Genomic DNA, 144,179 nt, shown 5'->3' on the forward strand with positions numbered 1-144,179 from the left:
CGCAGAACAGTCCGTCCTAGAGTTGATCACAGAATCACAGAAGGTTGGGGTTGGATGGGACATCTGGAGGTCATCTAGCCCAACAGCCCTGCTAAAGCAGGTTCACCTAGAGCAGGTTGGACAGGATCRTGTYGAGAAGGTTTTTGARTATCTCCAGAGAAGGAGATTCCACAACTTCTAAGGGCAATCTGTCCCAGTGCACTGTCATCCACACAGGAAAGCAATCCTTCCTTATGTTCAGGTGGAACTTCCGTGTCCCAGTTTGTGCCCATGGTGCCGTGTCCTGTCCCTGGGATCACTGCAAAGAGATGAGATCCAGGATGAGAATTCCATTGCCTTCCCAGGGACTGAGGTGAGGCTGACTGSTCTGTAGTTTCYTGGATCTTTCTTWGCCTCCTTGAAGAYTGSACTGATGCTGCTTTTCCTCCAGYCCCCAGGCATCTCTCCAGTTCTCCATGACCCTTCAAAGGTGATGGACAGTKGTTTAACAATAACATCTATCTTCCTCAGCACTCATGTGTGCAGCCCTATGGATTTCTGGGATCAAGTTCACCTAAATGATCTCTAACCCAATCCTCCTYGACCAAGGAAAAGTCTTCCTTTCTCCAGACTTTCTCTCTTGCCTCCAGRGCCTGGGATAAAGCTGCAGTTGCTGGACCCTGCAGTTCAGCAGCAGCTCATGAAAGCTGTAGTTCATCTCTGCAACTCAAGAACTGCTCTACTTTGCCTCAAAACTCCTCTTGGGCGTGTTTTGAGCTCTGCTGCAGCCCATGCCAGGTCAGCCGTAGTTGCTGGAGGAAAGAACAGCAACCACAATGGAAAACAGCCGGTTCGGAAGCTGCCGGCACTGGGGAAAAAAAAAAAAAAAAAAGAAAAAAAAACCAACAAAAAAAGGATGTGATAAAATCATGTTTCTGAGCTCCCTGAGAAGAGCCTGTAAAGCACATAGTAGCCATCAGCAGTCCTGCAAAGCTCAAGGTGTCTCTTGATCTGAATCTGTTGCTACACCATGGGGAGACACAGCCTGGTCTCTGAATTCCAGTGTACAGTCAGGGCTCGTGGGACCCAGTGCAATCATGTGCTTCTGAACAGATCTGAAATCAGTGTACAGTCCTTCATACTGCCACCAGTGCGGGAGGGGGGAGGCTTGTTTTTAACATGTTTATGGTAAAATAATGCTGATTTTAAGTCATGTACACTAAATGTAACACAGAAATATCTACAGAAAACAGAAGATCTGCAGCAGGASATCTGGATGGCATTGGCCATTGACTTGCACCAGTTGTTACAGTAGAGAGCTTTAAGTTCTCTCCAATATGATAAAATAGAGATTATTTAAAGCAYTGCTCCATGGCATCTGATCACTCTTTATTTAGTGCAACACAACATAAYTCTGTTATTCTGTATAAATTGTGTGGTGTCCTTGTTGAGCTTACTAAATTGGCCACAATGAAATCCTGTGGCTGTGACTGCTAGCTACTATAGAGAAATCCTTTATGGGTTTCAGTATTTTGCAGCCTTTTATTTCATTAATGTGTTTCACCATTTACCTACTTTATCTGCATTTGAAACAGCTCAGTAGAAGCAATATTGAATATCAAAYACAGCCATTCTTACAGCATTATAGGTACTATTACTTGCAGCACAGATCATAAGATAATTTTAATCTGGCTCCCCTAATGAATAGTCTGYGAACAGAATCTTAAATGTGAGGGCCTAATTTTCAGAGATTCAGCACTTGGGGGAATTGCAACAATGTCATTTRCATGTTATATACTTAGGCAATTTACAAAAGCTGCAATTCCAGCTTTCTTATTACGGTGTTATTTATTAACTATTTTTCAGGTTTGTGTCTGAAGAAGAAAGAAAGTGCATGACAAATACACCACTGCTGGAAACTGGATTGAAGTTTTCTTTTTCTATGTGGATTATGAAAAGCRTGGATGTGTTTTATTTTAGAGCATGTATAATGCTCCCGCCCCTAAATGCGTCTCCATCATTATAGGTGCAAGTTGTCTTTTCAGGGTCCTACTCTTGGCTCATTCTACTTTTGGTAACATGCCTATGGTAGGTAAAGTGCATCACTGATCGGTTTGAAACACTGCTCATATTTAATCATTGTTCTTGCAGTTTTCCTCTGGGCTTTGAGCTGTGGCAGATATTTTATGTAGGTAGAAAATGCCATTTTTCTTTTGCTAGAATTCTTCTGGGGAGATGCTGTCAGAGTGCTCCATCACATGTGACACATCATCACTTACAGAGAATTATCTCTAATACAAAATTGAGTTTTTATCTTGAACTGTCGAGTCTGAGAAGCCTTGACTGTGACACAGGGGAGTGGAAGGAGCTGGATTTAGTAGCTGATTCCTCTTCCAGGAYTGAACATATCCTATCTCTCATACCCAGTTCTGTCCTTAAACTCATAACAGATGCCACCTCCCCTTCATGGGCTAACAGATATCCTCAGTTAATACATCTCCAGTGCAGCCTCCCCCAGCATTAGGCTGTGCTCACATTATAGTGACCAAATTTTCAGTCCAGAACTAGGTGCTGTCACAGTGCTGACATCACTAGTCCTCTTCCTGCACTCTGACTCTTACGATTTGTCAGCTATTAGCTGTTAAAATCATGTTGGAAAGAGTGGTGGAAAAACACTCAGTCAGCAAATCAATCCAACACTGTCCAAGCAAATAAATTTTGAATACTGGTTATGAATCAAAGCTCAAAAAAAAAAATTAAAAAAAAAGAGTGAAGTGTAGAAGTGTATGGTTCTGTGCAACTGTGTGCCAATAAATGTAAGCACAAAACATTGCACCCTAGAGAATGATGTTTGGGAAATGCTGTTTCCAGTTCTGTTTGCTGACTGCTCCCTGACAGGCGTGGGGCTCTGAAATGCAGCAACAGCCATCACTCTCCTGGGAAATTCCCTACTCACCTCCACAATTACAGATTCCTGGTCTAAGATGTGATCCTTATTTCTCCATCCAATGAAATTGCTTTCTCCCAGTAATCTTCGCACAAGGAGCAGCAGTGACTACATTATACAAAAGATATTTGAAGATTTTGTTAAATATTCAATAGCTGAAAAATTTAATCATTATTTGGCTAAGGACATACCAAAATCACAGCAGTTATCTTCAGTTCTGGAACTCAGAACAGAGACAGCTGAATCTTGTCTTTTTCTAGGCTTTTTCCAAGATTTCTGTGAGGTTTTGTTAGGTTTTTTTCAGAGTGGCACAATGGAGAATAAAAGATGTGCTCATGCTGTGAGCCACAGCATAAACTCTGTATTTATAAGAGTGTAACAAATTCTCTTTTACTCTCTTACCAGACAGGAAAAATATTGGAATTCCCCAGGACCTGAGACCCCACACAGACATGCTTAGTTTGCAATCAACTGATAGGATTTRTATTTCAAAATCCTCTTCACCAATCAGTAGCACATTTCAGAATACCCTGAATAGCTACGTAGGCATCAGTGCACTTTGTAAAACAGTATCCAGTGAAACCTAATGTCCAATGWGGCATTCAAACACAGAGTGCTGCCTTCTCACGAAGCACCATTTACACGTCAGTTTATTTCGCTCCTAGCCACCTTCTGAGGGGGTAATTTTTTTTCTGCCATTACACAGTAAGCTTCTTCTGCTACTTTAAAAAGTGGCAGATGTCATTTCCTGCAATTTATCGACGGAGGAAGCCGAGGGCCAGGGAACAAAGCCCAGCTTTCGAGTTCCCGCAGCGTTTCCTGGCCGWGCTGCTTCCCTGTCCCGACATCGCCGATGCACGGGCGCTGTGCAGCACCAACGCAGCCAAGAAGCGTCTCTGCTCCCCCGCATTTATCTCCATGGGGAAGAGGTAACTAATAAAACACCCAGGATTATTCAGAAAGCTCTCCTACAGACTGCAGATAGCTGAACGATTGCTCTTGACACACAGGAGAGGTTCATGACAGCTGAATCACTGTTTGGTTGTGCGACTCCCACTASAGCTCAAGCTGCCTCCTTTCATGCCACCCTCCCACGGCACCTCTTGAACACGCTGCTCCTGGTCACAGACACACACTCCCTCCTTCCTCTCAACCCTGCTGTGCCAAGGTGGCACTAAGTGGGAAGTCCTACGAGCTCAAGTGGCGAAAGTATGAACCTCTAAAGCAGTACATGCAGCCAGGCCTAAAAAATAAATTAAGAGTTTGGCGTTTGTACCTCACCACTCTCAGCATTGCTGCTCTCTTTGCCACACCAGGTGCTATTGTAAAGGAAAGAAACACCATCTTCTGTCCCAAAGCACCAGTAGCATTAGGGATCCATCAGGATGGCGCTGGGACCATCCCACCCTCTGGTTACCCATACTTCTGGGCTAACTTTTTTTTTTTAACCGTCCAATTCTGTTTGTCTTTCTCTTCCTCAATGCTACCTTTCAGTCCTTAAGTGCTTTTTGGCTTGGTTGACTACAAGGGATGCTCCCTGTGAGGACTTGCTGTCTTGCAYACAAAGTCCTGTTTCTAATCTTTCTGCTGTGCTCCTTTTTGCTACCCTGTGTTTCCACAGCCACCCACAGAACAGAGGTGGTGACTCAGAAAGGGAAGTTTAATATCGTCCAGAAACAGAAATAACCAGAAAACCCAAAAAATAAACAGAAATAACCAGAAACAGAAATAACCAGAAATAACCATAAACCAGGAGTTTTACTTGGGCAGTTTACTGCCTTTTTCTTATTGAGAACAACAAGTTGTAATGACTAAAGAACATCACACGGGTTAGTTTTGAAAATTATCAGACYGATCTGTCCCACAGCTGCTTTCATAATACCAAGAACAACAGGAATCAGGGAGTGTTGAGAATGGTGGAGGTTTGATTGAAGTGTTTACAGGAGATCAAAAGACTGAAGGTCTTTATAGGATACATGCAGATCTATTAATCTTTAAACCAAGTGGTTAAATACTCCATTTAGAAACTTAATTGGTCAGAGCAAGTAGGTGTGAATAGAAAAAAACAACCATGTGGTAAAATCCTACGCTCATTACAGTCAAAAGAAGCTAGCTGGAGACATCACCAGTTTCAGAATTTTGCTCATGGTATCAAAACCCAATGGGTTCGTCACCCTTAGCTATATAGGGATAAAATTATTTCACGGTGAAGAACATGCCTTTACAAGGGCACACTGTGCCATGATTATGGCTGCATGATTACCCTCCTTGCAAATRTCACCCTTTGTATTAATTTTTAACCTTCAATTAACACAAGTGCAAACCTAGGTAGGCTAAAGCTTATTGAAGATTATTACACATGCACAGGACACTCAGGAGTTTCCTTGATCTGTGCAAGGAATAAATATAGCAAGAAGAAATCAGCATTACTCATAACATCCATGCCACAGAACACTAGAAAATCATATAAAGGGAAAGGATTCTCAAGCACTGCAAGAGTGAAGGACTGGGTCCTTTCAGATTAGTTTATTTGATTAGTAGACAAGTGTTTTTTGGAACTCACTTCCATTTTTCACGCTGGCGACTCTGAATCATCTCTCTCTGCTGCTTCAACTTCAAAACAGGAAAAAGTGAGTACAGTAACCAGCCATGGAGCCTTATAAAATTATTCTTGTGCTGAAAAAAGTAGCTGAAAAAATGGTTTATTCATACAGCATCATTTACCATGCCTGCATGGGCCAGCTTGTGAAATCGTGCAGGGCACCATTCCGGCATTCTTTGCTGCAATAACAACAWGAAGGTATAAAAAGAAAAAAGGACCTGAGACAATGGGAAAATTTTGCAATGCTMCACTTAAATCCCAGTCCTACTGACTTGAGCAGAAGACTATCATCAAAAGCAGAAGGGCCACAGCTTCAGCAGCAGAACCCATCCCAAACTCTGCTTTGAAGGCTTTTGCTGTTTTGGTGGCATCAATAGGCTCATGAGTGCCCCTTGGTAACTGCAGCTGGGGGAATTCCTGAAACAGAGTTGTATGCTACAGCTGACTGGTGTGTTCAGAGGATGGAAGGCATGGATTAAATATCCAGTGCCTCTGGGATTAAATATCCAATGRCTGCTTGCACAYGAAGKAAAACCACCAAGGGAKGGARTTTGGGGAGGAAGAATGCAGATRAGGTTTAGAGAGGTGCTCYTTTTTCCAACAGGMACTGTTCATCCTTTTCTTGTGTTYAAAAAAAGAATTAACTTTAGAATCTACATGGTTAAACTGTATGTGAACTTTTCCAATTAGCCTTTTTATTTTAAATTGAGCAATATATTGACATATGCCCATACTCAATGATTATTGGAGCCAAACAAAAGCAAAAAAGGCAGTCAGATAAACAGTCACTCATATTTTGGCTCCATCTTCCAGTTAAAAACTACATAAGCAGTTCAACTGAATTACAGCACATTTAAGAAAATAAAGGCCTCAAAAGAGTGCAAAGTCAACCTGTGATTRATTTTATTTTGAATACTTCACTGGGTCTTTGTTGCATCTTTCTATATAATCTRGAATAAACATTGTAAAAAAATGGACTGATAAAATGGATGCACAGATGCTTTAAGAAAATACAATGAGAAAAATATACATTTGGTTTTAAAATCATCATCACCAGCTACTTAGAYAGAGCCAGATACTTTGCTTGCAAGTGTTTATCTTGAACTCTTTTAACATGCAACATGTAAACTCCCTGAAGAATTTTTAGCTACACATCATCTTTCAGAGTATCTACTTGACTCAGCTCATTTTAAGACTTTATGGTACATACAAAGTTGGACCGAGCATGAATAATGCACAATAGTGATCTCCATTTTAAGGAATCAGCACTATAATCAGATCCTAACATATTTAAAGGGTCAGTTAGCTAAATATACATATTTTAACTTTTTTAAAAGATATGTATCTACATTACTCAAAAAAAAAAATCTTCCTTTTTAATAAGGTAGAACAGGATCAGCAATTACATATATTGTAAGAGCTGAACAGGCAAAAATCTACCAGCCCTTGTCTATGTGATGATCATTTTTCACTTACTATTTTTTGCCTTAAAACAAAGGAAAAACCCTTTTCACATTACAACTCTTTTCAGGTTGTAATGTGCTAAACAGAAATATATAAATGCTAAGAATACCCAGGACACCAGTTCTGATAACCTGTTTGGGGGAAGAGACTCTACAGAAATGCTTCATTTGTGATATAAATTATGTCATTCTGCAAATGCTGTGCAAAGAGTGGTGGAGCAGGACTGCAAAAGGAGCCTTACTGGGTTTTAGGCCTCTCTGAAGCATGATGCTAACTGTGATGACATTTTTCCACAGCCTACATTTTTCAATTAGGACTAAAAGCCAGAAATAAAATTCCAACAGCCAAATTTGGGGATTTCTGATAAAGTGAGACTGACCTTGCATATTTATGGTGCAGATGGATCTTGAGCTAACGCWGTTATTTTGCTGTAGATAAATCTAWAGCAGATTTAGATGTGATAGATTTGGCCCTGGAAGACTAATTTCACAGTGGCTCAGAATACAGATAGCAATGTGAATTTCAAGTTGCTTCCCATCAACTTCAGGTTCCATTAGAAGATTTCCAGCTGCCAACATGGAGAAGGCCTGCCTCAAAAGCAACACTTGCAGGTGCTCACCACAGGTTAAATGCTTCATTTTGTGCAACACAGCATAGAACTCRCTCCTGGCAAGGTCGTTATGTTAAGGCACACAGTCTGTAACCAGACACTGAAAGAGATTAGCACCTTCTAAAACTGCTCCTAACCCACAGAGTTTGACATTTAAAAGTGCAGGCTCAAGATGTGACATTTACTATGCAAACTGTTTTCATCCCGCCCCATCACCGCTTTAATTTTACAATGACCAGAAAGTAAATTAAGTCCCTAATAATTCAATGAAGTGCAAGCCTAACAATGTTCTTGTTCACAGCTCTATTGACTTTTACAGGATGTTATACATATGTAGATACTCGTAGATACTCAGTACACTCTCATCTTGAACTGGTTAAAAAAAATCCATGTAGAATGCATGTCTTGAAGACCTCTAATTAAAACAATGCTTTTTAACAACCATCACTATCTTCCCCTCTTCCCCCGCAACTGAACAAAAACTGCATGTTGATCTCTGTAGGAGTTCACTTTTTTTTTTCTTCAAATTTATTAGCTTCTGTAATTATATAGTCCATTTTATTGTTAAATCAGAAACAGTAAGAGAACACTCTAGGTTGGTATAGTCATTTTACAATGAGCATATCAGCTACAATACCTTTACCTAATGTTGTCAGAAAACCAAAACAGAATCAGAACAGCAATTGATTTATTTTTTGACAAACCTGCTTATTGAGATATCACCTATTCTGTAAGGAAGAAAATACTCAAAAAATAAAAAAGTTAAAATTCAGTTAAAAGCTTGACTTGTTTGGGAGCAATCTCATAAAACTCTTTTTTAATATGAGCACTTCACTTCACAAAATGAAAAACTATTTACATCATTTTGCTTGCAGTTTGGTCACATTATCTACACACATTTGCAGAAGATCTTAGGCAAAATAGGTATGTATCTTCTTCTGACATAGGCTATCAGATTGATTGCACATTTTCCTTTTACATAATGGCTCTCCTATAGTGCACTGAAGTCAGTGATCACTGTCTAATTACATTCTCATTTTAATTTATGGCTCAACAATAAAATCAATAMCACTTCAAACCCAAATATCCGAGCGGCTGAGTTACATATAGTGTGAAACATGTGGATTTCACTTTTTCAGACCACATCTTCAAAAGAATAATGTATCTCACTAGCACAATTAACAAATTGTGCAAAGAAAGAAACAATCTTTGCATCAAATTGGTTTGAAAATCAAGGCATCTTGCTAAATTCTGTCAACTGATTTCCTGCTAGTTACTTCTCATTTAAGAAATGTTCATCTCCTGATGGCACTACAATGAACTTTTCAGCACGYGATTACTGAATTACAGTATCTTTTACATGTATATGCTATATTTAGGCCAATAATGTAATTTCCRTGTTACGCAATATCATTGCCTTCACAAGCAGAGTTGCTACATACATTCACAGTTTCAATAGATTGTAATTAGCTTCTCCAGTTGTGCTTTAAAAATTCCGAATATTTTCCAACAGTAAGTGCAAAGCAAATGTCCTATGCAGCTACAATTGGTCACAGAGTTATAAACTCCAAAATCACGAGAAGAGCCTTCTCTCATTCTCCGTTTTCATCACCTGCTTTTTCAGGTATGACCTCCAGACTTCGACGAGGCTTTGAGATTTCTGTATTTTCAGTGCCTGGTTTATTAAGTCCACATGAGACAGTGGCATAATGGATTTGTTTCAGATTCTCCAGTGCTTCATTTTTAGCATATTTGAGAAGATCAGCTTGTCCCTGTAAAAAAAGAAATRTACTTATAATACACATTTGATAACAGCATTCTCTTCTCTTTCACCCTTCTGCTTGTTTCAGATTAAAAGTATAGTTGCCCTGCTCAAAAAGACCTCCAAAAACAGAATAAGGGAAATACAGAAACCAAAACCAAACCAATCAATCAAACAGACAAAAACCTCCTCCCAAAAAAATAAAACAAAACTCAAATATTTGACGTTATAAAGAGTCAAGCTCTTTGCTTTCTCCAAATCCAGTCCGTGGCATCAGCAATGGGGTAAGGGTAATTTCTGCCCAACAGTTTTCAAGACAGTAATCTGTGCTGTATTTTTAATCCATGGGGGCTATAAATGTTTCTGCATAATGAAAATTGTTACGACTGACTTTAATACTTCAGGGAGCCATTTAAAGCTTTCCTGGTTTCTTGGTTCTYAGGGATTTTTTTTCCCCTTAGTGATGTGATTCACTCAATAGTAGGATGGTAAAAGACCAATGCTTGTCAATGCATGAAATAGGAAAGCACAGGCTGATGAGCAACACATAAAAAGGACAGTGATGACAAAGACTTCACAGGGCTGTCTGCAGTTCAGTGCTATCACCATCCCTCTTTAGAATTATAGAATCATTTAGATTGAAAAAGCYCTTTAAGATCATCAAGTCCAACCCTTAACCTAACACAGTCAAGTCCACCACTACATCATGTCCTTAAGAGCTGCATCACTCTCCCTCTTCAAAGCAATTAAATTATAGGCAAGGCTGTAAGAGAAGTTTTCTCAGGCTTAGGTGATTTGGCTCTTGTTCTTCACTCTTGGTGTTGATTAAAGCCCTCTGACAGYGACAGCTCTGGCTGGCAGACTGTGGACAGCCTTCCCTGCAGCTGCTATCTGCCCACCCTGCCCACATGCAGGGATTGAGCAAGGCTGYAGCACATGGTGAGCACGTCTGGCTTACTGGTGGGCACAGGAAAGCTCAAAAACAAGAGCAGAAGTCCACAAGGGCCAAAGTGACTGTGCTGTGCCCAGACTCCTGAAGGAGAACTGCTCCACAGTTCATAGAAGARTCAACAGTGCTTCAAAAATACCGGAAGGGGAGAAACACACACATACACACAAAAAGTACAGGTGCTTTAGATCCTTGAGACTGACAGTACCAATGTTCAATCAGGTCTGAATACTGATTGCACCCTTCTCCTGTCATGTCTGTCCATCCTGGGTAAATTCTGTCTCCTGACAGACACTTCTCTTGAAGACATACTAATGCCCCTTCTAAAGGTAATATGTTGTCTCTCAGACAAATAAGCTTGAAATGCATCTTTACCTCTTGGCTTTAAAAATAAACGTGGAGAGACAGAATAGCAGTCAGACAAAAATATTTGTGCACTCATGGTGTGATACTTCTGATGCTCCTTTAACAACTCAAAGCATAAATACTATCCAATAATGTATGCACACTTACATATTTGAAACACACAAACTGAAAATGAGTATTACTTTCTTCAAAGAAATAATGTTCCCTCTCCCCTCACCCAAGRCCATAAGCCAAGGGCTTTTTTTTCTGATCACTAGAGTGTTAAAAATCTAGAATGTCACCAGTCACAGCACAAGCTTCAGTAATATTTTCTYCTAAAGGAAACCAGGGCTAGTCCTTTTAAAAATCATATACTTTCTTCCAAACTAACAAACAACTAAAAGCTAATTTAAAACACTCCAGCACACCAAATGAGTCATATCTGGAGTGCATCTGTTTCTAGCCCGAGTTCTATTTTACATGGATTAGTAGAATATAGTTCTGGAATTTTAATCAAGTTGTTTATTATAGGCAGAGCTGCTAGCAAACAGTCTATTAATAAGATTGCCCAAAACTTCTCAGTTAAAAAAACATTCCTGCTTTCAGTTACTTTTATGCTTGCCAAACTTTAACTACTTAAGCTGATACTTTCTATGCAGGATTCTTGCCATCGGCAGATTTTATTATTATTTCTGTTTAATATTATTCTTTAAACTCATCCATATGGTTCGTTCAGTTCTGAGAATAAAGATGGGGGAATTCCATCAGAAATTTGTTAACAATCTTCTGTACTTCCTTCCCTACTCTCACTTGGGGTAGGGACTTGTCATCAAATGACTACAGGTTAGAGGATCCAAGTTATGAGCTTTTAATAAACGAAAATCAGATTTTGAATGTGGTTAGTACAATCACTCAGGATTCCACTCTTGATCATCCTTCATCTCTTGACAGCTCCAGCAATATGGCAAGACAACATGTATTCCATTCCCACAGAATGATGAATGTGCATTAGGAAAAAAGTTCGGGTTTTTTTCTGGATGGCTTCTCCAAGCCACCAACATTGGGTCGCCAAAGAAGGCAGTCCAAAAGCCAGACAAGAGGAAGGGAAGGAAGAGCCTGAGACAGAGACTCTGGAGAGGAGGTGGATAAAGAAAAGGAGGGTGCAAGAGTGATCTCTGGGTCTGAGCTGGCAAAAATCTAGGACGCCAGAGAGGGAAAATGGACTGCCCTATACAGAACAGACACTAGATCTTACTGTAAGAGGAGACTGTGAAACACAAACACTGAATTTGGATCTGACAGGTGAGCAGAGAAAGGTAAAGATTGAGGTAACACTTGCAGCTGGAATACAGAAAGAAAAGATTGACAAAATTCACCATATTGAAAAAAGACTAAAAATTACAGACACATGGAAGGACTAACAACTCAAAGAGGCTGAAAGAGATTGGTAATGAGAATAAAAGCTGCTGAGAAAGAAAAACAAAAACACTGAGCAGGGAGAAGRCTGCTGAATGCAATGAATCAGGTGAGGTGATGAGAAAATGAAAACTAACACTCACTGGGAAGGATCTCTAGAGGAGAGGAGGAAGAAGAAAATATCAGGCACAAAGTAAGAACAGAATAGTGGATGTAGGAAAGTGGGGAAGAAGGAATCAGAGGTTAGCAGGAAAGGCTGATTTCCAGCAGGGAAGTGTGAGTGTCTGGACAATACCTATCAGGGAAGATGAACTTCGAAGACAAAAGAGGATCTAGGATAAAGGGCTGGATTATTGCTGACAAGGTGTTCAGACTAAACACAGTCAATCAAGTGGTACCACATTCAGACAAGGGTGAAATAGAAAAATGTATCAGTGCATGTAATTCTCTTCTCCAATGCTCAGAATTTATCTCTGCATGCCATTGAACTGAGAAAAATGTTTGTGAAACCAACTGTGTTGTCACTACTTGTTGGTAYGTCTTGACCTCAAGAGAAAACAAGAGCCAACCACTGCCACCAAATATTCCATGAGCTCAATTGAGAGCTCTGCACAACTGATGTGAAGTGCCTAGTTCTGCAGCTATACCATCATGAAGACATGCTGGGGAAATAAAACAGCATGCACCTCAAAAATTCAAGTTGTAGTCACAGWGAACACTGTTGAAAAGTAATACAGTGCATTTGAAAGGCAGGAAATTTAAAAAGTCATCCAGATCTGCAAAAAAACTGCCATCACACACTCAATTAAGCAATTTCAGATGTTCCACCTAGTTAGGGATCAAATGTCTCTTCTCCAAGGGCTCTCAAGATTCAGTTTCAATTCTTTGTATTCTACGCACCCTGATTTTCRCAGTAGGTGCCATTGACTTAAAAGYKAAGTTAATAGCAAAGTCAGTTGATTACAAGCTGGAACATGGGAATCTCTTGGATCTATGGACTACTCAGGGTTCTTTCTCCTTCTTAGCASACCCAAATGACTGTAACAACTTGCTCTGCTAAAATGCATTGTGGTAAAGTCAATACAAGAAACCTACAAACAGCTCAAACTTCAGGCAAGCAGATTTATCTCAAGKAAGTACTGAAAACCCCCATTCCAAGAAACAAAGCTGATTTGTGCAGACAACTCAATGCTGGGATATGGAGCAGTTGCAGAAGCAAACCAGCTTGTTTCTTGCTGTGCAAGAAGGGCTGTCTTCACCAGGCTCTCATSTCAGATTAAGTCTAAATATAAATTAATTTAGTCCTCAGTGTTGTCTGGCGTGCACACCAAAAAACTTGAATTTCTTTCCAGCACTGTGGTTAGCAGGCAGCCTGTGGTAATTCCCAACTGGGAGCAGGATGGATCCAAGCCTTGCAGAGCACTGGGAGAGCKCTCTCCTCTCAGCAGCACACGGCAACCACTGCTCCCTTTCCTTCACCAGTTATATTCACTAGCAGGACTGAGCACTGTTTAACTTGAATATTTCATGTACTGATGTTTACAAGCTTCAGAAAAAGTTGTTTTCTAGGCATTTATTTAAAAAGACCTGAAAGAAGATCAAAGAACAAAACTGATACAGCTTTTAGTAAATAACAGCAAGGAAGAATATGGATAAATTTGGAATTCAGTACCCTTTACACCTCTCTGGCCCAATATGCCCGTGCCATCTAGTCTGGTTAATTTTTTCTTTTAAATCATTGTTTAAAACATTCTGTTTGTTTTGAGACTTTTGGCTAAGAGGCAGTGTTTTTGTATCACAGCTCCTCAACTGTAACAAAAAACAAAACCAAAATGGTTCCTATCAATTCTTATACATGCAAAATGAGGTACCATTTCAGAGTCAATTGGACATAGGATGGACTAGAATGTCTCAGCATAGCTACCTTCATAAGCTGTTATGTATTCACTCATGATTTTTGATTAACTGGCTCTTCACTAAATGTGTGAACCTGAAAGTAAAACTGTCCAGATGACAATTGAAATAACTGCAAGAGCACACTTTCCCCCAAAAAATCCCTCTACCATTAATGATAGAAATGTGTGGGCTGTCTGTCATTAATGTGTGGGCTTTAGCTCAGGATCTGGAACTTGAAGTTCCTATCAGGAAATGTGTGAAGCCAGTATCCCTTCCTCAAAGCACAGTGGAACATTGCTGTGAGCTACATGGAGTAGTGGGGGTGTCCCTGCCAGTGGCAGGGGGACTGAAACCAGATGATCTTTAGGGTCCTTTCCAACCCCAGCCATTCCATTCTTCTATGGCACACTCCAGAGTTCCATGCCCAGYTGACACGACTCTGAGTGAACTTTTGGAATCAGGACATAAAAGCCCAAACTTCCTAACTTCTAAATAAGGGTTTAATTAGGAGCCAAAATCCCATCAGTCCAGTGACATCAAAAATCTAGTAGCTTCAGATATTTAAATTGAACTGGGATGTTGGAGGTCTTCTGAGGACCTACAGGACTAGTTACTATCTGAGGCTTTATGAACACTCCATGGCTGCTGGAATTCACTTGGAGATTTGGTTGAAAAAGCTCCAGTTATTTTTAAAAACTAAGAAGCTGTAGTCCTATAAGTGCCTTGAATGTTCCATTTATAAATACATTTTTAAAAATACTGTAGGTGCAGAACCAATGCTATTACAGAAATAACAGATGCCATGGACTGCATGCCTTGGGATTTCTTGCAGGAGAAAGTAATTCACGTCATAKAATGTGACATGTCTAAAAGCTCATAGCCAACAAGGAACMTCTAACAAATACTGAAATTAGGAGWACCTTTATTCCAARTACTTCCACTGAGCTCTCCCTTTGTGTTTAGAATAGCTCTTCATTGCCAAAACTAATTTACAGATGCTGTTATGTTCTTCCTATGAGCATTTCAAATTCTGAGCCTTATAGGGTTTTTTTTTTAATTTTTCTATGCCAGACAAGTCCACAAATCTTTACAATAGGTTGTAGGAGTCTGCTGCAATGGCACATAAGGGTGATTTTCTTTCTTCAACAGTACTTGAGACTTGAGGCAGAAAATGAGACTATCTATGTTTAGAAAATATGAATTCTATCAGCCTGAGTAGTAACAATAAATAAATTACTAGCAAATAACTGTCTATATGAAAGAGAATAATATTCTAACAGTTTATAATCCCTAAATCAGGCAACAGACCAAATTTACTCCCAGTGATGTTCTGAAGTTAAATATCTCTGTGTACATATTTGGGGTGAATAGAAATGGGCATGTGTGCATATTCACATATACAAATTGGATGGAAGTAATTTCAGCTGAATTCAAACATACTATACTAATAATAAATTTGGCCACATGGCTTCAAATTAAGAAAAATTAAATCCTTTAAAACAGTAACTGTAATGCATGTGCATGCAAAACACATATAGATATTTAATGACTGCCTCAGATGTTCTAAACAAAGAGTTTTCTTAGAATTAAGCTGTCAGTTTTGTTCAATGTTGTATTTTATCAAACTTTCCATTGCATCAACTGCAGTCAAATGTCCCAATTGAAAGAGAACGATCAATATGTGTCTTGAGGGTAAAATGCAGCTTAATTGGTTTGGAAAATACATTAGCCACACCATGTGAGCATTCCATGATTCCTCTGTGTGGGAGACGAGGATGGTGCTCATGCAGGATTATTAAGTAATGCTGTTCAGAGCCATACAACAATTCCTATATCGTAGTCAGGAGTTCATGTATTGTTCTGTATTTCCACATGTATTTTTGTATTATTCGAGAAGGAAGTTAATTTGAAGGCATGGAATTCAACAGAAAAAGCCTTAAAGTGATTCAGATTGTCACTCTTCTGCTCAATTTCTACTCTGAAAAATGTGGATGATCACTTTTCATGCCTGTTCTCTCAGAGTTTTTTGAGAACTGAAAACATGTTAATGGAAAAACAGACTGAAATMGTGATTGCAGATATTTTTCTCCAGACAGGAAGAGCAGTGTCTTAGAAACTGTTTAACTTCTGCTTAATTACATGATACAAGAGTATGGTTACAGCCTCTAGTTAAAGAGTCTGGAGTGAAAAACCTCAGTGTGCCACTTCAAACAAATCTCAACCTTTTACTTTCTGTACATCTAAACATGAGCAACAGCACTTAGCAGATGTTTGTCTGAACTGCAGTACCTGTAAATAACTTCTAAGATGTAACAACATACCAGAACTTTCTGTAACACCTCCTGTTAAAGTTCAACTGCAGGCTAATTAAAATCCCACCAGTTGTTTTAATTAAAGTATTAATTGTAGGACAAATTGTACCTTCCTCAAGAAAGGGTCTTAATTTCTGAGTAGAAAAAAAACACCAAGTCAATCTTGAAGAGATTTTCTCAATAATTGTTTCAAAAGGAATGCCTTCCAACTTCATAATTACGTTAATCCTAAGGACATGCCATAAGCCCTACGGTGATCCTCAGAGCCAGATCCACCATGTGGCTTCTCCAATTCCTGGCTAACACAGAAATCACGACTTCACATTTCAGACACTCACCAACTGCAAACCTCCCCCCCACCAACCCTTATGTTCAGAATGTAAAGCAGAGATGAAGCAAAGGTACTGCTGTTTCAGGCAGAATTAAAATAGATTTGCCTATCCAAGCTGGTATCCGACACCTTTGACAGAAAAGAAGGGRTAAGAATTTATTTCTTTGACATTTGCCCAAAACTACTGAACTGACTCTTCTCTATCCCCTTGGAAGCACAGGGCTGACACATGACACATTCCCTACACTGTGTTCAGGAAACTCTTCTGATACAGGATATGTGATATTCTGGTCCTTCACCTATAAGCAGAACCTGCGTGCATATTTTTAGAATGCATTAACTGTACATGCTGTAGCAAATTTCACCACTTTTTGATTCTCCTCAGCATTGGATTTGCGCAGTGTAACGCAAGAGGGATTGGAGCACCAAGCAACATCATGAAAAGCTTAACAGTTCAAACCAACACAGAAATCTGGAGAAAAATATATGCATTACTGCTTTTCTGTCATAGTTCACTGTAAGAAGAGGCGGGATGGAACTGTATTTTCAAGAGCTAAAAATAAAAACTATGTGGGAGAAAATAATTTTCTTTATAATTAAAACAGACTTTATAGTTTAATGGAGTAGTGAACAAGTATTTGACTGAGTGGGAGAGAAGAACTCATTAGTGGATGTAAACACAAGACCTGAATAATTTGGGCTAGAAGAATAGCGTCAAGGGAATAAATTAAGGGAGGCAGTTTTGCTATCTCTATAAATTTTGATATACTTTGCTGAGATCAAAGACCACYGATAGGAAACCTGAACTGTTCCATGTCCTGAGGGTCTCTGGCTGAAAGCTTTTCTTACACTTCACCATTTACTCTTTTGTCAAAATGCAAGCAAATGTGCTCAAGAAAATGTCGACAGAGTCACCAGCTCATGCACTCAATTTTTTCCAGCCTGGATTATGAACATAATTTGCTTCTACCATTAATCACCATTCATCACTGACTGCAGCAGTAACAGCTTCCCTTTTGTTTTTCAGTAACTGCATTAACCTTAACACCTATTCCCTTTCAAATCACAAAACAGGGTTTAAACAATGGCATAGCTCCCTCCCAGCCCGAGCCACTTTGCAGAAGTCAAGACTCATTGTTCCAGCTGGGTATTAAAGATTACCAAGGATCCTGCTAATGTTAAAAGGTTGCAAGAAGAGAATGTCAGACAGACTAAATGAAACAAGCTTCTATAACCACACAAGAAAAGAAAAAGTCACATTGAGAGTCTGCTGTTTTTCACATTATAGAAACTAAACTGTGATAACAGAAGTGAATAAATCCAGTAGAACCATGACACAGAGTAAATGACCAGTAACAATGTTAGAATGACAGTTTTGAACAGAAAAAATGGTAACTAATCAAAGGAAGACACATTACCTTTAAAATTGTAATGTTCCATGTAAAACTTTCTACTGATTTTTGCAGTTTTCTTTCTTTTAGGCCTTCTCTCGCTCCTATATTGTGCAGGTTTTCATGAAACTCCATTGCTGTGGAGAAYAAAAGAGGGAGGAATATAATATCTATTTTAGTGCATTTCTGTGATCACAGAGATAGTGATTGTAAACTGATATGGCAAAAAGACAGTGAAAAAGCTTGAAATTTTATTCTTCAAGCACAAATCTATTTGATGTAGTAAGATACCACGTTATATAACATGCCAATATATACAAATCTCTCTAAGCCAAAATCCACCGAAGAACCTGCTGGATCATTGCTGTACAAAGATGGAGGCAAGCAAGTATTTCCAACAGAAATAAAAWCTCTAAACACAAATGATTTTGTTGTACCACACATAGAAACCTTTTTGTGAGATGCTATAGGATGGAAACAGTAATTTTGGTAACTATTCTATCCCAATCATCACAGTTGTCCAGGGAACAGCTTATATGGTGGGGTTTGCCCAGAAAATAAACACTTTATCCTCAAAGAATAAAGGAATAACTGTGAAGGATGAATGCCAAGTGAACTTGCCTAGGAATGCCAAAGACATTTCACCCCACCATGTAAACTGTGTCCACAAAACCTGTACCCACTAAATTCCTAATCAAATTTTTTTGGCAAAATTCAGGTTAGCTTGATCTAAGCACTGAGCGGACCAACCAAAGTTTTAGTTTCTACCCAGCACTCCACACGGATAGCAGGAACATAATTTGCTTTCCATGCTGCTTTTACAAGCCATATACAAATAAACTTTAAATAGTTTCCTTCACACAGGAGAAGTAAAATGTCCTTCCACAGGTAMACACAGTAACCCAACATGGATTACAGCTCCTCTCGGATGAAAGTCATACTTCAACTGTGCTCTCAGGATCTCCAATAACACACAGGGTATTCWGAGGTCAAAAGCTGGCAAGTGGTTGTGACTTACCCCCATGAATGTAAAACCAAATTATAGTAAAAGTACAAATTATAATTTTAACTATGGTGGTTGAGATGTTCTGTTTGTCCAGTGAGTATGTGTGCTTCAGAATTTACAATTAACTTAATTATGATTAATAAGCGTACAAACTTGGGTTGGCTGTCAATCCAAGAGAAGACTGACTTTTAAGGACATTAAAAGTATCTTTTCTTCCTAATCTCTCTATCCCACACTCATGTCTCATTAAAAGAAAGAGAGATGACTGAATGTTTTCATTGTACATTCCCTTACCCTACTCCCACATATAGACACACATTTTTAAAAGTATTCATAGATTCATTTGAAAGGCAAAATTGTTCTTTCTACCTTTTCTTACTGTTTTAAATTTTGCTACAAGAAAAATAATTGGCAAATATTTTCCCTGAATTAACATAGTGTATCATTTTTATTTCAATCACTTCTCTATAGCTCTGCCTCTGCAGTCGCAAATATAATGTTCATATTATATTTCCCAAAACAGATTTCTAAACAGGTGAGAAATTAAAAGTTCATTAACCCATCATTGTTTCTAAGGATCATTTCCCATTCATATCAACCAAAAAACTTCCAATATGATTATGGAAATATTATACACAGATCCATATTTATATTTCTCCAATATTACAAATCTCGAGCCATTGTGACAGTACAGATTTTCTGATCCGTACAATGAATTCTGAGGCATACTGGTAAACTTTTGGAGTTCTGTACCACATTTCCATCTTTACAATTATTGCTTTTTAAGCTGGTGGACAGCAGCAATCAATAATAACTTTGAACTAAAGCCTCTCAGAGAGATATTAAAAATAATGCTGAGGACCTGCATGTTAAATGTGAAATTGGTGCTTTGTAGATTTCAGATTATTCCTATGTATATGAAGTTCATGATATCACAGACGTGGACACAATGGTAACCATATAGTCTGCCAGCCAGAAAAGTTCCTTTTTTCACCAACAACCTTCTGCAGTGATGCKCTTCCCTCTCTACACTCATATTATGATAAATTTCTGTTCTGCCAAAGTCATTCCATTCCAGCTAAGTACTCTTGGAAATTGGCAGGAAAATCTCATCACCCTTCTTCAGCAAAGGAAGCAGTCAAATCATCCTACCAGGACGCACACGTGTGAACCCTCAGCTAACRGGAGCCTCGTGCTTAAACAGCACTGATCACCCCCTGTCCTCAACACCTCTCACAGGCTGGCCAGCGCCTCACCATCATGCTGCACTAAACCTATCCTACTCTAAGCCTAAACGTACCARCAGGGACAAGTAGATTTGAATTTTATTTCCACTTCCATTACTAGCTCTTGACTGATTAACTGAAATGRATTATTTCATCTCTTTGTCTCAGCATTTCCATCTGCTGAATAGAATGAATTGTATTCACTTCACAATACATGGACAACTAAATTTTAGCRTACAACTGCAGCACAACATTTAACTATTGACTATGTCTCTCTTGATATTCCTCTTATACATTCCCACCTGGTTTTCTTGCATTTTGCCTTGGAACTATTTTACACATTAACTCTAACAAAGGAATAACACAAATGTTAAATTCTGAATTTAAACCTCTTAYAAGAAAACAGAAAAAGGAAGCAAGAGGAAAGGCATTCTCACTCACAGCAAAATTAATATAATAAATTATATGTCCATATAAACCCATGTAAGCGTGCCTTTAGGATATGCTTGCAAAGAAAACTCAATGCTAAATTACGTTTTTTATATGCACAATTTTCTGGCTCCTTGCAAGTAAAAATTCAGCTCTCACTCTCATTAAGATATAGTAAACAAGTCACTTTTATGAGGCTTAATTACTTCTAGAATTATTAGTCAATTAGTAATTTTGAACTGCCTGAGAGCTCTTGAATGATAACAGGCATACTATTAACCTGATGTATCACTCTTAATGTATTTTTGCATATGCCACCTCAATCGAAGAAAGCACAAGTTAGCCATATTTTCCATTTATTGTAGCAGATGTTAAGATATAATGCACAACTTTCCGAGTGATCATGAAGAATATATAAGATGTGTGCTCTTCAGTTTGGATGGCATTTCTCATGTTTTCATTTTTGCCCCTTGCACAAATGTATTTATCTACAATGAAATTATTATTGATTGTTGCCTTGGGCCACAAAGMTCAAGTCTAAAAAGCTTTTGACTGGAAATGTCAACTTGACTAAAATCTTTATTTGCTTAGAATCATTGAGATTGGAAGGSACCTTTAGACAAACTCAGTTGCCCAAAACTAGGATCAGATAGAACAGCTGGCCCAGGAGAGTGCTGAACTCAGCACACTCTGTTGAACATCACCAAGGGTGGAGTCTCCACCACCTTTCCTGGGATTGAAGTGAGGYTGACTGGTTTGGTTCTACTTTCCAGCTTTCTCTAACTTGTTTCACTGTGGTAACTCTACTGCTTATGACAGTGTGATGAGGTTTCAAACATCATTATTTGATCCCCTTCTGAGTTTCTGCTAAGGGCATTTAGTTTGCATAACCTGCATCAAGAAGTCTGGCCATCACTGCATAAGACCGGGTGAGCTGACGGAAACCATACAACTTCCTGAGCAGCTGCAAAATAAAAACTGATTCACGTCTTCCACATTAAAAAGACCAACTTTCTAGCAAAACATTCAGCCCAACAATACAGTGCAATATATGTAACAAAACAGCAACACCATGATTTAACAGCAGGTACACTGACCAAAATACTGCCAACAAATTGTCCTAATCATAACCAGAGGTTTCACAGCAAATTCTTCTCCACTGCTGTACACTTGTTAATTCTAAAGCATTCTCATAAGCAATCCTTCAGTATTTCCAAATAATATTTTCCCCTCACCAAATCTCTTTCTGGTTCCCAAGTGAATGSTGGATAGTTTGAATTTCATGATTGTCTCAGCTTTTCCCTCTCCCTCAGACCCTTTCCCAGAGCCCTGCATGCATTAGATGGCTTTAACACTTCTTCATTCCTACTGAGAATATCTTACCATTCAAGACGCTATTTGAACTTTTACGTACCATTCTCTTCTCCCATTTTCAATAACTTCAAACAGCATGAGGAAAAGAGAAATATTATAAGGCTACTCGATGCAGTGGGAACCATGAATCACTGAGGAGACTAATAAAATTTGCTTGATTAGTCTAGCATAAAGAAAATCAAAAGAGGAGCAAYGGCTCTCTAGAAACTCTAGACCAGTCAGGTGAGACCTCAGACCTCAAAGGATCATTCAGCTAAAGGACGATATTAGGATGGATATCTACCAGCAAAATAGAAATTTATATAAAATTTATTACTGTTGTAGATGTGGTTCCATAATTAGCCTTGAAAATYAGAAAATTACTCAGATCAAAAACTCCATTTTAAAACACAGCTTGGTATGATCCATTTTCCAAGAGCTGTACCTTACACTCCTGTGTTTCCTCAATCAGCTGCAGGATGACCTACAGTATTATATGCCTGGGTTCTCAAGCCTGTATTAATTTATGCTTAACATTTCTGATGGAACATTTATGTCCATAAAACTCAAAAAGGACTAAATGACAGTATAGAAAGCAAGATGTCTTATTGCTATGATATACTTTAATAACATAAACTTCTAAATTAAACACACAAGGCAGTATAATTGTTCTGGCAGGATGATAATTTTGAGCCATCACTTGTCAGAGTAACTCCCAGATTGGAACTTCAGCTTTGTTTTATGTTCTGGATTCTTAGTATTTCATTTTTCACAAATATGTTCAGTAGATATAAAACCTTTCAGTACTTACACCATTCATATGAGCTAAAAATATGTGTTATTGTTCTGCCCTGGATATTGTTGTAGTGCCAACACTGTATCTTCACCMAAAAAAAAAATTATTTGGTGATATATCTCGATACTATTAAAAGACACTCAYCTTCAAACATATTTAGCTTGGATAGACAGTTTCTTCCTTTCTTTAAATGAAGCTACTTCATACGGAATTCATTATCCTTAATTACTAACTAGAAATGACACCTGTTGAAGTTGGTTAGCAATTCCTCCCACTACTGGGCTTTCACCATAGTTCCAAAGTACCGCTTAAGATATTGATYAAAATGTGACATATAAAGCAGCATAAGTGATTCTGCTATTTTTAAACTAGTTAAGRAACATTTATTAGACAAGAAATTGGCATTAGGTCACTGAGCTGCATGTAATTTTGGTTTTATATACAATATATGTATCTTCGTTTGAACGCTCTGATGATAATGACATGTTTATTAAAATCAAGATGTGAAGAGAAACTGAAAGATGGAKAACTGGACTACATGCCTGTACTGTGTGAGTTCAGGAATTGTTTGGAACTCTGAGATTTGTTTGTTTTTGTAAGAGTTCTTATCACAAAGCCCTGCCATACAACCTCAGTTTATGGGGAAAAAATTCACACCTTTCCTTTAACTGAGAACCAAGACACTAATTTTTCAAGGAATCCTTAGGAAAACAGCAAGCGCAACACTTGCTTTACTGTATTTCTAAAGCCAAATCTCTCCTTGACATGCTCATTTGTTTTCTTTGACAAAAGCTTTCCTGCCAAGAGACGATTTACAACCTAGCTGAGACATCACTGCACAGCAGGTGGGCTCCTCCTGGTATAMGTTTTTCTCTTAACAAAGAACTTTATCGGTGAAATAGCACAGTGATGAAACYGAGGCAATAAATGCCCATGCTGAGTAGGCCTAATGTGAAATGAGTAGCAAACAAAATTTGACTATGTCTACATGACCAGTAAAACTCCAGGTATGAAGCATTTAAATTCAGTCAAGCCAAATACAGTTTATTTCATTTCTGACAGAGCTCTTTGATTTAAAAGCAAACTAAATAATTTTCAAAAGAGTTACAAATAAGTAATAAAACTAAATAAACATTAAATATTTTGAAATGGAAGGAAAATACCTCATAGCTTTTGATTAGGTCACCACACCTTGCAGGCCTACTACTACATCGACTCAACTCAAACACAAAATTCTGTGAATAATTTGCATACACAGATCTGTTCTTTACAAGAAAAAAAAAAAAAACCAAGAGATCAGTTTATATATTCAAACATTTCTTCCTATAGGTTAAATGGTAATAAATTTCTTCCTGTAGGTTAAACGGTAATAAAGGGAATGAAAGGATTCTAGGAAAGGATTTAARCTGTAAGGATTCAGTTCCACATGTAACTATTTAATTTGCTTATACAGCTGCTACTCTTGACCACATCTTTGAAAGCTTCAGCTTWAATTTTTTTACATCATTAAATATGTTTCTTCATATTTTTATTTTAGATTGTATTCCTTAGCAGTCAGCTATTTCAGCCTCACAATTTCATYTTAAAATTAATTTTATCAGAAAAAGTGATTGGAAAAAGAGCCTGGATACCAGATCATACCAACAATAAATCAAATCCATCATGTTAGAGAAGCAACAGAAGTCACTACAATTCTAAATTCTCATCTATTTTGCTTACAGAATACTCTTCACACAAAGATTTAAAATGAACCTTMAACTAATGCTTAGAGTACCTCTGTATTTTGTAAAAATCACTAACTGCAAAAACAGAGTCTTAATGGGAACAAGGACTAGATCTTGAAGTAGTTCCAAGCACTTACTTTCAACTGAAGATAGTAAAAAAATTATGCCATAACTACAGAATCAGAATTTCTTGGTAGATTCTAAGTGTATTGTGTTTCAGACTCAAGAAGTTCAAGGTATTAATTATTTGCACTCAATGTATTTAGATAATTACTTGACAAACRAATACGTTACCTTAACTAGCTGTTCAGAATTTTTTTGTTACTACAACTTCTTTGACAATGTGCACTGTCKCTGTAGTACATGGAAATGTTCCTCAGGCACAGACAGACATGTATGTACTGCCTCTACTTAGATAGTCAAAAACTATCTTGGTGCCTGGTGCCTTATTATTCCTGAGAAGCAGTAAAACCAAATTGCATGCTTGACATAACCTCCTTTTCCAGCATCCCAAACTACAATGGCATCACACCCTGCTGAGCACCATCCCTTCTGCATCCTTTCYTCTAAGTTTGTACTCAGTTTTCCAATCCAGACTCACACAGTCCCATGTGCAATCACAGTAATTCAGTTTTGAATRTAAGAGACTTCCTTTAATGCTGGGGAGCCACTTAGGACATAAGATGGTCCCTAAATTCTTTCAGAAACACCATCAGAAGAGATTTAAAGTTGAGGTGCCAAGCTCACATTGGTRTGAAGCTAAAAAGTTGACACTTGTAACATCTGTGCTACAATTTGGTTACTTCCAAGGGCTGGGTAACCAGCTCTACCCTTCCAAACACTTTTAAAAACAATCCTACATAAAATTTACCTTCTAAATACCAAAGTCAACAAAAACAATATCAACTGACAAAACTCATAAAACCCACACCAACACTTTTTCTGTTCCTCCAGAACAACACTTCTGCAAAATACAMAGAAAACCAGACCTTCATATATTAAAAAAGTTGTTCTGGAAAACTGACTCACTGTATTCCACCCCCAATGTACAGAAAACTTTATTCCACAAAGACATTCCTTTGTGAAGACAGGCTGTATTTCTGAATGGGGTGAAGATCAGCCACTACACGGATGAGAATGATTTAAAACTGTCAATAGAGCGCATAAACACAGAGATACAAAGGAGTGGAATTTCTTTCCACAGACTGCTGCTTCCATCTTTTATTTATCGGGCTTGATCTTCACGACAGACCAATGAACTTTTATKGAAAAGTTTCTGATTTTATTGAATGTTAGAAGGCAGACATAACAAAGACATTGATTTATGGCACATTGCAATTTCACCCAGTGTTCAGATCTGGCTGAGCCCACATTTTTTCACTGGCAATAATAATGAACCTCTTCAACTTCCACAGAAATCTAACTTCTTTCTTTTCTAGCATCACATTAAAAGTATGGGAGGAAAAAAAGCGTCATGTGAAGGGACAAACTCAAGACAGTAATGCTARAAGTCTTTGCTGGTCAAGTATTTGCACTAGTACCAGTGAGATCATGAAAAAGTATGTGAGATATCTCCTAGGAATCATTTGCAAAAGACATGAAATTTATAAAAACCCCAATACCATCCAAGATATTACAGAGAGAGSTATGCATGAGGAGGAATACAAGAAAAATGTGGTGCATGACTGCTGTGAATAACCATGGTGAAAAAGATTTGAGCATAAAGAAAARTGACTCATCGCTTATTCACTAATACTACCTAAGTTGATCTAAGGGCAATTCTTCACTTCTCCCCAGTAGAATGTGGTTTCAAGAATATTCAAGGCATAGGAGAGGAACAGGATTAGAGAGCCAGGAAATACATGCAGTGACAGTATAATCTTAGCTGCTGTGGAGCTGTACCTGGGGAGGCTTAGCAAAACTGTTTGAGGAGAAAGGACAAATAGGAAGGAAAAAACACAGTAAAAAGGGAGCAGACAGGAAAAAGAGTAAACAAGAAAAAAAAAACAGGTAAAAATGATGGACTGAATGCACAAAGAGAGTTTAGAAACATAAATAAAGGGATTAACTTGAGTACACCCTTTACTTCCTTGACTATCAGTGAAAGCCTATTGTGCTAATAAACATTGAAAAAGATGTTGTGACAAGTGTGGAGAAAGGAGTTAAAACAATTTGATAGCTGGCTTCTTAAAAAATGGAAATCTGGAGAAAACAAGGAAGAGCAGGTATTTCAAAAGCATGCAGACCAGCTGAGAGAGGCCTCCAAGTGCTGTTTTAGTCATAACAGGTGATACTGGAGTTTATGTGATGGTGATAAATACTATAGATTGATTACTTCTGACAGCAAACCTCATGAAAAATACAGTAATGAATCCAATTCTAAGATGTCACGCRAAGATCAGGACATCCTACTGATGCAGTAAAAAAAAATAAATATTCTCAGGTACAAAGTCCAACAATAACAGACAAAACCACGTTCCTACACTCCCTATTTACAAAACAATAGTTTGAATGCAATGGCTTCTACTCAAAAGTCAAGACTTGCTGATAAGAGGCAGTATTTCAGAAGAGTTGGATTAACAAATTCTGCTGAACACCACAGTACCCAAACCATAAAAAAACATAAATTCTCTTTCAAGTCAGGGATAACTGCAGAAATACTGGGAACCTAGTCATTGCCTTTCAGCTTAAATAAAAACTCAACTGCCTGTCTACATACCAAGTCAAAAGTGCTCCTTAGTAGTTAAATATATAAATTTCTTTTGCTCTGTTAATGCATTATCTAATCTGCCTGAATATTACTTTTTCTTTCATGCTGTATTTTGCTGAACCTGAGTCAAATAGAATACAAATAACATGAACAATTAAAAAAAAAATAAAACAAAACTCAACAGCTCAGTAGAAGTGCCATTTTGCTGAAAAACTTTAGTAACAGTGGGGAAGTAAAAAAAAAAAAAAAAAACTCAACAAAAAAAAAAAACAAAAAAACTCAACAGCTCAGTAGAAGTGCCATTTTGCTGAAAAACTTTAGTAACAGTGGGGAAGTAAGAGCTACAAATATATGAAAAAAATTGGCTTTCTACCTTTAATTTTCAGCTACCAGAAGTATTGAAAGTGTTTGTATGGCCATCATCCTAGTACTTTTCTGCATGCAGCTCAGATTAACTTTTTTCCAATAGGTATTGTGTACTGTGTTTATCTTTAATGGCATCCAGAATGGCTGGATATTTCCTTTCTTGAAACCATATCCTGTTTCTGATGCTGCTGAAGGGTGGCTTTGAAGTCCATGTTAGAAAATACACTCATTTCATGTCATTCATTACTTGCATTATTAAATAAAGTCAGTCACTGTGCAGATGGGATAAATAAGACAGACTCTGCTCCAACAACTCAGAATCAAAGTATGAGGAAGAAAGAGAACAGATGGATAAAGAAAGAGTGGGGAGTAGATGGAAGAACGAAAACTATTTTGGTTAAGGTGGTAGGAGGACATGTGTCAATCCAGCTATATTTGCCGGATAATTTTAAAAACAAATTCAACGGAAGTTGCCTGGTGGATGTTTACAGAGAGCCCGTGGGACAACATGATAGAAAGCATGACGAGGGSTGACAATCCATCAGGCACTGGAAACTCTTGCTACCAAATGAGCAAACACCAGAAAAGTGGAAGCAACTCAATCCTGACGCATGATGAGGAAAAAAGTATAAAAATCCTTCCAGGGACAGACATCATTAAAATGACAGCCAGGAAAATGACATGCACAAGGCAAAACTATGATGGTCAAATGCAGAAAAAGGATAGTGTAGCTGAGATCCCAAAAAATAACAATTTAAACAAGAATTCTGGCTGCACAGATGACTAGGGGAGGTTATGCCTATAAAACCATATGGAAAGAAATATGTACGCTTTTTATGAATCTGAATTCATAAAAATTAATTCACCCTTAGTTTGAGCAAACAGCACTGAAATATGCATTTACACATCATATTGGCAGTAAACTGACACTGCTAGAACTCTATGCAATAAGTTCATTTTCTGAATTAAAACAGAAACCTCAGAGACCATYCCTTGAAGGTATTGTCAAGGCTACCCTTTCCCCTGCAGTCATTAATTTATCCTTACTGATGTTRTATTKCACAAGATTACASAATYATAGACTGGTTTGGGGTTGGAAGRGAYCTTAAAGAYCACCYTAATCYAAACCCTCTGYCATGGGYTCCTTCCACTAGACCAGGCTGCTCAAAAACCCTCCAGTCATTCTACATTTGATTAAGTTCAGTAATTCTTTGTCAGCAAACTGTGTTTGCTACTTATTGCTCCCCATAATGTAATGAATATTTGGAACATTCTTCTGAGCTTCCACTGCTAAACACCAAAATGAATTCCTAAGTTGTGGTTTTCTTTTAACCAGGGATGTACTCAGGCTGAGGCTTCATTTGAATTATAAAGCAAAAAATGCAATGGGAGATTCAAAAGAGGGATTCAAGAATGATGTGATTTGGGTACAAAGGAGGCTCTAAGTGGGTAAGGTGACCTGGACATTCAAACTCTTTACTCCAGTGAACATACGGGAGTACTTTAGGTCTCTAAGAGATTAAGGGAATGGACCAGATAATCTTTAAATTCCCTTTAGCACCTAGATTCCATTTTCTTGCAGCATCTTTGAGTGGCTCAACAGCAACAAAATAAATGACACTGCAGTCATCTTSAAGTTATGTGGATTTTTTTCTTAGTTCTCAAAAGAAGAAAAGTACAGTGGGGAAAAGGAGTATCATGTTCCCATATCTTTTCATTATTCATGTATCTAAAATGCTTTCAATAACTACKTAACTAAGAACTGAATGTGCCAAGCTCAAATTAATGTGCTGATATGAAGAAAACAGAGAGTTTTATAATATGGTTTAATTTTAAAAAAACTAAAATGAGGACAGATGTTTACAATTAAATGCTCTCAGAGAATATTAATAGCAAAGAACCTGAATTCTGAAAAYAGCCATCTCAGTAATTATATCTTTGCTTATCCAACAGCCCATCAACCTAAGTAYGAAATAATACTGCATTTGTTTTCAAATAAGCTCTGAATTTTATAGGAGGCCAAAAGTCTTATTATTAAACTTAAGACAGAAAACAGTTTAATAGTGAATCCACTCTGCCTATTTAACAAATTCTCTTATGAGCCTGTTCATGACAACAAAAATTTATGGCTTATTGGCAGCTTGCATGCTTCTTATTTTAGCAGCTTTTTCACTCTGAGGCACAGAACAAAAAAGCCCAGACAAAGGCATGATTYTGCTTTTTCCTTATCAAGAAACTACATAGGAAAACGTATAATMTTTTACTCGTAATTAAATAGAGTAGCATCTACTGAGATCCTGAGATCAATCAATCATAAGATAATCTTCAAAACTATTGATATTAAAAAGTAATTGAGCTCAGATCATTCATCTTAAAAAATGCCTTGACCCTGCAGGGCTAAAGCTGCCCTAAATAGCAGGATCTGTTACATAATCCATACTTAGGCTTATGTCACCATGCTGGAGGCTTCTCATTTAAAGGAGATCAAAATCTCCACTAATTAGCACGGGCTTTAAGTCTTTAGCGTTCTTAACAAAGGATTCCTGGGCCCAACTGGCCCCCATGTAAAATAACATGGTATGACTCAAGAAAATCAGAAATATGGAAGTTTACAKGAATCCATATAAGCCAGTAGAAAGCAATCTTTTCTGAAGAGCAACAGCTCTAAAATACAAAAATTTGGGCAGCTAGCTTTTGCCTTACCTTTAACCAAGAACCTAAACTGCTTAAGATGCTGGTGACACAAAAAAAACATGGCACACTATCACCACATAAATGGGAGATGATTTAAGAAGCAAACACACACATCATCTACCAGAMAAGGTCCTGGGTGGGATGAGGGAGAGAATCAGAAAAGTGAGAAAACTYGTGGGCTGAGATAAAGACAGCTGAAAAGGTAAAGCAGAAGCTGTGCACACAAGCAAAGCAAAACAAGGAATTCATTCTGGGTAMGCACTGCTCAGCAGTAACAAAAACATCTCTRCATTATCAGCCCCATTTAAGCACAACTCTGTAACACAGCCCCATTTCAGCTCCTGGGAAGAAAAATAACTATCCCAGCCAAAACTACCACTGTATTTTAGATAAAGCTCTGCATCTATCAATAGGAYGTGTGAAATAATATTTTGTCATTTATGATTATTTATGTTTGAGAACTTGAAGTAAATGGGATAACTTAAAATTTTCGGGTATTTTGACAGTTCTGTGGTTTGACTGAAGTTCAGATAGTCTGAGGAATGAGTGCTGTGGATCAAGGGGAGATCTAGAAATCGAGAGTGAGTAAGCCTTTGCTTCTGCTGATCTGAGCTGAAAGTCACTGCTAATAGAAGAGAGTTTGTAAAGGAAGGCTGAGAGTATAAAAGCACTACTTTTATTTTTTGGAGGGGAAAGGAACAAAACAAAGAGACTTTAGTAGGAGAGCAGAGAAGCAAATCAAAGAATGGAAGAAAATAATGGGAGATGATGGGGGCTGCAGGATGCTGAATATCTGGTAGATAAAAATGTRTTTGTATATAAAAAGCTTTTGTCCCAATTGAGTCATGCAAAGCATGATTGTAAATGCTTTGGCTGACTCTTTGGCAGCATTCCTGKTCCTGATGCAAAACGTGATGCATCACTTTGAGCAAATTTGTAACATTATTTATAAAACAGTTAAAAGATCAAAAGAAAACAAGCATGATTAAACAGCAAGGTCAGACACGCTAGTCAAAACAAGAAAGAAACCTYCAAAACTCAGTTGTGTCCAAATGATAAAACAGTTACAAACTATCATGTAAAAATAGGGTCAACTTGTGAAGGGATTAAGAAGCAGCTATACCATTTATTTCAAATATATATATCAGACCCAGGAAAGCTGTGGGACCAACACAGAACCAGAGGGCATCCACCCAACACACACAGAAAAACAAAGGAATGAAATATCTGAACKACTGTTCAATTATCAGAAGGCAAAGTTCTTCTGACAATTCAGGCTTCACCAAGGCTCTTGGCAACACTGGACCACCACAACAAAGGAAGAAAATTTGTCACATAGAGAAAGAGGGGCTAGGAGTAAACAGTTAAAAAATTTCACTCTGAAGGAAGATCATTCTCTTTCTCTCCTGTAATCTTGTGTTTTCACTTGTGGAAATGACTATACTGACAAGCTACTGTCCATAGATAAAATTTTCTTGCAATTTCCAAATTCAAGATGTAATTCCATGAATCTTTGATTTCTATGATTTGAAATGTCTTTTCACTCTTACTGGATGTACCTAAATTACAATAATCTCCTTTTTTTGTATGAGTTTTTTATGTTGTTTGGTTGTTGAGTTTTGGTTTTGGTTACTGTTTTGGGAATTATTTTTTGCTACAGTTGAATATCAATTAAAAGTTTTGGAAAATAAAGAAAAAATGTGTTAAGTTCTGTATAATATTTTTAAAGCAGTTTGTACTTACCTGCTTTCTGACACTGTACTATCTTCTCATATAAGCTATCTGTATTTTCAACTAGAGTCCTGATGGTGTGAATCATCTGTAGAGAAAACAAAATATTCAGATATATCAGTAAAATTAAATTTTTACTTAAAAATTTTTATTTGCAAAAGATGCTTGTAATTGAACTCAAATCAATAATATTCATTGCTAACATAATGAATACACTCATTTTCCTGGTCATAATGAGGCAGAGAAGTGCCCTAATTGTAGCATAAAGACAAAAAATACAATAATTTTGGGCTGGGATCTGTGAACACCGAAGCAAAACGTCTACTCCATAGTTCACTACCTATCAAAGCAACTGGAAATGATACAACCAGGTAATTCAGTTTTGGTGGCTTGGATAAGATAACCTGGATGCAATTTTCCTCTTCCTCATTCACTCCAGCATTCAGGATGATGGTCACTCATGACCCAGTGTGTCCTTTTTCCAAGGCATCATTCCATTGCTTTTCCAGTTTTTTTTCCTCTACATTTTCCCTTTTGTGGCTTGACTTGCACATATGTACGAGACAATGCTTTATGGCAGAAAACAAATCACTTGAGGCGGGTGATGGAGGATAAGAAAAATAAATTATTCCTTTAGCTGATCTTTCTAAAGGCTTTTCTAAAAAGCCTTTCAGGGAAGCCCAGCTGAATGCACAGCTACAGAGATAGAACTGTGCAGATTTTTCAGCCTAGGGAAGGTTTTTAGAAGTAACAACTTTGCTTCACACCTTACCCACTGACATCTCTGGTACCCACTCAAGCAGACAATTTTCTCTCCACTAAAACAATGACTAAATTTTGACATGTTACTTATGTGGGTGTTCATGCAGAACTTGCTTTTCCTTAGGAGACCACAATTTGCTGTTATGAGAAGGAACATTCCATGTTACAGGAAAAAAAAAACTAAATCTCTAACACTCTTGCTTAGAGAAAACTGTGAGAGGCATGACTTCCTCACACGTATTAGAAGGAGCTTTCTCCAGCTGAATGACATTGAGGCTGTTTTTCTGAACATTGCTCTAAGTAAGGCATAAATCAATTTTGAGAAGCAGGCAAGCAAGTCTCGGATTTTTGATCATGACAAGTGTGCAAGCGAGGAGGAAAAACACCTGCATAGATACAAACTACTCTAMAGGCTTCTATAACTGTCAGCTGCACAAAAACCTGGTTTAAACAAATGAAAAAGCATTTAATAATAATTCTAGTTCTATTTCTATTATTTTGTTTTAAACCAATAAAGAAAATGATGCAAACCCTGACATTTTTAGTTCATGCTACACATAAACAGTACGTGAATAAGCAAATTTAGAGTATGTGGTAGAGTATGTGGAAGTCATCATACTGAATAATTTAATTTAATCCTCACATCCTGATTAATCTCTATTTAAAGTATCTACTTAGCCTGATTTATGTCAGTTGTTAGGATTGTTTTAAATAAATATAAATTATAATATAAGAAATAAAAATAACTCGATCAGGTTGCTAAGCTGCAAGTGAAGAACTTTAGGTTACCCCATTTTTAACTGGATTGTTCTTTGAATATAAATATCAATGTTCACTCAAGAAAAACTACCTATAAATAGAATTATACTGATTACTATTTAAGTGTAACAAATTGAAGACAATTTAAGTAAGAGAATCAAATATTTCACCCACATAGAGAGCACTGCAAACTGACTATTCCTAACAGATCAAGGAGAAAGCCCCACTTCACCGTGTTTCATAACTACTCAGTCTCAAAAGCAGAACTCTGAAATTGAAATCARATCACTATAAATTTGCTTGACAGGCAAGGATTTACCTGTTTCAATATGTCTCATGTAACACATTTGYTTCTGCAATGAACTTAAATGGAGARAAGCAAAACCCAGSTGATGTCTACCACAAATATACTGCCAATAGCTGATGTTATTTTGCTAACTAGATGAAAGGAAACTGTAAAGCAGCTTTTTCCTGCATTGAAAATCACCTTGAAAAATGAAATGCTGAGCTCATATGACTTTAAGGCTCTTCTGGGATGGTAATACACATTAATAAGGATTAGAGAGGGATTCTCTATCAATATGAGTCCTTTCACCTGAGCAGCCTTTTGACTGCTCATAAAAGTTCATAAAAAAGAACAGCTGTGTTGCCTGTTCAAGGTATTTGTTTTGAAGRAATTGTAAGCAATATTACAACTGCCCTGCTCTGTTTTCCTGACCCCATGTGTATAATAATGTAATTTCTAAGCCATCTCAATAAGATCCTGTTCCAGAGACAGAACATAACTATCTGCTCTGCTTCCTTCATACAGCCTACATGAACATCAGGTAATTTAGAAGCAGGGGAGAACAAGTCTCAGCTGATTAGAAGACTCACTCTGAGACACCGCAATGACTTTCAGAAATAAGAGAATTCTAAGATGAATAAAAATGCTTACGTTACTGCTTTTTTGTTGACTTTCTGTATTGACAAAGCAAGAAAGTTGTAAAAGTTCTGCTCATGAAAGAAAACAAAACTAATCGCTGTATTACTGTTCTTTCATCATGGCCAGGCTAACACTGAAAAATTTATAATAACATGCCAATTTCATATTTCACAGTTCCAGTGTGCAGAGCTGCTAAACACCCTCAGATCAAAAGCAATGCCCTCTTCACAACTTTTGAAGAAAAATGGCAATGAATTTCATGTGGYAGAAATAATTCTAAAACCCACTTTTATATTACCTACACCAGTAACAGTTACTTTCTTTATCTTTGGTCTCTAAAAATACATACAAAGCTGTATTTAAGATTAACAGCACTGCAGGGCAAAACTGGCTGAGCTAGCAGTAATGCAGGTTTGACTGCCTCTACCATTCAATCAGTATCATAGAACACCCCAATTYTAAAATGTCCTTCACTAAGAAAATAATGGAGCAGTATGATGTGTACATGAGTAGGTGTCACCTTSTAGTTGCAATTGATTAATAAAGTAATAGTACTTGCTCATTATAATTTTATTTTTACACTGCTCTTCACCACACATTGACCTTTCAGTATGTATCCAACTATTTGTAAAATTACTCTTATGTAGTGTTTGAACACATGAATTCTTTCTAGTGTTCAAGCCAAAATTATAACCTCATGAAAACACTCATGAGGTTATATTAGACATTATGTTAGACATTAACAGAGACTGCAAGACTTTTGGTAGACACACTACTTTTGGTAGACATGGAACAACTATGTTTAAACGGTGATATTTAAACAGAAAATTAGTCTAATCCAAATGATACTGGTATGTATACATGTGATTGATAAACAAGTGAAATATAAAGTGCTGAGTAAGCAGGCGTGTGAAAAACACTGTCTGCAGCAGAATAAGACATGGAAATCTCAAAGCAAATTARTTGTGGAAATTGAGGAGAAACACCAGGTAGAATCTGCTATATACTAAACTAGTCTGTATTGAACAAGCCAATCAATAAGCAGGTATTTGCTGAGCACAGACAACTTTTAGAATATTAYCAGTGACAAATCTAGAAAGAGAAATGGAAACAAATGTAATAGGGAACAACCAAATACCCACTGATCAATAAAAATGTATTGAGAATTACCATGCATATTTTAAGAAAAGAACATTTTGAATGAAGTTTAGTAAGCTGTATTTTGTAGCAACATTTTTACAATACTGATTCACATTTCTAACCTATGTTGCTTTTTTTTTCAGGAAGCAAAGATTCAAAATATTAAAACAATGTATTTTAAATACRCATATAATGCAGGAATTGCTCCAAGTTTCCTTTCAATTACCACCTCACCACCAAACCCCAACCTTAGGATGACCAGAGAACTTCTCAGGTACTCATTACATACTGGATAATCCTGCTTTTTTTGTTTGTCAGTGGAAAATGGGGAATGAAGAATGGTATGCTTCATGTGCCTGAAGTCATCACCTTTTTGTAGAGGCCAGGTTGACAGTTTGATCCAGTTGTTATATTCTTCAAATTCTATTGGTTAAATGATGCAAGCATTTTACCAAGTTATTCTAACAAATGGACAAATGTGAAGAAAGCCATTTTAAAAATTAAATTACTATTAAGGGTATTCAGAAAGAAACACTAAAAGATAAGCCCGGAATTCTCAACAAGGACTGGAAATCTCATTATTATTATATATTTTTCCTGCCTTAAAAAGCCAATTATGATGGTTAGAAATTACAACTGTTGCTTCAAACTGATGGAATTGTATTGTTAACAGCTCATCACTTACATGACTGTCCTCACAAATCAAGTGAAAAACTCATATACTGAAAAAAAATCTATCTCACTCTCAGCAAAAGAGAACTCGCTCATTAAGACAGCTATGGAAATGTAGATATATACACGATTTATATTATAAAATATTTCTATTATAAAATATTTTTAAATATATATCTATGTCTACTAAGCTCACACAGAAAGCTCTTCTGGTGGAAGATAAAGCATTCTGTTTATTACTCCAACTGAGGGAAAATGTGTTACTGAACTCAACTCTAAATATTTTAAACATCACATTTAACACAGACCTCTGCATGTGGAACTGGTTGGTAGCACACAATGAGACATCAGCTGCATTTTAAAATGGAAAAACCAACCAATGATAAACTGTGTCTGGCTGATGAAACTCAGTGAGAAAACACCTTCACTGACAGAATCACAACACCAAGGATGAACACTATTTTTAGCSAGAAAAGCACACCMCACACCTACATTTCAAAATCTGTGAATATGTGTTGCCAATACTGTTAGACCTACATTCCAACAGAAAAACTGAAACCATACTTACAGCAGGTACAAACMAAATCTTCATTAAAATGGCACTCACATTCTACTTTCACCCAAACCTCTGCATATTAGATATATTTCTGAAACCACAAACTACACCATTTCTAATAACAGCTTAGTATACAGAGGCCAAAACAGAGGTCTGAACAGCAGTAATAAAAATGTAATTTGCATTTTCCAAACATTTTATTAAACCCAGGATGATACAAATAGCACCAATAGCAAATAGCACTTCACAAAAATAGGAAACCAAACACAAGGTATCCCAAACCGCTAATAGCATCTGCACCACTTCAAAAGACGTGTTACACAGTGAGGATCAGAAGTTGCTACCACAGCCCCAAGCAGAAAGGAACTCTGGCAGGGACACCATACAAACTGTCTGCCCTCTAGAACCATTATATGTACCAGGAACTCAAACAAAATATAGTYTATATACTCTAATTGAATATCTATATAAATTGTGTCCAAGTAGTCCAGTATTCTTAGACCTTTCAGTGACAACTGCTGTGGTCAGCTTGCTGTGCATCTGCATAAGGAGTTGTTTTAAACAATTTGTGTTGCYTTTTATTCTCCACTGGAAAAGAATGGTGTTACAGCAAATAAGAAAGGAAATCACTGTAAAATCAGATTGCAAACTCGTATCAAACCTCACATCTAAAACGAATTGTTCTAACATTGTGGACACCACACTGAAAGAATTCTGAAAAATTCAACTTCTAACAGGACCACCACAAATAACAGAAACAGAATTTTAAGCAAAAAACCTTTACTGCTTTCCTCAGCTCTGCCAAGCCAGTCACTTCATTGTAGAAGGATACAGGACTGGTYAGCCTGGAGCAGAAAAGGTTCAGGGGGAATTCAGGTTCGTCAAACACTGGAAGAGCTTTCCCAAAGAGATTGTGGAGTCTCCACCCTCAGTGATATTCAACAGCCAACTGGACACAGTCATGGGCAACCTGCCCTGTCTGATCCTGCTTTGAGCAAGAAGGYTGGGATTAGATGATCTCCAGAGGTGCCTTCCAACCTAAATGACTTCATACAAAAATGAATTTTAGTGAAGTTGACATCTCCAGTAAAAAGAACTGAGCTTTCTGGCTCAAGACAACAATAGCAACTTCTTATAGATAAAAATGAGGTGTGGTTTTGCACAGAAAGTTCAAAGCTCTAGAAACAAGAACTGATCTTTCCACTATCCAAGTACAGTCCAAAGCAGCAAGGTAAGAAAATAAAGCTGCTAACTACTTCTCTACACACAGAGGTCTCGTCACATCAAGCCAAATTTCCTTCAAAGCAGTAAGGTTTTTAGCAAATGTGTTGTCTGAAGCAGAAAATATTTTTTCAGCTATGCAAGAAAATAAGTTTAGCACAGAAACAGTCATTGAGGTTAGAAGGGACCTCAGGTTCTTTACAGTCAAAGTGTCACCTGATGTTCTAACAGAGCCTCCTGTTTTTCATTTCAAGCCTTTTCTCCTGTCACCAGGCACCACTGAAAACAGCCCATCTCTGCCCTCTCCTCAGGCATTCAAACACGTCTGAGATACCCTCAGCCTTCTTTCCTCCAGACTGAGCAGCCCCAGCTCTCTCAGCCTCTCCRTGCAGGAGAGCTGCTCCATCACCTTAGTGCCCCTCTGTCTGACTCTTCAGCACATCCACGACTTCCTTGTGCTGGGGAGCCCAGGACTGGACACAGCACTGCAGGTGTGGCCTCACCWGCMCWRARCAGAGGGGAAGGAYCACCTTCCTCAACCATAACATATGTTATGATATAATCAAGTATTATGTTTCTCTTTAGATTTTAAACCACTGCCCTCTTCCAAGAAAARCGCAGATGAAATTTCCATTATGCTTCCTGAATTCACTGGCATTATTATGATATAAATGTAATGCTGTACCTGACAGTGGAAATTTATTCACTTAAGTGGAAAAACACAGAAACAGACTCACACTTTAACGTTTTCAGCCTACCTTTCCTCTCTCATCTCTTTTTTAAATGTTTCATATTCTAGAAAACACATATATGGAAAAGGGTTTTTTGTCTTCAGAAAAAAAGCAAGCTGAGATTATGCCATAATATACTGCAGGTTCATAAGGTACGAAATCCCCTTACCAAAACTAATTCTTATAGAGAATTAGGCCTGAGAAAAAATAGGACATAATCTTTCTTAATTCTGCAGTATCCCCAAATTTCCCCCAGTTTAAGAAAAATTACCAAAGGAACAAACAGTTCACAAGTTCTCCATTAAAAGGTCTTCTATTCTTTCTTAATTYCTAATGAGTAAAGCATATGAGAAAGACTAGGTTGAAGACAGAGTAAATAAAATAATCAGCAGCTCTCTTCCAAACTATGCACCCAATGACAAACTCTTTTAAATCCAACAGTCATTTCTCTTCACATTCTTTATACTCTGGTTGTTGTAGCAAAATGGTTTTCATGGTTTTTAAACTAAAGCTGATAGAATGAAAAACTAAGTRAAAAGCAGACAATAGGCAAGGACATATATATGAGATGAAAATATCATCTATCTGTATAAGGAGCTAAAATCTATCATCCATGTGAAAAAATTAATAGGTAGTGTTATTTCTGAAATGAGAACTGTCAGTAGCAGTTCTAATAACCACAATGTTTTTCACACAGACGGAATCAAAAAGACAAACATAAAATTTAAAATTTATTGAGAAAGGAACTACTATTGGAAATATGGAGTCCATATAAAAAGTTGCTGTTCATCTGACCTATTTTTATGCTCTTCCATAAACAWTCCACCAGACTACATGACAAGAGGACAGAAAGCTACACAAACTCCTCTTCCTAAGTAGCCGTATTATTTTACGCCCTTATGAATACTGTGAGTCAGCCATTAGACATAATGGGATTAGTGAGAGGATACAAAAAGCTTCACCATTCATGCTCTCAACAAGAAACGCAGAAATCTTGACTTCACAGAAGCATTAAATTGTCATTATCAGAGCTTTTCAATCAATGCTAAACAGCTCAYACTTTACAACATTTGGCACTGGAGTCTTGAGTATCCAAAATTAGATGTCTGCTTTGTGGACTGAAAAAGCCCAGCATAAGCTAAGGTTATCATCTGCAGCTCTGTTTTTRGAAGCATAATTACAACCTTCATGGTGTTATAAAACAGGAAAATAAAAACTGATAATAAGCAGCATAACTCTTTCTGAAGGAAGTGTCCAAGCTCTTCACTATATTTTCCATGAATGCTTTGTTTTCAATCAGTTTTTGTGACAGAGTAACAGCTACATAATCAGTAACTATTTCAATTAATCTAAAAAAAAACCAGGATCCAAAATTATTATAATTTATTAAACATAGCAAAACTCATTACCTGGGCTATTTGCAATATTAAATTGCAGTAAATTATGTATGTTTTCCCTTAGATCTCTTCACCACTGAACTATATCCACTTATTACTTAAATAAAGACAGTTCTACTCTGCAGAGACTTGATAATGAAAGTAAGCAATACTGCAGAAAGCCAGAGGCAATAATGGAAACAGTGAGACACTGTGTTATCACAATTTCAATTCTGCATTTGTGTTGCCAGCTCTGAAATTCTCTGTTTTAACACACGTTATAACAATCTACCACTAAGACTGAGAAAGTTGTTAAAAGTCTAAGCAGCTACATACCTCACACCTCGATAACCTTTGCAAATCTGAGGGCAGCATTAATTCATACAGCTTCCAGAGTTCTTAGCTACTTTAGCTAGCTCAAAGTTGCAGGAGCTATACCTACTATCTCTAATCCACTTAGGGAAAAACACACCCTTAATACAAAAAATCAACACAAGCAACTGTCCTTAACACATCTCTTCCTGCTGGAACATAAGGTTAAGGTCAACATCCACTTAAGCTATGGGAAAAGATCTAAGAATTTTAAAAGTCTAAAAATTTAAGGGTAACTTTATTCCAATATGAGCATTTGAAAGGAAACTTTGACAAATGCTTTGGAAAATCTAACTGGACTGATCTGCTGTGTCTGCATGCTTTTGGACATCAAAGAACTCCAAGGGATTAATGAGCCCTTCATTTTATAAAAGCTGTATTGACTCTTCCCCAACATGACACATTTCTCCATCTTTCCTCTAATTTCCTTCTTCAAAACAGTTTCTACCCATTTTCACAGTACAGATGTCAGCCTGTCTGATCTGWAATTTCATCATTTTCCCTGGAAATCTCTTAAAACATTGGCACCACRCTAACAACTTTGATAGTCAGTCTTAAGTGAGAGGATACACACAATTAGCAGTTTTGATACATCAACTCTTGAGATCTTTCAGAACTCTTAAATGAGTATCACCTCTTTCTGGTATATCATTTTCCCGATAATTCTGCCTTTCCTGTGTAATATCTTCTATCAGCAWTTCATTACAGATGAATTCTCCAATTAGACTTCCATAAAGAAGCATTCCATGTGAAACCTTACTCTCCACAGGTATATGGATGCAAAACCTAATTTAGTATTGTAGCTTTACCTCCTTAGCTGGGGCTTTATTTTATACATTGATCAATTAGTGATCTTACACAGTCTTTGGCAGACRTCCCATTTCTGGTATTTTTGGAGAAGAAGTTATTGTTATTTTTAAGTCTGTGCAGATCATTCTTGAAATTCTTCACGGTRTGTTTTCTTTTATTTCTTATTTAACCATGGCAGGTTTAAATATCACTCTTGACCTCCTTATTTGCATCTGACTTCAGCTTTTTGGAAGGTGCCTTCTTTTCATGAGAGCATACTCCATTTTGTTCTCCTCAAGTGTTTTTTGATAAGTGGTACATATTTACTTCAAACTCCCCGGGCGGTATCTACAGACTGTCTGTGATGTCTGTTCTTTTGACTACTTCTTTTATCTTTCTGTTTTGTTTTATGTAGTTATGCTCTCAAGAATAAAAGCAAGGAAYAGTAGCTTTCAATCTTCTGCACAAAGCCGTAAATTCTTTTCTTCATAAGCCAGACTATGCYAAGAGTTAAATTGCAACATGGAACACACATGGAGCTCCACTTCCAAGTCACGGGCTCAAGAACAACATTCTGAACAAGCTCAGTTAAAAAAACAGTTATAATGGTCTATGCCAGTAATATATTCCTCAGGAAAGGTACCACATGGAAAAATCTGAATTTTCTTCAAGTGCACAATGCAAGAGGTGGGCAGATGCTATCACGTGATTTAAAATCACATGATATCCAAAGATTGAGTTCTACTACAGGAGATTGGTGACATTGAACTCAGTCTCCTCTGACACTATCAGAAACTGAATRTTTAGGCCTAAAGAAAGTTATGCAAGAATTGAACCAACATATTCACTAAGTTTTAGGAGAGAATTACCAGCACTAGATCCAGTGTTTTTGGTTGCCCCAGAAGTCTGCAATCTCAAAGGGTAATTCAGGGAACAAAGGCTGCTCAACTGAGTAACTCTGACAAGTTATTAGGTTGAGAGGGAACASAAAAGTCTTGCTCTACTTGTTCTCTCAAGATACAAATCTATAACCAGAGCATGAAGACTGTAATCCTTCTTACTGTATTTGCACCATAACCATAGCCAAGAACTACATCAACAACAGGTAACTAATACAGATTTTATGAGCTAAGCGTAACTTAAAACAGACCTGCTAATAACTCTTTCTTAGGCCCTGTGAAAAGGCAACCCTTTTCTTCCTTCAGAATGATGAGGTTCAATCCAACCACACCATACAGAAGTACTCCACTCAATTAATCTATATCAATATCAAGATGAGTTTTAAAAGTGAAGAATATTCAAGGTTTTGAGCGGCAGCTGAAGTATGAGATGACATTTTACCGAAACACTGACAATTGGTTCTTTTCAGAAAGTCTTTTAATAAGCCCTATTAGTACCAGTCCAGTCTGTAACTCTACCAGGTATAGTGCCAAACAGTCTGCTTTCCAATGGGATGGACACGTTGCAGTTCAAAATACCAGCTATCTAATCTAGATAATGTCATCGCCAAAATTTCCAACTCTGCAACATGAAGTTCAACTTCTGCTTGATGGCATCTGCAACCTGCTGTATTGAGTCTAGCTGGAAAGAGCCAACAATAAGGTAACTGGATTGAATCTTTCTACAGAACTGTCCATCACTAATGGTATGGTGTTTACCAATTTAACAGCGTCATTCTGTTTTAATACCTCTCATTTTCATTCTCTCACAACCCTCACCATCAGTAAACACAGACCTGCTTTCAAGTCCATCCCTAGGGTGTATACAAAAAAATCTATTAATCTTATTTGATTTCATTTAAACCATTTACAGATCTATACTGCATTCTGTAGACACTGTGAATTACAAAATAACCTCAAAATTAAAAAAAAAACCCACCCCCGGAAACTAGCAAAAAAATGGAACTAGCAGCATTATCTAATTAGAATTTAATAACATCTAATCCTGATTATTGAAGTAGCATTACTTCTTTTTCACACAGGTGCAGTTATCTGCCTGTTCTGTGTTTTTCTCTTAGAAGTAAATGCCAGCTTGGGAAGTTCAGAAAACGTTATCTTCAGCAATGGGACACTTCATMCTCCACTAAAGGCAAACAGAGACAGCCAAGTTCTCAGCAGTATCTGGCTTTATTTGTATGGTCCTCTAGCATATCTTTGCAGTATTATTATACTCATCACTGAATAATGCTGCAGACTTAGGGCAAGATCATTTATTTTTTTCTCTTGCCATGGTTTAACTTTTTAAGGTTTACTTACTGTTTATCTTAAAGGTTACAAGACATTAAAAAAGACATGCAATGGTGTGGAAGAGGCACTTGCCTTAACTCCAAGCTTCAGTCTGCAGCACTGATCAGTGATGGGTGTGATGACACCAACAGAGTGCATGCTGAAGTATCACATAAAGGAAGCTGAAGTTCATGAACAAGAGGGAAAAATAAAACATTGTTAAACAGTGAAAAGATGGTAGGGTGAAAAATACTCAGGAGCATGGAGAAGCTAAAGAAAAACACACMCCTCAAACTTTTGCCTTTCTCAAAAATTCCTAGCTATATTTGGTTTTCACTATCCTGAAAATACACTCCAGTTCCTATAACATGAATATGAGGGTTTTTTAATCCATGAATAGAACTAGCCTTGGTCACTTAACAGTTCCTCCATTAATATGGCAGAGAATGCAGACAATTTAAGAAAGCATTATGTGCTATTTGTTTAAAGATAAAAACTCCAAATACCTACTGATATACTTTATTATCATTTACCTCACTGTTTCATTAAAAAATATACCAATAAAATATATACCTATGCTACACTGAAGATACTCTCTCCTTTCCTTGTGCCCCTGCAGTACTACATTTATTTGTAATTATTTCAATGTGGACTGATTGTCCTGCTCTAAAGGTCTTGCATTCTTTCTCACTCTACAAAGCAACAATGAGTCCCTCAAGCACTCCCAATGTAACAAATTCTGAATAATTAAAATCTTGAACATGACTTYCTATGTCTATTATTATTTTATAAAAAGGAGAGTATTTCTGACAAATAAAAATCCTTTATTAACTAAAGATATCGTGAACCTGGACAGCCACACTTTGAGAATGCCATTACATGTGCCATGCTGAGAGGGCACACAAGGTAACAACATTTATGATACCAAGGTTTGTTTCATAAACATTTAACTCTATCTTTGTTATCCACATGATTTCATCCAGTTCTTGACACAGTTACATAATTCTGACCTATATTGAGGCCTAAGCCAGCAGAGAGCAAGACAAGTAGGTAATTATTACTTTGACAGAACATCTACCCTTTCTCAATTCAGGATAAAGAACTCTCATTATTAAGTAGAATTTTACACCCACATATTAATCAATCGTGACAGAAATATCCCCAAGTCAAAACTAATGAGGTAAGATGTGTCCTTTTGAGGGCTCATTATATTAACACACACCAAAATCACAGCCCCCCTCCCCTTCACAATCTATAAAACTGTCACATCTAAACATCTGCCACTGTGGCAAACACCAATAAATGAACTATACGGCATCACATCTCCTCTCTTTGAGGAAAGGATGRTAGAGATGTCTCCCACTGTTTCACAATTGCTTTCAGAAATAAGAGCATGGGAATATGGCTCCCATGACTGAATTCATTTTCCATCACGCCCTACAGATTTCAATTGCTTAAAATCTTTCAATTTCTTAAAATCAAACTGAACAGAGTATTTGCAAAACCCAAATGTCACACACTGAATGCATCTCATTATTTTAACTCACAACTTTTATTTGATTAAAATAATCTTAAATTTACTTATCTTCATCATCATTTAGAGCTAGAAGCACTATCATACTCAGTTTGAAACTGAGTATTTATATTGTAGGGATGGGAACATGAAAAAATGCTTTTTGCCACTAAAATAGGTTCTATTACTTTTACATGCTGACAGTAAAGTACAGATTTCTCAAGTACAGAAATATTCAAATCATGTAAAGACTATAACATGTGTGTAGAAAAAAACACATGTGAGAGACAAAGAGCAAACCCAATTTAGATTGTAAAGATTTCTGGAATCACAAGTTTAAGTGACACCTTTGTCTAAGTGACATTCAAACCAAAAATGTACTCCAGACTTAGAACTAAGATTTTAAGTACCTGGAATAGCTTAATAACTAACAAGCAACACCACCACATCAGAAAAAACTGCAGGTAGAGACATCTCCATCAAGAAAACAGAACTTCTTTAGGTTTGTGTTAGAGCTGTAATCCCAACAATCAAGCTTGTCTCCATCCTAATTACAGTGACATCCTATAACTACCTACTATCCTACTAATAGGATATATACTATCTTCTTGTAGCTGTGCTATCATTATAAACAGATTCTGTAGCATTTACAGCACCACTGAACCACATAAACTCTGCCTAAATTGCTAATTATTCAACGAGTGGATTTTTTTTTAATTTGGTATAGCATAATTCTAAAGCTACTTTTTCTTTAGAAAGCAGTTTACAAGATTCATATGAAACCAGGCCACTGGTTTGTTTTTCCCTCCATTTTTCTTTAAATGGCAAATGACTTGATGCCACCGGGTGAGATTTCTCATTTTAGCACACAAAATTAATGCAAAATTATCATCTAAATATGAAAGAAAATATTAAATAAATGAATAAATAATCGATTACACTGTAACAGATTACTTCAGTGGAAGTAAGGAGGACATTTCAAATCACACTCCTCTGGATCTTTTTTCCACATTTCAAATTAATGCAATGCAGATGTGTATCAGTTTTTATCRGTGTATTAGTTCTTCCTTCCTTCTCTCTTGCAACATGCTTAATTTCCAGCCTCTAAAGACGTAATTTATGTATTTACTGAAACATATTACTTATTGAAACATATCGTCTGAAATTAACATTACAGCTGCTTACATGTTTAGAAATGCCTAATGAAATGACATCTTTAAGACAGAGAAAAGGAAAATCAAAGAGCATGTGTAGAACTTTACACTTTAAGGTGCTTATCAAATGACAATACCTAAAAGCAGTGCCTGACAYCTTCGTACTCTATGTTCTGTCAAATCCAAAATAAACCAAGAGCCACAAAGTGGAAAATGTAAWGTAACAAGAGGTGTATAGATACACAGAAAGTTTAAAACTACTGAAAAGCACGCAAGTTAATACATCCTCCTCTGTTAAATCCTCTTGATTATAATCTCTTTATCTTCTTCAGTGTACAAATACGTGTTTGCWTGCAGTATATTAATAATCTCTGTTTTACCCTGTGTGAAAACACTATCAGTTGCTGTACATTCATGAGAAAAACTTCCAAGCACAAGTAATGAAGCATGAAATAGGAAGTCACAGGTTAAAAATTCTTTCAAAACAGGCATGGTACTCTATAATACATATAGTTTTAAGAAGTTTTTCAAATAGACATAAGACAACCACAAAGACACTACTCACCATTTCATATGCTGTTACAATCTTTTTCAAGACCTCTGGAACAATYCCTTGGAGCTCCATAGTTGGATATTGATCGCTGAGATTCACWACTACCAAGGGTGTATTATCAGGCCCAACCAAGTGCATAGACACCGCCAAAATGCACTGCATAAGATTTGCTACAGGGGAGAGGCCACATAATTCTTTGAATGAAACTACTGCATTCTGCAAAAAGGAAAGAAAGAGTTTTCTTTACAGTTAAACACGAAATTTAAAGTCTTGCTCTTTCAGGATAAAATACTTTAGTGTTACACTTGAGCACAATGTTGAGCTACAATTACCACAGCTTTTCCCTGAAGAACTGGCAGTTTTTAAAACCAACCAATATTACACACATATTTTACAAAAAATGTTAAAAATTCAAATAATTCAGTACATACTACAGAAAAAAAACCCACCTATTTAGAACAAGTATATTTCCTCTCTATCACAACTAAAATGACCTATGGAAATAAGCATAAACTAAAACATATTGGTAATATATTTTGAAAAATTCTAAGACAATGCCACTAAGAGAAACTAAATATTAGATGCTGAATGTTCCAATTAAGCAAAGTGAAGTAGAAGGAGGAATCCAGCACATTTATAACTTTAAACATATCTGAACTATAGCCCAGACATGCTGTGGATCTGCTGGCTCCCATTTGGTGTGATTCACAGACCCAGCATTCCACTATCGATGTATTCCTATCAGASTCACACCTAAGTGAATTTTTAAGGTACTTTAAATTCAATACTGATTCTGTACCTTTCCCTAAGATTTCTTACAGTTATATTTTATAACCAGTATGGTAGAATATAAAAATGAAAGTTTAAACTTGAAGAAAATTTACAGCATTGGGAATACAATGTGACTCCAAGTAGCCACTGATATTTCCATGATGGGAATATTGTCAGCACTCTATTGAATTTAGGATTTTTGTACCAATTGGGAACTSATGATCTACACCATGTCTGGAGTTTGTGTTCCTGTAGGAAATAAAAACAAAAATATTATATATTTAAGTTACAAATGTGCTCAGTGCTTCTTTTTCTCATGTTGCACCCAGGCAGGGTATCTGGTACAGATTTTCATTTTAATCAGAACCTCTTTCCATCTTGGTGGCATGGTAAGGSTCATTTGTGGACATGTCTCCTAGAAAGACATAATGCCAATCTTAATGCAAACAGGAATCGAATGTGCAATATTTTTCKGTCCCTTTACCAGACAAAATACCAAAGCAGACTTCCAAATAYGTATGCACTGCATATACAAAATTATGAGAACACTAAATTGCATCCACCCAGTCACTTACAGTGTACTTCAGGTAAACGTTCARGAAACAGAAACTTCTTTTATTGACTGAACTACACCTTAATGACAATAATTACACAGCTGAAGAGACTGACATTGGGAAGTCCATTCAAGCAGATTTTGCTTAAGTACCACGGGTATGCCATTATGAAAAACCATTTCACAGAGAGGTTAAYGAGGACCCAGGGAATGTGTACATTCATTAATGACAGGCAGGACAGGACTAATATGTACTACTGGTGTAACTCTTGCCTTTGGACTTCCAACTCTATATCCAGAGCCTACTCCTCATACTGTTAAGTAACTTAAACATGCAACATTGCATCCAGTTTAATCACATTATACTTTTATCAGTGATTTATATGTACCAAGTTATGACATCAGCTWTTGCCATGGTAATGTAGAAACAAAAGAAACAAAAAAGGCTATTTCACTACAGATTTAGAGAAACCATTAAACTTGATGCTGCACATTTTCTTTYTCCTTCTTCTTCCATTTTGTATCAAAAACACCAAACTAATCAACTTTGCCCTTCATCATCTGGCTTTTGAGGATATTCTTTGCATATCATAAAAATCATTACAATTTATAATACAAAATTTCAGTAATAAAGAAATTAAACAAATGTCACATTCCATGACATCAATTGATACTTATGTTAATTGAGTGGTTTATTTGCTTTTATTAGCTATAAAAACTTAGTTACACAGAGTTTAAATTGTGCACGTTATATAATCTGTTAGTAGAGTTAAGAAAAACTAATCTTCTCTCATGAGCCTAAAAYATCTTCTTGATAKCATTTTGAGAGATAATGGTAAATTCCATTGATAGCACATCTTTCAAACTGACATATTARAGTAATAAAATACCTTTTAATATCTCATGTTCAAAGAAACCCCACTGTAGAATCTGTTTTCAATTGTATCATTATACTGTGCATAATGCAGCTCGCACATTAAAGAGTTTAACGTAGGTGCACAAAATTCTGTGTTTTCACTGCTTCCTCAACTCAGCTGTTCCCTGAAAAGTATCTTAAAATACAKTATTCTTTATATGATAGAATTCTTCTTCAGTAGGTAATCTACAGGTAAAGTTCACTTTACATGCAGCCTGTAACTTGAAACATTTATGAGTCAAAGTATYATCCCTGCATTTTTTTAATTATCTTTTAAAAGAGCAAATTTATATACCAAGTGGAACAGAAGAGACGCATAATGATGTATTAATTTCTTCTTTAATATAAAATTAGCTTTAAAATTGTATTATTATTATTAGAATCTCTTTAATATAAAATTATTAATGAAGGAAATTTATATGCACTGATTTGCCTTTAAAATCCAGAATCAGGTCTCAGACATTTCCTTTAATCTGTTTCCCCTTAACACTATATAGCAGCAAGACGATTTAATRGGTCACTCCATGTGAAATGACGATACCTAATTTTGTTGATCACTGCTAGTATACCATCAGAAGTTCATAAATAGTTAAAAGTTTTATTAATGGAACACAACTTTGTAAGTCAATTTTAAGCAATTTCTAAAAGGGGTTATTCAGCTGCAATCTCCAAATACCACAATTTCTGAARTGAGATCTCTTGGCTTCCACAAAACCAAGCACCTCAGCCTGCACTCTTCCCCTAAATTCAATGTGTTTACTAATATGATGTTTAAAGTATGACAACTTTTTCTAGAAGATGCCTTCCAACACCTTAGTACCAATTCCACGTATTTCTAACATAACTAAGAACTGTGGAAAGCAGACAGAACTTTCTGCAAGTACTGCCTTCTATTTGGGACTTTAAAAACACTGACTTTGGTTAGTGTATTTCTATTTGAAGTGTCCTTCAAAGACATAGGATGAGTCAATAGGATTGACTTCTAACACTGGGGTCAGATTTCCAGTTCTCATTCATCAAAATACACATGTGCATTTAAGGTTACATCAATAACAGCTGATGCTCTGACATGATCCATTCTTAATGCTGCTCAGAATTAGACTCAAACAGTTCACTTTACAAGACTCTTAAAAAAGCCCATATTCCATACTCATCATAACACAAAGGTACATAAATGAACCAATAAATTGATTATAAAACTGTACCTGCATATTTTCTCTCAAATCCGTAGCATCCCGAATAGGTTGGAGGGCATTCTTGAATACTTCATCTATTGTTTTAATCCATAATGTTCTCATAGAAGCATATTCCCTTGATTTCTTGCCCTTCCTCACAGAGAGGCCCCGCTTATGAGGTTTCCCACCACCCCTTCGATTAGTAATGGCCACATGCACAAACAAGGAAGCATGAGTTAAACTTTCACCAGTCAAGGACTGCAGAGGAACGTGCCGATAACCAGTCTGGAGACACTCAAAGGGAATAGTGTACTGCCCGATAAACTCGTCCCCAATGTAATCGTCATCCAGCACTACAAAACGCACCATAGCTAGCTCTGGTAAATTTATTTGAAATTCAAAGCTTTCATCGAAAATGGGATTATCCCCGTTCTGATGCATAGTTTTCGTCCTTTGCTCAGCACAGTCAGCAGGGATTCCATGTATTTCAACATAGACATAAGGATCCACAACATCACCTTTGGCACCTGATCCTTTGGGTTTGGGGAAGTTTTGCCCACTAATGATTTTAATGTGAAGCAGCTGAGGCGAAACTCCAGGCACGGTGTCTTTCGTATTAGCACTAAAGAAGGAAACTTCTTCTCTCATGATGGCAGGACGAAGGACGTAGCCACAGTTTCCATTTTGTCGAAACCAACCRATGTTAAGGTCCATCATTAAGCCRGGCGTTTGAAAGTTCATTGCCACTATCTGACAACCACATTTCCAAAAGTCCTGGGGATTCATATTACTAGAGTCAATCCTCATAGGACTGGGGAAAACCCTCGCGAGAAAGCGTTTGTTATAATTTACAAAGTCTCCTGGGTTTTCGTTGGCATATTTGCTAGCAAGCACTTCGTTAAAAGAGCACACTTCCCAGTACTTCTGGAGCTGAAAGGAAACTTGAAACTCTTTGAACTGAACTGATTTACATATGCTTACCAGCTCAGAGAGATCTTTGCAGAGCTGGAATCGTTTCCCTGTCATTGAGTTTTGCTGTTCTACCCCCTCTTTTGCCACTCGCTGTGACATTTCTGCTCCTTCATCTTCATCTGTGACATCGCCCTCTAGTCCAGAACAATTAGCAGAAAGCTTCTTTGCTTTAATYAGTATTTTCCCTTTAAGTGATTCCGGTGATGGAAGATAAGACTCTTCAATGTTTGGAGACTGTGTGTGTAGTTTGTCCCCCAAAATTTTCTTCATGTGTTGTACCATCACTTTCTGCTGCTTAATAGAACAATGATTTTCTAAACACAAAATGAGAGGGTATTCTGAAGCAAAAAAGGCATACTTGTTAATAATGTCAATCACACTACGGAAGACAATCTGAGATGTCATTGTRTGTCCTGTGTAAATCACAGGTTCATTATCCGGGCCATCCCACACATCGAGTTCAACACTTCGACAACCCATTTTTAGAGCACGAATGTAACCTGTGATRTCAGAAGGCCCKCGAAACTGATCCTCTATCAAGTACGTGTTATGAGATGAATTTATAAAATAATGAGATAAAGGTTGTTTCATATCTTGACAAACTTTTTTATGTTCTGGATCAAATATGTGGCAGTCTGGTGAAGTAAGGTAATTYGTAAACCCGTCTATAGAAAGACAACCCTTTTCCTGGCCCTCTTTGGCTGGCTCATATTTCTGAATAATTTCAAGGCTTATTTCTTCCGTGACCTGTGCCATACCCTGCTCTGCTTCCAAAAACATCATGAGGTCCTTGGTATCTAGAAATTCTTTATTGCTTGAAAACTGAACTAACAGGAAATAGATTTCAGGTCTGGTACAAAGCTCATGAAAAACTTCAATAAATTCTTCTTTCGTTACTTCAGTACCAGCTTTTTCCCTGGATCTATGTAACTCCTTGAATTTTAATTCAATTTTATTCGTTTTTAAACCAGGGCTTAAGTCTTTTATAAATTGTACAGCACTACACAGGGGTATATGTCCCAAATTATCTACATCAGATTCACTGAACATTTGTGAAAGCCACGAAGTCCGCATATTATCTTGAGTACTTCCTAGCATATCTAGAGTATGTTTCCCGTAAGAAATCAGGTATCTTAAGCCAGTAACCCAAATATTTGCAACGTCTGCTGARTTAGCAACCAGATCCAGCGACTCATAATTTTCTCCATATATAATGGAAAAAGCACAGTCTTCTGAGATCTGGTCATATATTCCATTGCTGCGAAAAATATCTGTATTTTTTCCCGTTCTTACTTCTTTGATCGATTTAATATCAATCTTCGCTTTTTCAGAATCCTTTTTGGAAGGTTCCCAGCGCAGGGACTGCATATCGGCATCCAGAAGGAAGTACCGGTGGTACACCCTGGAGTTGGAGCGGATCTTCTTGAGCTCAGAGCCTTCCACCATGGCRTTGATGCAGTCGCTTGCACTGCTGATCTTCTTCTCCGTCGGCATGCTGCTGAACGACACGGTCTTCTTCCTTTCTCGCTTCTGTTTCGTACCATCCTAGCAAACAAGGAGGGGAGGGGGAGAAAAAAAGCAATGTATCAGTATGATTTTGCTCAACATTGAAATAGGATTCAACCTAAAGCTGGAAGTTCATCAAGCAGTTCAATAATGTCTGTGTGATGACCAGTAAGAATTTCTATCATAATGAAAATACTCATATTGGCTTAATATTTGCTCTTGCCTCTGTAAGTAATCTTCCAGAGCAATTTTTCAGTACTTTTGACCAGCACAAAATTAACAAAACAAGTTTGCTAATGAAATAATAATGCTGTACCGTTGCATATATGTATATGCATTTTATRAGTAATATTCTACTTATAGAGACAACAGGTCCTAGAATCAAGACAATAGGAGRCAAGCTTTTCTCTGAGTCCTTACATACTCCTACAGATACTTGCAGAACAGAATATATTGCATTTATATACTGTATATACTGTATATATTGTGTACTTATCAGTACAGAATATAATGCTTTAATACTATGCTGACAGGGCCCTTATGAACATCAGAGAAATATTAATACACAATTAACTACATAAAATCCACAGGACATGGTCCAACTACATAAAATCCATAGGATGTAGCCCTAATCTAAGAATACAAGACATTAACAGTGCTTCTTATTTATGCTCAGGTCCTTCACCAGTGCACCCACCCGTGCTCCCTCCACACACTGCCCACAGCACTCACACATCCCTCCCCTGTCGCAGGAAAATACCCATGACAGTCTAAAGGAGCTGCACTGGAACACAAGGGACTGGATTCACTGCAAGTTCTGAGTTTCAGAAAATACTCAGTGACTCAGAAGGGAACTTCTGAGAGGATTTAAATTTAGCTSTTTCCAAAGAACCTTCATGTCACTAAAAAGAATTTGAATTGAAGACCTGCTCAGGAAGGGAAGCACCTTTGCTCTTAAAGCAAATGTGATTCACCATTGCTCTTAAAGCAATGAGAGAACCTGGAGGTCTTACTTTACTAGAGGAAGCTTATAAGGATATATAAGCACTAAAAGAGTGGGGAAAAGGTCATTTAGCTACCTCCATTGTACCTATTTCTGTGAATTAAAGTAAGTGCAAATAAATCACCAACACATGACTTAAGTACAATCGATTCCTTAAGAAGTGAATTTAAGAATCTTGTGTGCTTTCAYTATCTGCATTTTCTAAGACTGAAAAATGCTGGGGATTTTTCCTGAAAGCAACGTGTCTTGATGAGCTAACTTTTAGTCTAAAATAACACTTGCATTAAAAAATATTTTTATATTAGATACCCCAATTAGAAGACTTCTTCTTATAAACCAGCAGAGCTCAAAAAAAATATTTTTCTAGCTTTATAAAAAGAAAAGAATGTTGGTATTCACTCTAAAAGTTTTCCATTTGAAATATGTTCTAGTGCAAATCAGCATTGCTTATATGGCAGAAAGGAAAGTGAAAGAAAATTTTTAACGATTACTATGCTGAACAGATGTTCAAATAAAATCCATCCATTACAAATGCATTTCCAGTTCAGGGCACATGTGCTGTATGTTCAATTTYATTAAATTAAAAATGCAGAGTCCTGGTGTTGTAATTTAATTTAAAAGCATCTGAAAAGTCTTTCATTGAAAACAATGATTAGTAAAGTGAGCAGACTTAATATTTGCTGTTCCGTGTTTGAGAAAATTAATCAACCATACAATTCTTGCACCTTTAATGACAGCAGAATTTGCTTTATTCAAGTTCTCAAGAGAGCAATAAAAGTGAATAACCCTGCAGAGCACTGTTTTATTTCTAACTGCAGACCAAACACCTGCAATGGATACTGCACAGGGTTGATTCTCAGAATCTCATTACAGGTAGTCATGGTAGTCATGAGGATTGTTTTCAAACAACAGAAAATTTCCTTAATTTATTAAAAAAAATCATATGTGATTTTTGTTTACAAAGGTTTTTGTYCTGTTTTAGGTCTGGCTTGTCTGTCTACCTATTTATTTCTCTTAATCTGAAATGGTGGCACAGAACAGCCCCAATAAATGAGCAGTGATATTCCYGCCTGGTACTTCAGGGCTTGGAATTAAGCATTTTGAAACTCCTTAATGCTCCAGATTTCTCAGTCACAGACCTGGGAGTGGGGAACATTTCTCAAACTGCTGAGTGAGAGACAGCTGACAGACAACCTCCTGACACCAGAACCATCAAGCCCTGGGAAGTATTACCTTGCCTGACCACAATCAGAAGAAAAGTCTACACCCTTCTCTATGATCAGGACTGTATCTGATCCAAGACACTGAACTGAGAAGCAAAAAAAAAAATCTTCCATTTCTTGATGCCATCTGATGCAAACAAGTTCATCTCAAGGCAGCCCCATTCCCAGCTCTAGTTACTGAAAGCCTAAATTGGAGTTCATGCATGTGGATCAGAGGARTAATTCAATATACCACCTGCAAGATTATTTTGCTTGTCTGCCCGCTGAATTCAAAGCCAGTTYACCAGCACTCTTCTTTTTTTGCAGGGTAAAGCAATCTAAACACTCAGATTATTTAGATAAAGCCAGCACCACAGKCTGAATGCCTGTGAAAACATTCTGAGCTCCAGAATACCCTTCAGAAGTTTTTGCTTCTCCAGAGATCAATAATCCTGAGCTACCAGATTGCCTGTGCAAGTCCCCATCCTGACAGAGACATGATAGTCATGATYAATCTGCATAAACAAAATAACTTCAAGTATTTCAACAAAGATACTGGTGAAAAGTACACACCTGTCTGAATTACCCACCTATCTGGAAAGACACAGAGAAGAAACTCTCGCTCATAAGCTGAGAATCAGTTGCATAGAGCATACACAAACTGTGCAAAACATGTTTGTGAGCCTTGGCAATATAATTTGGCATGGAGGGAGCAGACAGATCTGTTCTGCTATAAGAGGAGGATTTCCCCCTGAAGGTGARGTGGCATTTGTGAGCTGGGTCAAGTCTCTCATGGCCTTAGGTCTACCTTGAACCAAAATGACTGGCACATCAGAAAACTCTATGTAMAAACTGAAAACTGGATCTGAATGAGCACAAGAGCAACTTCTTGGCATTCATGAGACTTACAGGGCTCTTGCTGTTCAACATGCTCAAAGTGACACTGACTCCACAGCGCAGATGCATAATTCAGTCCAAGGCAGCAGCTACAATTTTTGCACTGAAACWACTTCCAGTCATTCTAGGATCTGCCACACAACGAAGACCAGGTCAATCTTCCATTTGTAACATAYCCTGCCATTACTGCAGGATTTCCCTTAAAGATTGAGCTTCATAAGACTTAATCACTGAAACCAGAACGACCACCTCATCAATATATTTCCCAACGCTATTCATGCCCCAACCAAGGTCACCTGCAACATGTTTTGAGGAACAGACCAGACCACAGATAAAACTGCTTTGAAACATTGCTCATAACCGCTACAAACGACTACACAAAAAGTTTAATTTATCCAGGAGTTCCTAGCAACAGAAAGCAAAGCATCTAGCAGTTCAAATAACAGAAACAATTCCAGCTGTCATCCATGGCACTTAAGAGACAGAGACAGCTGGAGAAAATGGATTAAAGGCACAAGGGGGGAAGAGTACATCCATGGTAACTTTTTTTTATTCCTCTCAAGGTACCAACAAAGAAATAGCTCTGTGACTAAGACAGCACTACCTACAAAATAGAATTCTGGAGACAACRGAGAATCTTGAATCAGACAGTGAGGGAGATGCACATCATTCCTGAACTGCAAAGCTTTTAATTTATGCAATTTTATGACAAAATTACTCAAAATGCAGTTCCAATAACCACTGGCAGTGACAGGGACAGCAGTAGAGTTTAAACAGAGATTTGATAATGTAACAGATCAGGATGATACAGGAAACAGTAAATAGTGTAAGGTTTGTAAACAACTCCTAAAGGGAAGGAAGCAGAGAGCRAACTTTATGACCTGTAAATGCCCAAATGAATCATTCCCCAGAAGCAGTACTTAAAAAATATTCAAACACCAAGTTGCCAAGATTTTTAGGTACCGCTTGATCCAGTGGAATTAAGAACACTTATATCCTAAGGCAGGGCCACTTTCATCAAACTGGAAAGTGTAGGGCTGCAGGCAGAGCTGTGCAGGACACTCCTTCCACCTGCCAGTGCAGAATGGTCCTCACACTGGCCCATGAAAACTCTGGAGATGGGTGCCTGCCATCCTCCCTCTGCATGACTAAAACCACCTGCAGGTCTGAGGGGGCAGCTCCTGGACTGGAAAATCCAGGCCTCCATCTKCATTTAGCCTCCTAGAGCACTCTTTGTAGAACAGAGCACTTTAAAAAGAAAAGACAACGGTAACGAAAGGAAGTGGCACAATGACAGATTTCTAGAGTGCTCATCTGGGAAGTGAAAGTCCCTGATGTCATAAAACATAAACATTGCACTTGGTGACCCTGAATGCAAGATTTAGTCCACATCAGGGACCTGAACASTGAATTCTGTCCTTTCAGTATGCAACTCCCCAGGTGACAGCTCCTGCTGCTACTTGTTTATGCTCTAACCATAAAGGATTTCCATTCATTTTTATACACCAGAGGTTCCCCAAAGCGTGGAAGGCGGCTCCATCCAGGTGTTGAGAGCACTCCCAGACACCCAGGCACAGGGAGCAAGATCTAGCAAGGTCTGTACCTGGGTGTAGTAATAAGACTGCAATCGTACAGCATCTCAAGACTTTCAAATACATAGCTGGGATTTTTTTCTCTTTGCATATAAGTTGTGAATTAATTGGCATGCTTGTGAATCTGAAGGCCAGGGGTTTGCCAATACTCTGAGCAATTACAGGTGAGTAGGTGAGAAGAAAGCCAAGCCTAAGTTCGGTAATTTTTTTTTCAAATTACAGAATTATTTCATGTCATATAATGTGAAAGCTACCACATGTTTTAKAAGAAATTGAACGTATATCAGTAGCCAACAGTTTCAGTAAATTCATTACTTTATGATGAGAACAGGCAGCCTGATGATCTCCATGAAGAACACAGAGTGAAACACTCTTCTGACTGCAGAGCTCATTAATGACTTCATTTTTTAATAGTACATGTTATACTTATGTAGCCAGTTTGAGTACAAAACCTGCCTGTTTTCATCATATGCAATTCAGAAWTAATTGCAAAGTCACCTAGCTTGAAGACGTGATGTCTAACAGGCCTRTTTCAGGAAGTGGTAAGTTAAACCTTAAGCATTTTTCTTCAAAACAAAAAGCTTGCATTTTCTAGATGTTCTTCATACTTAAGAAAGCATGTTTATATACAGTTAAGTCCACTCAAAAGAAAAAACCATACATTTAAGTCAGAACTTTAAAATATTAATTTTCTAAATGCATTTTGTTAAAATTATTGTAATACCAGTCATTTGTTCTTTTCCAAGGTTTCACCTGGGGTTTTAGAGCTATAAATGCAAGTGTAGATGAGCAAATGAGCTAMAAATGCAATGTTAGTATCATATAATCCCTATAAATACTTTTAACACTAAAATATTAAGTTTTCTTTTTAAAAAAGCAACAGCAATAATGAACAGGGAAACTTGTTTTTGCAAACACATACCAGAAAAAAAAAAAACATAGTAGTTATAATTTTCCTATGCACAGCTGCCAAGTCATTCCACAACACAGAAYGTAGCATTATAAAAGAGGCCAAGTAAGTTTTAGTGTGAATCAGGAAAAAATAAGGAAGGAAAATAACAGGTAGCTTAAATCAGCAATGTTCCATCTTTGATACACAAAATTCAGCATTGATTTCAACAGGTACATGTAGTAAAAGGCAGAGTGAGAGCCTTCTTTGGAAAAGGGATGGGGAAAGGGAGAAAAGAGCTGGTCAAGGGGAAGAAGAGAGAAGTGCAGAAAAGGCACTTCACCATCAGGAGCCATGTCCCCAAAGGCAGGAGTTTGGAGCTCTCCATCCTCGTCCTTAAGGCACCCTCTCTCAGCCCAGCTCTCCTGGAATCAACAACTCAGCAGAAGAATCTGCTGACAGCCACCACTCAACCCCTCTCTTCCTACACTCTTCCTAGTCAGCACCTTTTAATTTGCCATTTCCAGGAGATTCTCACTAACACACTGACCCGGATTCACTAAAAGGCACACTCTTTTTATTGCTGGAACACAGCTGTCCAAAGCTTCCAGAGCATGTGGAAACCAACAACAAGAAAAAAACTCTCTAGTCTGAAGYCTAGACTAAAGTAATCAGCGGCTCAGGAGACAGGATCCCAAACACTCCAGAAATGGTGCATGGTTAAACCACACGGTGTCCAACAGTTTCCGTAGCCACTGCTCACCTGCACACAGCTCTGAGCAGTTGTGTTTAATTTAAGACAAAGCAGAATCCTCAACTGAAATAACAACCATTGAGGAGAGACAAAACATCAGCTATCTGGGAAAACACAGGTCCTCCCACTTGTTGTGAATCACTGTATTTGTGCTCAGCATTTAAATATTTTCCCAAACTGGTACTCATGACATATCTGTTGTTTGCAGGAAGCTTTTAGGAGGAACGTATTTTTCTAATGTGTGGTGGTTTGACCCCAGCCAGACCCAGTTACACATGTTATAAATAACAATGAGGAGGAAAGAAAATATGATTAGCTGAACAAGTAATAATTATGTCTTTTTTTTTAACTAAAGGAATTCTGTGATTAAAGGAATATGGACACAGGTGCAAGTCTTAACTCAATATTCAAATAAAAATTACCTATATTATTTCAGATGAGCAAATTGCATGGTTCATGATACAGTTAAACAATTCCCTCTTCAACCCCTCTTCAAAACATTTTCTGTTCTATCTCTTCTTCCTCCTGCCCCAGTTGCATGTCCCTTTTCCCCACTTTATCTCCTGAGGCCCTCATTAGCATCTGTCTGATACACAGTAAGCTAATTTACCTCATAACCTCAGGAAACAAAATATCTATGTTCTTCCAAATTAGTTTTCCGCAATTTTAGTGAGCTGAAACAGTTTTCCACGTGAACAGCTAAGCATCAGAGCTGGTTCAAAAAAAAAAAAAAACTAGTAAAATAGTTAATGGTCTGTATACCAGGCAAGGCTACTTTATGCATTATTTAAAAAAAAAAAAAAAAAAAAAAAAAAAAAAAAAAAAAAAAAAAAAAAAAAAAAAAAAAGGAAAAAAAAAAAATTGCCCCCCCCCCCCCCCCAAAAAAAAAAAAAAAAAGCTAGAAACAAGGAAATGATTAAAAATTGGAGGACAAAATAGATTCACTCACTTTCATCAAAAAATTAATTCAATTAAAACCAATGTAGTTGAAGCTGTTCTGTTGATATCCAGTCTAACATGAACTGACAGTAGAGTTTTATGTCATTGGGTTTAGTAGTGGACTTGATAATCTTAAAGGTCTCTTCCAATATTAACAGCTCTATCAGGGAAAACAAAATCTCTCATCTTGGTCCACCTCACAAGACATACAGCAACAATTTCATAAAAATATGAAACATAAAGGCAAGGTATAAGAAAAAACTGCCAACACCATAAAAATAAGAGAATTGAGGTTCTCAAGCTCTAGGGCTCATTTTGTTCTGCCTCATTTGAAGAAAACAGGACACCAGAAAATTTATGATCCCATGATATGAGAAAGATCACTTTCCCACTGCCATCAGAAAGGGCAGAGAAAAACGGCAGCGTGTGTTGGCCTTGTTGCTGTTACAGCAGGCAGTTTAACTCAAAGACTGTGACTGCAATGAGCCAGGAAATAACAGGATATGGTTTTGCAAATAAAGTCTAGACTAAAGGCTTTCTTTGCAAAAACTTCCCACAGAAGAGCTTATTCAGTCATTTGATCATTTTATCAAGAGCAAAGAAACTGTATTTTAACATGCTTTTTATGTTGCTACCTTAAGTACCCTAAGGTTTTTCATTATTCAAGTGCTCTCGCAGGATGTCACAAGGGAGCTTTCCCTGACTCTCTGCTACATGGCACAGATACGGATTCACAGAATATTCCGAGGTGGAAGGGACCCACAAGGATCAGCAAGGCCAAGGCAGACCCTTCTTCCAYGAAGATGCCCAAGACTTCCACAACCTGCTCCTTACATAAATCCACTCCATATTCTCTTGAAGAGAAAGTAAACAATCTGATATTCCTTATTCTGCTGAGAATAAAGGAGTTGGAGCTACCTTTACAATGTTTGATTTTGACCTAAATTTTAAAAAGTCTGTGACAACTAAGACTTCCCCATTCTGCAGTTTCATGCTTCCATGAACATTTACCTTCTAGCAGCAATTTCTAGGATACACCATTCTAGGATTCTGTCATTTTAGAGCATACTTTTATAATTTAGTTATATATATTATACCATGTCTTACATTATAATTCTATAATACATTAATACTTATATGTATTATATATATATAATATCTGAATATTAAAACACAGTAGCAAAACCAAAATTCAAACACCATTGAGGCATTCTTTCTTGTATAAATGCATCTGCATTTTTATGAAATTAAAATAAAGGGGCATTTGGTTTCAGGGGTTAATTTACAATACAGATGAGCAGGGGAAAGGGGAAAAAAATGTCTGATCTTAAAAGAAAATAAATAAGAAGCATTTAAGGAAACTACCCAGACTGCTGTAAGCACTGAGGGAGCCAAAGCCTGAGTTTTGCTTGGCATGAATGTCTCAGCTCTTAGTGTTACAGTTCAGGCTTCTGGGGAGCATTTCCAAAGGAGCAAAAGAGGTATCCCATTTTCACAAAYTCGATAAAAGCAAAACATGCATATTTCAGATCCAAACAACCAACATTTTAACCAAATTCACATAAACTGCACCAATTATATATGAAAAACAGCAGTTACTATGTACTGAGTCTTAAACTGAGGAAACCGCACTGACAGAAAACTGYTGAAAATTTCTTGATGGCATGAAGAGTTTTAACCCTAGATGAGCAAGTAGAGAGTTTTTTAGACTACTAATTTCTCACGTATTAAGAATTTATATCTAAAGCATGACAAACAGATCACTTTAACTACTACAGAGAAACTTATGTTTATTATAACCATTTATTTTTTTCTGCCACCTCAAATCAGAAAAAGTAAATGCAGCTACAGATGCTTTTAGCTTGAATAATAACTGAAGATGACAAAGCTGATGCTACATATAAAGGTACTGAAGGATTTGAAATTGGCTCAACAAAATGGCTCAACAGGTTTCAGCAGGCTCAGGAGTGAAGAAGGCTCTGAGTCGTCACTATTAACAAAAACCAGCAAGATGCTCTTTCTGCATACATGCAGGACTATTTAAACTCTGAGCATTTTCATTTTCAGGTCTTCAATAACATCCAAAGTACTCAAACATTATAGCTAAGATAGATTTTCAGGAGTATTCTAACCAAAACTTATCAACAAGATTTAACATGCAGCAGTCTGAAGTTGAATAGCAGATATTTTTCAAGTATTCATAGCTGCACGTTAGTTCCACTGGTAGAAAGCATGGCATTTTTCCATTTCTTGTTTCAGTCATAAACAGCAATTTGACCGAATTGGCAAAATAAGTAACACAGCTGTCAGGCTTTAAAGCAWAAGTACAGCATGTGGGTGACTTTGAAATACAACAGAATAACTACATTTAAGATTTCTGTAATTTCAGGTGCAGGCTCTGTAGAAAGCTGCTTCACCTCTCCCTGTGCTGCTCCCCTTCAGCATCACAGAGGAAAGAGAAGCCAACAGTACCACCAGCAAGAGGARACACTGAGTACTGGCTCAAGCCCCCCTACCCTCTTCCACTCTTGGAAAAGCCTTTCCAGCAGCTTTTACAGATTTTCCCAACAGATATAAATGTTGRGTTTGGTTTACTTGTTTGGGTTTTTACCAACTTGCCTACCTAGCAGACCCTATCCTACCTGATTCAAAACAAAGCAGGATAAACCACCTGGCAAAAACAAGCTTGAAGAGTGTGCATCTTAGGATGCCATTACCAGTACATACTCCATGAAATTACAAATATTTAAATACTAAAAAAACAGTCATATGGAAAACAACACCTTACTCCATGCAGGCAAGATTCTTATTTACAATGCTACATATGCCACCAACATATGAAAATAATTGTGTTTGTTATGACTGACTAATTTAGAAAGCAGAAAAGTACTTGGTCTCTATTGTGAGAGGAAATCTACATGATACTCCCTTAACTGTCAACATGTCTTGCTCACAAAAAATAAACAGCAGATTGACCACAAATGTGATATATGATTCATACGAACGGCTTTTTCACACATCCTTACAGGTCATCCCGCCCAACCTCTCAGCACAATGTTATGACTAAATCATGCAATTTTACYTTCCCTGATGAGGCAAAATGTTCACTTCCACCTGTGCTGTCAATTTGTGTATTTTGTCCAAATTTCAATCCAAATGTCATCTGCTCTCTTGGAAAGCTCCTGGTGTCTCTTTGTGTTCATTCCTGTCTCTAAGTGTTTTCCAGGAAACATCRCAGAAGTAAAATTATCACCTATAAATTATTTTTTCCAAGTCAGATGTTCAGGCTTCAGAGTAAGAAAATGTAAATTTTTTTTTCATTCTAAAATCTATCATTACCACTGCCCTGCAGCTTTCAATTCATCAACTGATTTTATTCACTCTAGTGATTGATGAATGCTGTCTTCAGATTTGCTTCTGGACTAATTATAATTGGACTAGCAAATTTCACAAGATAAYTTTAAAGAAAGAGATGGAACTTCACAGRGCAAATTGTTCTCCTTGTGTGGTTTGAGATAAGTTCCTTTTTGTCAATTAGGAGAGTGACTATTATCAACATTAACTCTTTAATGCCACAAAAGAGTCCATGCACATAATTCAGTATGAAGTAAAATTAAARAGTTAGAACTTTTTAAAACTTACGACTTGCTAAATAAATATAATCTTTCTGASTTGCTACTTCAGCCTCATTACTTAGATGGCAATGATAATTAAATAGTGATAACAAGCTGATTTTTAAGGACAATTCTTATAAATTAGATAAAATGTACTTACTAGGTAGGTTATCACTGCTCAGCAATCACCTAGGCACACAAGACATGAGTACTCAAGTATCTCTGCTAACCAYGTAAGGCTGTTTCTGACTTGTTTTCCTTGTTGATTTTCAGATGTATGTTATTCATAGTTGTCAAAAAATTATAGGAAATCCTCCTGCTGAATGCTACATCAATGCCCYTCTCCCCCCTTAACTTGGGTCTTTAATTATTCATAACAGTTACAGGCACTTAGGAAAGAACAGTGAACTATAAATATTTAATACAAGATGCCTGTAACAGAAAGACATGAGAGAGACTACAAAAATCAAATAGTGTAAAGTATTTGTTTATCCTAAGTAAAATAAAAAGCAAGGCAGGTAATCTTTATATTTTTAWAAATGTTCATAGCTTTGACAAACCAAACCTAGTAAGTCATCTGTATGCTTYACCAAATAATTACAACTAAACAAATAAAAATTGGCAGGTATATCAGTTTGCTTCAGACTCTTAGTATTTTAAAGGGATCTATTTTGATCACTTTCTACAAGTTTGCCTTGTGAGGAATGCAGAATAAGCATCAATACAGGACATCACAGTTTCAARTTGTTGAAGGATGCAAGAATCAAGAACAAGTACACTGAAGACAATTTTTGAATTCTCATCTACGATAGCAGCATCTTGGCAAGTAGTTGCTATGAAATTCTCAATATAGATTAGAATTATAGCACTTGGGRTGGTAAGAAAGTATGCAAGAATTTAAAAATATTGCAAAATAAGGTTTATAACCCTTCTAGTGGTGAAGGAAGGCTACAGTATAGTGTGTACTCAAACTTCAGTACAATATGGCCTGCAAAAATAATACTCCTAGTTTTCAGAGTTCCCTATATTTAACATTTGGTACAGGCAATAATGAAAATATGGTAATACCATAATTGTGTTCTGTGAAGGAAAAAAGTAATTACTAGGAAAACAAGACTCCTTTTTGAAACCACTAAGTCATACAAGGGAAATATCATTAATCTTTCATTACTATCTTCATGTACCATATCTCAATACCCTGCATGCAGCTTTCTAAATTTCTTACACACCACAAWTGCTCAAAAAGTCACAGCACAGAGCACAAAAATTAACTCACGTGACATCCAAAACTAAAATCAACCACAGAAAATAATTTCATCRAATGAAAACTATTTTCTTATCTGTTTTCTTCAAATTGAATTACCTTGGGCTCACTGTGAAACCGAAGGCCTCCACTGATTTAGCCCACAGCTARAAGTGTTATCCCTGTCTTTTTAAATCAGTTCAGCCATGAAGGCTCACTTGCCTAAACCAACAGGAAAAAATGTGCATGGCTGGGGTGGGTAAGAAGAGGCTGAAGAAGAAAAGTTTAGATAATRCTTAGAAACTATATTAATTTTCCTTATATCGACCTTAYAGMCACTTACCATGKAAACTCACTGTGGTTATACGATTTCATGRGGAGAAGTTTTATTGTTTGATGTAACAGAGAGACAGAAGGTAGAACTGTTCTCTCACAGTCAGCATCTCACTCTCCCAGCTTCCTACTTTCAACTTCATTTCCTCTTTTGTTATAATTACTGCTTTAACAAAACTTTCCAAACATATTTTATTATTTTAATAGTTCATATTTTTTTTATTTTAAAATTATTTAAACATTTATCTTCAATATGGAAACCTTTGTGAAAAAGATGTTTTCTTTTCCCAACAGTGTTAGTCAGAATGGAAAATGTATCATAGGAGCCCCTTTCGTACTTAAAGCTTGCAGACAGTTTAATCAAGATGTGGTATATTTAGATATCAAGATGAGAGTATATTTAGATTGTACTTAAAAGTTTGCCTGCAGAGTGGACAGTAAGGTAAAGAAAATTCTAGCTGTAAATGACACCAGTGTACCAGGAAAAGTACTAAAATGGACACAGTTATATTTGCAAATGTGTCTTTTGGTTACCCAGGCTACTCCTCCCAGTAGCTGAATTATGCTAGGAAAAGAAGCCTGCTGTTAGAATTTGTGTGGTCCCTAAAAATAGAGCTGGCCCTCGTGTCACCTATACCAAGAAACCCAGTCAAAAGCAGACAAGCCTTTGGTATTAAAACTTAAACTTCAACCCTGAAAATAAAGGCAAGCATTCAAATGCCACAATGAAATTTGAAGGAACAATACTTTACATATTTAAAAACTCTCAGAATAGTGTAACAATTATACAAACTTAAACATTAAAACTTGTAACTTCCTACAAAGCCAAAAAGATTATTAGATTAAAAAAAAGGCAGTGGAAAAGCACTGACATTAAAATTCAAAACTTTCAGGTTTTTTTTTCTGTAGAAACAGATCATATCTCTAACATTTTAAAAGCACATCTTTAACCAGCTTTACCCAGATTTCCACACATTTCTGTAAATTCATACTTCAACATGACTTTCCCCATTGGACTAAACAGAACTTAAGTTTGAAATGACACAAGGGCCAAAGGKCAGCGCAAGAACTGAGAGGAAGCAGATGTGCCATTAAGGAATGCTGCTTTAGAAGATTTAGATTTCTGTACTGAGGCAGAACAGAAGAAATACATCTGAAGGAAAACAATTTGCTGAACTAACTTGATGCAATGGCTAATTGAAAAGTTAACAAAAATATTAAGTAATTTGAATACTGCATTTTGTGTGTATATATATATGAATACAGAATTCATTATCTATTACTCACTTTGAATGCTGAACTAAAAATAGTMACATTATGATTGAAAATGCTACARATCAATATAAATGCTATAAACCAATTCTCTGAGACACAAAGTTAAGTGAACACAGCAAAAGCATTCTGGCAATATTAACAGAACTGTCTATTTGTATCTGCAGCAACTTGTTGCTGGYCAAATTTTCCCCTATCACTGGTTACTAACTGTCAGTATAGTTCAGTGGGAAAGAACAAACAATAGGTGGTGTAACTATTTCACTGACATTTGATAACTTCTCATTCAATATATGTTGAATCCTTATTTCAGCAACTTGCTTTATGCTGCAGCTCTATTTCAATCCTTCAATGAAATGCAAATGAGATATTTGAACTTGTAGAAAAAAAAGACACGAATATTACCAATCTGGAAAATTGGAAAATCAACAACAATTTGATCCCAACTCATTGMACTGGATTATTTACTTTAGCATTTTTTAAAAACAGTTGTAGTTGTACACATTACACAATAAAAAATAAATTTTGGCCTCAGTAGTTTATTATAAATACCCTTCATTTAAATACCCATCATCTTCTGCCGGTCCCATCCAGCACAACATTACTTCCAGAATGTGAAGGAACTGAACCTTCAGATATCTCTGTTAAATGGTCTGCTCTCAAATACAGCAGAAAYGTCCCAGTTTACACAGAACCTTTTCCATACCACAGTATTTGCACTCTTCCCACAATGGCATTTAGTTACAATAAAAACTATTTCTTAAAAGATTTATGAGAAGGAAGGAAACCGTGGCAAGTAAGCTTCGTGATGATAAAAGTGATTGAGATAGAAGCAGGCTGTTTCCAGGGCTACCAGTGAACCATATATTATGTTTTAGATGGTTTCCTAGGAAAATAATCCTAGGGATCACACCATCTAAGAATGCATAACAGACACACATTCTCCTAACTTTAAAACTTATTTCTTGATTTCAAATAAATCTGATAAAAGAAGATATCTAAAGATGACACGGTTCCACAAGCTTTCCAAAACCAGGCAGTCGGGAAGAAAAAATGAATCAACAAGAATCAGTACAAAAACAAAGCAKAGATGAAGAATTCACACCTCCTTCGACCTCCAAGTCAATCAAGACACAATTCCGCTGGAGCTGGTCTGTCATTAACCTTGTGGCAGACACAGCTGCATCCAAAGGAAAGATTCTGATACGTATCGGCGTAAGATCTTAGCCCAAAGAGCAATTTTTTCCCTTCATTTTTCTTCATTCTGCCTTCACTTAAATGAAAAGAATATAGAGTGCTGAGATCTAAACATCTGAACTCTTTACTGCCTCTCACTGAGATTTCCTCAGGAGACATCACGACACTGCCAAGAACTGCCTGCTGAAGGCTCGATAAGAAAAACAAAAGCTTGGTGTTTAACATTATCAATCAAACCCTGCTGCAAGAAGGGCAGGTGTAGAGTACCTGCCTCTTCAAAGACAATGCTCTCTGCTGCTACACAGACTAAGATTCCTTATCTCTTCTGGGCAAGACACCGCAGAGAGGCTTATCTGATCAGAGCACGACCTGCTGTCTTCCCACAGAAGTTCCTGGCAGTTTTGAAAGAGAACAGGAAAGGTTTCAGAACAGATTTTAACCTGTGTCAAAATCCCTACTGGGGTAAACAGGGTTTCTTTCAATATAGGGAATTCATAAATGGCCAGAAGTGCTTAAAACCAGCACTGTACTATTCACCTTTTTTCCGACCAAGATAGCTACAAACTGCATCTGAGCAAAACCAGCCATCCCACTGGCCTTAGCAGATACTGAACAAGTGGCAGATACACACAAGGAAGTCACAAAACTTCCTTTTTTGAACACTCTTCTGTCTGTGTTGTAACACCTGAATCAAACCATAAGAAATTACTTTTCCWCAGATTACCCTAATCTCAAATGTTTTAATTTCTTCAGGGAGATCAGAGCGTTGTAAGCTTCTTCAGACATTGCTACTGAAGGCCAACAGGCTTTGAGCTTCCCACACCCAGGTGAGAAACCTCAAGATATGGAGAATCATATTTACCRATAACTGATCATTAAGACAACTTAGAGCACATCTGTTAAAAGGATAGCAGTGACTGGAGAGCTCATCACACRCGGATACATAATCCATAATTTTTGCCTCAAATATACCAAGAACACTTCGTAACAATAAATTAAGCAGACACCTGCCTTGACCTTGACTCTACCTAATGCACAGCAGGACACYGTATGCCCTCTTTGCTGCAAGGATGAATTGCTGAGTGTCAGATCCACCAGGACCCCAAAGTCCTCCTCAGCAAAGTATGAACAATTCTCATTGATAGGTGCCTTGAAGGATAAAATTAGCTAAAGGACTGTCAGGAAACAGGAAAAAGAAAAGTTAACAGATTACTGATACATGTACTATTCATCATTTTTATCTCAATTTAGAACCACTTCTGCGTAATTTGCTTRTTTTAAACACTGTCCATTTAAGGAGCTTTGCTCCTAAAGATAGTGTGCTCAGTGAAATAAACTGAATGAAAATTCATTACATAGAGAGTCATATTGGCTGCAACCTATCATAATTTCAGTATAATTCAGCAGTTGCTTGTGTTCTCAACAAAGTGCCAGTGCTGGCCATGGTTTCTTTATCCATTGTTAGGAAACCCTTTGCTTATTATTTAATAACTTGTTCCACTAATCATTATCAGACTCACCAGTGCCAAGTACAGGGGCGCAATCACTGCCCTGGTCCTGCTGGCCACACAATTGATGATACAGGCCAGGACGCCATTGGCCTTTTTGGCCAGCTGGGCTCACTCCTGGCTCACATTCAGCTGCTGTTGACCAGCACCCCAAGGTCCTTTTCCACCAGGCAGCTTCCCAGCCACTTTGCCCCCASCCTTTAGCACTGCCTGGGGTTGATGTGAACCATTGCAGGACCTGGCACTCAACCTTGTTGAACCCCTCCCAACTGGCCTCAGCCCATCRATCCAGCCTGTCCAGATCCTTCTGTAGAGCCTCCCTACCCTCCAGCAGATCAGCACTTCTGCYCAACACRGTGTCAGCTGCAAACTTACTGAGGGTGCACTCATCCCCTCATCCTTATCCATGGATAAGGATATTAAACAGAACTGGCCCCAATACTCAGCCCTGCAGAACAACCATTTGTTGCCCGCTGGATACAATTCCATTCACCACCACTCTTCAGGGCYGTCCAGTGATCAGTTAATTCACACATCTTTCTGTGTTCTGTAAATCAGGGAGAAAGGATACCATTTCAGCACACAGTTAACCCMTACCTGATGGTTAATGGGAAAACACCAGTAGACGCAGGGCTCAAAAACCCTTAAAAGCAGTATTACACATACCACAGTTTACTGTTTAGCTCTTAAATGCTGATTATAAACATTCTGAAAACCTCAAGAGAATATCTTCTATGCTCTTCAAGATTTATGATTTACAGTCCTGGAGTTTCTGTTTAATTTCTAAGCAATACMGGAAACACAAAGCAAACACGATGTTAAGACACTTTCCCTGGTGTAACATAACCAGGTAACTCTGGATGTCTATAAACCAGACATCACTAAAATACACTAAAAAAACATGAAAAAGTTCCAAAAATGTTTTTTAAGTGTTATTACATAGACCCAAACTTTCTGGAACAGCTACTGATTTTCACAGTCCAGCTTTCAGCCCTTTCAGTAAACCTTTTTAAGTGATCCATTTTCCTGATCACTAGCAATAATCAATAACTCTTTTTAAGGAGGTGCTGGAAGTCAGGAACCCCAAAGTGAACAGTCCAATATCATCACTTCCTAGTTTAATGYATGTTCAACTTCAAGCAAATCTTGCCTGACAATAATCCTTTTTTAGGATTCCTAATTAACTAATAGTTGGTGAAGTAACATCACACCAACAGTATTATTTTTCAGAATGCATGAAAACATATCCAAAAATTGTCTCCTCCATTTAGCTGTTYACTGCACTTTGTGTGAATGTAACACAGCTACAGAATTATAATTCCAGTTTTGTTCCCATATGCCAGATTGAACAAATGTTATGCAGAGAAAATAGATACATTTTATGGATGTATGCAAGTATATTATTCACTGATTTATAAGACACTGGYGGCTAACAAGAAATGTTTACACAGGCAACCTTCCTAAAATTCTATGGTAATAGGATTGCAATTCTGCCTGGGATTAGAAGTAAATTACTGTATCCAAAATCAMACTCCAGGTATAAACATAACTTTATGAACAGCAAGTCTGCCATACACATCATTTTGTCGTGGACACAACTGAACAACGCACACATTAGCAATGCAAGACTCCTCAAGAAAAACTGGCAGACTTGTCACCGCTCTGGATCTGGCAGTGTGTGGAAAACTCATAAAAATGTGTGCCTGGATGGCAACGAGTGCTAATGGTGAGACTGCACACACATCCGCCGGCTGGTTCCAGAAACAAACTGAACAGCTGAACCTGAAGGCTAAACAACAGCAAATCTTTTGGATGCTTCTCATCCAAAGACTTTCACTGGTTTCAGGAAAATGTTCCAAATTCAGGCTGCAAATTCTGCCTCACTGTGTAAGATTCACTTGTTTTAACTAACTTTAAATGTTACAAATGTAGTCCAAAGTCTGAGGGAAATGGACATGCTCACTTGCTGTCATTGGATAAAGAATGACAAAGAATATAAAAAATATAGAGATTAAACTAAGATTCAGGAACAAAGATTTGGCCATATATTCTTTATCTCATGGTCATCTCCCTAATATACAGCAACAAACATGAATGGTACTTTTGTRTATGTTTTCCTTTGGTTCATTTCCATGTTGCCACAGCATGCCAGTATTTATAGAATCAGTGACCTTCTGAAGCTTGTTTGATACAGTCATAACATTCACCTGGTAATCTTTTTTCTTTATTTAAAGACCGTATTTAGATAAACTACTCCTGTAACCACAAACCAGTGGTTTAAAGAACATCTATTTGATCCCCTTTGAAAAATAAATCAACATTTCTGACAGGAATAGACCACTCTCACTTTACTACAAAATGCAAAAGGATGTCTGTTTCATACACTGTTATACCGTGTGATATTTTAACATATTGTTGTTCAATTATTTTATTCATCATCCAATAATTGTCAGTGAYGTATACATTTCTGGTTTTCTTGTTTTATTGAGATTACAGTAGAACTAGTCTATATTCTTGTTTTACTAAGGAAATTCCATTGAGTTATGTTTTGAAACCAAACTGTGCAGCTACTAAATTTAAATATTCACCACATGTCAAGATTTAAGCAAGGATTCAGAAGTCCCACTTTTCCTTACATGGAACAAACTAGACTGCTTTCCACAATTTTTATTTATAGCTCGTCATGAAAATCCATTAAAAAAAAGAAAAAGCATTTCAGAAGCCAAGGTAACCATGAGAGAACAGGCATTCTGTGATTTAGGCAATACTGTACATCTTCCAAATAAAAGCTGGTAGTAATGCAGCTTCCTCTGAGTTCCATAAATAAATGCAAGGTGCCAACACTGTTAAGTCAATTTATGCTCCGGGTCCACAACTAARAGAGTGGGAGGGAAAGAAAGGGAACAAATGCTCAAAATTATGAGAATTATTCCTTAAAATGAAGAGAGGTTGAACATAGCACCATTGCATAACTGCTTTCTACTGAAGCTTTTCTAAAAGAAGCACATAAGGCAACATTTCTCATCTCTAGTTAAAATRCTTTATCCTCTTGGCTTCCTTCTTTTAGACATCAACAGTATCAAAGTACCTTGATCCACACCTCTCCCTTTTATGTCATATGAAGGCAGAATTCATTCTTCAAATGACTTAAATATAATTCTTACTACAAGAATTTAATTTGTTAGTTATGTTATGTAGATAAAAGTAGAAGGCATCATCAAATAATGGSTCATAATATGGGAGAGCGCTCCTGATGCCTTTTTAGGAATTCCTAAGCCACATAATCTCCAAGTGCCTGGAATCTTATGGATTTTTCTTATTTTACATTTGGGGAAGTCTGCTACCAAAGACACCTTGATATAACCAGTTTTAAATATAAACGTAATTGCTCAATATTTTTAGACATTACATTGACATGTAGACTTTGAGACACTTTCCAAGTAGATTTACCGAGGCTCCTGGGACCCCAGTTACCAGGGCAACCTCTGAGGTCACATCAGATGTTGTAAATTACAGAAGTTTGAAGAGACTCCCACTTAAGTTAAAATTGCATGTACCATGCATGACTGCAACCCACTGCACTGCACTACAAGGCAGCCCAAGTCCAAAAGGGTGCTTCGGGGAGAATTCCTGACAACAAAAGTGACAGAGGGGAACATGGGGAGGAAAACAGTAATTCTCAACTTCAACACACCTGAACACTGCCTGAAGCCTTCTCACATCGCCAGATTCCACAAGTGTCTCACGTCACAGTAAASCTCATGTTTGATCACATTCCTYATTTTCCCAATCACGCTCACTCCTYTCCACTACCTCTTCCCATCTCTTATGGCTCCCTCCCAACCCCAGCAATGCTTCTAACCCAGCTCTTGCAAATCCTGATCCTTTCCTTTGCTCGCATGGCTTGCAGGACAGCCAAGAGGCAGCACATGTTGCAGCTCATTGGGAATGACACCTGTGCTGGAAGGCCTGGCAGTGCAGAGCTGGCACCTGCTCAGTAAGTCACTGCTAAAGAACAGATACTGACTGCACTTTCCCTGAGTTATTGCCATGAAAAATAAACACTGCYTCTTTTGGATTTTTTCCCCCCCAGYAAGTAAGGGGAGCTGTCTGGATTTCTGGATCATTAAAGGAAAAACACATTATATGGCAAACATATTGTCTGAGCACTTCAGACAGGAAGAACATACAAAAGATCCGTCTCCTGCTGACTTTATAAAAACCAGATACCTTTTATGGGAGAGAAAAGACTACAGACTTGGAGAAAACACACCAAAACCTGGGGTGTTTTCTCATTTATCAGAAAAGTTTCCATTTACATACACAAAGTCACACTGCCACACAGAATTTTCTAATTTGTTTACTTTACTATAGCCATTCTTACATTTGCAACTAATCTATGCTATTCTCTGAAAGAATCACAGCTTTAGTTCCGTTTATAAACCTTTTGCTACAATTTTTACAGCAATATAGAAGAGCATCTGCTCTTTATTATGTCCTGGTTTTGGAAGGAGACTAGACAAACCAGCCTGTATTATAAAAAAAAAGCTCATTTGTAGAAGGTGCCACCAGTCAGTAACAAAGCCAGAGGACTTCTATTATCTATAGAATCTTTCAACAAAAATCAGATGATCAGTAAGAGTTTTGGCCTCATCCTCCAAGCTCAGGACTGCAGACAGAACAAAGAACAGCTCTGGAACCACATTCAATTCCTCTTCAGCACAGTGCTAACAGAGGAAAAACTGATCATCACACTCTCCAAAAACTGATATTAAAAAGAACAATCAAACCCCACAATATATTAAGGAAGAAAAACTGATATAAAAAAGATTGAAGACTCTCAGAGTTTTTCCATTCATTCATTCAAAAAAGAAGTTATTTTTAAAAGGAAAAAAATCAGACAATCTACTCTGGCTTTCTCATGCGTTTTATTTTCAATATTAAAAAAATCTCTCATACACATGTTATTTACTAGAATTTAAAACACTTCACAGTACAGGTTCAAATTGCTGGAAGAGAAAAGGACCTGTTTTTACCAGCAATGACTCCCAAGCATTGCACATCATGTGCTCTAACAAATGGATGTACAAGTGTAATGAAAAAGCAGTGATTCTGCCTGGGAGGAGAGAGACATTCAAGAGATACTGAATGTGTACATAAAAATACATGTAAACACAAAAAGTAGAAGAGGATGGGGAATAGCCATCTTCCAGTCTCATATAGTTACTACTTTGAAAAGAAGCAAATGGCCCTGCATCCCACCAAATTTTGCTACCTATATTACACATCTTCTGTACTATGTGCTTTGACTGAATCAGGATGTTTCCATACRCTTTGTCATATGTAGAAATGCCCCAATTTCAGAGCAACAGGCTTTCAAAACCTTATCAAAGAACACATTTCAAACTGATTTTTCAGTGCTTTACAATTAGCAAGAATTCCCAGATCCATAAATTACGGGGGAGTGTATTCAATAAATTATATACATAAGCACTAGGAAAAAAAACAGTTTGCGAAAGTTTTTAGAAACAATGTGTTTTCCTGCCAATGAAAAATGTTATTTGAATTACAAGGTTCATCCACAACATCTGAGGCCATAATGATGCATAAAATATTGCATGCACTATATAAGTGGGAAAGAGAAAACAATAGCTGGCATTCATTCTGAAAGCTCAGTGAAATATACCAAAAACAATGAAAATGCAAACAGAATTATACATGTTTATTTAGATTGGTCTCCAACTATTCCCAAACATTTTCTCTATATCTTTATATTTGTACAGTACCTTCTCTACATTTTATAACAATGAAGACATGTGATATTGTTCTCAGGAATAAGAGAAAACCTTTCCAGGCATTTCCTCACTTCTGAATACACAGTCAAGTGATCATACCTACAGACTGGAAGCAGAAGCTCCTTTGTTGTTGCATAAAGTGACATTCCCAACATTCTCTAAGCTTTGAAATTCCCCAGCAGAGTGCTAGCCCTTCACATTTCAATGTAAATATTTGTAGATATATTCAATTACTATCAAGTGAGTAGCAAATTACTCCAAAAGGAATGTCCTGTACTTTTGGAACAAACATTTTTAAGGGTATTACCTACATATTCTGACTGGAAAGAGGGAAGAATATTTTGATCCATGTACTTCTGAATCACAATTGCTTTCTAATCTCTTCTAGAAACATCTGCATTTAGAAAGCCATAGTATATACACAAATACATACAGAAGGGGCTACAGGTAATATTTGAATTCTGTATGTCTGCCTGGGTAACATGTGATTCCTTTGGTTTAACATGGAAGAATTTCGTGCATAAAAACAGATAAAACTGAAAAATTAGGGATGACTAAAGATAAGTTTATCCAGTTCACACAAAGAAGACAATACCAGTGAATGAAGATCATGTTTACTCTGCAACCCATTCTTGCAACTGCTTTGAAAGCTGTAAAGTCAAAATCCACAAATAAACAGAAACGACAGTGGAGTGAGAAAAAGTTCCTTTTACAAGAACAACTATAAAACATAAATAAAAATTGCCTGTTACAAGGCATAGAATAAAGTTTGCACTTTTCATCAAGTATACTACCATACTACCACATTTTTATATGAATAAAACAATGATCTGTTCCTCTCTCATTGCATTATTTGCCTTCCACTAGATCTCCTAATTAAGGAATTTTCAAAATGAAACCCTGCCTGAGGACTCCTAGGGGTTACTAAAAAGCACAGGAAACATTGTTATAAAAAAATTCCAGGCAAAACCTGAAAAAATTAAATAAATATTAGAAAATAATAGAAAGTGTAACAATATTTTAATAAGAATTTTCTGTTCCAAAATTGATCACATTTATACTTGACCCTGTCTCCAATTTTTTCAACAGAAACTTTCTCAGCTCAAGCACTCTTTAACTACAACCTGCAGAATAGCAACCASATTTCCCCTTATCGAGATCTTTTAAAACACGTTTTAAAACAATCAAGTATTCTGGATTTGCAGTGCAGTGCAACTAAGCAGAATTTGACTCAACAGCCTTAAAAATTACACTAGAACTAGCTTGTTCTGGACATTTTTAGAATGTAACTGGTGATCCCATTGTTCACAGTCACCATGGACTTCCTTATATAACTTTGTAGGAAATTTATTCCAGTATGTACAAGTTTTAGTTCACATGTGGGTTTTTTTCCCTTGCAGATGCTACAAAAATCTTCATAGGCTGCATCCCAACAACAACAATCATGATGGAGAAAGTCAAAATTACTCATCATTCCTATGGTACTGGATGTTTTGTGAAATTCTACAATTGTGTGCTTTCCAGTATGATAAACCAATTGCTCCTAGGCAACRAAGAGGACAAGAAAGGGTGAAACCAATTTTGAATTAATCCAGCGATGACATGAAGTTAGAAAGCAAATTCTTTAGTTAACAGCAAAAATGTTTCTTCATCTGATAATGCTACTTTAGATTTCCAGAAAGCTTACCACCCATTTTGCAAAAACTAGCAAGTGTTTTTAATTTAGAAGTATTTGTCAAGTCCACAACCACAAGATCCTCYAAAGACCACTCATAAGGCCACTGACTGTACCACAAATATTAATTAATCAACCACTGCAATTAAAAAAAACAGATCACACACACACAMACAMAAAAAARAAATTATAGGCTTTACAAAACATGTTTACTAAAATTAGCTTGGAAAAGCACTGGGCCAAAAAGAGTTTAAGTACAGTTGATTCTCATTTCCTGTTGTAGCTGTTTTAAGAATAATTAAAAAGCTTCCCTGCCCCCCTTTCAGACTGTAGGGTTCAMATGACAGAGTAACCTGGTATCAGGAGTTAGAGAGGATGCAGCAGATTGAAGGAAAGCAAAATTCAAGTAGGCAACAATTACTTCATTTGGGCTACAGTTACAAACAATTACAATAAATTTAAAAATTATATGGCATCAGTAGTGGCAGAGTTACATGACTATCACATATCAATAGTAAAATCTCCCCTAAAAAGAAAGCAAATTTCTACAGAAGAATGTCAAGCAGGAAATATATGACAGACTGACAACTGAAGCACAAGAGAAGTTACATAAGTTGCTGGTGTTCTTCCAAAGAAAGGGCCACAAATCCTTATTGATGCAATTAAGTTTCTTCCTTGAGGCACAGGTATGTCTGTATTTTAAATTAACTTTCTCTAAGAACAAAATGATTGTGTTAATACTTCAAATGTTCACCTAGCTGTCTGTCTTCTCCTCTTGCAGTTCCCAACTTGGGGCTTTTAAATGTATTAGCCTATCTTAAAGAAATCTGAAAAAGGAAACAGGTATCTTCACATTATTTTATTCCAGTGGTTTTCCTAAAAGCTGGTGTGAGAAAGAGGGAGACAAATTAGTATTTCTCACCAGAAAAAGTGGGAAAAATTTGAAAAGCCATCACCCAACTGGCCTCTCTTTAGCTGTCTATACAGCTGCCTCTTCAAGAATGGGGCTTAACATGAGAACTTCACCATGGTTTTTGTTAAGCTCTTAKTTTCTTGAAGATATCTATCAAACTTTACAATTATTTCTTCAACTACTCATAAAACGCCATGTGGTCCTAAACAGAAAGATGAACAGAAGTCAAGTGTTCAAGAATCCCAAGACCTGCACTGAATCAGATGTCTTAGACTCAGAATTTCAAACTCAAGTATATCTTGCACTCATCTTCAGCTTCTTTAAACAGCAAAACATGTAGCTGCTGATTTGGCAAACTCCTACAAAGTCATTTTGCCTAGTGTATCACCTTTAGACCCAAGTGATTCTATTTCCAATTTCATCTTCTCCAAAATGGAAAAGTGGCATTTAAGGAATAAAAATCTGTGGTTTTAATGAAAAACTGTTTCATTAACAMTGTGATTTCCAAGCACCAAGCTTCTTTTGCTGTAGACAAGGGCTGAGACACTCCACTCAAAGAGATTTGACAGTCTACCACTACTGATAAACAGCCTACAGCTGTATTTAAGATCTTAAGGTCTTGGTATACATAGTTAATCCACTCTGAAACTCGAGTACTTGCAGCAGATGGTAATCAGAAATCTCTCATCAGCCCCAGAATACCCTCATGGTATATTGTCCTATAAATAAAGCATATCCCTTTCCACGGGGCTCTAGAACTGATTATGGAACATCAGAAGTTTTTTGGATTATAGAATGCTCAGAAAGGTACTACGCTGCAAAGGCTTACATTGCATATTTTCGGAGTGAAGTATTTTGATGACAAAGCTAATGCAGTTGGGAAAAACATCTGATTCATTTGAAGCKTACACAGTTGCAATTTYACATYAGAATTTCTCAATTTACAAATGCAGCTTTTAAAGCATCTTTTGTCTTACTACTGCTATTATGAGCATATTTTGACTTTTACAGATTTGCAGTAAGCTGAGAATAAAAATAATGAAAACTGATGACCTGATTTGGTTTGCAGAATAAATTAGGTCTATGCTTTTAAGAGCTAGTGCTACTTACTCAAGGCAGAAAATGGTACATCTGAGGTTTGATCACTGTTGATAGGTAATGAGATATATTAAAAACAATTATATTCTGGTTTGCTTCCAGACTTCTGCAATTCAGCATGRGTCTCTTAAAGAATCCTGACTTTARTCTCAGACAGGGGAGTAGGGAGTGGGGGTGATAAAAAACTGACTCCAAACATGATAGCAGTCATTACACTGACTACAGTGTTCTACATGTTTTCTATTAATTCCTATCTCTTCCCATGCACACATAAATGTATAGAAACCTTAGTATATAGTATCCTTATATATAGTATCCAGTGCTTCTACAAAATAGAATCTGAACTGAAACTTGCATCACACCACTTTGAAAAGTTCTTTCAACTTTACTTTCCAAATATCAAAAAGTAATATTTATCTCTTCCCTTTAAAAATTATTTGTTCTGAAAATATAGCAAATCAATTTCAATTTTTTCAATTACTTCCTGAATGTGGCAAAATCAACAGKTTTTGTTACTTCTTCTGGCAACAARTTGCAAGTTCTGGGGTTTCCTTGCCTGCAGGGTTAAAAATAAACTTCATTTTCATCTACTCTGATTAAAAGAGGTGATAAAAGTTTATCAGTTAAGAACCACATCAGCATCGAGATTTTTTGTTGGCCAGGAAAATTATTATTTGAGATGTAAAAACATGCAGACTCATCTTTTGGAATTTGTTTATATTTGCGAACAAATTTCCTCTGACAACCCATTCCAATAGGATTTGAATGTTGCAGCAGAATGCAATCCCTACCAGTMCTTTACAGTCATGTGAAATACTTGAGAATATTTCTGAACTACTTTAGAACCAAGTGAACCCTAATATGACAGCTTTAACTTCCACACATCTTTATAGTAATTTTTATAACATCTGCATTAGCAATTAATTTATATCATGTTTCTCAGAGATCTCTTTTCSCAACACATATTTGTCCATACAGAATGTCAACACATTTAGCTATTCTGAAACTTCTGATTGCATCAGCAGCACATTCAAGTACCCAGATAAATATTAGTAATTGAAGTAATAATGTTTATTAAGCAATCAGTACTTCACACACTTCACTTTCAGTATTACATCTCCTRTTTATACTGACACAAGGGCAGCAGACACAATCAATGCATGAAAACCATTACATTGGGTTTTTTCTAATTATATAGACCCTAATGATCCAATAAACAAAAAATTATTTTATATCAAAGGTTATGCAAGYCTTTCACATTGACAATTCAGGACATTTCAGGCAACTTCCAATGCCAAATGTGGAACTGCTTTGGCTGGGAGAGGAGGAAGTTACTTCCTGTGAATATTGACAACCAAACTGACAACAACCAAAATAATCATCCTGCTTCTTAGTAAAGCAGTGAGGAATGTGCCTGAACTTCCCATTTACCAAGAATATGTCACAGCATGATACAAATGGTTAGATGTATCCCAGTATACCTTAAAATGTCAACACCAGTTACAAAATAATTTTCAAGTTCTGATTTCCAATGAAGCTATTTAAATATCTGCATTGATTTGAAAGTTTACTATCACAGGCCTTAATACCAATGGGCAACACCGATATAYGTTTGTTCACTATACCTGGGAACTTGAAAGTCAATTTATATCCATTTTTCTGTCTTCACTTCATATAACCTTGCCAAATTCATATCCTTATTGCTATTATCTTGTGATCTATAACACTGGAATTCGCTGCTTACAAAGTCCTCAATAAAGGAGGACATTCTATATGAATAGCAGGAGTAGCTTTCAAAACACTGCCTTATCCATTATCTCACTTGAACTTCTGATCTAACCACATACACACAGCAATCAATACCAGGAAACTGTGATGTCTGCCAGTAGGGCCAATATAAATATTTTTAAGCTTTACTAAATTACAAAATCTAGATAGTATACTTATGTGAACATGTCATAAAAACAGGCTGCTGATGTCAGTGCTGCGCTCTTCACCTATCATTATTTACAACTGGTAGAAGCTGCCGCTTTGTAATTTACTAATTTCTGTTGGGTACATACTCACATTTCTTTACTAATTTCTGTTAGGTACATACTCACATTTCTAGCTGTCATGACATAAAATCTAAGCAAATACTAACAGCTACTGCAAGCATACTAACTACAGAATTAGCCCAGAAAATTTATTCTGCTTTTGGGTGAGAGATTACAAATGTTTACACACATTTGGCTAATTCCTGAAGGCCAGCAGCAGGAAGAGACATAACCTCTACACCGACCTCCAAAGTTTGAACAGCAGTGGATGCAAAACTGTGTCAGTTAAACAATTACTACAGTATTGTGATAGTGCCCAGAGGCACAGCTAGGGAAGGCATCTGACTATTCTTATAGTCTGAAACTGCCAGTTTCAGAGTTCACAGAAACAAATCGAGACTCCATAGGTTTTGCTTTGTAGTCTCTAAACTGCTAAACAATAAGGCTGAATGATGTGTCATTAAAAGATCAGGAATTTTGTCATACACTGAGCTACCAGATCCTTTGGTATTAAATCATGTACAGGTATATTGCCTTTCACTGCTGACAGAGCACACAGAATGAACAGCACAGAGAGAATAAGACAGCATTTGCAATTAGCAAGATAAGAGTCTTTGAGGGCATCCCACTGGGATAAAACCTAGGGAACTAGGATAAAACTGGGTAGAATYTAGGGAAGGAATAAATAAAACAAAAGGAAAATGATGCATAGAGAAGCAAGGGAAAMAAGAAGGTATAATGAGGGCAACCAGAGGAAAACAATCAGCACTGGTGGAGAAGAAGGCAAAAGCCACGTTACTTTTGTATGGGTTTTGTTTGTTTAAGAAATTAAGACTGGATTTTGTGCCAGTTGATGAAGATTGGGAAGTTCTGTTTGACCCACAAGATTATGGAACTCAAGGAAAAGGCAAAAGCAGCCACAAGAAGCCTCACAAGGAAAAGAAGGGGAGGAAGAAAGGAAGTGGTGACTTGTGAGCAATGTTTCACATGGTAACTAACAAATCACCTTTGGGCCACTTTCCACTGAAAAAACATTGCAGCAGTGGAATGAAACTCAGTCTCAAGAAACTGCATTCCCAGGACAGAGATGATACTCCTTCCCCAGCACACGAGTCCCTTCCAAGGAAATGCACTAGCCTCAGAATAGAGTAGTATAGGCACATTTAGAAATGGCAATACAGAACTGCTTTCATTCTTACTTATAATCAGTGGTTTTAAACATCTGCATCTTAACTGAGTAAGTCTGCAACTAAATAAGATTGAAATTTCTCTTTTTTAGTCCTTTCCAAAGGTATATTTATACTGTGARCAAGAACAGATAATATTAGGCAGACAAAATTAGGCTGCCCTGGCCTGCTACTGTCTCGACAGTAGCTCAGGTCTTTGCACAAAAAGTTCTGAAAGTTGTCATTCCATTTGTGTATTTCTGTAATATTGTTTTTATTAATTATATCCAACCAACCTAAAATCACCTATTTCCATGCATGCATCATTTTTCTGTTATTTTACTGTGTTTTAACATACTGCATATTACAAACAGTCTGATAAAAATTGGAAATAAATGGAAAAGTTGTATTTTTAATTTCAGGTGTCTTCAAACTATATGCTCCTGCAATTTAGATAAATGGTTTTACTTATGCCATTTTCTTTGAAAACAAATTACTGAAACTCATCTGCAATTTTCTTATTGTTTCTGACTACAAGTCGAAAAAGCAGTGCTCTTCAGCTGACCTCAGAGTCTAGAGAAAAGTTTCCTTCCACAGGTAAGTTAATGAAGAGGGCGGGATGCCAGCTACTCACAGTCACAGCTTTGGAGGCAATGCAGGAAACTGTGATGATTATTTCACTGTTTAAAATTTGCAAACGCTACCTTTCAGGTCAGATCTTATTTTGAGAACAGAACATGCAAAAATTCTCATACACAGCACCGGAAGTTCATTTTTTGCTTTTACTGCTCTGACCCTTGCACTAATGTGTTTTAACGCTGAGCCATATAACAGCTGCTTATTTTTCCTTTAGTGAGTGCAAAGTGCAATATAAGTAAGGTTTGGCTTCATTTCAGCACTCCACCAAAAAAAAAAAAAAAAATCCAGCTGGCTGTTTAAGATGCGACAAGATCTCACATAGCATTTCTACCTTCATCTATTAMATGTTATCTTTTTATATCTTTAAAGCATTTTTTTAAACCCACTATTTTATATATTTCAAAGACTAAGAACACAGTGATACATGTAGGAATTAGAATCCAGAAGAAATATTAGATTAGACTTTTTCCCACCACTACTTCTAAATAGACGCTAATTAAGAAGGATGCTCTTTTCACATTCCCTTTTAACTTTGGTGTGTTTTATGTTTTAAATTACAACTAAGAAGTGAGTGTAAAAATGCCAAGGAAATACATGATAAAAATACCAACTTCAAACKATTGTTTTTAACAATTATAATGTCTTTGGTTCCAGCATTAACAATATTGTTCTGTTCCCAAATCTTAAAAYAAGAGCAGTTTGTCACTCCAGTTTGAAGATAACAAGCCTAATAGAACCAATATGCCTTAGCAGGACTATTGAACTTCTCCTAACAATACACAAACAAAAACACCAACTATATGGCATTTTAGCAACAGTTGATCAAAACTTGTTTGATAGCACAGCAATCCCCTCTTTGCAGCTTCTGCATGGTGTGAATGAAACACAGTCTGCATCTCACACTGTCCTTCTACAGTACTGCAGCGAGAAAGAAAACTGGCCAGCAGATAAATCAGACACTGTCTTGGCACAGCTTTCTCCCGCTTGTAGTATTAATACTGGGCTTCTTTTTAACCTTTTCTCCCTAATGTTTCAGACAGACCATTCACAGACATTTTTGGCTGTGACAGGCTCAGACGCCAAGCTTGGCAATGCAGTTTTCCATCGGTAACAGTTCAGGCTAMAGCTGCCTTTCCGCCCGTCTGTTTCTCAAGACTGCTGATGACCTGTCTGCTTGCCCACTGTGCAAAGCTACAGCACTGCACAGCAAAGCAAAGCACAACATCAGGCAAAAGGGCTTTCCCATTCCTTCATTTGTGTTGCATAAACCACAAGAAGAGCCTGGGATGCTGAGGGCACTCACATACTGAGCTCTGGAACAATACCGAGGTAAAAGCAGCACTGCCTTGTTTTGTAAAATATTCAAAGAAACATTTATCAGAGAGCGTACAATATGCAYTCACATGTCAACCAAAGAGCACTTTAGCTGGCAATATTCTGACGGCTACAGAAAGTAGTAATAGGTGTATGCCAATTCAATTAATGCTAATTTAGCACTTGGTGTATCTCTCATTTAATTCAAAACCATTCATGTATAAAATTGCACCTATTTGTGCCAATGTAGTTAAGTTACAGGAAAACACTTCAAGTCAAGCTTTGCATTTTCTCTAACCATATAATACTTCTTWAAAAATCCATGTAAGCTGAAGAACAGCTAAGAATCAGAAATCATTAGTTTTGTTTATACAAAGATAAYAACTTTCAGTTTTACCTCTAAGTCACATTAAGTCAACCATCTAAACCAAATTTTTTATGCAAACTCAAATACACAAGGGCATTCAGTAGCAGTCAACTTAAGRTTCTGTTGTACGTATCTACACACAGAAAAAGAAGAATAGGAGACACAAAATCCAGGACCTACTTTTCTAACTCCTGCTAAGCTGTGTAACAATAATCGAGGATATAAATCAGCCTGAAMAATGGAACAATAACTGTGATCATTTCTCTACAGTTTCTGTGTAACAGTTTTAATGTAAAAAATAAGCTTACTTTTCCCAAACAGAAGTACTTTAGATTACAAGCCACAGCACTTCCTCTTTGAATCCAAGACAAATTTTTACAGTTCAGAAGCAATTGTTTTACAATGTTATTAAAATATTATCTTATCAGACTTTTTGACCTACATTCCTGAAAACTGTCATATGATTTCTGAAGTTATAAGGAAGTTCAATGCACTGAATAGATTGTGAAATGAAATGCAGAACTGAACAAAGTCTTCCCTTGTTACTATTATTAAAATAAGTACTTTGAAAATCTATGAAGATTTTAGCTCTCTGGCACTGAAAGGAGTGAAATTGAACCCATTTCCAAATGACCAACATCTGTCTTTTTTTTCTTGTTAAGGCTGAAAACACGTGATAGCCTCAAGATTTTTTTTGAATGCCACACTCCTCAACTGGCAAAATGACAGGAAGATGCACCTCTGACTGCAGAAGAGACAGAAAATGGTATTAGCAGCAACCAGCCAGGAAAGTTTGAAATCAGAGCGGTTATAAAGCCAGGCTTGATGGCCTGCATACTGTGCCAGCTTTGCGATGATTCAATCTCTACGACAGATTGAGTCAAATTTTGTAATTAATGTATGTAATACTTACAAAATTAAGTACTCTGAGGAGCTGTTAAGCATTTAAATGCAATCACTTTTCAAAGCCATAGTAGCTGTACAAAGGTTTCTGATCACACATCTATCACACTCCTTACATCCATCAACATCAAACAACCAGGTTTATTTAAAAGTCATCAGTGTACCAAAATGAAATACACAGAGAAACTCCAGACCATACACTCATGTATTTATTTGGGAGACTTGTTTTACTCTGAAGTTTCCACTCTGGCACATGGGAAACCCATGGGCTGGCTGGGACAGAGTTAATTTTCTTCATAGCAGCCCATATGGAGCTGTTTTGAACTTGTGTTTAAAAGGGTGTGGRTAAGAGCAATGCTTTGGCAGCGGCTGGACAGTGCTTGCACAGGGTTAGGGTTCCTTTTCCACCCCCTCATTCTGGCCCCAGCAAAGAGGCCAGGGGGGGACAAGGAAAAGAACCACAACAAATGACCTGAGCTGGTCAAAGGGATATTACACACTGTATAATAAAAAACTCAGGTGGCACAAAGGAATGGTCTGACTGCTGGGGACCACCAAGATGCTTATGGGGAGTAGGAGTAATTTCCTTTGTTTTTCTTTCCTCTTTTCTTCGCTTATTACACTGTCTTTATCTGTAACCAGCAGCTCTTTTGCTTTTGCTGTTCCTCCTCTCTCCTGTGGAGGTGGGATGGGCAGGCAAGTGAGCAACCATGTGGGTGTTTGGCTGCCTTCCAAGGTCAACCAAACCACTAAATATGCYAAGTTTAAGATCCTTTCCAACCCTGTTTTCTGCTAAAAGGATCATCACTAGCATCTCATGGGGATTAATAACACTGTCCTCTTGTATTTAAAATACCAATATACATAGAGGAAAAAAAACATGGGGAAAAAACAGCCAAGAAAAATGCTGCAGAGAACAAATAAAATGGGTAAGCATCTGACTAACAAACCAACTCAGTTTTTCCAATTTCTTCTCATTACTTTGATACTAAACCTTTAGACACTTCTATAAGTCAGGGAAGTAATGTTAGATTCTTAAGTTAGGAAGACTTTTTATTTTACCATGTCATTCAACAGCTGTGTTGCCAAAGCATTTCCATTTTTTTTCTCAGCACCCAGAAACTACCATTTGTTTAGTCTAACCAGTCACAGCCCAGATTGTTTTTTCTAGATCCTACTTCCAAATTATCTCTGGTTTCTAGTACTCTAGACAGAAAATGTRTCCAACAATCTTCTGAGGAACTATCCATTCTCCATATTTGCCTTGGGAGAAAAGGAAGGTTTTTTTTGTTTTTTTTTCCTTTCTTGTCACAGACCAGAGTTCAAAGCATCCAACTAGCATCAAAAGTAACAAAAAAATTCTCAATTGAAAACAAAACTACAACTCCTAGGAATCCTCCAGGCAGAAACTGCCCTTATAAGCAACCAGAYTTACAAGGTCATCTTCTTAATAATTCTGCAGTTTGTGTTTAATTCTGTGTTTTAACTTGAACTTACAATTAAAAATTAAAAACACTGGTTTTTAAAAGCATGAAAATGCTACAAATTGTTTTTATCTCTTCTTTTGTTCAATCAATAATAAATACATGGCAGCAATAAAGTTTGAATCTTTATGAGGAGCTGTGGAAGAAAACTTCCTTGCAGCCCCAGTTTTTAGGGATGAAGACTGAGAATTGTCATTTTCACCTCTGCAGAATATTCTTCAGTTCTAAATAATTCAGAWTGAGCTGCTAAGGATCCTTCATATCAACTGGATTTTATCAATTCCTATCAGTTTAGTACTAAACATTATCAACAACCACCAAAGAATTTTCTGTTCATTTTCCTCATGTTTTCTGCTCATTTCCCGTCCTTGTACGCACACTTCYTGCTTCTGCTGAGTGTGAGGGAATAATTTCAGTACCCACCATGAGATTGGCACAGGTATCTTAAGTTCAATGCAAGAGCTTTGTTAATGGATTCAAACAGAAAGCAATTTCTGTTAACAAAAGGCCAGCTTGATCTCCTCAAAAAGAGAAAAAGGCATCAAAAATGAAGAAAATAACCTTCCTCTCTCCCAAACGCAGAAATCATCAAATTGTTCCAATCATTTTCAGAACTAAGAAGGGTTTTTTTCTTAAATGGGTGAAAGAGTTGAATGGAAGGGGAGGAGAATAAGTAATATACTATCTCCCAGGAGAGACTAATTCTGGGAAGAATAATTCCAAGTAGATTTGCCAAAACTGGAAAAAAAAACAGAGTGAGCACATGCTAGAAAAAGGCTTCCTCTAAACCAAAAAGGAACAGTGTCAGTGATTTAATTCAATACTTTTCTGTGACCTTTTAAATTTTAATACCTGAGAAAAGCTGTGAAGGATTCAGTAGCTCACAGTTCATGATTATGAATCCTTTGTGTAATAATCACAGCAATACTGCATAATCAAATAAGAGAGAGGATAGAAAGTGGCTACACTTCAAATAGAGACAGAGGATAAAACAGAACAGAGACATTTAAATAATACAAACAAACAAGATAGAAAAACAGGAATGCCAAACYTTAAATGAGGATGTTGATGTGACAGATGTTTCAGAAACTCCAGGTGATGAAGACTATCACTGGGAAATTACTGGCAGCCACAGTTCATCAAGTCAAAGTAAGTTGTTAGTGTGGAAGGGTTCTGCTGTCCATGAATGGTGCCTTACAGTTAAATTAGATAAACTAACTCTGTCAAAACATATCACAAAATCCCTATGCATTGGGATTTCAAGTGTGACCCATCTACTTTCACATATTGTGGAAAAAACAGGCTGAGGGACATAGCATATTACTAACAAAAGACTTCAATTCTTTCCAAGTACACTGGACAACTGTTACATTTAAAATATGATGCCAAAGTCTCAAGAAATCTTTTAATCTATATATCATACCTGACTACTTTATAGGAGAGCAAACATGACATCAGAATACATAGTAAAACAAAGARCAATTAGGAATGAATTCTCACCATTTCACCCTATAAAGAGAATTAAGACACATCAAATTAACAGATAGCAAATTCAAAATAAAGAAAATCAAGATTTCCTCGCCAGCACTTAGAAGATACAACACTGAGCCAAAGGTTGGGCCACAGATGCCAAAGTGTACACGGTTCAAAATGAAACTGGGAAAAAATAATGGGAGCAAAACTCATCCTTTAAATGYAGACACTAAATGTGAGAATACCACCACTGACTCCAAGAGCCCTTGAGGTCACTGAAAACTGCTAGGTCAATATTGAGAGATAACAACACAGGTTAGTTCATCATTGCACTTCTCCCTGCAAGAAGCAGGGAAGGGGGAAGCAGAGTACTTTAGCAATGAAAAGTCAAAGCACTTCACTGCCTGTCTGCTCCTCTGTGCACACGGAGGCTCCTGAGACAACCAGGGCTGCTGTCCCTGTGCTGTCCCTGTGCTGTCCCTGTGCTGTCCCTGCTGCCACGCACTGCAGAGCTTGAGAGGCTGCTACAGCACCTGGGCACCTCCCCGAGGCCCCTGACGCTCTGCAGAGGTGCTGGGGCTGCACAGCTGGATGCACAGCTGGATGCTTGGCTTCACAAAGCTGCCTTGTGCAGCTCTCACCCAGCTCCCCACGCTGGCAGCCTCAGCTGCACTCAACAGCTCCGGGACAAAGCCCAGGAGCCAAAGGCAGCAGTGATGGCTGCACTGGCCCCAGCATGACCAGACTCTCCCAGTGACCCCACTGGGAAGCACCTGGATTGCCAGAGGGACTCCAATGTGGTACCTCATTACCTTGTCCTTCCCTGTGCTAGAATCCAGCCAGTGTTTGTGGATCAGGGATAGGGGAACCTGGACATCCAGCACTGAGATCATCTCTTTCAGTTATTAAGAGTTCAGCCTTTACCAAACCATGCAACTGTATTCCCTGTAGCCTTCTGAGCAGATTTTTCCCATCTAGTATCTATATAGTGGGCATACACATTAGTTAATTCTGTCTTCTTGCTTATCCTTTGCCCAAATGACCTTCAGCACTGCTTTCTTTGCATGCTCCTCAGAGCCTGCATTCAAGCACTCTTCTGCAGGCCCACTGCAGATAGGGTGATGGGCTAGATGTAAAAAGGCCCCTCTTCACAGAAGACTTCACAAAGCTTATGAAGACATGTATTTAAGAATTTGTTTATTTTTGTGTTTGCCTTTAATTTACATTACAGTTTTTAAGCCTCTGATCCATTCCAAGCTATGGAGATTGTTGCACCACCCTGCCTGCTTTGCAGCACACCAACGAACAGAGCAGCTCATGACAGCTTCCAAAACCCACCTTTTATTTTCCAACAGTAGCACGAGCTGGATGGAAGCATCGTACTGAGGAACTTGCATAGAGAGACTCTGCAGCAAATCATGACGCTATTTTCACTCATGGCAACAATCCTATTACCACCTTTGTGGATGGCCCCAGGAGGAATATATAGTCACAGAATGGCTTGTGATGGAAGGGAACTGAAAGATCATCTAGCTCCAACCCTCCCTTCCCCTTTTGGGATGCCACCCACTGCACCACGTTGCTCACAAACCCATCCAGACTGGCCTTGAACACTTTGGGGACGGGGCATCCACARCTTCTCTGGGCAATGTTCCAGTGCCTCACCACTCTCAGAATAAAGAATTTCTTCCTAGCATCTAATCTACATCTCTCCTCTTTTAATTTAAGCTATGYCCCCTTGTAGCTCAAGGGTAGTTTTGAGATATTTTCCATTTCCTTTATCCTTGGTTGTTTGAAAGTGTAAAGGAAAATTAARTGTTAAAGAACCTGAGCACAAAAGATGTGAAAGTACTCTGTAACTTTCCCTCTTTCCTTCAAATAAGCACTCCCCTTTAAGGCTGTGACCTGCTTTGTTGAATGGTTTTTTTAACAATACAAACTTATTGGGACAGCAGACKGGTATTRCTAGGSACCARAGGCTGCTTGGCCCATTAGGAATAYCACAGCAACACAATGTTCTCTTCCCATGTACTTAATAAACTCCAAGCCACAAAACAARCCCCAAAAGTAWCTMTTTTWAATTAGYCTCAAATTAAAAAAGGAATACTTYAAATATCCCTGKTTTTCAGCTTWTATTGACAATTTTAAATCCAAGAGGAATTTTGTTTTATTCCCGTATCTGGTCTTCCAATGAATCCTATGAATCAGGAACATTCCTGTGAATCAGGAACAAATACCATGAAAACCACAATTGTGGTTCACTGATACTCATATTAAATGGAGCATTTTTGACTTCCTGGTAAATTCTTCTTCCCCTTAATATATATATATTATATCCACCAAATTAAAAGTAGTCTATTCAATTAATCCTGCACAACGAAATAAATAGAATTAGCCAACAAGTTCAACCCAAGAAAATAACACCACCTTATGCTACTACCTTTAAAAGACAAAAAGAAAATGTTTCAAAACCATGGAGTGATACACAGTGAATACACATGCTACAGAATCAAGAAGTATATGTAATAAAATAATGCTATAGTAGACGAAAACAAAATTACTCTGTTCTTTTTGTTGTGCTCAACTACCAACACAGATCAACCACCAGAACTCACATAACACTCAGTCCAGACAAGAGACTGCCCAGTCACACACACACACACACACACACACACACACACACACAAAATCCCAAAGACATAAAACCCCAAAATCACAACCAAACAAAAGGGTAACATGGATGGAATTAAAAGTGAAGGACTTGCATTATGCCATCTTAAAAGACAGTTTTCTGCATCATTTGCTTATTTCTTTTAYTTGGAAAACTGCCACATTTCTTTCCTAAGCATTTGTTAGGAAAGATTTTCTAAATGATACTTCTGTCCCTTATATAGATTTCTGAGACCTTGTTTCTCTATGATATACGAGTGAAAAAAAAGTCTCAGACCTGAGGAGCTTTGCAATAACTGAAGGAAAAGAGGTTATGACAGCTAGGTATAAGAAGTATCTTCAGTAAAGAATCCCAAAATTATTTGGACAAGGAACTGTAGAAAAGGTGCCTGAAAAATGCTGAAATTTTTCAAGTTACAGCTTAAAATGTGGGGTTTGGTTTTTTGAGGGGAGGGAGGGGGTGGTTTTAAATTTTTGCATATAAGCAAAATAGGGTTATAAAATTCTAGCAGGTGTCACCTTCTCCCAATCATCTATTGTGAATTGTGAAAGAAAATACATAATGTGAAATAAGTACATTTTTCTGTAACAGTTTGGTTCAAAGTCTCCTAGGTTTTAGTACACTTCTTATTGTGTTTTACAGTAACAAATTACRTTAAAACAAAGATTTCCTGGAGGCAAGAAGAAATGGCTTTTCATTGCTTATTTAAAAGAAGTAATGAGTTTGGCAAGCTCCAAAGGCAACAGAGATGGAAACGAAGTTTTAAGCAGCACAATTTCTGCCTCACAGAACTGCAGCTAATGCAAGGCACAGAATGACCACAGACATAGTGAAGAGAGCTCTCCTGCATCATCTAAACACAGCTGGATGAGAACATGTCTTAGCAGTAGGATAATGCAAGACAGAARTTCAAACATTTCTTATTTTCTCTGAAAGTGTTGCCTCTCTCCCTTTCCTCAATACACCAGGTGTAAGAAAGGCAGCCCTGCTGTCTTTTCCCACTGGAACAAGCCTATTCCCTGAGATGGCCATGACTTTTATTAAAAGCAGGGAAGTAACAAAACAAAAATATTAGACAYGAATTTTAGTCTGCCTATATTAAAAAAGAAATATTACAAACTAAGAAGCATCATTAAAAGAACTGTATTTCCAGAAAGAAGGTTAAGAAATGTCACATTCATTTCATACATTGTAGTGCTGAGAGACAATTTGACAAGTCACAGAGGGATTTTGCTGCTGCTCAGCAACTACTGCTCACAGAAAGATCTCCCAAGACACTTTCCAGCAAGAAATTAACTGATATTCCACAAAGAAAAAAAGAAACAACACTGCAAAATATTAGTAAGTGTAGCTTTCCACAATGCTGTACTGAGCTGAAATCTGTGAAAACTGTGATCTACCAGAGTCGTAGAAAAATTACTCAAAAATATTTTGCCTTATTCAGTCACGTTATTCTTTGCATGAAACTCATCCTGACCTACAACCAAAAATCCCTTATTTTTTTCACCAGYTTTCCAAAACTACTACTTAGCAACAAGGAACGTGTGCAACACCTAACATATGTCTTTCTGTTTGTTATCATAAGGAATACTACATTTTCCATGTAACTCCTTTAAGCATTGTGGCTATGATTTATATCTATTCTGTCTGTGAAATCATCATAATACCCGTTCACTACCAGCCCTGAAATCTGCTTGCATTCTCCAGACTCTGCATTCAGGAACCATRCACTCAGATTTAAATTCCTGCCAAGTTGTTGGCCTGAAATAATACAGCAGGTTTTTTTTATCCTTTCCAGTATAACAAACAGAGCTTTGATTTGATGCCTTGCTCTTTTTTCATAAGTTTTGTTTGTCAACAACAGCATTTTAAGAATCTTTAACTGCACAATCAYCTGATCAGTGCAAGACCAATACAGTTTAGACTGTCCTGCAAGGACTCCAGAAGTTTGTTGCCAAAGTCTCCCAAGCAAGTAAAAAGAGGAAGGTTTATACAACTGCATCATTAACAATTACGAAAGATTTTTAAATCGACGGACCACAAGTTCAGTCTGTATTATACTTTTGAAAAGTCCTGGAATAAAAAAGTAAACAAAACACAAAAACCCACCTGGCTTATGATCAAAGAAGCCAACAAAAGTTTGCAGCAGAAACTCACARCTTATTCCCATCAACCACTGTGTGCAGTGCAGATGAGACATTTGAAATAAGACAGGGTTGTAAGGTGTGCATTTCTAGAATACAGAGTTGTATTCTAAATATTTTAAATAGTAAGGAAAAGAAAGCAGGGAATAGCTTTCACCATGATTCATTTCAAGTCTTGCAAAATTCAGTGACACAACAGCTAGGAGTAAGATTCTGAACCAAACAGAAAAATACATAATACTGCTCTGCATTTGTTTTGTATACTAAAAAAAATCATTTGCATTTATTTTATGCAAAAACTTTTTAAACATTTTAAAACTATGCTGCATTTTAACAGCACGCATCAGAAAAATCTTATTTCTCCATCACGTCATCCAAAGGTACCCTGAGAAGATTTACATAAACCGTATGTGATGGTGGACAATCAGGCAAGAAGATATATCACCAGGTGACAAGTTTTTCTCAGCAAAAGATGCATTTAGTTGATGGTATCCCATCAGGCAATTTTACTCACCTCACCAGAAGTAAGAAAAACCTGAAATTAATTCAGTAATTCAACAAATCCACTTCAGAACATCCAATACATGAAGAGATAGTTTGCAGACTGTATTATAAATCTAAACATTATAATCTCTTTTTTAGAAATAAAATTAATTAAAGATTCTTAGATCTTTGGCAAGTGGTTAATCTTGCAAATCATTTTTAGTGGCCAAAGCTTTACTTACAAAGCACTTTCTTATTCTACCTACCCCATCTCAAAGGATTATAGTAAATTTTATATATYCACTAAGGACTGAGTTGAATTTGGGATTAGATGTAGAAGGATAAAAGCTTTTTCTGCAGCTGACATCACTGAAAGTATATATTTGAGCTATGATTTCCAATTAATATGAAAATTCATCAGCAATTATCAGGACAAAAAAAGGTGAATTTTCTCCCAGCAAGGCAAGAACTCCTAAACTACTATTTTGGAGGTTACGTTCTATACTTATAGACAGAAATATTAATTTCTACATGTAAAACAATGAAAATCCATTTCACATTCTATTCTTGCTACTCCAATTGAGTGTCTGTCACTTACAGAGGAAAAATAACACATAATCAGAACATTTTAGAACAAACAGTAGAATTACCRGAAGCTTTGAAACTTAATTGCATGAAGATAATGTTGTTGAAAGTGATGCTCAAAAATTATGAGCCAGACACTGGACTCTTGTCACAAAATGGGAACACAAAAGCACCAGGATTCAAAAACCCTCAGGAATTCAGGAATAACCAAGGTATGCTTTAACACAGCAGCCCAGCTGAGCAGGAACAGGTTAACAGGGATTACCTTCCTTCTCAGTAGTGAGAAAGTACTGAAGAAGAGAAAGAAAACAAACCAATTTCCCTCCCCAAAGGAGAAAGACAGACAAGCAACAAATTGTTGGGATTTCCTTCCAAGATAAWGCTGTTGTATCAATCTTGTGGGACACAGAAACTTCTAGTTATCTTTGTCCTTCACTGCTTACTGTATTTAATAATCTTTTTAATCCTCGGTTGAATAATTCTCTGAAGTGAAACTTTAGATGTTCTATTTTCAGGAAGCTATCTGATCTCATTGTTATACTTTGTGTGAGTTTTCTAAAGAATAAAAATGCCTTCTTGTCTCTTCTGGACTCTGACACGGTCAATCTGAAGAGCCTCAGACATTACAAAGGCAAAAGAAAAAGAAAAAAAAAAAAGATTGAATAAAATAATCCATTAACATGAGTGTTGGACAAAAATCTTAAAAGTCAACCACAGCTAGAAGTCAGATGTGCTAATCAGCGATGTTTTGTGCCACCAGCACCATGGAAAGAYTTTGTAACACCTTAAAAGTCTTCCAACAGAACTTCTGTCTCCTGAAAAGATGTTAATGGCAGCCACTTACAACACAAGTATCATCACCAGCATAGCCACTCTTACACAGTTCTTTAAAAAGAAGGTTTTAAATATTTAGCAAAAGGTTTTAACAGCACTCTCCCACTGCCAATTAGCAGCAGTGATACAATTTAAATATTTGATGATGACAACACTAAAAATAAATAAATTACATTCCAATTTAGTATCACAATATTGCTAAACCTTCATTATGTTATAGTGGATTTGCACATTTGACTGGCACACATTTGGAATACCATTTGACTCCTGTGCTGCAAAAAAATAATAAAATGGAAGGAAAAGAACATATAAAGGGCACCAGAATAAAAAAAAAATAAACAGAAAAGCTTCAATAGGCAGAAAAACTAAATACATCTAGGTTTTTTTAGCCCAGAAAAAAGAAAAAGCTACATAAAGCAAATGTGAGGAACACCTCTCAGGTCATTTGTGGAAAAGAGGAAATGTTCTTCTAACATAAGAACCAGGGGATAACAGGTAAACAAGTAAATAGCTGCCTGGTAAAAACATGCAAAGAAAAATAAAGGACTTCTTCACACAACATATAATTAAGAAACTGCCATAGGAAGTTACAGGGGTAAAAAACATCCAAAATTCAAACTGGCCACTGACAATTAATGGAGGACAGAAAAACACTCCTAAGGATGAAACATGTCTCAGCTCCAGACCACTTAAGGCTGGAAGCAGATGTCAGGAAAGGAGGCTTTTTCTATTTTTCCTGTTGGAGGCTACATAATGAGCCAACTGGACTTTTCAGCCTGACCCCAGCAGCCATCCTTAAAATCCACAAGGGCTGGGAGCTTTTGAAGACCGGGAGAAACAGATGCACCTGCCCCAAGCTGTGCAGTCAGCCTTCATCACAGACAGGTTCGAACCCCAAAGCCTGTGGGATTTAAACCCACTGTGAAGGTTGAGAGCCTTGCACTGGAACCTGCCCTCCCCTTTCATCCCTCCTTCTCTGGGGATTCACAAGCAGACACGGAGTACTGCACAGAGCACACAGAGTTCTGCTCTGCTCCAGCACTTTGCTGGGAATAGAAGGTTTCTCCAGCAGCTGTTACAGACAAAAAGCAGAGTGTGGCCAGCCTGCTGCKGCTGAAGCAGCAAGGCCAAGCTGTACAAGGGATGAGCAGGCAGGGTGACACCACAGATGAGGTGATGGACACAAACCAGATCCACGCCAAGCAGGCCAGTGAAAGACCAACACTATCAATTCTTCCACAGCATCCYTCTAAACCTACAGAATACCACAAGATAATTCTCACAACTAAAAGCATTCAGATTCCAGATYGGGCTGGCTGCTCACTAAAGGACCAAGCATAAGGCACATGGAACTCATTATTTAAGCTGGAAAGTGTTAATCTCACACAATGCTTCTGAAACACATCACTGCAACTACTACAGCCAGGAAGAACAAAGAGAAACTAAAGGAGACTTGGGTTTAACAAATTAAATACATCCAATAAGCCTATAAAGTTCTTGCAGGCTCTTCAAAAGCRAGGAAAACCTAATACTACACAGACTCAGACCACTTATGTCTGATCTACCTTTCTCCACTATGTGGTAGTAATGTGCCATGACTAAATACATTCTCATTTCACATAAATATTAGTCTTGAACTCTGGGATTTGTGCTGGCTTTTTGTAACAGACTGCTATCAGCATATGTCAAATTATTTAGGGACCATTCTCTGTTAACAACAAAATACATTTCAGTTGATTCAAGCTGTTTCCTGAAGTGATTTATTCCCAACTATTTCCAAGTTYTTCCTGCTTTATGTAGCAAAAATATATGTATTTACATTGCAAACACATGAATATTGCAATGGATATAAGCATTATTTCACCAACTCAGAAACTAACTTATCCTGTAATACACATACAAAAGAGATTTATTCTGCTTCAAATTTACTAAATAAAAAAGCATAGTAGAGCATACAAATTCACTGTCTTTGCTTTTTTTTTTGGTGCTCCTGTACCATTCACAGGAGTTACTTAAAATCAATAAATAACTGCCTATCCTAAAACCCCCAACAAYAGGAAGAAAACATTCTTAACAAAAGATTCAACAGCAAGATGAATTTGTGTCCTCTTAGTCCAAACTACACTTTGGTAATACAGAGAATTAAGCAATGAAATCATATTTTTTTAAATAAGCAGTCATTTACACTTTATTTTAAGGAATGCAGCTAGGGGAAACAGTTGACAATGTCAAACACTTTCATCACAGGGAACTAGGTAACGAAACACAAAGCATCCTGGATTTCCCATCATAAGAGGTGCTTCAMYAAACAAAACCCATGCAGACCATTYTGCTGCTGCAGATTTTCACAACCATTCTTTCTCTCCTATGCTACATTAAAAAGGGCAGGAAAKGATGGGGATATGTTCGCATTCACAGATGCTAAAAACATCAAAGCACACACACAACTTTATAATGCTCTGCTGTTTTTTACTGTAAGCTAATAATAATGCTGGTAAGAAGAAAGGAAAAGAAAATGTAAGAAAATGGGGGGAGAAATTATAACCACAGAAACTCAACCATAAAAAGATCTTGAAAATTCTGTGGAAGTGCTTCTTACCACAAAAGCAGCAGGTTTTTTTCTTCTGCAATACTGATTATTTCATAATTTAAAGGAAATATCAAATCATTTTCATCAATTTTAGCGAAGGCATGAGGACAGTCATTACACTAACATGCATAATATCAATCATCTGCTATATATTTGTATGGTGCCCATTTCTTATACCAAAATAAAATGCCTAAGTAAATTTCTTTTATTAAAGATTTTTACAGCAAATTTTGAAATCCAGCTTAATATCTTGTTATTTTTTATTGTTAATGTTATAAAACTGTCAGCTGCCATTCTGAAAAGGWGCTGATTTGTTTGTTTAAAGATGCTTCCTGTCTGCCTACACTTATTTSCAGAATGTGAATATTTGATATCTGAAAAGATCCCTGAGCTCGGTATARAATCTGAAGTACTCGAGGATATTTTACTACTTATTCCAAAAGGCCAAATGGCATTAAAAGGAATCCCAAGAGAGGCAGAAATGAATCACAGCTATTTTACTTTCCCAAGGCTAACACTGTGAGCCTCAGCACTGCCGATTTCCAATCACTCGCTGTGTTACACTCTTCACTGTTTCGAACACTCATGTTTTGTGAGGTCAAGGTCTAGGAGGGAGCAGGTGAGTGAACTYAGGGTTGTTCCTCTTCAGAAACGAGATGAGTCTAAACAGACAGCTCTGGAAAAGAAACTAGTTAAGCAGATACAAACAGAGGTACTGCAGTCAAGAGGATGGGCAACATATCCTTTCAAAGCACTGCTTCATGCACAGTCCGCCACAACACCACGGAGTAAGGACATTGGTGGCACTGCCCCGTGTTTAAAGGCATGCCAGATGTGAGGAACAATAAGTCATCACAAACACAGCTGCAAAACAGGGAAAGAGGCCACTTGCTACTTGCTCTCCTTAAAGACAAACAAACCAGCCCTTCCAAAGGACTGCAATCCAGTAATAATATCAATTTGTACTTAATATTATTTTAATATATTTAGAAGGAACAAAATTTTATCATAAATTGTATTTTTTAACTAGATTCTGCAACATCATATTGCCTGATTTACAGGTGGTAAAGAATACAAATAACCATCTACACTTAAAAAAAAATGAGAGCATGGTTAAAACGGAATATTTATCTGAYGGTGGAAGAGCTGCATGCATGTTAGAATATAAGTTAAAACCAGAAAGAACCTGACAAATTGAAGATATAATCTGAAATAATTAGAATGCAGTTAGTAGGACAAGTCAAAGYTTTCTGCAGATGATTGCTTTTGCCAATTACAAAGAGGAACAATCAGGCAGCCGGCTACATAGAAGGATCAGAAACAAAAGGTGATTAACAGACAAAAAGCATCATACTGAAATTTATTAACAATTGATCTGGTAGCAGAACAGTGGAGAAGAGTAGACTGACCTCTTGAGGTCTCTTCCAACCCTATTTTTAAGAATTCTTCAATACATATGTATTGCTGATTTTCATCACATTTTTATAATTTCCTCTTCTCCATGTATATTTCACATAAATTACTATACACCTCTTCTCCCCCAAATCTACCTGTTAGTCTGTTTATATTTAGACTTGTAAACTTTGAACCCAACCCCACATTTGCGCAAAAACAGAAATAATTTAGAATCCATGTATTAATATTATAATATGTGATCCAACTTAATCTGGCCCTTAAGAGATTGACAATTGGCAAATTTTATAAAAGGGTTTTTTCACAATAGAATCAGTGCAGATAATACAAGTACTGATGGCAATATCACCCACGGACCAGCAAAGGCTGGGAAACTACACAACTAACTTGTCCTGTCATTGTCTGTTTAAATTCTTTTAATCTTCCATGAACGCAATCAAACCATGGGAGCAGTGTATTATTTGTGAGCCATGGGCAGGACACCACTGCTCCAATTCCTGGTTTAAAAATAGGCTAAACTAGTCGTGGCACTGAACAGGCCTGATAATAGGCATAAGCAAAAATTTCATCAGGTATTCCTAATGAGTTATAATTCCATTAATTTTTCACCACTGAACAGACTGAACATGTTTTGTGGATAGTCTAAGGTTTTGTGGGCGGAGGGGATGAAGGAGTTGCTATTATTCACACTAGCCAAGCTCTTTACTCAGTCAAGAGAAACAGACAGATAAGCTCTTCCAGAAGAGAAGTCAGAGAAGCTAAATTCATCCAAATTAGGCTCCTGCTCCAAGTCAGCTTTTGGAAAAAACACTTCCCTCCGTGGGCTGTAATACATAAGCTAACTAAATCACAGTATCCTCATGTATAAATTTCTACAATTTTTTTTTGTGTGCTACATTATATTCAAATGGAAATTTGATTACTGTGTTCTACAGAAACTACTCATGCAAATAAAAATAAATAACCAAATGCAGTGAACAACATAGGCACTCAGTGGCTGTGACATACAGTGTCACTGTTATGCTAACAAGCAGTAAACTRCTTGATACATAGATCGAATGTATATATATGATACTCTATGCAAATACCTAAGGTATACAGCTTTTGCATCACAGAAGATATAATTTAGGATTGTTATGGTATTAAGTATTCTTTTAAAAATAYGATATCTTTTTAAAATTAGGAAGTCAGTACACAATCATTAGTAGAGGATGGAGAAGGAACACAAATATAGATAGGTGCTGGTAACCTTTTATAACCTAGCTGAGAGACCAACAAATCAGAGAGATAGCATCCTCTGAAAGAAAGCTCCAGGATTCATGGAGCTGCAGTTAGCCATTCAGGTCTCTCACACTGACAAACACAAGAGATAGATCTGCATTAAAACAAGAAAAAAACTAAGAAACAAACAAAACCACAGAAACAGTTCTCAGAAAAACCTACAGTCTGGCYGTCTAGYTGAATGGCTGTCCAAGGTAAGATGKAGGGRGAGCTCAACTATCGCAGCCTTCTTTCCAAAATTCATGCTTTTTTGTGCTGTCAGTTTTGGTGTTAGTTAGCACATGTGCTCTGGCCAAAGTAACTTTTACTGCTGGGACATCCACCTCCTTCTTCGAATATCTTCTGTACCCAGGAGGAATTCATTCAGCTGATACTGTAGCATTTTGTTTCCAAGTGGAAGGCCATGAAKAAACCAAACACATGCTAGTTCCCTCCTCCTTTCCCCTCCATGGCTGTTTTCTTTGCACTTAAGGAGCCTCAGCATCTTTGGGCCAAAGACTGCTCCATCAAGTTTATTTGCATCACTATACAATATGAAAGAACACAAAATCAGATAATTTCATATACTTTAAACHGAGTCCAGCAACCTAATTCCTTGATATTCTCTCAGATGGAAGCCAAGTATGTATGTTCTATTCCTGGGCCTCCATGAAGACTTGCAAACATTGTGGCTAAGATAAYATAGCACTGCAGAGAACTTAAGTCCACTGAAAATGCTACTTTAGAGTTTACCATGAATGCAAAAGGATTCATATTAAAGCCTTTAAAACAATTGTAGTTGTAGAAAACACTGTCCAGCACTCTCCATATGACGCATTTTGCACACCTTCTACAAATGGGTATACAGCGTGAGTTAGAGATCACAGAAGATTGAATAAGATAGGAACATATACTGATATTTTAACAAGGAAAAATATCTTGATGCATATGCTGTCTAAATCCTGCATCACAGAAAGACATAGATATGTTTAGTTTCAAAAGCTCTGCTGAAAATTATACCCTAGAGTATTCTACCTGCTAAATTTGGTTCCTCTGTTCTCACAGACTTTGAAACTTAAGAGCTGACAATGCTCAGGAAGTGCATGACTTTACAGACTGAAAGCTTGAGTTTAGACCCATAAAAACAAAAAGAATATACAAATTTGTTTAAGTTATCAGCCAAGAAATTTATTGACAGTGAGATGAGTATTGGTACATGCAAAAAAAAAAAACACCCTGGATTTTGTTTCCACACGCATGTTGATAAAAACTCTCCTGCTCACAGAATGCTAAAGCTACCTTTCTCCATGTGTTTCTCACTGTTGCCTTCCTAAATAACTGCAGTCTCTCCTAAGTATATCTCTTCTTATTTTATTACTGCAACCTGTCTCCTAATAAAGACATATTTATCCCCCTGGATCTCTTTCTGTCTAGGTCTGCAGCTTTGGGAAACCATGAGGCTCTGTAAGCATTTATTGGACACCCCTGGAAGCAAACAGCTCTGAGGAAACAAACCCATACACCACAAGTCATTTGCTGCCTTAAAGATTCTCAAACGCCTACCACCTCCAAGTCTCTAAGAAAGGCGTGGAGGAACCTCACACAAAAATAAAGCAAGCTCACTGCCAACTGTCAGAGCAGCTAAGAAAAGTTCACRGGATGCTCAAATCCACTTTGAACTGCAAGATGTAAATTCGTTTCACAGAATATTATGGGCAATGTTGTAGGAAATTACATAATAGGAAACCACAGCTAGYTGCACCAAGGAAAACATTATGGAAAAAAAGAAAAAAAAACAGTCACCCCAAAGCCCCCTACACAAGTGGCACATAAATTAGTTCACAAATCAGGTATTCAAGAGGCTAAATCCCATGGATGCACAACACATGATCACTATTGCCTCTTGAAAAATCMGAATCTCATAAATAAGAGAGTAAGAAATAGAATGTGAAAAAGTCTCTATAAACACAGATGTGTAGTCCCTAGCCCTCAAATTTGGTTGAACAAAGGCAAGCAATAAAATTTTTTTCCATAAAAATTACTGCAGATGAAGAGTACAATCTTTAATCCTTTCAGCCCAAACACATCTGATATATGGGAGTGAAAGGCCAAGTAAACTACTATGTATAAAGTCTGTGTTACTTTTTCCAGTAACAGCAGCTGTACCACCTGTCATCATCCTAGGTGACACTTCAGCCTCRAAGAGCACATCATCTTATACCAAACAAGAAAGAAAAAGTCAAAATTAGCAGGTGCACAAAATAACTAAGACAGAAAAAAATAGGGAGCCACTGGAAAAAGGGAACAGAGACTGCAAGTAAGAAAGGAAAGGGAAAAAAGGCAGCAACTGCTCTTCTCAGAGTTATGAAAATAGACAGCCAATGGAAGCACAGACTGAATCCAAAATAAAATACATATCTGTGCTCCTGATTTTCACGCACAAACATGCAGTTCTAAAGAATTTAATCTGAACTAGAACTATTATTCAAATATAAGTTTTCTGTTTGTGACCCAAAAGCCTACACTGTAATTGGCAGACAAAATATTTAAATATTAGATATTCCATAAAGGTGCATTTTACAGATCAACTAACAGCATCATGTTTTGCATGAATGTATGAAATCTACATGTGCATGGAACAGACCTGTTCCCTGAGGTTACTTTTTATCTTCTTTAAGAGCAGTTTTACTGAWATAAGCTATTAAAACTCCAGGCACACTTTCCAAAAACATATTACATCTTACTTTTTCCACTTTTTACAGGTTTTTGCTCTGCATGAGCAGCCAAGAAGCATCTTAAGGTTTACTACCCATGCCAGATGTCCAAAAGGTTTCATAGTGAAAACCAGGCACCAACACACCCAGATTCAAGCCACCTGAACTGCTGAACTAAACAGGCAGAATAATATCTAGAATATATTTAGACAAGTGATTTTTCCCAAAAGTATTAAAACAGTCATATCTAAAGTAAATATGGACCACATAACTTTGAATGCAGTGTTGTCACATTTTTCCACTCGAGATAAYTATTCAAATGAAAATACAAAGTTTTAGTAATCAGTTCTTGGCTGCTGAACAGATTACTGTTCACATCTGCAAAACGGTATTCAGCAGCAATAATAGCAGAAAGTTGAATAATTTTGTATTCCAAAGTGCTATCATTTCTGYAGCAACTAAGAACCTTGACTCGGGTAACCATGAAATGTAATTCAAAACCTATTTCCTTATCTCATGCTTCTTGATCTTAATATATCACAAATCCCTAGGTACTGTGACCTTGTTTGGTCCCCAGAGAGGCAGAAGGTTGCTGTATAATTAAATCATACACTACAAAGTAGTACAACGGTATGGTACACACTGCAAACAACACTACTGTCTTTCTTGGGCTACCACAGAAAAAACAAAGTGTTAAGAAATACCAGACCTGTAAAAAAAATCACTGGCAAATCCAGCACATATTAAGTTATTCCAATACCAAGCTCAGTCGCCCCTTGTCCATTGTTATGATTTCTTTAGCACACGCGCACACACACACACGTACACGCCCGGCATCGCTGCTCAAACAGGAAGGGTGGGTACAGCCTGTCAAATGTGTTCCCCTGCTCACTGCCCTTGCTCTCCCCTTGGCTGTTAAAGCACAGTCCAGAAGACAGTAACACAACTTCTCATACACTACTAGYCTTGATATTCTACACATTTTTCTATCATCCAACCAAGAGAACAACAGAGGAAACAAGCAAAACACAGACCGTGTGGAATTCGTGTTCTAACTGTGGTGAAYTGTGTGTGTTTTGTTTGCTGTTGTGATGGTGCTGTTTTGATTTTGGAGCAGAGAATTCTTTTTCGTTGATGTGACTGAAGTTTGTGGAAGCTGTATGGTGGACGTGGATTTTAATGTTAAGGGCTGGAATGCCTCTTGGGTTTGCATGACAAGATTTTGGTAGCAGGGGGCCTACAGCGGTGGCTTCTGCAAGAAGCTGCCAGAAGCTTCACCTATGACCAACATAGSCAATGCCAGCTGGCTCCAAGATGGCCAAGCTGACTGACCAGGGACTGTGGTGGTGCCCCTGGGAAAACAGATTTAACAGGACAGGGGAAAAAAACTGATCAAAAGCAATTGCAGCCAGAGAGAGGGGAGGAAAACAGACAAGTGAAACAACATTGCAGACACCAAGGTCAGTGAAGGAGTGGGAGGAGGTGCTCRGAGCTGAGATTTCCCTGCAGCCCACAGAGAAGACCATGGTGACACAGGCTGTCCCCCTGCAGCCCATGGAGGATTCCATGGCAGAGGAGATGGATGCCTGAAGAAGGCTTYAACTCCGTGGGAAGCCCACGCTGGAGAAGGCTCCTGGCAGGTCCTACGGACAAAGGGGAGCCTAGGCTGGAGCAGGTTTGCTGGCAGGACTTGTGACCCTATATGGGAACCACRCTGGAGCAGTTCATGAAGAACTACACCCTGTGGGAAAGACTCAGGTTAGAGAAGTTCACGGAAGTTCATGGTCCCTCCCATGGGAGGGAACCCATGTTGCAGCAGGGTAAAAGTGTGAGGACTCTTCCCCCTGAGGAGGAAGGAACAGCAGACACACGTGATGAACTGACCACAAGCCCCATCCCACATCCCCCCACATCACTGGAGAGGGGCAGAATGAAAGCAAGGTGCTTTTAAGATTCAGTTTTATTTCYCATTATCCTATACTGATTTGATTGGTAATAAATTAATCTCCCCAAGTCAAATATGTTTTGCCCATGACAGTAATTTCTGAGTGATCTCTCCCTGTCCTTATCTCCACCCACGAACCTTTCAGCCTTTCATTCTGTCTTCTCTTCCCTGTCCAGCTGAGGAGGGGAGTGATAGAATGGCTTTGGTAGGTGCTCAGCATCYAGCCAAGGTCAGCCCACCACAGTGGATTTTGGAAGCATATAAATATCTAAGAAGAGAATACATCTAGCTTAATTTAGATCTAGCTGATCTTGATTAAACTCAGATCTTAAGTGCTTGAAGTTGTGCTTCATTTCACAGCTAACACAGCTGTTATACCATTGGAGMAATTTCTCTATGTTCTCTCAACAATTTCACTGGAGTTGGAAAAGCTAACCCAACACATCTCTCAGAAACTGTGGATTTAAGAAACCAAAACAACTGCATTTGCAGAAATGATTGCATTAAAAAAAAATCCATTCCTTTTTGCCCAAGCTACATTCTACAACTGATGCTCCCCCTACTTTTCAAGCTGAAACATAAGCGTTTCGAATATGCAGAGCTAAGTATAAAGATGTTTCTATAGGTGAAGTACACCTCAGCCTACCGCTAAACGAGCTGTCATTTTTAACAAGAAGAATGTTCCCTATTATACCTTCACCCACCCCCAGCCCAATGAGATCCCGAATCTCTCATCACCTGCTGTGTGCCTGTCACACACACAAGCCAATGGAGCCACAAAATTGCTCTGCACAGGTGCATCCCAAATAACAAGCACACTGTGSAATTCATATCCCTCCCTGCCAGGCTGGTGCCCATGTTGTCTTGTCACAAGCCAGCTAGTTTCTCTCGCCTTCCCHAACAGGAGTTAGAGCCTTCTGCTTTAATAAACCTCAAAATATGACGCCCCTCTACCCCCGAGCGTGGATGTACACAAAGCCATCCTCTCACTGTWGCCCACTTCTGACAAAGGAAAAATCAAGTCCCCTCACCACAGGGGGGAGGAAAAAGAGAAAGAGAAAAAGCTGTCTGTCCTTTCATCTAGAGCCAAGGCTCTGTGAGCCCAGTGCATTGCCCCCATCTCCCTGCCTCTGTCACASCGAAAAAGACCCCGATGGGGAGGAGCAAGAGCTCTTACCTTAATTATGCTGCTCCTCCGGGGGATACCGGGTTTGCCTTCTCGTTGTTGACTGGTGGAAAATCCTTTTTCTTTGCTGCTGCTCTCCGGGCTTGCAGGAGGAGCTGATCCCAGCTCCTGACCGGCTCCCGGCTGGGCACAGTCCCCGTTGGAGACCCGGCTGCCCGCGCTGTCAAAGCGGGATCTCCCGCCGCCGCCKCCKCCKCCTCCTCCTCCTTCCCCATCTCCTGCCTTGAAGGCCACCTTCCCTTGGACCGGCCCCGGGGAGGAGGGCAGCCCCCCGCCGCCGGTGCCGCCACCGCTGCCAAACTCCGCCATCAGCCTCCCTGGCTACGGCAGAAGCACCACCGCTGCCCCCCTCCCCTCCTCCCGCGGCCGCTCGGCGGTGGCTCTCCTTCCGCTTTCTCTCTATTTACGATCGGGGGATTTTGAGCCAAAGTCTCTCCTCCCCGCGCATTTGGCAGCCGAGGCCGCGTAGCTCCAAGAGGGGAGGGGGGACGGACGAAACGTGTCGGTGGCGGCTCGGCGAGCACCAGTCCCGCAGCACCTGGGGAGGGAAAAGGAGACGAAACGTGACAGCCCATCCTCACACGAGGCGGGGGAGCGTCGCACCGCGGCGCGCTGCCCTGCGCACACACCAACACGCGTGGGAGGAGAGGGGCTGCCCGGGGTCCCCGCCGGGCACAGGCGCGACCCGCCGGAGGCACCGAGCGGGCAGAGCGCAGCCCCGCCGCGGGGACAGGGACCGGCCCAACCCGGGAGGCTGGAGGGGACCCGAGCAACTGCGCTTTTGGGGCTGCTCAGCSGGGAAAAACGAGCGGCGTTGATGGCGGTATTTTCTCACCCTGACACAGCGACACCCACAAACCGCTGAAGCGACGAAACGGGAGCGAAAAGAGAACTTGCAGAACAACACGCCCCGAAGCCTCTGGCCCCGGCCCGGGGGAAAGCCCGTCCCAAGCACGGCGGGGACGATCCGCGGCAGCCCTTCTCCGGCCACGAGTGGCGGCGAGAAGCGGCGGAACACGAGCAGGGTCGCCGCCACCGCCCCGCGGGGCAGCCCCCGGGCGTCCTCGGCAACTTTTGTCCCCTCCCGCTGCCCGCCGACATCCAGCCGCCCCAGAGCGGAGACAGCCCGGCCGGGGCMGCGGCACCCCGGGCCCCCGCGGCACTCCCGCCCCCCTCGGGCACGCTGCGGCCCCGCTACCCACCTCGGCGGCGAGCGGAACCCCGGCTGCCGTGCTGCAGTAGCCGCTTTTCCCCGTCTCCCCTCCTCCCCGCTATGGTCGCCGCCTCTGCCCGGAGCCGGATACAGAGAGAAACTGATTCATGTGGCTGCTTCCCTCGCTCTCTGCCGCTGCCGCCGCCGCCGCCGCCTTCCCCGGCCCAACGCTCGGCAGCRGCGCCGCGGGGGGAAGCGCCGGCAGCGCCGAGGGGAGAGGCAGCCCCGGCCGCCCCCGCGAGGAAACTCTCCGGGGAAGGCTGAGCGAGCGAWCCGGGCTCGCCCCCCCTCCCGCCGCCACCAGTCACAGGGCCGGCCCCGCGCCGATTGGCGGCCCCGCCGCCAGCACCCCCCTCCGGCAGCTCGGGGGCGCTCCGCCGGAGGGCAGGACCCGCGCCCGCCCCTTYCCGCGCCCCGCGCTCACCGGAGGATTCCTCCGCACGCCCCCGCCCCGCTCCTGTCCGCCCGGCTGACACAAAAGAGCCCGCTCCCCGGCCCCCGCGCCCCGCCGCATCCTCCGCTCCCCTCCGCCCCTCCCGTCGGGGCCGGGCCCCTCACCCGCCCCTGCCCACCCGAGGGGCTGCGGCCGCCGGGGCGCGCAGGAAGGGCGGGGGGCCGCGGCCGTTCCCGCGCCCTGATACCCCAATGCGAGCCCAGTTCGTCCAGTTAGAGCCATTAATYAATAAAGGAACGAATGTGATGGAGTACTGGAATATTAAAGGCTTAACGGAAACTGCAACTTGATGGTTACCCTCAAGTCTGTCCGCAACACGGCATGCTCGGCCGGAGTGCCCTCACGTACCCTATACACACCCGTCTAGGTTTGCTATGAGGCAAACAGGAGGGACTTGGTGTAAGAGCAGTAATTCAGAGAGCAACGTATTTATTTTTACCTCTTAACACAGCTGCGTATTGCAAGAGCTTGGTATTTCACGATTAAGTTGAATAAAGGGAAATGAAATGCCACAGTTGAGGCACTTGGCCCTTTGCTTGAAATTCAGAAATTGAGTCCGTCGCCAAGACAATACAGTGAGAGCATGAGCAAAATTGGGAATCGCACAAATAGGACTGCAAAGAGTCACACTGACCAGAGAGACACCTAAGACAGCCCACACCATCTGACCTTCAGCATTTGGCTGAAGCGTTTAATGCAGGAGCTTGACTCAGATTATAGTCGAATGAAAGCACAACACTTTTAATTTAGGTTCCCCCAGTTGCCCTCAGGAGATCACTGTCTGTGCCTGGAACCTTGGCACAGAGATCAGACACCTATCCTAGATAGCTTGAGTAAGGCAGGATAAACATCCCCTTCAGTGTGCTGGTGGTGAAAACACCGGACTGAAGGGCACGTTTTCAGTCCTGTCCCCCAGCTCCAGGGCTTTACCACGGACTGCAGAGCAATGCCTCCATGCCTCAGTGGCCCACTGCCTTGAGCTGTCTCCAAACAGAAGGCACCTCCATCTTCTTCAGAATACCAAGGGACAGCTCGCTCCTCCAAAACACAGAGCCTCAGGGATGATGTCTTCGGTCTGTGTTTACTGTTTGGATCACTTGGAGCACTACAGCCCTTATTTCAATCTCCTCATCCTGAAGAGATTCACATCAGTGTCCCCRCTGTCATTAAACAGCCACCAACATAGTGACTGGTTCTGGTGAGAGTGTTTTCTTCAATATTCTGTCTGCAATATGAACGATGGTGTYTGTCACTGCAGCAAAAAAAGGAACCATAAAGTGTGTTGCAGATTGGAGGAAAGWATGAAGCTCTTTGGAGAATATTACTCACTCAGTATCATTTCTAGTGGGTCAAGGAGGTTCAGAACCTGACACGGCTACATCACTCGTATGTGGTCCCAATTTAATCAAACTATTAACAAAACGTAATGCTAAATGAAAACCTTCACATTTGTGGGATTTAGGCTGCAAACACTGGGGACATTAACATTAAACTTAAGATCTGAAATAGCCAAAGTCTGTGTTTTTCGTTAGCTGGTAATACAGYGATTTTACCATGTGCCCTTATGTGAACATCTCTTGTCTGAACACCTTGCCTTGCCATTTATCTAGGAAAAGTCAGCCCTGAATATTAAAGAAACATTCAGCATTGTATCTACAGATGTGGACATCACAAACCATCCCTATGGGAGACATTTTGTCATTAGGATTGTCACTGTTTCTTCTGAAGGATGAGATTTATACACAACAGKTACAAAATGTTATTAGAATCATTTGTCACAGAGCATTGCCAGTAAACGGTGAGGAAGATGTGTGTTTTCTGTCATTTTGCTACTTAAAATGCACATACTAGAATACCAGTTTTAAGGCCTGTAGCAAAATTTGATCAGTCCTGTCTCACAGGAAAAAAAAAGAATTAAAAAAAACCAAACATTTCACCTCTGCTTATCTATACAACCTGTGTAGAAACAAGATAACACTGAAAAAGAAATCATTTAACTTTAGCCTTGTCAATTTTGTAATGAATGATATCAAGACCTGCAGACATTGCCAGACTTTTTGACTCTAAAGGTGATGATTTGATACAAAGGAAACAGTAAAACTTCTGAACCTAATCTGAAGGACACACAAATCAATATAAAAATATCAGTATTCTGCTTATTCTAAATATTGATATTTAATTACTGATAAAAACATGGTATCAGACACTAAACTAGAGACGTTGTCTAGAAAGATGTAGGTCGCAARTAATTTTCCAAATCTAAGATTTATTCTGATGACCATTCACTGATTTCTCTTTCTGTCCCATTCTGTTTYACAGGACTTCTTTAAATTAGCATGCTGTTTATTCGGATGCATTTTGAATGCTTAAAGATGAAAAACATTTCTACATGCAAAAGCAAGCATTTCTGATAAACCAAATCCCAGGAATGGTCACCRAGGCTGAGCTACTATATATAGAGACCTTGTTTATCCCTGCCAGCTCAGGTTTCCAAAGTAGTTCATATAATACTAAYGTGAACTGTGTACTTTCTTTGCCACAACTTTTTGAAGATCAAGGGGTGAAGAAAGTTTTCCATTATCATTATTCAATAGTGGCCTCAGCAGGCTCTATTTGTTTAATTGTTAAATGAAATAAGGATTATAATGGAATAAAAAGACACTTCTGTGACAATATTTAACTGTGAGAACTTGCTGTCATGTGCACATATTAGGTATTTTCATAAAATCCTATTAAATATCAGAGTTCCACAGCTAAGCTAATATTACACATTGAACTTTTCTAACTCAAATAGTGTGGCAGTAGAAACATGCCAAGAAACAGGCTGTGTTTAACCCCCTAACCAGTGACTAAATGTTTAAAGAAACCAAATACCAAATTATTCTAATATACTAAATACTTTTTATTCCAAACATGAAAAACTTTAATTAGCAATTATCTTGTTTAAATGTTGCATTTCTGACATCTCTGCTTGAAATATGTTTTTATCATTTTTGTAAGTATCTCTACAGTTCCGGTGATAATTTAAATTGCTTGACTTGATTGTTCAGGTCACGGTCTAGCACATACTTGTTTGTTATACTTGTTTATAATTAAGTATACATGTTTAAGCAGTCCCATTACAGTCAGAATCTGATTCATAATTAATCCAAAGCAAAGTTTATCTATAAATAATGCATTATTGTGTACAACATCTGTAAAATCCAGGTGTGTCATATGCACATAAAATGTGCAGAYGGTACAATATGCACTGAAGGTGGCAAAAAGAGATAGGCAAACATAGGCTGAATTGACATATTTGTCTATTGCAGAGCATTTATCAACATTGTGTACAGGATTTTTTTTTTTTTCAGTTTTGAAAGGTTCATTATACTAGCAGGAGTTGGGTTTTGATGATCTATTTCATGGCCCCTTCCAATTTAGGATATGCTATGWTTCTATAACTGAATATGAGGATTTTTTTTATCAAGCAGCTCAACCATTTTAGCCTGTTAAATGCAGCTTAAGAAATGTTTGCTCTCTATCCTACCTATAATGCCTTTTAGTTTGGCTACCAGCCTACTCAATGTGATGGTTGAGAATTAACAAGAGCTTAACAGTAAATCTACTCTTCCCCTACAGACTTTTGAATCAAGAAGGGGTGTGTTTCTAAATCAAGATCATTCAACAGTTCTTCTCTAAACTGTCTTTTATTAGGACTATCATGCTGTTACTAGGACTGTCATGTTAGTTAGTTGCAACATAGCTTTACATCACATCACTTTGAAAATTAGGCTCTTTGTATATATGTTTTAACAAAGGCCGAGGTTTTTAAAAACTGAAGGACAATATTACCTCCCTGCCTATTAAAAGAGGAGACTTTAAGGGAAAGCTAAAGAGCAGACTGGAAGGAGTTTCTGGATATCAGAGGTCTCACTTAAGGCCTCAGTGTGCAAACTAGAAATTAAGTCTTTTTAAAAGAAGACTTTTAAAAGAAGTCTTGACCCAGGAACTAAATCTGAGCAACTCTCTTGGGGATCCTGGAGTTATCATAACAGGAAATTACAGTTTATCGCATTCTAATAGCCTGTTGTTAGTTTGCCACTCTTGAAAAAGTTGAAAATCAAATCTTCTTTGTTTGATTTTAATATCACCATTTGGAAAATTTATTTTGTAGCAATACTATTTGAGATATTGTTGGACAAAATTTCTATGGAGCAAAATTTGCATTTTCTTCTACTAGGAAAGTCGAGCACCATGGAAAAGACTTGCATCGTGCCCATTTCAGCAGAGGCACATATGTTTTACCAGGGACAACAAGCCTGTTTGTGAAGTGTTTCTGATGCATCATTAAAAAGAGCACACAGTGTTTGCCATCTCCTAGCGCTGTACTCTGCCCTCTAAGGAGAAGTTACAGAGTTACAAAAACGGGCCAAGAGCCAGAGTTCTGCAAAGGATTGGATTTCATTTTGTCCCTCCTTACATTTGTTTGTAAGTACTGGGAATATACAGAAGCATTTGACTTGTGGGACATAAGGCATTTCATAAGTCATCTATTTTCGTCATTTGAAGCATCTGACTCTATTATTACAGGAATATACAAATAAAATGCCCCACAAGGAGCCTTGATAACTTCTTCATGCTAAACTCTTTTAAACTAACAAAAATGTTAATAGTAATGAAAAGYTTTCATTAAATTTGCACAAAAAATAAAGTAATTATTTATAATTTTTGTATTTTCAGCTTTTGTAATTTCAGCATTATATGCATTGTGAATTCTCATCATAGCAGGACATGAAATGTTTTCACTCCTTTGAGGAAGACTGCATCTTTTCCATTATAGGTAAGTAAATAAATAAAATCAGTTGAATTATTTCTACATCCTGAGTTCCTTCTATAATTGTCTTCATTTTATCATGTCCATGAGGGTAAACTCCATGTCTAGACTTTCTTCATAGGAGATATGTCTTCACCTTTGAGGACATAATAGGAGAGTTTACACATACACACTTCTGCTGATAAACAGCTAACCGTGTGCTTGTGTCAGCTTGTCTTGTTAGAAAGCTTGAGACACAATACCACAGAAAGAGGAATGCATATATATCTAAAAGAGGAATGAAGTTCTATTATTGAATGGCAGTCAAAATCCACATAACTTACTTCASCTTAGCAACTTTTCTGAATGACAAGAAATCATATGTTATTCTTAGCATATGCCCACAACAGAGGTGGAGAGAGAAGTTGATTAACCTTGTAACATTCCAAGACATAAGTGCATTTCTTTTCAGTCATTTCAGAAAAAAATCACACAATGCAAATTATTTGATGCAGGTTTAAAAATAGTTTTCCATGCTCTTTGACATGGATACTGGTAGACTGCATGACAACAGCCAGTGAGATTCTATCCTGTCCTAAAGCTTGCAGTGGTGTTCCTTGATACCATTCATTTTCATATTGCTCACATTAACAATTAACATTACCCTGTGTCCCTTAGGGATGGTAGMTTTGGGTACATTGCCCTAACCAGCACAGTTCTGAACAGAATTCAATTCCACTATTTAATCTTTTGTCCCATCATCCAACTTCAGAAGCATAACTCAACAGTCATAYTTGTTTTCTTTACTTTTAGCTCTATAAATGTAAATAACTCACAGTATTTATAGATGGTTTCACATGCATATTCAAAACTTCTTTATTATAAATAGGTTTATGGTTGAAACATMTGGTCAGAATACCTCAGCAAAACATCTATTGTACCACTGCCACAAGCTGACAGGAGTCAGTCGACAGGTAATAGCCTTCCTAATTTCTCTGAAACATTTATATTTTGCATAAATCAGACATGAAATTCAGGGTCCTGACCAATAATGTAACCTTTTCTATATTCTCTGGATTTTAAGAAAAAAAATATATGAACAAAATCTGTTAATATACAATCTCTTCATTTTCTGAGTAAACAGCAGCTGAAGTGAGGGGAAAGTACCACTTTTTGTCTGCCAAAAACCAGAAGGAAATTCCCCACTTCTGCTCTGTTCTTTGCTATGGCAACCTACTCCTGGAAGAAGAGTCACCAGGAGGGAGAATCTCTATTGGGATAACAGTAAAACTAAGCAATATTTGAAGATTTTCTAGTTCTGTCTCCTTTTTGCCTTCATGTGTCAGGAGGCTGTGAAAACAAAGTYGTTGCAGCTGGCACTCCTCTAACTCCTTTTTGAACAGAAAAAGCCCTTCCATCCTTCCTTTTTCCATCCAGCTTCTATACATTTTCCTGAATTCATTGTACAAATTGCTTTTTCCTTCCTCCATCTAAGATAAGCTGAAATAAAGTTCGATCTCTGAGCATTCTTAAGTCACTGTTCAAGGACAGAAGAAACTCAAAAAAAGKTAGGAAAATAGTAGGGGAAGAGCATGAATGAAGAGAATTAATGAAAGGGACAGAGAAGTAGGACAAAAGGATATAAYGGTAAAAACATTTACTTAAAACAAGTTTCGAAATTACTGTTATCATATTCCACAGCACTAATATAGASACAGAAAAAAATAAAAGAGTGAACACTGAGGGAAAGAGCAAGGCAGAATTAGARAGGGAGATAAAGCCAAGAATTGGCAAATGGAAAACCATGGTAGCAGAAAGAGAATAAGAACTGTTAGTCATTAGAATTGAAAAACAAGTTTGAAGACAGAAGAGGACAGAAGGAAATTAAACAAGATTGATCAGATGGAAGAATAAGATATTATTGCAAAAAAAAAAAATCTTAAAAATACAATGTTACAATAAAATCCAAACAACTTAACTTGGCTGTCAAGGGTTACGACTGTACAGGGGAAGAAGGAAACTACACTGATCACATGGAATGATTATGAATGCAAGAGCTCCTCACATTCAGATGCAATGAGGAAGTTACAGACGCAGGCTGAAGAAGGGATTTTCTCTTTCAGATTACATTGCCAACACTGATATGTTCCATATGTGTTTTGTCCAGCAGAAGTAGCTGAGGCCTAAAKAAGCTGAGGCATGCTTCTTGATTATTTGACATTGGTCATTTCAGTACTTAATAAAGTCACTTTCTGGGGGAAGAGATGCTGTGGTTTTGCTCTATTTAAAATCTTTATTTTTTCCCCTTAAGTTCCTAAGTTCTTCCTGGGCAAGAAACAATAGATGAATTTGCTTAACGATGAAGAATAAGGTCAGATTGATTATTTTTATCTTTTTTAAATTAATTATATTTGTATCTGTATTACAGAGAAGCCTAAAAGCCCCAGTCAAGATAACTGCTGTTGACACTGTGTAAATGTATGGATCTAGTTCAGAGCTGGCACCTAGCCATCCAGTTTGGAACAAAAACTGTGTGATATTGCATCRTCTCCCAAAAGACCACATAGATATTCTCTGGGTAAGTTAGAAATCAGRACCTCCAAAATTTCTGACTGTATTYCTGAGCACTTTGTYATCCTTCTCTAGAAARAWGTCTTCTGGGCCATATGTGTGTAGCTAGAAGAAAATTAGGATAAAGAGCAGCGAAGAACTGAAGCTCTGTGTGTGCCAAAAGGATTCACCAGGGTATATCCACTGGGTCCACTGATTTTTACCAGTCTGCATCTTTATTTTTTCATTTGTTTTAATTATATTAAGGCACCTCATACACTTAAATCTTATTTGAAATCTCATAAGAAACACTGTAATAAAACCAGACATTTTGTATAAATGATTCTGTGCAGGTGCAAAGGGTGGTGGTGTCAACGAAAYGAAAATTATCTTGATTAATCTTCATTAAGTACAGCATTTTAACRTAAGACAGGCAAAGAAATTCAGGGACTGGTTTACATAACTTGCCATCTTTTAAAGCCCCACAAAGGTTCCCTGGGCATTTAGAAATGCAGGTGTATTTAACCCAACTCCTGAAAACTAAGTTCAGCTCTTTTTCTGACCAATTATCTCAGAACTCTCAATTCTGCTGATTTCAGTAATTTCTTCTGACTGAAGAGGSACCACTTAAATTGCTTAAATATTATTCATCTGGGAGAAAGAAAACTTCTTTGACTTTTTTTCCTGCTGCCTAGCTTCTTGAATTATTAATAATGCTTTGTTTCACACTGTTTATCAGCATGATTTCTGGATTATGACTGTGTGCACACAGACTCATGGACACAGACACACAGACACATTCACAACGATTTTCTTTTGTACATTCTGGGTATCCTTGGTTTTCCCAATAAAATACAAAGCTGTGCTCCAGAAAAAAAATAGGTGAAGTTACCTGAAGCAGATAAAATAGATGTTTCCAGCAAGACAAACTATGTGAAAGGAGCGAATGAAGCTAAAGGACAATGTGCTGCACTGTTCTCCAGTACTCCACTTCCAATATGGAAAAGACCTCACAAATACTGGTTGTAAATGTAAACATAAATTGTCCAAAGAAAAGAGAAAAAGTGGCCAGAAAAACAGTAAGTTCTTTAAATAGGTATTTCATTTGAATTTCTGGGTTTTGAAATCAACTTAAGATTTTGATATGTGAATGACTTACAAATCCAGTGGGAATCCAAAATTAATTCAGTGGAAGAAAAATCTTTACCCTAAGGCATAAAAATTGTTTCATTATATGTGAACTAGTTTTCCTGGAATTGTCTAGGATATTTTTATATTTAGATAGGGGTAATGTGAGATATACAGATATACTCCATAGTAATTCTTTTTTTTTCCTTGTAGCTAAAGACTGACCTTTCAGTTGACTAGCACAAATTCCCCTGAAATATCTGGCAGACAAAGCAAAGCTTCCATCTTGGTTGTACAATTCAACAACACATTTTGACCATTACAAATCCCCCAAGTATTAAAACATACCATTCCAAATACAGAGCTGTTTTCCTCTCAAATGCAGGCTATAATTAGCTAAGGCCTCCTCTCTGCTCTACCTGAGCATAAAGAGTAGTGCTAGCTGTGCATGGAGATGTGTATAGGTAGGTGTAGCTGATATACTCATTCCTTGGTTCTCACACTGGCAAAAAGCTGATGTAACACTAACAGGACAGTTATTCCCAGAGAAGCAAAAAGTGCTGGGCAGCAGCCTGACATTACATATTTTACATCTTCTTAGTTAAAACTACCAAAAATATCTGAATATCTGTATTTTGCTTTGAATTACATACAGGACATTTTTTTCTTGTACAAAGTCAGCAGTTGAGGAATTTGCCATGCTCTAAATTATTGATGTGAGCATGAAGTTTGGTTGGCCACACCAGCTGAGAGTATGACCTGCAAAACCACAGCTACATTAGCTACCCTGAAGGGAATTCTGTTTGATTCATAGTGACATGCTTGGGCTCACCTTATATTCACTTTCATCAAGGTAGAGATGATCACTTGTATTTAGATTTTTTTCGTTTTTTAAATGGGGCTAAGAGCAATCCTCTGCCACAGGCCTTTGTGGACAGCAGTTCATGGACTTTGGACCCTCCAGAGAAATAAGAATCCAGAGAGAGYATACTCCATCTTCAGGCAAGCCAGTTCTGAGGCTCCATTGCTGAGAATCCAGAATCTGTAATGCACAAAACAGTCCCCTACTGCAAAATGRTTTCCAAAGAACCTCATAACTCTGAGTCACTGATAAGATAATCACGATCTCTGTCGAAGTCCCTCTAGTTTTCAGGCCTTTTCCATATTTCAAATACCTCAACATATTTTCAAATATTACTGCCTTTAAATAGCAATAATCCTATTGGCAATAATGCCAGTCGTTAATGATAAACTAACTTMATTCCTGAAATAAATAAACAKCTTGGTTATCATGTGATAGTGTYCTTTTTTATTTTATTTTGCCTTCCCAGGACTCTGCAGACTACAGCCATTTGCAACAGGTCTTCTTAGGACCTTGTCTTGCAAAAGACAAAACGTTCTGGCCCTGATCCAGGAAAGCACTTAGATACATGTTGACATTTAAGTAGATGAGTGGCGTTAGTGAGGTCAATTGGACTACTGACTTGTGTAACGCTAAACCTGTCCTGAAATATTTTGTTCGATGGACACAGACTATTCGACACTTTGAATGATTGAACCTTTCAGGAGATCATACGCAATTACTATTATTACACAAATATTTTATGTGATAATAATTGCCTTCCAGATTATTTGAAACATGCAGGTTTATATTCAGTGAATAATTAATGTATCAAATTTCAATCCAACCTCACAWAAAAGATACACAATTACTTCCAGTAAATATAAGGTATTTCTAATTGACATTGTGGTTTTCTGCAGTGTTTTGGTGTGTTGAGACTGCAGGGATAGGACACTCTAGGTAGGGTCTGAGTGTGGCCCCAAGCCTGCCCCACAGAGCATGGCTAAGACTTTGTMATCCCTCATTGGGTCACTGGCAAACACTTGCAGCAAGGGTAGTTCCTGCATCTCTGTGAAGTAGTCGATTTTGCAAAAGAGGGCAAATGACCAGGCCCCAAACTTGCCAGCATTTTTGATGGAAAAATAACATCAAGATACCTTGGCATTACATTACCTCTCCTCTCCAGTCATAAACTGGTATTGCAGCACAGAAGCTAAATGTTGCTTCTTGGCCCTATAATGCAGCAAGTCCATTTTTTAATAATGTGAGACATAGGTCAGACTTCATTTTTATTCTCCCTCTACAGTGACTGAGTGGCAGTCTGCCCTCATTAGTGCTGTRTATTTCCTATGTAGCATCATTAACAGAAACTCACATAGAATGAGATTTTGTTGTCACTTACAGGTTCTTTTGTGAAGGTACCAAGCACATAAGGGAAAGAGAATACACCTTTTATGATATTTCACAGGAAGGTTCAGCTGTATGTGGCACTTACAGATCTCTCCAAAATAAGGAGGAGTCTGTAAGTGATTTCTGCTGGGACATACTGCAGCAAGGCTTTGAGATCTCAGAGAATTACTCTACTAGGAGGAAATAATTTCTATAAAAGGGACATGATCATGGAGTTAGAACAACAGGGTTTCTCTTCTAGGTTCCTTCAGACTTCTGTCAAATCACTTAAATTAATGATTTTAGCAAAAAATCCAAGGCTTTCTAGCGGAGCTAAATTTCTTCTCGGTTCTGATACATATACCTTACCTATATAAGTAARCAGAAAATATTAATCAATGAGATCCTAATTAAGACTTTTCTAGTGCTTGTCTACTTATATTTTTTATGTTCTTCATGTTGTTTTAGAAGAGGAAATGTGAAAAACTAACACACCAATATGAACAGTATTGTCTTCTTTATACTTTCCTCATACTGTCCATGAACTATTTGCCACCAGTTGAATGCCACAGAAGATTATTATGGAGGAGTACATCTCTGACCTTAGTCATCAACATCCAAAGGTGTGCAAGTCCTCCTTCCTAGATTCATGATGTTCAGCATGAAGTAAAACACTACTCCACAGGTAAAGCCAACAAAGTTTACAAGGCTGCTGAGTTCAACTAGCTGCAAAAAAAAAAAAAAAAATAAAAAAAAAAAATTACATTCAGTTCTATTCAAATTAACACCTTGAAATTTGATGACTATCTCTAATCACACTTGGGCTACACAACCCTTTTCACTTCTCAAAACTGTGTTGCAAACCTTGCAGCAATAAACGGCCTCGCAGGCTCTCAGCACTTCCTGCTTGCTCTGTGGCGAGGAAAGGCCACGCAAAGACCGTCTGCACTGGCACTGGTCACAAGCAGGAAGCCAGGGAGGCATCAGAGAACAGCACAATTACCCAAATGTTTSAAACCCTCACCAGCACTCTGTCTGAGCTTGGCCAACAGTAAAAGTGGCTCCTATGAACTCATCTCTTCTGCCTTGATTTTATGCTGACTCTTTGTTACTTGTAAAACAGGAAGCAATGGCCACATTGAACTCCAGATAAAACATTTTCTGKTTTTGTTTCATGATTGTTTGTTTGACTCAGCAAATCTGCTGTTTGTTAATTGTTTGTATTAGGATACCTATGACTTTGGTAATTCAGAAATTGTCAGAGCATTTTGGCTTTGAAAATATGTCTGTAACCATTCACAGTTCATAAGAATATCAATTCAAAACACTTCTGCATATTTGTTTTGTTACAACACTATCAGAGCACTATTCTAAGGAGAACACACCTTCAAAAAGTATTCAAGAATGCATATTAAGAGAAAAGGAACATTTCTCTTTCTTAAGTATGCAAACTGTAAACAYGGTTTGAAAAAATAAGCCCGGTCATTACATTCCAACACAAGAAAATGCCCTGCTGGGCTTTTTAATGTGAAAAAATTCACAAAACCCCATGAGAACCTTGACCCAAACTCCTCYTCAAATCTACCTGGAACAAATACCAGTTTTATAAGTCTTCTACTCAAGTGTGTGCGGTTGAGCTTTCTCTTTCTCTTTTTCTATCAGTGTTTCCAAAGTGCCTCCCTCTCACTGGTTACCAGGCAACAGAACAATATTGCTCTGCATGCACATCCAGCAATAAATGACATTATACTGCATTTTTGCAGAGTTTCTCAAAGAAAATAAAGATGTCCTGAACTACTGTCTTGTGAGATAAATAGCTACTGCCCAGAAGATATTTAAATGCTTGAAATCCAGGGTTTTTTCTTCACAGAAAGGCGGAGATTGAAAAAAAAAACCAAAAAACCAAACTGCTTCTCTAATAGAGGAGCTCCCATCCAAAATGAATTTATAATGGTAAAATAGACCACACGGTAAAAGAAAGCTGCTTCAGTTGATATTTCAGACAATTAACGKCCTTTTAGGTTCTACAGCCACTTGCATAAGCCTTTATCTTACAATCAAGGCAAGACTAATGAAGCAGCAGTAGACAKCAAGTTAAAGTACTTTCAGTGTCCTAAAGACTAAAATGCTGTCTGTATGACAAAGCTCTTTTTTCTTGTTTGGTTTGCTGGTTTGATGTCAATAAACCTCAAGAAAGGTTAGCAGTTTGCCTAAAAATCTTTGCTTTTGACAGCAAGAAGGGATTCTAGATTCTTTTATGTAGTTTTGCCTCAGTTTCAGATTTCAYATTGTAGGTCAAATTCACCTTTATGTAACACTAAGATAAGAAACTGAAGGCTTTTGCAGTTTTTTCACTCCCAAAACAAGGGGGATATCTTTAATTATAAACAAATATCCCAGGTAATCCTACCAGAACATGAAATGTCCTGAATTCTTAGTCGTTAATTCTTGAATACAAGGGTATGCAGTGGTACCAGAGAATAGCCCCCACAGGTGTATTACGCTAATTTATTTTAAAACWATGTCAAGGGTCAAATCTCAGAATACTTGTCAAATTTTTTTTTTTATTCCATTGTGGTCAAATGGCATAATTTTCTAAGACAGTTTTTATTTAAATTTATGCATAAAACTTTCATTTTTGTTATACTTCTGTTAGACCTGTTTTTGTTTGCTTGGCTTAGATGTAAAATTGTAAGTGATTATTGTTTTCAGACTAGATTAAAATCTGCTCCCAGAATGATTTGACACATGACCTTCAGGACAGACAGTGCACTGGSATATATATGACACCTGAAAAAATAGTTCCATTCCCTGCTGTTGTTGATTTAGTAGTGGCATAGAGTTACTTGCTAGATAACAGMAGAAAGATTTGTGGTTTGCTTTCTTGGATCTGGGAAAATGCAGTACAGCAAAATGATGCATTCTCAGCTTGTCTAGATAACATAAATAGCATTGCTCGATGCATATATTCGACACCTTATTTCCTCCAAAAGTCAGCGTTGATGAGCATTGAGTCTATACAATAAACACCTCAGTTCTGTTTCTGGCTCTAGCAGGAGGATCCAAATGCAAACACAGGATTAATTTATTTACAGAATGGCAGGAGCATTAGCTGGTGATAGCCTGTAGTGGGAATATTATTCCTTGGTCAAAGAAAGACTCCATCCTGCACTGAAATATAAATAGCAATCACCAGAATTAACACCTCCAGCCTTGACCTGGCTTGTAGTTTACAGACATTTCTTGTATGCCAGTCCTTCCCCATGTAGAGCTTGTTTTAGCTGAACAAAAGATATTATCAGCTTGTTTTACAATTCATAAAATCCAGTACACTCAAGAGCACTTGTTGAATCTCATATAAAGTCCCCAACAATAGGTAACAGTGTATTTTCTCTGCAGAAGAAAGCAAACAATTATATCAATTGGGACGAGAGTGAGCAATAAGATGTCTAGAGAAATCAGCTTGATCCCTTATGTGTTCATTCTAAGAGTTGACTTTATCCATGGAATTTTTTTTATAAAAATTTTCTAGTCACACAGCGAAGGGGAGATGGTGGCATCTGGACTCTTCTGGAGCCAGTTTAATTTTTTATCTTACAAAAATTATAATACTTGAGTAGCCCTACTACAYAACAGTGAAGAAAAAACACTTAAAAGTGAGTATTTATTTTTTATGTGTTGTCAATGATGAGAAACAATATTTGCATATTGAGTCCCTTTCCACAYATACAGGCACACAACTTGCAATCCAATTATTTTAAGCTAGGCTAAATGAAAAAAATAGACTGTGCTATCTCCAAAAACCAATCAATAGCCATTGTAAGGATCAATGATCTGAAAAACTATTGACCACTCATGTAACAACCTGTACTTTCCATTACACACTAAACACTAGTGTAGATCAATATTTGCCAGATGTCCATTTGGAAATGAAACATTCTGGCTATGGTCTCTGTCCTTAACCTTGCAAAAGAAGTTCTGGTCCTTACAYTTCATTTAAACATCCCTGGTGTGCTGCAGTATTCCACCAACAGCATCACCCAGAAGCCTTGTTATCTTCCTGTTCTAAACTTAGAGAGGGAGCTACTTTCCATGGCTTTCATTACTCTGTCCCACATTGTACAAATCAGACTTCATCATTTTGACAGTAGAGTTGTGTGTATTCAAAAAAGGGTGAGAGGAAAGTGCCTGATCTGGCAATGAAGGGGAATTCYTTACCTTTGAAGATAGCTGACTATCATGTGTAACACTTTGGACAAGCAAGCAAGATTCTCATTTACACCTGTTTTATTGATTGATCTCCTAAAAACAATCACACTTTTTTTTTTTTTTTTAATAAAAGGCTAAACAATAGAAAAAAAAAACCAGCTGTTAAAATCCTGCTGCTACTCCCCCAAACAGATTTGAGGCACTGAATTTGTTGAACACAGAAATGTTCCCACTTCTTAGTTGCAGGTGGCATGGGCACAGGGCACTCAGAGCTGCAGCACTAAGGCTCCAGTGGTGGGGCAGAGGGGCAGTGGAGGCACTGCCAACAGGATTTCTCTCCTCTGAGTCCCACAATGAGAACTCAAAAAGCACTGGGGCACTTGCATCTGAAGGAYGAGCTGGATTTTGTGTTGTCAGAGAGGGAGAGAAGGTTTAAGCAGGTAATTTTTAGAGACTGTCAAAACTGAAAAGTGTAAACATTGTTAACATCTCTTTAAAATTCTGGCAGGGAATGAAAGCCACCTGGACGTGTGCCATCCTCCAGTTGCAAAACCATTTAGCAAACCATATGCTGTCCTAGAAGACAGGCCCTAGACAGAGCTTCCCTGGTTGCTTTGGGAGCTGCAGCCAGCAGCCATTGCCCAAGCCATGCAGTGCTGCTCTGGTTCCTCTTTCTGCAACAGCCTTTGCTAGATGGGTCCTAGAGACAGCAGAAACTGCTAGGGGAAATATGGATGCATCTCTTTTCAACCTGGTACAGTACCTCTTTCCATTTACACTGATGTAGAAGGGATTCAAACGTCCTTGATTTACCTCTGGTTATTAAACAGAGCYTGAATCTCCTTTGCATTTGATTTTGTACAATATGGTTTTAGAGAAAATAGTTCTCCTTCATCAATATAACTCTGAAGTAATTTTATGGGCATCTGTAATTTTTCGTTAGTGAGAAATGGATGGAAGAATCTGATTTCAGTCAGACATTAGGATTTTTCACAAGTTTTCTGTAGCTTAGGAAAAACTCTGATTTAATAACTGCAATGTAGATGTTTTTAACATGCTGTCAGGATTGCTATGCAAAAACACTCAGAAACTTAAAAAGTCAATTCCTTACATTTTACTGTCTTGTCTGAGCAGTCTTGGTGCATTTGTTAGTACACCAGTGTATCTGAAGCAGAATTTGGCCCAGTGGTGCAAGATGTCCTTAGAATTTCAAAATAGGCAATGTTTTGCAATGTGACAAATGTCCTATAACTCACACAGAATACATACACTCATACAGACCTGTTTGGTCACACAAAAGACTGATTTTTCCACTCAATTCCAAGTGGTTAAATCTGGATGCCTTATCCTCAATCCTACATGTCTACCATCTCAACATTAATTAATTGTATGCTTCTCCACCCTGTATCTTCTCAGTCTCATAAATTATTCTGGCCCTTTCAGCCTGACATCAATTTCAGCGCCTCTCAATTGACACTGACACACTTTATCTTGGACTCAAACTGTCTCTTATGGTGATAGCTCCAACCACACAGACCAATCCTACAGTTCATACTGGTCTCTCCCATCTTTAGTTGCWGTAGCCTATAATGTATCTATCAGCTTCGTCATCCTACCTTGTTCACTGCCCATCACTTGCTCCTTCTGCACTTACCTAGGTTCTCCATTGCTTATTCAGGCTCTGGGAGGAAACTTCAGGTAATATCATTCACCCCTGTCCACAGCACTTAAAACCAGGCAGAAGGAGAAAGGGTATTTTAGCAGAAACTGGGGCATTAAGAAAGTTAAAAAACATTGAGAGACCTAGTATAGATTAATGTCTTTTCCTAGTGGATTAATACAGAAGTTGGTTTGAGCATTGWACTCATACAAAGATTGGTAATTTTTCAACTGCTGGTTATAATCTAGATTTCTGCCACACTGGGGAAAATGCAAAGTTCCCAAAAGGGACTAATTTAGACATCCTGGGCAGGCTTGCCTTGCTGGGTAAAAGAGCAACAGTGTGGTCAACTCCTGTGGGAATTTTCCAGGCCGATGGCTCTGCAGCATCTGTATTTTGGCAGTTTCACCAAACGCTCCCGGGAGCGCACAGCTGCCAGCTGGAGGCTGGCAGAGCCTGCGGGGGTGATCTCTGCCAGCAAACGCCCTGGAGGCCTCGCTGCCTTCCCCAAAGGCTTCTTCCCAGCTACGGGATGCTGGTGCCGAGGAGGAAGCCACAGCTCCGGAGGCAAAACAGCAGGGAGACAGAGAGAGGTCCAGGAAGGCTGCAGCAGGAGGGCTGCCAAGCATTGCACTGCGAGAAAGAAAATGATGAGATGAAGGGAGGGGAAAAAAACAACCTATTGCTAGCTAAGTACAGTGTTCTTCCTCTGTTCCCCCTATCCTTTTTTCAGGATTTTTAGGAAGAAACAGCCCCTTGCCACTCTCTCAAAACCTTCCTCTCCACAGCTGTCTCAGGAGAGGTTTCTACTCCCTGCAGCTGCTGCAAAAGGTTTAAGCTGGACGTCTTAGATCTCTTAGGAAGCCTGGCACCATGCACTGCCACCCTGTAGTGAGAAGCAGGATTGGAAGTAAAAAAATGAGCAATAAACTCTCTACAAGAGCTGTTTTCCCCTACATGTCACAACTTCTGGACTCCTTGTGACAAGAAAAGCAGAGAGAGTGGCATCCAGAAAGAATCCAGGCTTGGATATAACAACAACAAGGGAAGGATTATTTCCAGTCAGARAGCAAAATCACAGCATAGCAGAAGGCTTTAATAAGAGATGGTGTCCCTTTGGAAAGGAAACTTGCTCAAAATTTGCATTTTAGTAGGGAAATCTGATATGATTTTTACAAAGATATATGCCAGATCTTTCTCCTACTCCAGCAGATTATTATTCTCCCCCTCAGCTTTATAATCAGAAGCCTAAACTCCAGCAGCAAGTCCCAAACCTTTTTAAAAATAGCCTACTTAAACACTTCATTATTTGATTATAGGACCATGAAAACTCCCAGGTGCATTGTTTGAAATTCTTCTGCCAAGAACCTGAGAACCTTTGCTGTCACAGTCAGCTAGTGCAGTCAGGACATCTGTATTTCAAGGAAAACTACCAGCATCCCAGTTCAAACAAAAATGACTGGAGAAACCTGAGCAAATCAGCAAGAACATGATGCAGAATGTCGTAGAAATCAGCAAYGTATTTTACTAATTAGATTAGAATTAGCTGGAGTTTTAGTAAAAACTTGTCAACATTTACTGTGTGTTATGTACTCTGCTGATGTTAYCATGATGTTAAATTACAGCTACATACGAATAAAAGCCTTTTCAATGAGCAATGAAACCAATATTTTCCTAGTGAACTTTTGACCCTCCATTATTTCAAAATGTATTAACATTGGTGGTAAAGGAAGAGACATATTTATGACTGATGGTTTGGAAATTCTTGCTTTGTGAGGCATTCTGAGGACAAAACAATCACGAGAAATCAACCCCCTATCTGCCTAAGCAGCTTGGGCACCAAAGCCAAYCAGGAAACCATCCCAGCCAGTATTTAAACAGATGCCAAGAACAAATATAATGTGTTCAAGAAAGTATGTTAATAATCCTTTAATCCCCAATGGTGTATCCATACATACACAAGCCAACAAACGTCTGGCTGGAGATGTCACCATTAAATACTAGAAAGAATTGAGCTGTCAAAATCTACCCTGACAGTAATCAAGTGACATCTTGTGCTTCTTTAACTTGAATTCTGTAACTTGAATGTCCCTGATATCACTGATAAGGTATTATGTAATAATTTATAATTATATTRAAATACTTGAGTTTTCCCATTTGTAAAGGGAATAATGAAAGTTTTCACTTGTTTGCTGGAAAAGTTACTTCAAACCTATTAATGAAAAGCATTTTTTTAACAGATAAGCACTAACATCAGATTTCATCTTTGCTACTCTCTTGTATCCCAGTTCTCAYTGACACTATCTTATCTAGCATCTTATCTCCTGCTGAATATGTTGGCAGAGACTGTCTGGTCTGACCACACGCCTGAGAGGCCAGAGAACACAGCACCACTCTGTGCACCAAGCCCATAGAGCCTGCTTGGGTTATGGCCAACAAAGATGCCTGTTTTCCACTCTTTCRTTTTAGTGCTCTTTCCCTACTCTTTTCTTCTTCTCCAGCAGGCTGAAATAATTCATACCACCGGAGACATAGGAGCCGTGTGACGCATTTCCTCGCCTGTGGGGTCCATCAGCTGAGAGACTGTGTTTGATTTCTTTATTACATAATTTAAAAATATGGTAATAAATTGCAGCATAACTTTGAAATTTACCACAGGCCACAAAGAGATTTAGTTCATTTTATCAGAGTGGAGTCTATTCTGCACAGATATTACAACAAAATACTGTACCTCRCAAAATCCATAAACTGGGATTTGAYTTACTAGATTAGAAAYATTGTTTAAATGGTTAATTTATTGACTGCTCTCTAAGACGAATTATGCAGAGAATTCAAATCTTATTTATTCTAGCTTTGCAAGGAGCTCAGGGACTATCTGATCAAAAATGTAATGAAGTGTATGTTGTATTGTATATTGATATTGTATTTGATTTTTTCTTAAGATACATSACTTTATTTCAGTGGGTTCATGCATACAGATAATAAAATCATRAAATTTCTCCTTCCCCTTCTTCTTACTGTCCTTATTTGCCTTTCTCACTCCTTCACTTATTTTTAAATACCTCCCACATTTCCTGGCCTTCATGCTCCCCCTCCCTCCCACCTCCATCTTTTCTACCTTTTTGCACTATTTTTGTTTTCTTCATTCTTTCTTTTGAYGTCCCATTCAGGATCTATGAAATAATTCCACCTGTACTGTTCATTATTCCCCACCTCCATACAGTATCCAAAATGCCACAAATGTCTGCCTGCATCTCTTGSTCCCTTCACAGAGCCTCTCCCTGTCCCCTGAGCCTCAGAACGCTTTCTGCACAAGCTGCATACCCTGCAATCTTCTCCTATTATCCCTCCCGCTATTCATTCAAGCTCTTGAAGCCCATCCAGTTTCTGCTCTGTGCTCTGGCTCTTTTTGCTGCCAGAAAATGGTTTCATTCTCATATTTCTGGGCAAGGAAACAATCTCCATTTCCTATCTCACTTCCTAGATACCATTTCRCCATCAAATGTCTCTGTCCTTTATAGTCAATCCCTCTTTCCCCTTCATCCTAGCAGATCTTAAATTTCTGTCTTGCTTTCTACTATCTAGAAGTTCAAGTATTACAGCATCATTTATCCTTAATGTGTCTCTGCCTCTTTTATTTATAACTAATCTAATATCAAATATAGATAACCAACCTATGCCAAACTCCTCTAGGAACACAGTTMTTGAGAGACAGTTCTTTCTAGATAAAATATTTACAGGTCCACTTTCATTGTAGAATAAGGAACGACATATTTCTATGCCCCCTGCATAGAAATTACTGCCTCTCAAAGGTATCCCTGAAAATCCTGTTCACTACAGTTTCATGTTCTGCAGTGTTTTGCATTTAAATCACACTAGAGATTTTTATCAATGTACTGGCCAGGTCAAAATCCTCAGAGAACTAATAGTTATTTTCTCTGAATATCTTGGTTTCCCCCACTCTTCTCATTCATATGTCAATGCTTGTTTCTTATAAATATCAAAGATCTTTTAGGTGATAACTGTACTTTTGGTCAGTTCTCCTTAGAACTTCCTACATAGTTTTGAACATAATTTACTCTCAGTGTCCCAAGTCTCTGAAACCAAGGTCACGCTTCTCTTTTTTCCTCCTAAGAATGCCCACTATAGATCTGACGAATTTAAGCTTTGACTCAGAGGTTTAATTCTCTGTTAGATTTTTCTGAGATGACAGAAGTCATATGTGGCCTAGCTGTCTGCTGCTTCTTTGGAAGAATTAATTACAGCAGTGCTTGCTTCAAGTCTCCAATAGAGTAGCAGTATTCCTAGATATAGCAYGAAGTTTCATGTTCAAGGAAAAAGAAAAATGAGCATTTCACTTGGGCTTAGAATTACTCCTCAAGTCTAGACTTCAAAGTCAGACTGCATTTATGAGATTCAGTAAGTCCTGAGGGCTCTTAGTCTGAGAGTCACTGAAAAAGTATGAAAAGCAAAAAGTGTGGAATCTTCTCTTCCTTCTAGAACAAAGTTATGATTCATGATCATCAAGCAGGCTAAAACTAAATTTAAAAAAAAAAATCAAAAAGAAAAATGGTGATTACAGAGTCCAATCATATTACATCTATCATATTAAGGTTCAAGTTAATTTTCAGTGAAGGTAAAATTCTGTGCTTTCTCCTAACAGTTGCTGAAGAGATCTTATCCAAACTGCCTTCAATACAGACAGATACTAAACTCAGCTTCTTAGGAATATTTCTGTAAGGGTAACCAGCGATGAGCCACCTGCTATTTTTCAGTGCTGCTGAAAATTTTATTTTTCAGTTAGGATAGAAACCTGAAGATGAAACCTGCCCATCATCACCTGTATTCATGACTGCCACAGATGCTGGTTGCTCTGGATTGCCCACTTTACAAGAAGATTCTTGTAAGTCACAAAAACTGGAAAGGTCTTTAAACAAACATGGTTAGAGAATTCCTGTCCTTCAGTCTTTTTCCTTTGATACACCAACCACGGGAAGAAGGAAGTAGGAATGTTGCTAGATGGTCTCTACAGCACATAAAATGAAACAATCCTCCCTATTTATTTGCCACTTACTCGGTCAGGAGGGCAGCTACTGCTGCTATTTTATAGCACAAAGTGGCCGTACAGTGTTAAAGAGCTTGACCGATTATTTTCATTACTGTCTATATGGCTCGTAGCAGGCAGCTGCCAGCTTGTAAATTCTAAATGTTAAGCAGTAGTTTTGATTATATTTTGTTATTGGAAGAGCAGTCTGCTCTTCTTGGAAACGTTTCCTCCTTCCCTCTCCTCCAAGCCACCCATAAATGATTTCAGTCTTTTCAGCATAGGGATTTCAAAGTGCCCTTTCAATTAAAAGCCGTTTTTACTAGCTTGGATGGTTCTCTGGTTACAGTTTGGTTTTTATAGGTCTAATTTTAGGCATATGGTAATCTGAAACTACAAGGGAGGGAATACCACTGGTTCTTCCAGCAGCTGAAGATGAAGAACATGCCAGGGTTAAAAGGCTCTTGGYTAATACCTGAAGTAATTTCATCTGTGATTATTCTCATTGCCTAAGAAATGTCATGCATAAGTGGGARGAGTATGATTTTGTAGTTGTTTGGAATTTCTGAAATCCCTCTTGTTCTATTGTGCAGCATCTGTGTGTCTGCTAAGAAAGATAAAATATAGCTGAAATTTGGCATTTCAAATATATGGCTGGTGCAAACTTTGAGGAGTAAAATTTGTGTGGTGTGATTCAAGAGAAAAAAGGTAGCTGGAATTCTTCCAGACGTGCCAGCTTTGAGCACATTGCCATAGATATTCAGGATCAAACACTTCTCAGTTAGCAACAGCTTTAGGATGGATGTACACACATCCTCCCTCCTCCCACACTGAGCACAGGTTTACAGCATTATGCCTGCTCACTTACACAACCCCAAGAGACTGAAGAGACCCTGGAAGAGAGGAAGGAGAGTAAATGATTAAAGTGCATATGGATGATGTCTCTTGAAGGTCGCTGTTTACAGAGTGGATCTATGTGCAGGCTGCCATGCTCACTGTAAGACACAGGCACAGAAAAAAAGAAGAAAAGATTTAATCCTTTTGAAATAGAAGGACATGGCTTGTTTGACACACCAGGTGTGACATGATCCCTTGTCCCTAGAAATGAAAAGTCTTTGAAAAAATATAATCAGGTTAATGTTCTGATTTTGGTGAAAATACGATTGAGTGCAGGTAGAAACCATCTGTGAGGAAAAAACATCACATCAGTTTCACTTATTTTCTGAAAAATTTTATACCCAGCTTTTAGTTTGCTTTAAAAAAGAACAGCAAAATAACCCAAACAAAAACAGCAAAACTGTAATGAGGACTAATGGTGCAAAACAGAACTAAGCTAAACTCAGGCTGAGAAACACAGAAAAGAATAATAATTTTTGAAAAGTTTTGAMACTCTACATGGGACACATCAAAACCCACAAGACCAAGTAAAACTCTGACCAGCGTAACAGAAGTTACAAACCCTGCTGTGAAATCCCAACTTGATCTACTGCAAGATTTYCCWCAACACAGTTCAGTCAGTATAARTAAGCAAGATAACTGAGTTTATGGCTCATATTTCTCCACCTTCCAACTGTTTGTTTTTCATGATTTAGGTAATTYGAGCAAGATTTTATGTTAAATTCTCCAAGAGAAGAGGGGAAACAACGGGTGAAGAATGTTTTCTGGGCTTATATATGTATATGTGCTGAGAAGAGGTAGAGGGTGGATGACCCTGAAACAGTGCCAAAAGGGATGAGATGAGGTAGGTGTGACAGGTAAAACTGGAGCCCCCTGGCTGCCTAACAAGGTCTGCTGTCCCTGTTTTAAAGATGAATATATACCTTTACCTAGGTCAGAGAAGGAAGATCAAAACAAGACCCCTCAAAACCTTGTTCAGAAATTAAACTACAACTTTCCCTCTCTAGGGTAGTCAATTGTATTCACCACCAGYTGTATTTTATTTTCTATTTGTATTTTTATTGGTTTTACATCATATTACRTAGTACTGTATTACACAGAGATCCTAAGACAGCCAAGCTTTATGCTAGAGACTATGCAAACACATGTAAGGAAATGCTTTTTGCTTCAAAGAACTTGAATCTACCGTTGGTTACAGATAATATTTTTTTTTTAAAGTGTGAGAAAGAGAAACTCATTAATAGAAATATGATAACCACCCAGCAAGTAAGCAGTGAGGTCTGACTTTGATGTTGCTTATGCTGAAACAAATCTGGAGARAGTTGACTTCAGCCAGTCCTAAACCGGTTTAAAAGCCTCATAAATTGGGAGAAAAGGAAAAGAAATTCTGGGATTTCTGGGAACTAAGGAAAAGCCACAAATGTATTTTTCATCATAAAGAGAGAAAAAGAGGAATTAAAAAATAACACTGGATTGAGAAATAAGATGCTGACACTTGTCCATGAAGCATTTGAGAGCATTTATAGCACACCCTTTCTCTGAAGTGAATATGGATCAGCCCAGAAGGGACTTCATATAAGCAAAACCATTGGAAGACAATTTATTTGGTGGAAAAGTAGCATGTTGGCAGTCCTTCAGGCTGGGAAGAAAAGGTGAAAATGAATWTATTAGTACAACAACATACAACAGAAATTAAAGTCTTCCCATTTTCCTCCCCAAGCTCCCCACAGGGTGTTCCCCAGCAAGCCTTCCCGCAGGTCTGACTGCTGCTGGAGAGACCTGAAAGATGCTGGAAGGACAGACAGGAGGATCAGCCAAGCAAGGACCTCCCATCCCCTCGTCCCTGGCAATCAGTGCCCAGTCAGCAGAGCTGGTCCAAAAGCATCTTCCCGGGACAAGAGAAGGAAAACTATTTCCTGTAGGTGGCCCCCACAGACTGGAACTGGAATTGTCARTGTGAGTGACTGCAGGAAAATCTCTCCTCTAGTTTGCTGTTTCTTAGGGTGGTACAAAGCATCACACAAGCCACAAAACAGCYAAAATATCTTTCTGCTGYTGACAGGAAAGGAAGCAAACACTTTGAGGACATTCAAGGCACCTCCTCTTGTCTGAGTTTAATTTTTGGGTTTTGGGGKTTTTTTTTCACTTTTAATGTGATGACAATATAATGGGAGAAACGTAAAGAGTCTATGCGTAACAACCAAGTGAAAACATGAGCAACAAGATAAAGCTGAAATAATGGGACTCTGTGGAAAAAAATGTTTTTAAGGGGCTTGATTTTCCTCCCCCTCCTCCACATTGCCCAGTGATAAAATGAATACACAGAGAAATGAAAATGAAAGGCTTCAGGACAGGTAAAAGGTAATTCTAAAATTTAAACTTCCTTCTTGCACCAGAGGAAAAATTAATTCCTTTTTTTTGTATGCTGCTTAAGTGAGAATCACCAAATTCAGCACATTGTTTCTGTCATTTTATTGTTCTGTAGCTAGAAGAAGAAATCAATAGACACTAAAAAGGTACATCTCGAGAGAAAGCTAATCAGCCTATTATTGACTTACCTACAGTTATTTTTTTAATAGAAAATATCAAGAAAATTTTCAGCACTAAGATATCTTGATTGAACACGAAGCCTTGGCAGCATGCAGAAGAGCCATCACAGTGGCAGAAAGACACAGGAAACAGATTTCACTAGGCARAAGTCACTGCTAGGATACAACACTTCACTGCTAGGACTCACTAGGCATTTGGAAGCAATATAGAATTTGCATTACATTAGCATYATTTTTGCCCTTTAAATACAACCAAAACAATATGCAAATTATTTTTGAAAACATATATGCATATTTGCATGTTTGATTTCAGTAATATAGATACTTGTCCAACTTTAGATGYTCAGTCACCTGAATTCTTTTGCATTTAAGTTCTTTCTGGCAAGAAAGTATTCATMAATATCCACATCCAGAGTGGATAAACCCTGAGAAGTTGAGTAATGCAAGAGATCCCTCACACTGTGCAAGTCCCAGGAAAATGTGTTACGTACCACATAACATTCCTCAGTTTTTCTGCAGGGCAATGATTTCATCTGCAGTGCATCTGCTCTCTGTCTGCTGGAATAACTCACCTCATTCATTCAGAGGATATTTCCTAACAACAGAGCTCCTCTCACGTCTCAGTTTAAGGACAAATAGCTCTTTTAAAAACAAACATCTGGCCAAACTTCTATAATAAATGCAAATGTTATCCCATCATTTAAAGGAAAGATCTTTACTGAAAAAGGTTGTTCCAATTCATATGCCAAGAAGACTTTTGGTTAATTTTCCTSCTACTCAAATAAATTCCCATTTTATACTCACTTACATTTCAATTAAATAATTATTGGAACATGTAGTATTTTCTTYCTAAATTAAATAGGGGGGGTTTACCATCAGTAAAACCTAACAGAYGAAAACCTCAGKTCAAACTTGATTTTCTGACGCACTYAAGTTTATTGCTYGGASTGGAACATATCWTAATATAGCATYTGAGTTTCCTTTTTCTCTGCAGATCAGAACAGTAAGCTGGCTTACAGAATTAATCCTCAGAATCAGATGAATCAAATCACTGGTTATTGATTTAATAGGTGTGRGGCTTCTTTGATTTTGAAAATGTTATTTGTAATTGCTAATCATRTTTTTATCTGCACCTATTTGTATTTTTACAGTGAAAATACATGACGTGGAAGTCATCTGTAATGCTCATAAAGAGCTGTGTCATTTACCACCTATACCTCTGATCTCTCATCRTACACAGCACTGAAATTCCAAGTAATCCAGTATTTCCAGCCACACTCACAAACTTTACTGGTGAAAATGTGTTCAWGACATAGTAAGTGTAGTATCCCAGTTATCTGGAGGAAAGCCTGTTTCAAAAACTGAAAGAAGCTGGAAATAGGTTCCTATTCTCAGCCTGTAGACAGATGTTAATCTTCTATGAAGATTCATGCATATCCATAGTGGAAGAGAGTGGACACAAGAATGTGACCTTCCCCTGCTGCAGAGGCTGTCACCTCAGCAATGTTGTCCTCACTGACTCAACAGCCACTCTGCAAAACCAAAGTTACTGAGTTACTCCCCAAAGCTGTTATTTTAAGGTCTGCTCATTTTATCAAGCTTTCTGATACCCATTAATAAATAAAATTTAAAATAAGTAGGATTTTCAAAAGCATCTAAATTACATAGGGGGTAAAAGATCCTAAATCCCATTTTTCCTAGACTTTTCTTTGTATAGGGTCTATTATGATACTTTAAAGAAAGAGCAAATGAAAGAGATCTGTTCTTTCATTGCTTAAGTTCTAGTCCTCCATATGAAATTCAGAATAAAATGTGCCTCCTAAGGGGTTTACAGCAAAGGGGTTTATAGCAAACCCCCAGGGGGTTATAGGAAAACCCCTTTGGGAGGCAATTACTTATAACTTCCTTTCCCAAACACAGCCATGCTAGCCGACAACATTAACATAATTCGGAATTTCACATACTGGTGGATGTATTAGCTGATGGYATTTGAGTTGCTTTGAAATGCTGCCTGAGCCCACAGATGTTGCCTTTAAGCATCAACACCAGCTTTGTCAGGTGGCAATAATTCCAGTGCTGCTGCATTCAGGAGTAGTTATCTCTTGCTGTTAAGGCTGCTCCATTCTGTGCTCGCTGCCTGAGAATTTTTCATACAAAATACTTGAATCAAAGCCCTTATCTCCCTCCTTCCTGGTATTTAAATAAGGCACAACTCCTGCATAATCTGCATCCTTCTGATGTAAAAAGAAAAAATAGTCATGACTAATTCACTAATTTTTGTAGTAGTACAGCTTTTACAAACATAATTTTCTACAGTAGGAATGGACAGTGTCACTTTCAAGGAAATGGGATGCTCCAAGAGCCAAATCACATTGGTGGTTTGCTCCATCTACCTCTTTATCTTTCTGATTCATCTGAATTTTTGACGTCGGTTTCAAACAGTGTGATTGTATTTGACTTATAAATTCAAAAGTTGAATTAATTGTAAGTATGGAAAATCCTGGTTTCACTTCTTTTCTCTGACTTGGCAAACCTAAATATGATTCAGAGCTTAATTTTACAAATTTTTAATAGTTTGCTTYTAATTCTGACAATCTCACCAACATGAAGGATTGACAGTCAGAGTAACCAATATTTGTACAGATCAACTGTACTCCTCTGCAAACTACTTTAAATCATGTCCTGTAAAGTGTAGCCTGTGCCAAAACAGAAGGTGCTTAATTTGTAGCCAGGATTTTCTCAAAAGATTTATCAGCCATCTAAGTTGTAAATACAAAATATCATTTCAGCAGAAAGCATTGTTATTCATGTACTGCTGGAAACTCAAAGAACCACCTGCCTAGATAAGTTGGTAGGCAAAAGACTAAGGAAAAGCTGACCTTGTAGCCAATAAAGTGTTAATTGCCTTGCTCTGTGCCTGGCCATGGACCATTTTTCTGGGCCACAGTCCTGATCCTGTGGATTGAGGTGGTCCCTGTGTCCCAGCAAAGACATGCCTGGTTAAGTGGGCTCTGCGCTGACTGTAGTTCCCCCTGCCTGCTCTGCTGGCTCCACAAGGAGATGAGGCCCCAGCTCCCAATGCCTCAATCCCCAAGGAACAGCCTTCCCTGATGGGTGTGAAGACTGACTGACTGGTGTGAAATGGAGAGAAGAAAATGGAAAAGGAGATCCTGGCCCTGATATTATCCAGACAATGCTCCAGGATGCAAGGAACAAAAGAATCCAGATGCATAAGAAGAATAGGGTCTGATCAAACCTCACTCAGAGTTTTTCTAATCTGTAGCAGGCAGAGTTGAATTTGATGTAGCCTTGAGCTACAGACAGTCAGTTCACAACTCAGGTGATGCAGCAGGTCACTCCATCCCTGTTTTTGCTTTGAGGTTGTGCAGCAASATTCAGCTGCTATTCATCCTTATGGAGGAGTATATGCATCAAGCCTCACAAGAGATTCCCTTGCCCTCTTCCTTTTAAAAACCAGCTGGTGAGTGGACTGAACCTCTTCTTTAACTGTCTGGACAGTCTGCTGAATGCCCCTATTTAATTTAGGAAGCAAAGTCTGCTGCTGGTATGCAGCAAATGGAATCAGATTATTTTTGCAGCCCATCTCAACAAATCCATACCTGTTTTGCTTTAGGAGCCCAGCAATTTCCCTGCTAACAGCTTGGATTCATTTGCTTGTCTCTGTTTCATGTATTTACTTTCCTGTATTTTAGTGTACCACCTCATGAATCTCTGTCCCTTTTCTTTAAAAATGCAGATAAAATTGCAACGTGACTCTTTAACTGTCATATTGTAGCTGAATAACAGTCTTCTGATCGTACTATGTTAATATCTTTAGGACTTCRCAAATAATCTAATCAGATGCCACATTTCATCTGTATCCAAGTTTATTTGATTGGTTTTTCTTTGTAGATCAATATATGTTTGATCAGTGTAGTAAAGCAGTTTATTACACTGGTCTGCTATCCAATGCTGAAGACAGCATTTTTGCCACCACTTTAGTCTATTCGGGAGGTGCAGTCTGCCCGTGAATGAAAACATCCGCTGCATTCTTAGGGAGGTTTTTGGCAACACCTTTTCGACAGGAGCAGCCCATGGCCCGCTCAGCCCAGCGTTAACACCTCATACAGAAAAACAAAATGCTCTTCCTGCCTACAGATGCCTGCCAAAGAATGCGACCCTGCTGCGCCTACAGGCTTTCACGTTTTAGTATCGACTACAATTGGCAAGGGCTGCGCTCCAGATTTCACATTTGTGCATGGAGACAGCTCCTTCCACGGCAGCTGTGAGATAAGGCGAACACATCCCCATTTCACCTTCGCCTGGTATCACCTTCAAGAACGAGACTCAAGYTTCTCCCATTTACCCTCKGCCGATCGCGACTTTTCTTTCCAAGATAAGGCGGCTGCTGCAGCTGCAGCAGAGAATGGAGCACTCGATTCCTGCTTAAAATTAACAAAGCCCTTTCTATTTGCTTGGAGAATGACAGTCTGCTCGGGTTATGCCAGCCTGTTCTCCCAAGAGTTCTRGGAAGGGTTAGTCTCTGCCGTATCATCCAGACTGTGCATGGTTTGGAGCTGCCTACAAGATTCATTTCCCTGTCTGATGGAAATGTCTCTCCCTGTGGTATCCCAATAACAATCTGGGCTTTTTTAATACRGTCTCTGATCCCCATCCCTAGCTACAAAATGGGTCTTCTGCCTTAGATCAGTYACAAGCTTTCTCTAATACTGATTTATATTCATTCGATTTCATTTCTTAATATTTGTTTTTCTTCTGTCCCAGAGTTCAATTAAAACCATAGAATAAATAGAAATATATTTCACTCTGTATGTTTTTTTAAAACTTATTTTTGCCCTTTTTTTCTGAAACAAACTATTAAAACAACTCTCTCAAGGAACTTAAGCTACAGAAATGTTATAGCTCTCAGTAAAAGACAAGCACAAGGATGAGAGGCCTGAAAGTCTGATAATTGACTGTATAGGGGAGAGCCAAAATCTTTCTTGATCAGAGCTGAGGATGTTCCATAGAGCAATAGAGCTGATTTTAGAYAGGCAACCTTAGCTTGATCTTTCAGATGTAGCATACTTGACTAAAATCAAGCTAACYTCTGTGTATATATTGGCTTATATTATTTTGTACAAAAATCCTCAACAAACCTCCCAGAAAYTCTGTAGTGAAAATCTAGTTAGTCCTATATCACATTCAAAATTGTGCTGTGAGAATTCACAAGCATCATGTTTTCACTCTAGGTTACTTACCACTCTTTTAAAAAGCCTTTTCTGCTATTCTCCCATTTTCTTTCCTCTCTAACAATATTTTACAGTGGATCATGAATATTTAGTCTGTGTAAGTGCATAATAAGGGCACTAAGTCTAATTAAAATCCTTCTAAGCAAAATGATTACTTATTCACTTAACAGAAACATACTTCAAATTCTTCCTTGATTTTAATCTGTTGATAGTGCAACTGCTGCTTCCAGTGGTCTTGCTGTGTGCATTGATTCTCCTAGTCAGCAGTATTACATCAATAAATGCATCTGCGTGTCATGCCCTCATTAAATAATGAAACTAAACATCAGAATATTATCCAAAACCATCTATCTCATRTAATTTGAATTATATTTTTCAATAGTCTGAAGTTCAGATAGCTACAGTTAAAGCAAGAGACTTTTGAAATTATAGGAAATATTAAATACTGAATATTTAAGAAAAAGAATATATCTTATTTGTATGTTGCAGAAACTCCCTCAAAATTAAGCTACAATTTGCTCTGTAAGTTGTAAATGCTTTCRGAGGGAGCATATGAAATAGTTAAAGTAGAGCGTACCCTGCAAGATACRACCATTTGATTCTGTTTTGTAGAGTAATTAGTGTATCAAAGACAGAAACTCAGYTGGGATTTCCATTTACTACCGTCAGAGAAATCATCATATATATAGCTGAAGCAATGTTACATTAAAAAACAGGAACATAAAACTGAAAAATAACTTACAATATGAAGAAATACTTTACTATAGAATAGTGAAATACAAGGAATGATGGGCATTGTTTTCAATAAAAAGAGGAATGAGAAATAGAGAGTTTCCAGAATTTGTCACGTCAGGTTTACTTGCTTTGGTTCCAGTTAGCTCTTCTCTAAGAGATTTTCCATTAAAAAAAAAATCTTCAAAAATAGCACAACAAATTGTATATAAAATTAAAAATAAACTGTACCATAGACCACTGGGAAGGAAAAAGAAAGGGCAGTAGTCCCCACAGTGCCCTTCAGGACTTAAAAAACACCGGTATGCAGTCAGAGCATTTCAGCGTTTATAATGTATTCCCTTTGAAAACAAGGATTACTTTTTTCAAGCTTTTAAACACAKGGAAGCACCACCTGGAATAAAACAGAATTTATGAGCAAACCTTATGAAACTTTTGAAGCCTTTGGGCTCCCTCTTGCATTTGAAAATATTGGTGCTATGCATGTACTGCAAGTGTGCCGCCAGCTGTCAGAGACACCCGATACGCGGCATGCTGTGATCTGCGTACTTTGTACATGTGGCCTGAGACAGGGGTGAAGGAAAGCAGTGGAGAAACACAGTGACACAGGATCAGGTTTTACGCTTTTGGCTTAGGAGAACATGTTTACACACCAAAAYGACACAATTTTACTCTGCAGAAGTCAGGAAAGTATGAGTAGCTTGAGCCACCCCTGGTGCTTGCCTTCTAAGAGTTGATTCCCTCTCAGAGCAGCAGGACAAGCTGTAGCAGTCAGTCTGTTATGAAAGGTACATGTGAGGAACTGCATAACGTAGCTCTGCTGGAAAATAAATTGCAATCCAACCACCTGACATTGTTCTCATGTTGGTATAACTACGTGTTGATCAAGCCGTAACAGGGGCAGCAATTTGCCAGGGCTGAGAGAGTCCCTGCAGGTATCAGAGAAAGGTAAAACAGCCACGGGTGAAAGACTGAAAACATATCAAAATGCATCATAACTAAGTTTTAATAGTTAATACATAAAATAAGCCAATACATTAAATGAAGGCAGATAATAGTTGAGAAATGAAAAAATACTTTTTCTAATTCAGGAAGTGTTCAAAACTGATTGGGGAATTGGAGTGTGTATTTTTTATGGTTTAGTGACTAAAAATGATGATACAAATGAAACCACTGAGCAAGAAAGTTCATTTCAGGCTAATGCACAGAGCTAGAAAAATTCAGGGCTCTATTATCTTATGAGAGTAATAATGGCATTCATCTCCACCTGAGGGAGCATGCTTTTCTAGTTAAACAGCCTTACAGATGATGAGCATAACTATAATTTTTCAATAGTGGTGACATTATTCACAAATTTAAACATAAYTGTAAAAATCCCATTCACTAAAGAATCACTTTTCAAAACTTGTAAGAAGAATGTCTTTAATCAGAAACAGAGAACTGCCCATTCTGCCTCCAGAGATCAATGTTTGTCACTTAAGATGTGTCCCTGTTGCACTTCAGTTCACTCAAGAGGGAGAAGAAATGATAGACAGGAAAAAGCAATTTTCTTTTTTGAAAAAACTCTTTGTTCACTGCTAACCACAACTAAATGAAATACAGAGTATAGAACTTCATTTTTGCTGATCCWAAGAGTATCATAAAAAAGGCAACCAGTGAGAAGGTTGGGGCCAGATCTGTCACCACCTGCATAGCCCTCATTGCCCTGTGCATGTCCCAGCTCATAACTGCAAAAAAACCTTTCCTCCACTGACCACATTGTGGCCACATCAATCTCCAAAGGCATTTAAAGCAGCCCATTTACATCAGTGGAAATGTTTCAGAAGGGAATGTTGTCACAGAGGGGAATTTGACTCAAAGGCAACATGTACTCCTCTAAGCATGTAGTGCCCAGGCAGCCTCCCAGCCACTCACAAACAGGATCCAAACAACAGTGGTGGCTGTGCTCATGTGCACAGATCCCATTTCAGGCCTCCCCTGTTGTCTTTGCTATCCTAAAACTTCTTTTTTTTTTGACCCCTGTCTTTTTCCATTCCAAGTGTCAAAAAAAAAAAAAAAAGTGAGGACAGTGTTATTGTAACCTGATGCTGAGGGCATGTGCTGCACACCGTGAGGGCATGTAGGGATTGAGATGGGACAGCAGTGGAGGGCTGAGCAGAGCAAGGAGCCAAATTTAGTGCAGTCTCTACTGTCACCTAGAACAGTAACTGAGGTGGAGCCTCCAGACGCATCCAAGTTTTCTCCTACAGGGAACCAACTGCTTTAACCCAAAYGAGAAGCTGGGTATGAAGCAGCATGTGCAGTGTGCACAACTGGACACAGACACAGGAATGAAGCAGAAAACTAAGGCAGATGCACCCCATTGTAGTCCCCCCACAAATCCATAGTGCAGGGACAAGCTTGGTATCATGCTATCCTGTTTATCAGGAAACTGAAGCTGGAAAAATTCAAATGAAAGCAAGATAAACATGGCAAAGATAGAATTAATTACTCACGCAAAATGGTATATTCATTGTAACTGTATCTGGTTTGACATTATTGAGCTCCTTCTAAGAGTAATACAGTGGAGTGATGGGCACAGGGTAACAGTTTGTGACAGAACAAAGATAAACACCAGCCGCTGAGGAGTCCTGAAAACCAATTACTTAACTATGTAGGTTTGYATCTGTCTTCTATAAAATATTATTAGCTATATATGGCACTAAATAAGCCAAGAATGCCTCCACAGTCTAAGAAAACTTCTAATATATCACCAACCAAAAATAGGACATGCTGTTTTTCTCTGAAAATTCCCTCTGCCAATATGCTAATTATATTATTGCTGATATACAGGAGGTGAGAGGGTGGAGTAACCTAATACAGTGAGAGAAACACGAACCAGGGAGTATAACACAAAGCACAGACATGCATTCTCATAAACCTCATTTCATATTCAATATAACTGCTCCATTTTACTGACAGTTTAAATCACAATGACAATGAAACTGAAGATTCCTATTGACTTTAATATAACTATCCAGCACTTTCTTAATTTCTTCCAGCAGCTTGAATGTATTCAGAGTAATAAACAAAAATGTGTGTTGCAGTTTATGGTTCCTGAGCTGATGTAAAGTTGCAGGTAAGAGGGTTTTTTTGTAAAAATAACTGGTTTTTTCCAACTTTCAAACAAGTTTTCAATTAGGTTGGGTTAGTAGAGGTCAGAAAAGACAAAATTTTGTAATATCGTTCAAATGTCAAATCCTTTTCCAGAACAATTCAAATCATGTGACACCTCTTTGTATGTCTTCTAGTCCTCACTTGAGCAGTAATAGCCTCTTATCAAGGATGGAATGGAACAAGCTGTCCCCTATTGCCAAGATATTCCTTCCCTACTGCACTGCAGGATCAAAGCATAAAGCTCAGGAAAGAAATATTTAGGTAGCAAACCAGTTCTCTTTCTAATTAAAATGCTGAAAGCCTTCATATGTTAAATCCCAATTTTCCACATAATGACCTTTCTCTCCGGGAATGGTCAATGATGAACACTTCCATGAATGCACAATTGGCAGCTTGTGTGCACAATGACACTCAGACACTCCTGCATCTGTCCAAGCACCTGCACCAAGTGCCATACTTAGTAAAATCCTTCAGGGTGCTCCACAATAGCTTGCTTTTGGACAATAAGGCAACACATTCTGGGTTTTTTCTGGTGTGGCTTTAGCCAGATTGTCTGACAACCAGGTGGTCTTTGTCTTGCAAACAGCAGGTCAACAACTGAGGAGCTGGAGTATAGTGTATAGTAGGTATAGTGGGTGAGTGCTAAACATCCTGAACATCTACTAGGATTCAAGCCAAATTTACCTCACTGTGAGAAACCACAGCTGTGTCACTGGCTGCTTGAATAAGAAAATTCTGCTTTTTGTGCATTTTTTTCTCCAGAAACAACAATTTAAGGAGCACACGTCCAAAAACCCTGTGTCTTTAAAGCTACTCCACTRTGTATTGTCAGACCCCAAGAGCACACTACAATCTCTCTCCCCTTCATCCCCCACCCAGGAGTTTAGTTACCAGTCTTCCRTGTCAGCTGTGATACAGTAGCATTTGTAACTTTGCATCAGACTAGTTCTAAAAGAAGCGTGAGAAAGAGCCGTGAGCCRTGTTATCTAGGGCCTCTGCTCTTAACTTGGGGCTGCATTTGAGCTCAGGCCCCTGCTATCAGTCTTTGCCTGAGTTGCACTACAGATATGGCTGTGCCTGGCTATTTCCTTTRCTGATCCTGTGATTGCTTTCTAATTTGAGTTTGAGGCTTGGCCTCAGACCTGTCTCGCCATTACAACTGCTTCTGTGTAATTTGGTGCTTTGTCATTCGACAAGCAGAGGAATCAGTGAGTYCTGGTCTATTATGGATTCTCATATGCTACAATTACCCTCCTCTAGCCAGTACATCCTTCACTCAGAAAGTAACAAAGCCGTCCTTGCTGTGTCTGCAGGAGCTCACTTACATTAAAAGCCTGAGCTTCCAATTACCTCTCCATCTCCACCATACCTCCAAATCTCTGATAGTGTGAACATTAGTTTTCTCAGCTTCTTTCTTTGCTGAAATGAGCAAATGGAAAGTCCTGACCAAAGCAGATGGACCTGTGATAGAGGCGTCCTCTGGCCATTTACTGAAGAAATCCATTAAGAGAACACCATAACATTTGCCAGTGGTAAAGGGTCAACAAAGTCTACAGCGTAGACTGTCAGCTTCTCAAATAAGAATCTAGACTGGCATCAGCTGGTACCCAACTCATGCTTATTTTGTTAAGCAAGAAAAAATATTGGAACCATTTGAGCATCTAGCCCTCAATACTGATGAAGAACTTATAATCAGTGCTGTGACAACTCACTGATGTGCATCATGAACAAAGTGTATTGATTTTGTCTCTAATTCCTCCAGAATGATACATTTATAAGTTATTTTCTTGTCTTGCAGAGAAAGTTCAGTCCAGTTCAAAGCATAGCAGAGATAAATTAAATTTGTTATGATTATTAGTCTATTTTGCTGTCAGGATGCCATGTAATTTCTGCTCAACAACACAGGCTAAACAAGCACTTTTATGGTACTGTTCTGAAACAGCAGCAAAGACTTACCCAACTTGTTCAATTGCTTCCACAGTACTTCTGTGTGTCCAGAGTATTCAGGGAAGACAAAAATCAGCAAAACAAACAGTCAAACATCGCATTTTTAATCTCCCAGTTTGTTTTCTATGACTCATATAAAGAAAATTATACTACTTCACACTTCTATGAGTCTTTTCAGTGTTAACTGTACAATAATGGACAAAGGAACATGATCCAATGGAAGCTGAGTTAAAGGCTTGTCACTCTTCCTATTACTCCTGTGCATTTTTTCCTTGGCTTCTGTAACTGTTCTTGAAGACGCCGTAATGATTGACCTCATGCATTTGAGTAAATGTGGCTACAAATCACTACTGTCAGATATTTCTACCTCATTCAGCAAAGGAAAAGTAGCACAACATTTTAAGCTCTGGTCACTTGTAGCTATGGTTTTCACAATTCAAAATGGAGCTGCACTACATTTGTTCATGACATTTTAGATTTCACTTTTTAAACAGTTATACAGATGAAACATAGTTTGAAATTAAGTTTTCATATAGTGATATAAGAATTAAG

At 38.1% G+C, this 144,179-nt stretch overlaps 1 protein-coding gene across 1 annotated transcript; it reads right to left on the minus strand.

Moving 5' to 3' along the window:
* Positions 1–6,200: 6,200 nt before the first annotated feature.
* On the minus strand, positions 6,201–107,252 carry PLCL2 (phospholipase C like 2). The gene is made up of 7 exons (XM_057377430.1): positions 107,014–107,252; positions 105,803–106,349; positions 50,233–52,719; positions 46,800–47,003; positions 32,052–32,127; positions 18,032–18,141; positions 6,201–9,374 (listed from the first exon to the last, which is right to left on the minus strand). Exons 2-7 carry the CDS (start codon positions 106,118–106,120, stop codon positions 9,195–9,197), a joined length of 3,375 nt encoding a protein of 1,124 aa, XP_057233413.1. The 5' UTR covers positions 106,121–106,349; positions 107,014–107,252; the 3' UTR covers positions 6,201–9,194.
* Positions 107,253–144,179: the final 36,927 nt, after the last annotated feature.

The sequence above is a fragment of the Malurus melanocephalus genome, unplaced genomic scaffold (genome assembly GCF_030028575.1).
Source record: "Malurus melanocephalus ecotype Western Australia unplaced genomic scaffold, MMel_1.1 scaffold_315, whole genome shotgun sequence".
NCBI lineage: Eukaryota > Metazoa > Chordata > Aves > Passeriformes > Maluridae > Malurus > Malurus melanocephalus.